At 41.9% G+C, this 141,964-nt stretch overlaps 11 protein-coding genes across 17 annotated transcripts in view; 5 read left to right on the top strand and 6 right to left on the bottom strand.

Annotated features, from left to right (window-relative positions):
• Positions 1-1,147, bottom strand: part of spc25 (SPC25 component of NDC80 kinetochore complex) — a 3,872-nt gene extending 2,725 nt beyond the window's left edge. The window contains exons 1-3 of the mRNA XM_061842420.1: positions 1,054-1,147; positions 620-781; positions 467-532 (exon numbers count right to left, since the gene is read on the bottom strand). Of these exons, the coding sequence (XP_061698404.1) occupies positions 467-532; positions 620-770 (217 nt within the window). The 5' untranslated portion in view covers positions 771-781; positions 1,054-1,147. The remainder of the gene's footprint in view (positions 1-466; positions 533-619; positions 782-1,053) is intronic.
• Positions 1,148-2,424: 1,277 nt separating this feature from the next.
• On the top strand, positions 2,425-4,988 carry LOC133512141 (glucose-6-phosphatase 2-like). Its single transcript, XM_061841487.1, has 5 exons — positions 2,425-2,694; positions 2,763-2,872; positions 3,080-3,191; positions 3,444-3,565; positions 4,242-4,988. The coding sequence occupies exons 1-5, from the start codon at positions 2,477-2,479 to the stop codon at positions 4,751-4,753; spliced, it is 1,074 nt and encodes a 357-aa protein (XP_061697471.1). The 5' UTR covers positions 2,425-2,476; the 3' UTR covers positions 4,754-4,988.
• A 2,175-nt stretch (positions 4,989-7,163) lies between these two features.
• Positions 7,164-17,416, bottom strand: abcb11a (ATP-binding cassette, sub-family B (MDR/TAP), member 11a). Its single transcript, XM_061841246.1, has 27 exons — positions 17,371-17,416; positions 17,255-17,270; positions 17,117-17,174; positions 16,574-16,815; positions 15,742-15,826; positions 15,505-15,638; positions 15,251-15,422; positions 14,254-14,378; positions 14,012-14,186; positions 13,814-13,927; positions 13,546-13,656; positions 13,351-13,476; positions 13,075-13,278; positions 12,213-12,383; positions 11,949-12,138; positions 10,923-11,007; positions 10,730-10,838; positions 10,485-10,652; positions 10,290-10,394; positions 10,016-10,177; positions 9,230-9,433; positions 8,903-9,144; positions 8,655-8,811; positions 8,352-8,549; positions 8,052-8,258; positions 7,454-7,600; positions 7,164-7,364 (listed from the first exon to the last, which is right to left on the bottom strand). The coding sequence occupies exons 1-27, from the start codon at positions 17,414-17,416 to the stop codon at positions 7,164-7,166; spliced, it is 3,954 nt and encodes a 1,317-aa protein (XP_061697230.1).
• A 6,942-nt stretch (positions 17,417-24,358) lies between these two features.
• On the top strand, positions 24,359-26,654 carry LOC133512137 (retinol dehydrogenase 7-like). The gene is made up of 5 exons (XM_061841480.1): positions 24,359-24,449; positions 24,577-24,891; positions 25,176-25,434; positions 25,513-25,676; positions 26,356-26,654. Exons 2-5 carry the CDS (start codon positions 24,579-24,581, stop codon positions 26,577-26,579), a joined length of 960 nt encoding a protein of 319 aa, XP_061697464.1. The 5' UTR covers positions 24,359-24,449; positions 24,577-24,578; the 3' UTR covers positions 26,580-26,654.
• Positions 26,655-26,857: 203 nt separating this feature from the next.
• On the top strand, positions 26,858-31,562 carry LOC133512604 (retinol dehydrogenase 7-like). 2 transcript variants are annotated; one of them, XM_061842394.1, is made up of 6 exons: positions 26,858-26,876; positions 27,278-27,400; positions 27,999-28,315; positions 29,542-29,800; positions 29,882-30,045; positions 30,484-31,562. In XM_061842394.1, the coding sequence occupies exons 3-6, from the start codon at positions 28,003-28,005 to the stop codon at positions 30,705-30,707; spliced, it is 960 nt and encodes a 319-aa protein (XP_061698378.1). In that variant the 5' UTR covers positions 26,858-26,876; positions 27,278-27,400; positions 27,999-28,002; the 3' UTR covers positions 30,708-31,562. The 2 variants fall into 2 exon arrangements, with proteins under 2 accessions (XP_061698378.1, XP_061698377.1); XM_061842393.1 differs by lacking the exon at positions 26,858-26,876 and having other exon boundaries at positions 26,883-27,400.
• Positions 31,563-31,732: 170 nt separating this feature from the next.
• On the top strand, positions 31,733-41,397 carry rdh1 (retinol dehydrogenase 1). Of its 2 annotated transcripts, XM_061840998.1 has the most exons (6): positions 31,733-31,761; positions 36,414-36,446; positions 36,520-36,850; positions 39,094-39,352; positions 40,022-40,185; positions 41,174-41,397. In XM_061840998.1, the coding sequence occupies exons 1-6, from the start codon at positions 31,759-31,761 to the stop codon at positions 41,395-41,397; spliced, it is 1,014 nt and encodes a 337-aa protein (XP_061696982.1). In that variant the 5' UTR covers positions 31,733-31,758. The 2 variants fall into 2 exon arrangements, with proteins under 2 accessions (XP_061696982.1, XP_061696981.1); XM_061840997.1 differs by lacking the exon at positions 31,733-31,761 and having other exon boundaries at positions 36,106-36,446.
• Positions 41,398-44,199: 2,802 nt separating this feature from the next.
• lrp2a (low density lipoprotein receptor-related protein 2a) lies at positions 44,200-106,033 on the bottom strand. Its single transcript, XM_061841001.1, has 81 exons — positions 105,855-106,033; positions 100,448-100,555; positions 100,251-100,373; positions 99,645-99,761; positions 99,167-99,277; positions 98,973-99,086; positions 98,741-98,857; positions 97,864-98,007; positions 97,079-97,198; positions 96,871-96,999; positions 96,265-96,434; positions 93,230-93,453; positions 90,998-91,204; positions 89,978-90,180; positions 89,748-89,888; positions 89,422-89,625; positions 88,822-89,014; positions 88,312-88,437; positions 88,088-88,218; positions 86,853-86,990; positions 86,497-86,778; positions 86,176-86,415; positions 85,899-86,018; positions 85,529-85,645; positions 84,329-84,709; positions 84,151-84,165; positions 83,057-83,305; positions 82,417-82,628; positions 82,156-82,340; positions 81,855-82,083; positions 80,515-80,692; positions 80,170-80,298; positions 78,984-79,150; positions 78,717-78,860; positions 78,500-78,609; positions 78,199-78,376; positions 77,910-78,123; positions 76,849-77,088; positions 76,426-76,614; positions 75,209-76,141; positions 73,936-74,101; positions 73,682-73,840; positions 72,937-73,226; positions 72,644-72,844; positions 72,442-72,468; positions 72,314-72,349; positions 71,994-72,236; positions 71,261-71,386; positions 70,978-71,097; positions 67,662-67,793; positions 66,808-67,009; positions 66,432-66,727; positions 64,546-65,212; positions 63,793-63,963; positions 63,496-63,719; positions 63,163-63,340; positions 62,017-62,213; positions 61,677-61,922; positions 61,243-61,371; positions 58,720-58,839; positions 57,710-57,826; positions 56,265-56,381; positions 55,508-55,645; positions 55,296-55,418; positions 55,090-55,218; positions 54,604-54,735; positions 53,974-54,105; positions 53,727-53,870; positions 53,477-53,642; positions 53,272-53,400; positions 52,973-53,196; positions 52,704-52,883; positions 50,619-50,738; positions 50,390-50,480; positions 50,245-50,312; positions 48,806-48,923; positions 48,591-48,711; positions 47,379-47,489; positions 45,567-45,683; positions 44,603-44,674; positions 44,200-44,477 (listed from the first exon to the last, which is right to left on the bottom strand). Exons 1-81 carry the CDS (start codon positions 105,922-105,924, stop codon positions 44,271-44,273), a joined length of 14,088 nt encoding a protein of 4,695 aa, XP_061696985.1. The 5' UTR covers positions 105,925-106,033; the 3' UTR covers positions 44,200-44,270.
• On the top strand, positions 68,817-111,784 carry zgc:172182 (coiled-coil domain-containing protein 89). Of its 5 annotated transcripts, none has more exons than XM_061840992.1 (9): positions 68,817-69,052; positions 69,658-69,798; positions 99,970-100,080; positions 108,737-109,209; positions 109,648-109,778; positions 109,861-109,997; positions 110,071-110,147; positions 111,475-111,574; positions 111,647-111,784. In XM_061840992.1, exons 1-9 carry the CDS (start codon positions 68,867-68,869, stop codon positions 111,728-111,730), a joined length of 1,440 nt encoding a protein of 479 aa, XP_061696976.1. In that variant the 5' UTR covers positions 68,817-68,866; the 3' UTR covers positions 111,731-111,784. The 5 variants fall into 5 exon arrangements, with proteins under 5 accessions (XP_061696976.1, XP_061696978.1, XP_061696977.1 ...); XM_061840993.1 differs by having other exon boundaries at positions 68,821-68,977; XM_061840994.1 differs by lacking the exon at positions 69,658-69,798 and having other exon boundaries at positions 68,818-69,052.
• Positions 111,785-111,810: 26 nt separating this feature from the next.
• LOC133511904 (ATP synthase subunit beta, mitochondrial) lies at positions 111,811-118,710 on the bottom strand. The gene is made up of 11 exons (XM_061840991.1): positions 118,469-118,710; positions 117,055-117,421; positions 116,142-116,315; positions 115,874-116,048; positions 114,609-114,730; positions 114,349-114,533; positions 113,904-114,062; positions 112,689-112,811; positions 112,396-112,608; positions 112,121-112,322; positions 111,811-112,037 (listed from the first exon to the last, which is right to left on the bottom strand). The coding sequence occupies exons 2-11, from the start codon at positions 117,158-117,160 to the stop codon at positions 111,940-111,942; spliced, it is 1,557 nt and encodes a 518-aa protein (XP_061696975.1). The 5' UTR covers positions 117,161-117,421; positions 118,469-118,710; the 3' UTR covers positions 111,811-111,939.
• A 3,029-nt stretch (positions 118,711-121,739) lies between these two features.
• On the bottom strand, positions 121,740-126,899 carry LOC133512514 (uncharacterized). Its single transcript, XM_061842229.1, is given in 3 exon segments — positions 121,740-123,138; positions 125,537-126,743; positions 126,746-126,899. Coding segments are annotated over 3 exon segments (2,760 nt in total).
• A 9,258-nt stretch (positions 126,900-136,157) lies between these two features.
• LOC133512336 (E3 ubiquitin-protein ligase TRIM35-like) lies at positions 136,158-137,823 on the bottom strand. Its single transcript, XM_061841869.1, has one exon. It carries the CDS (start codon positions 137,792-137,794, stop codon positions 136,427-136,429), a length of 1,368 nt encoding a protein of 455 aa, XP_061697853.1. The 5' UTR covers positions 137,795-137,823; the 3' UTR covers positions 136,158-136,426.
• Between the last annotated feature and the right edge of the window lie 4,141 nt (positions 137,824-141,964).

Genomic DNA, 141,964 nt, shown 5'->3' with positions numbered 1-141,964 from the left:
TTATATGTACGGGCATTACTGACCACGGCCGTACATTTTTCAAATATGAGTGACTGGCTTATGGTACGTGAAAGAACCACAGCTAAACAGAGTTCAGTTGCATTTATTTTTTCAGTTAAAAACATGTCCATCTGTTTGCTTTTAGACATTTAGGTACAACTTTTTAATTAACCCTTTATTTACAAGACACTTAAATAGACCATGTAGGGAAACACTACAGAATGAAGACAATAGACTATTGGGAATAATTTCATAAAATTTCAGGGGATAAGTAGAAGTTGGATTGTAAATGTTAAGACAGTGCTTCTGATATTATTGAGGTTAGTGTAGAACTACAACTAGCATAGTGCATCACACTACAGAGTGGTAAACATGGTGCAAATATATTATAAACACCCAAACTGAGCATTGTTAATATCAAATTGGATCTGATTAACATGTGCAAGCAACCAAGACAATCACTCACCTTTTTTAAATCTCTCAGCAGTCTCAAACAGTATCTCGTCATCCACAGATTTCTTTAAACCTCCTTCTATGTAAAATAAGTGGAAAAACAGTCATCACTGAGCCTTCACATCAGTTTAACAAGCACAGAGCGATTAACATTGAACCATCATACCTCGAGACAGTTTGATAAACTGCTTGTAGCAGTGGCTCAGCTCAGCGATAACATCTTTGTGCTCAGCAAACGCTTTCAGCACTCGGCTGTGCTTCTCCGTCCTTCGCTCTTCGAAAATGACAGCTATGTTGCTATCCGCGATTGATGTCATGTTTTCGACGTCTGCGGGTACAAAAAAAAGTACGTTAGTGGTGGTGGATTCATTAGAAACCCTTACCCGCACATGGGCGCAACATTTAAAAGTGTTTTGTACAGTTAGGCCCATTAAACACAAGTCTGCATCCTTGGCATTAGGCTAATGCTAGTGGAACAAGTCAACTCTTCGCCATGCAGTTCACTAATGGGCAAAAGCATAAGTTCCGATTCAGGTTATGCCCCTTCATCATGTTAACTAACTTGCAAGCGATTAAATGAAACGTTTGTTTGAGACTTACTCCACAAAATTTGTATCACAACATTTAAATCGAACGTCCACCTCTGTGCTCTATTTTCAAAATGTCGCGGTTTTGTTTTGTGGGCGGTTGCGAATGACGCAACCTTCTTCTTTGACTTTAACGGCGGGTTGTAAAACTGTAACGGCGCATTACCGCCACCTATTGATTGGATCCATCAGTGATTTTTTTTTTGTGCCTACAAAAGGATTGTTTAAACAAATAAAGCAATATAAAGTGAAAATCGTATCATCATAAAGGCTTGGTATTTCAAATTATTTTATTTAGTACCGTTTTTTTGCAAAAATACAAATTAATTTTGAGTAATTTTATCTTTTGGTTGTTTTCTCAGGACTCTTAGTTAAAATTTCGATTGTATTCATTATAGTTCTTTTTAATTTTGTCCTTTCTTATATTTTTACGCTTCCAAATTGCATATGTTGATCACATCAATAAAGTATATGATTCCTTCCTTTTCCATCCATCCATTTTCAACGCCACTCATCGTGGTTAGGGTCACGAGGTGGTAGAATGTACCCCAGCTCACTCCAACCAAAAGGCAGACTACACCCTAAACTGGTCACCAGTCCGTCACAGGCACATCTTTTCTCTTATTTTGCTATATTTTTATATGTTTTGATTATGTAATGATAGGCCTCAGCTGTACCCCATGGACCCCAAAGCAGACAAGTAACTCTTGAACAATGTAGTGATCTTAATTCACATCTGAGGTGGCACACAGGCATGAGAATACAAAACAAGGTTTACAAAAAGGTTGGAAGATTTTTATCTCGAAGTGTCCTGCCGTTGGCTGGCGACCAGTCTGGAGTTCACAGCATCTCTCTCTTCCAAAGTCTGCTGGGATAGGCTTTGGCGTCATCTATCATCATGAGTCACATGCTGTAAAGGAAAATAAATGGATGAATAAAAATGAAGGTGCAGGGCGATGTTATGACAGAAAATATATATATTTTTTTAAAACACATAAATGTTGACTATATACCCATTGTGATGTTAAATCATCTCCAAGTTTATTTGCAGGTACCAGATGTGCAAGAAAAATGTGGAAATAAATGAAACTGGTCCAGCAGCTTACGTTGGTAGCTCTCCGTTTTCGTGTTTACAGTGGCTAATATTTAACAATTGTAAAAGCAATGAAGTGTAACATATCTAATGGCTGACAGTTCGGGCATTACCAGTTTTGTAACATGTGAAAGTGCTGCGTGCTAATGACTCTGAAACACAAGATTTCTTGTGTGCAAACTAAAGAGCTTCCAGTTGTTGCCATGGCGCTACAGAATGATTTATTATCATGAATCTAGCTTGAGATATAAAGCTGTCTGAGAAGCTGTGTAGTTGTTATGTTGCATTCACTGGTGTTGGCGAAGTTGTTCTTTCAGTAGTGGCCGCAGAGAGTCAACTATAGATGGATTTTGTCTACAATAATGAGGTGCTGGTTATTCAGCATCTCCAGAACAACTACGGGGAATACCATGACTTTCTCGTCCTCATTTCAACCGTGGGCGACCCTCGAAATATATTCTCGGTTTATTTCCCCCTGTGGTTCCACCTCAATCACAGTGTGGGCACCAAGATGATATGGGCGGCTGTTTTTGGTGACTGGTTCAATCTCATTTTCAAATGGTAAGCCAACGGTCTCAGTGGTACCCATTTGTATTATTAATATTTTAATCAGGAACTTGTTATTTTAGGATTCTCTTTGGGCAGCGACCCTATTGGTGGGTGCATGAAAGTCATCTTATCCAGAACGGTTCTCTCCCCCATTTGGAACAGTTTCGCATAACTTGTGAAACAGGTCCAGGTAAGTACACTGTACTAATAACTAAGGTTAAAAAAGGGTCAATTCCTGGAAAAACATCTCAATATAATGTAAAATACATTCTGACAACTACCATTTAAAATATTTGAAGTTCTGATTTCTTTCATTAGTTTATCGAGAACTATCTAATCAAGCGTCAGGGGAATGAACATACAATGACTTCGAGATACCAACCCGTTTTTGCTACAGGTAGTCCATCCGGTCACACCATGGGCTCATCATGCCTTTGGTATGTCATGATCACGTCTGTGCTCAACTCAACTGGGCTTGCCGCTTTCACCACAGACCACACTTCCAAGAGGTGCGTCTGTCCATCTATTTATTTCCCCCCGAATATTTATCCTGCTCCGAACCTACCTCTGGCTGACATGAGGCTAAGCATACACCTAAATGCAATTTGGCAATGTACCCAAGATGAGGGGCATCGTTTTGAGACTGTGGCAAGAAGGAGGAAGACCTGGCAAGGAACCTGAAGCTAGCAGATCTTGCAGAACCTCAAGCAAACTGTGTAATTCAAATTCACATTTTCAATTCTTTCACTGTGTTCTTCCAGGTTTTGGCTTCTGAAGTCATGCCTGTGGACTGCTTTTTGGATCATTCAAATAAGTGTTTGCATCTCCAGGGTTTTTATTGCCACACATTTCCCTCATCAGGTCATCCTCGGTCTTCTAGCTGGTGAGTTTTGTCACAGATATTTTTATTTTTCAATGTTTTTTGTAATGTACACTGCTAAAAAAAAAAGAAAAAAAAAGTTGGGAACGTGGAACTTTAAACCTTAAATGCGCGGTAACCTTTACAGGTGCGCTTAACGTGACTGTCTCCAAACTTTTATATGTAAATGTACAACTGTTCAATGTTTTAGCACACTTTGCACAACCCGGTGACTTGAACAGCAAAACAACCGGTGTTTGATCAATAAATGAGTTAAACTAATTGGTTGGTCTAGTTGGAATTTGTATTTGAGCCGCTTATCCTCACGAGGGTCGCAGGAGTGCCGGAGCCAATCCCAGCAGGCATCGGGCAGGAGGCGGGGTACACCCTAAATGTGTTGCCAGCCAATCGCAGGGAACATGGAGACAGACAAGAGTCACACGCACAATCACACCAACGGGGCAATTTAAAGTGTCCAATTAATGTTGCATGTTTTTTCGGATGTGGGAGGAAACCAGAGTGCCCGGAGAAAAACCCTAACCCTATTAAGAAAATTTTATTAGCTTAAGTTCAAAGGTTGTAACGTATTTCAGTTGGATCCGTGAAATTTCACCTGAAACTCTTATCATCTGTAACTTTTTGTGAGTAGTTTATACACAGTTTCTAATCCATGTATTTCTATCTTTTTGGCCATTTGTAGGAATGCTCGTCGCAAAGACAGTTGAACACATCCCCTCCGTTTACAATGCAAGTTTGAAAACTTACATTCAGACCAGTGTTTTCCTCTTCTCCGTTGCTCTCGGCTTCTACCTGCTACTCAACCTGGCAGGCACGGACCCACTGTGGTCAGTCACCAAAGCCAAGAGGTGGTGCGCCAGTCCAGACTGGATCCACCTCGACACCACTCCTTTCGCTGGGCTGGTGAGAAACCTGGGAGTCTTGTTCGGCCTGGGTCTGGCCGTCAACTCTGAGATGTTCATTCAAAGTTGTAAGGGCAAGAACGGCCACGAAATCCGATTTAAACTCATGTGCGTGGCCGCCACCCTCACGACCCTTCAAGTGTATGGCGTAGTGAAAATACCCACTCACACCGAGGTGCTTTTTTACATACTGTCTTTTTGCAAGAGTGCCTCAATGCCGCTTGTTGTGGTTGCTCTGATTCCGTACTGTGTTTTCCTGATGATGGGACACGAGGACAGGAAACTTGTTTAGAAGCAACGTCGTCTTGTAATATGAGTAATATTTTTGGTTTTAATTATATTCAATGACATATTAGGTGATGTAATGAATGCACACAAGTGTAGCACATTTTTGTACATATTATGAAGTTATGGTTTTACTTTATTCAACCTTATTTTACAGGATTGCCTTGTGAAAACTGTATTATATAATTTTGAAAGTTGCTGTAAAGGAAACTTAATAAATTGTACATTTTAAGATGTGATTTTGATTTTATTTTCGCTATCACAACCTCAGAATTAGTGTTTGAAGGAGAAATCTCAAATCGGGTATTTGTTTATTATTTTCACTTTTTCATTGAACATTGACAGTTACAAGTCATTAGTGGTTTATTGTAGTCAGGATTTATAAAAAAAAAAGAAAAAGAAAAAAAAAGGTACATCACCATATAGAAAAGTACAATAATGTTGTTTGGTTACTAAAACCATGAGATTAAACATTGAATAAAGAGAGCTAAATTGGACTGATGTCAAAGCAGAACAAATGTATTTAGAACATTGTATGAAATTAAATGTAATGCTTTTTCAATGATGCATTTCATACACTTTTCCAATGCATTATACAATACACATTAGACTTGCAAGCATTCAAGGAGGTAGAAAAAAATGGAGATACTATAATACACCAATACATGAAGTCATGAGAGCCTCGATTGAAAACTAACGAGTGCAGACCCCATCTGCTACATTTAGTATATACCTCTCGGGCTTTTTTACATTACTTTACGTTTCTCTCCCGCAACATGTGTTTGAAATGTCCGTGTTTATATGATCATCATGCGTGTTAATGACGCACTCAGTCCTTGGTTGCCTAGAGTGAGGTGTATATTTTCCAATTAATCAGCCAAAATGCTACAATGCAGAAGGGTGTCCAATTTAATTAGATTTGCTTTAGACAGATTAGTGTAGCTCCCCAGCAGCATCCATTTAAGCTCCCTATTAGCTGTGTGCATCGTTGCTAAGCATCCAGTGGTACGTATTTCAGCTTATTACATAAGTGAACTAAGTGGTCTAGTAACCTGTTAACAAACAAAGCGGCATACACATTATCGCCTCAAGGAACATGAGTCCGTTGTTACTCATATGAGGAGGTAAAAGAGTGCATAAATCAAGAATGTTGTCGTTCTATTGAACAAACTTCTAGAACACATGTATGAGGTGGCACGGTGGAAAAGCTGTAGAGCGTTGGCCTCACAGTTCTGAGGACCCGGGTTCAAATCCTAGCACCGTCTGTGTGGAGTTTACTTGTTCTCCCCGTGCCTGTGTGGGTTTTTCTGGGCACTCCCGTTTCCTCCCACATCCCAAACACATGCATTAATTGGAGAGTCTAAATTGCCCTGAGGTGTGACTGTGAGTGCAACTGTTGTCCGTCTCTATGTGCCCTGCGATTGGCTGGCAACCAGCTCAGGGCGTACACCGCCTCCTACACGAAGACAACAATTTACCTCCAAAATAGCTGCAAGTGATTCAAACATCCCATTTGGAATGTGACTTCTTCTCCTTTTTCTCTTAGCTTGTCCCGTTAGGGGTCGCCACAGCGCGTCATCTTTTTCTATCTAAGCCTATATTCTGCATCTTCCTCTCTAACTCCCACTGTCCTCATGTCCTCCCTCACAGCATCCATTAAACTTTTCTTTGGTCTTCCTCTCGCTCTTTTGCCTGGCAGCTCCATTCTCAGCACCCTTCTACCAATATAGTCACTCTCTCGCCTCTGAACATGTCCAAACCATCTAAGTCTGCACTCTCGAACCTTGCCTCCAAAACATCCAACTTTGGTTATCCCTCTAATGATCTTATTTATAATCCTATCCAACCTGGTCGCTCCGAGTGAGAACCTCAACATCTTCATTTCTGCTACCTCATGTTCAGCTTCCTGTTGTTTCTTCAGTGCCGCCGTCTCTAATCCGTATAATATGGCCGGCCTCACCACTGTTTCATAAACTTTGACCTTCATCCTAGCGGAGACTCTTCTATCACAGAGAAAACCAGACACCTCGCTTGGACCCATTTCTTCACTTCCTTACCACACTCTCCATTGCTCTCTATTGTTGACCGCAAGTATTTTAAGTCGTCCACCCTCACTATCTCGTCTCCCTGTAGCTTCACACTCCTCCCCACCCACTCCCCCCAGTACAGTGGATACAAAACCCACTTTTGTTGAAATTTTCAGTTTCACCAAGGTTGTGGTTAGCCAGTGGTTCCCTTTTTTTTCCGCCCCCCTTTTGTAGATAAAATTACCCCCCCACCCAATATATAATATAATAATGTAAAGTGTTCATGGTTGCTCTCCGCCGAGCCCCCTAAGTCTGAAAACTACTGGGTTAGACCAAGATGAATAATTTCAAAAGCTTTTCCTCCACTGCTACTGTATTTACATTCTGTCACTAGCTGATGGGCGCACCAGTTGTGACCAGTTTGTAGTAAGCACCAGTCTTGGCCATGAGTTCATCATGCGTGCCTTGTTCTATGACGACACCATGTGACATCACTGCAATGATGTCAGCGTTCTGGATGGTGGAGAGTCGGTGAGCAATGACGATGCTGGTTCGACCTTTTCTCGCGTCATCCAGAGCAGACTGGACAGTCTGTACAAAAAAAAGAAAAAAAGGTCAGAATGACATCCTGTCTTTATCATGTAAGGATCAAGCTTGTCATGTGCACAAAAACTTGCAACCTTTTCACTTTCCGTGTCCAGGGCAGAGGTGGCCTCATCTAGAAGAAGGATCTTGGGGTTCCTGACAATAGCCCTGGCAATGGCGATGCGTTGTTTTTGTCCTCTTGATAGCTGGGAACCTTGCGCACCAACCTGGGTTTCATATTTCTAAAAATTTGTCCCATGTATTCAAGGATCGAGAGAATGACAAATGCATCAATGTTAGCAATGCTGAACATAACAAATCAGAGATGACATCCATCCACCCGTTTCCTGAGCCACTAATCCTCACAAGGGTAGCGGGAGTGCTGGAGCATATCCCAGCTAATGTCGGGCAGGAAGTGGTTGGTTGCAGGGGCACATAGAGAAAAACAGCCATTTGCACTCAGAATGACACCAAAAGGGTCATTTAGAGTCTCCAATGTATGTCATGTCAACAATGATTTACTTCTCATCATTTACTATATATTTTATAGTAATCTTTATGCATTGATTCTCATTAAAATGTCACATTTGCACTCCCTTTTGCGGATTTCCCTAAAAATTAGCATTTATATTCTCCAAGTAGATCTTTTTTTTATTTGTACTTGATTCATCAAAGTAAAAGGTTTACTCTCACATCTGGTAGCGTCATCACAAAGTCATGGAGGTAAGCTTTCTTGGCCGCCTCCACAATTTCTTCTCTGCTGACGCTGCGCGTGTTGTCCCCATACTGAATATTCTCAGCTATGCTGCAGTCAAACAAAACAGGCTCCTGGGACACGATGCCAATCTGAGATCTCAGGAAGGGCACATTCACTGACTGAGACGGGCGACCATCGATCAACTGCAATCAAAATCAGACAGAATTTTTTTCTGACATTTTTGTCAAATTGCTTCGTTTGGAGATTAAAATGAGTGTTCCCAACAGTGCACAGACCACTTTCCCTTCGTCCGGGTCGTAGAACCTTTCCAACAGTTGAACACTGGTGCTTTTACCACAGCCGCTGCTCCCCACGAACGCCAACGTCTCACCGGGCTTTACGGACACCAGCAGACCTTTCAACACGCGCACATCCGGGCGTGTTGGGTAGGTGAACTCACAATTGACAAACTCTATTTCACCCTTGAAGTTCTCCTGATGGTGACAGACCAAGATTAATTCACAAAGTAAAGTTTCCATTTTGGATTCCCAAACATTTCTCAGCATTCACATCACATTTCTACTATTTTATATACAAACCCATTTCTCGCCATCCGTGCTGCTTATGCTGATTTTAGGTGTTCGATCCAAAAGTTTGAATAAATGAGCGGCAGCTGTCTTAGCTTTGGCGTAATCAGGAGTGAAAGAAGAAGCTCTACCCAGTGCAGTTCCGCTGGTTACAACTGCCGATATCACCCTGGAGGAACAAGATATCAGCGCACAATTTATTGGTGATCACCATCGCGATGCATATTTGAGAAGAACTCAGCAGATATTATTTTACCCACCTGAAAACTATCACATACTGCAGTCCCTCAGCGTTCACCAAGTATCCCCCATACCGAAACGACGTAGCGTATGCCATGAATATTACACATTGGGACAAGCCAAAAAAGAGCCCGTAGATGTTGGCCCGCTTCTTGGCAGATTTATAAGGACACTCGAGTTTTTGCTCATACGATTCCACAAATGTGCTCTCTTTGGTTAAACCTGCAATGGTTCTGATGTTGGCAAGAGCTTCACTGGAAACCTGCGAAAAAGGTCATTTTGGGTAAAAATGTACAGAAATCCATCCTGGGATCTCTTATACATACTCTAATGGTGAGGGTACAAACCTGGCCTGCGTCTTCCATTGCTTTTTTATCTTCATTTGCAAAACCAGTCAACATTTTGGCTTGCAAGAGTCCAGACAGCCCAATGAGCGGCAAGAAGCACATAATGACCAAAGTTAGCTTCCAGCTAAAATAGAAGGCAATGATGAAGGAGGCTCCAATGTTGGTCAAGGAATTGACGACCATGCCAATCTGCGATCCTGTAGCCTAAGACAAAATACAAAACAACTATGAAACTACAACATCTTTTCTTTAATTCTTTTTTTTTTTTTTTTTTTTTGAGGGGAAATGCTGGACAACTTGGACGTGTACAGGATTCCGGCGACATTATCATTGTGGTTATTTTTGGCATTTTCAGCAATGGTGCATTGCAAAAAAAATTGACTGTTATTGAAATTTGAATTTATTGAGTAATTCAATTAAATGAAACTCATGTTATATACATTACTTAAACATATAGGCAAATATTTTTCTGAAGGCCAATCCCTTCTTGATTTTTGTGTGAAAAATAATTTTGATAGTTTCTTGTATAATCTAATTTCTTGACAGATCGGAGGTGCCAGTATGATTGTGGTTCTGAACGTTTCCGTTGATCCCATGGCTGTACAGTTTTCCGTGGAAACGAGTTTTGCATTTTTTATTTTTTTTTGGGGGGGGGATAATCCTGTACAGTACCTGTTGTCAGACTATGTCAAAAGGAATACTCTAAAGTAAAACAAAACAAAAAACACTAGTAACCAAAACCTTAATAAATCACTCTAGATATAAGCTTGAAAAGGAACTACTCACACCCTGGACCATGGAGGCGTCAGTGGCCAGTCTGGTGGTCAGCGCTCCAGGGCTGTTTTGGAGGTCATCAAACCAGCCAATGTCTTGTCTCAGCATGGCCTGGAAGCCCAATTTCCTTAGGCGACGTGTCAGCAACTCTCCAGACTTTGCAAAGGCGTATCCCTGCAACATCAGATCATATTCATTTACAAATAAGGACTTACTTTACTTGACTCATATACAGTGTTTCTAGTTTAATTCTGAAAATACGTTAACATTAATTGTTTGTGCAAACCTGTAAATACTGTGAGAAGACACTTGTTGCAGCCACAATGCAAAACAGAACACATATCCCATTTATCTGGTTCCTCTGCTCATTTATGTCAGCTAGGGCAAAGGTCTGCACAGACACAAAAAAAGCAACCAGTGAACCTCTTAAGTTTCTGAAACCATTAACAAATCGACCGAACCTGATACAAAATGCCCGTACCCCGAGAATTTGACTAAACAGCACAGCATAGATGGGGTTAACAGAACCATTGATAGCAGCTCCCAAAGAGCCCAGGAGCATGTAGGGCCACTCTGACTGATTGTACTTGAGGATCCGTGCGATTGGAGCTGGTTGAAGATGCTCATCTTCCTCTTCCTCATACTCAGGCTGTTGGCAATTTGCATGAAGTTATTCTATTTCTAAATGACAGATGACGGCAATGGTTTCACATGGTGTAAGCATACAATGTCTTGTGTGATCTTCTGGCTGGAAAAGATCCTGAGGCTGTTTGATACCGTGTCTGGGCTAAAATCACTGGACAAGTTGCTCTGAGATCGCAGTCGACCCGAGCTCCTATTGGAATAATATCAATTAATTCAGTATCATCTCCTGATTTAATCCTTTCTGAAACGGTCCTTTCTGTTGACTTTGCTGCACCTTTTACTTGACCTGCAGCTAGACCGGCTAAGAGTTCTTGGTTTTGTTTCAAAATTTTCCACAGCAGCAGCTCCACTGGCAGAACCTGGAAGAAATTGAAGTCAACAGTCAACTCATCTTTCATGAGGTTTTGGTAATTCTGGAGGAAAGTGAACTAAGCCTTGCCATTTGCTTGACTGAAATGTGGAAATAGTAAACATCTGCAAAGATCTCAGGCACAGGGTGAAGATGTTAGAGGTTCTGATGATTAGCAACAACGAATATGCGAATAGGGCCTGTTTTTTTTAGTCTATCTGCCCATGCATCCACGTTCAATAGCACTTGTCCTCATTAGGGTTACAGATGAACTGAAGCCTATCCCAACTAACTTTGGGAAAAAGGAAACGAAGACTCTAGACTGTTCACCAGTTTACTGCAGGCTACATATAAACAACAAAAATACATTGAAACCACCATTCACACTAATATACAATGTTTGGAATGTGGGAGGAACCTTGAGAAACCAAAGAAAACGAAGAAAAGCAAAAAGCGAAAATTTAAACGCCACACAGGCAGTTGTGAGCTGAGTTTCAAGACCTTGACCACTTGACTGGAAGGTAGCTGTGCTAACCACTGCCGTTTTAAAAAATGTATATCACATTTTTATTCCTGTTGATATATTTTGCCATTGCTTGGTTTCAGATGGCACCTTCAGGGCAAATAACTTCACTACTTTCAATCATTCAGTCACTAGGTGTGATGTCATTGAAGGAATACGACTACAACCAGAGACAGTGGAAGAAATTTAAATTTAAATGGAAACTCAAATAACAACAGTGGAGTGGAGGACTATATAAAAACCGAGGGCAAGATTTTAAAATCCAAGGCTGATACTTTTCATTTGGCTTTTGAAGTGAAGAGAGTATGACAAGTTTTAATAACAACATTTGAAGTGCTCATCTGCCAGCCCCCTCAACCTGCTTAACCCTTCAGCTGACAATTGAGAAAGTTCTATATTTACGGCTCATCAGGATTCTATGGACTTACCATTAGCTGTGTTTGATACACTGTGGTTTTGCAGGGTGACCAGAGTGAAGTAGACACCTTCCTTTTCCAGGAGCTGGCTGTGGGTTCCTTTCTCCACAGCCCGTCCACGTTCAAATCCAACGATCACATCCGCTTTCCTGATGGTGGAAAGACGGTGGGCTATCGAAATGGTGGTCCTTCCCACACGCACCTGTCATTAAGGGTCATGTCACTGCACTTGTTCAATGAAATGTATAAAGTGAAAAAGTATCAATGGTTACATACTTTGTCTAATGCCTTCTGGACAACAGCTTCACTCTCATTGTCCAGGGCTGACGTTGCCATATCCAAGAGCAGGATCCTAGGATTCCGGATCAGAGCTCGAGCAATAGCAATCCTCTGCTTCTGCCCTCCACTCATTTGACCTCCACCTTCACCCACCAAAGTACCAAATTTCTAAAAAATAAATAGCCAGGTCTAACTTTCAAGTTTCTTAAATTGCTTCTTTCGTCTGATGTGGAGTACATTGTTAGATTTAGAGATACAGTCTCAAGTGATAGATGAGTGCAAGAACCTAGTTAGTTGTTTTTAAAGTTTCAGGGACATTAGCAGTCATAAGCACCTAACAAATCTGATTAGTTCCTACTTTTTAACACATTTTACTTGTCTCATCACTATCGTTTTGTTTCAAGTTGTTTTCATTGTGCTGAGAACCAAAAACTGAATTACAAGTCCAGAACAGAAAAGGTCTATGCCAAGATATCCACTTGGTTGTGTGAGTCTGGAATCATTTATCACAGTAAAGAGAGGTTTTATTAAAAGTAAAAGCAAAATATGGGACCAAAAAAACATATCGCTGATGCAATGGGAAGATGTGGATTTGAACAAAGCTGCTCGTGGAGTGACAGCAGACAGGTTAAGTTCAACATAAGCCTTGTCTTATTCCGTTACTTGTTTCCATCTCTCCTTAAATTGGAACGCTATATAGTACAGATGAAAACTCATTAAGTCACATGTCTGCTTAAGTCACATGTCTGCTCAAGCTGTGAGAGACTACAAACGGTTTACATCACCCTTTCTTTACAGCCCACCTTAAACCACGACTGACCATCTATCTGCTACAAATCATAGATTGTTGTAAACATACCTGTGGAAGGCCCATTATAAAATCGTAGGCATTGGCCTCTTTTGCCGCCTGAATTACTTCCTCCATGGTCACTCCAGGTTTTCCAAAGCGGATGTTTTCTGCAATTGTAGTGGCAAACAACACCGGCTCTTGTTCTACGATACCAATCAATGAGCGCAGCCACTTAATGTTTAAACTTCGGATGTCATGGCCATCCAAAGTCACCTACAAATGAAGGTTTTTTTTAGTCTTGAAAGATTCCGGTTCAGTCCAACAGATCGTAGGATATTTTATCACCATTCCTTCCTTTGGGTCATAAAACCTTTGGATGAGCTGCACTGCTGTACTCTTCCCCGAGCCGCTGGGTCCAACAAAAGCAGTGGTTTCATCTGCTTTAACCTGCACGCTTAGATCATTTAAAATCTGAAAAAGGTAGATTAGTTCAATACAAGTGAATGATGCGGGTATCTGCTTGATTAAAACAAATGTTACCACGACTTCAGGTCTGGATGGGTAGTAGAACGTGACATTATGGAACTCAATGTCACCTTTCACCCTGTCTAATTTATAACCATCGTCAGAAAAACAATTTATCTCTGCTTCCTGTGAACAAAAAATAAATAAAACACGATCTGTGAATACTGAGATATCTGAAAATGGATACCTTAATCTATACCGATAAATGATTAGCAAAACATTTTCATGGTCAATGATGATCATTGTCATTTCCCAACTGTGGATGGATAGAGGCTGGTTGTACCCTGTCAATAGTTTCAAAGATGGTCTTTGCAGCTGCACGGCCTGACGCAAAGGCCTCCAAGCAAGGTGAGGCCTGGCCTAGGTTTATTGCTGCTATCAAAACTCCAAAAAACACCTGCAAAGGTGGATGGTGGTGACATGGCATCATAGGGGTGCATTGGGTAAGACGTTAAAGGCAAAAAATAATAATTTTACGTACTTGAACAAGGGTCCCAGGAGATAGCTCCTTAGTTTCGATGACAAGCTTTGAGCCATACCAAAAAGCCAGAGCGTAAGTAAGGAAAATGATGCACCACAGATATCCTTGGAAAATTCCGATGATCGCACCTTTTTTAACTCCCCAGTTCTGTGCTTCCACAAGGTTTCGGTCATACCTGAATATTTTGTATTTTAAAATTTCACATGCAATTCATTAAGAATACAGTTGTGAAAAAGAACTACCGCTCAGCCTCTTTGTCCTGCCCACCAAACGCCGCCACCGTTCTAATGGACGACAGGACCTCATCAGCCACAGCTCCCGCCTTTGCATATGCTTTCAGCTCCCATCCTGTTACCCTGGCCACAGCCTACAGGAAAGATGAACATCTCACCAAACCATTTAACCTACTTGAATGATTGAACTGATTTGCAAAAAAAAAAATGTGTGTGCAAAAACAGACACCAGCAAGCTGATCTACTAACCATGTGCACCCAGAATTGCATCTGCTAAACAGGGACAATAGCACTGCTCAAAATACTGCGTGGTATTGGCAAATTGAGGGGAACAGCGGTGACAATGGAACATTGCTGCTCATATAAACTTTTTTGAAATGCCAGAAACAAAAAAGTTCAAGAAATATTGTCTATTTAACAATCCAATTTATAAAGCCCGGGTTGTCAGAAGAAGGAGACATGCAACATCACCTACAAGAAAATGTATTTCAATTCTTTCAACTCTTTATTTCACTTTCCCTTGTGCCTGGATCATTTCCATAGACTGTAGTAATTGGTGCTGGGACAGGTCAAATCAAACAGAACATGGCTTTTTTGGAGTTACAGATCTCCCCTAAATTATCTGAGCAATTGACTGCACTCGTGCAAGTTGTTCCGTCCTTAGACAGACGTTAATATTCTCCACTAGGATGTATGTGTTATTCAAAAGGAATCATCATGAACTTTGTGACGAAATATCTAGTGTCAGTTTGTTTGGCTCTTTTATAAACACTTTTAATCCTGTCATTTCAAAATTCATTTCTGCCATATTCTCCATTGTGAACACGATCAAAGCTACCTAAACCACAAAAGCCCCATTTGTGGGGGGATCTGCAGCTGCACCTCAATCTTAGTGGATTACACACAACAACCCCAACACAAAGGGGAATTTGGGGCCCGCTTTCAGGGATCTCAGTTGCTTAAATGACCCAAATTGGGCTTTGTAGAGTAGGGGTCACAACTATACCATTGCCATCAGTGCAGCTGCGACACCGATCAGAGGGCTCACAGCAATCACAACCAATGTCAGCTTCCATCCGCCGATGAAGCCCACCATGAACCCAAACACGAAGGTGGAGAGCCTCTCGATGAAGAAAGACGCCTGGTCGGCGATGGCGTTATTCAACTTGTTGATGTCACTGAGAAGGAGTTGAACAATAATATACAGTAATGTGGAAACCACATACTGACATGGACCCGATGTGCGCTTCAAGGCCTCACTCAGATAATCTTGTGTTCAGTTCCCCAACAGAGTTGCAGTCAAACCATCCAATCTCCATTTGCATAATTTTACGGAAATAAGTCTTTCGGATTCTCTGAATCTGTCTCGCAGCGGCTGACACCCAGAGAACAACCTGAAAGAGGGGGGGGGCACATTAGATCACAAAACCACAGTTTTATACCATAATATTATTTTGCTCTAATTGAGTCCTTTAGAAAGAACTGTCGAATACTTACTTGAAAATAACTAAGAAAAAGAACTCCTATTCCAATCCCAATATAGTAGTATGCAAACATAGTCATCTGGGCTTCAATATCAACACTGTCAACAGAATGTAATTATCAGGTCAAGATTAACTGGTTTAAAATTGAATCATTTTAATATATGTTATGGTTGACGTCTCACTGGCCATTATATTAGGTACACTTGTACAATCCAATTGTAGTTACATGAAAAGATTTGTATTTTATTTAGTTGTGTGGTCATGCTGGTTGTAGAGCAGTGTTGTTACTAATATTTCTGATACTTTATTTTGCCAAATTATTATCGCTACAGATTACAGCAGTGCCTTGAGATACGAGTCGAACACGTTCATTGACAATGCCCATAACTCAAAACATTTGTATCTTAGATCATTTTTCCCTTTTAAAATGAATTAAAATTCCACTAATCTTTTCCACCCCCCCCCAAAAAAAAACAGAACATGAAGAATGTATTTACGTTAGTATTGTCATATTGTTCCTCTCTATGATAGCATTAAAATAGCAGAAAGCAGGGTTGTGTAGTTGTTTCAAATACACAATCTGTAATTCTTCTTGTTTTACGTTTACTTCGACAGTAAATATGCATATATTTGGTCACAAGTGAAAAATATCAGGTAAACAACAGCTGAGGAATTAGGTTTCACTCATATGTCAAGGCACAACTGTACGGTATATTATTATCTTTGTCTTCATTGATTTTTTTTTTCCAACCAGGTTCATCGAATATAATTACTGTACCCAACTGACCAGTTTGGGCTCGTTCTGCAAGCCTTCTCAATGCCGTAATGATAATAAACCAACTCACCCACAAACAAGAGTAATGTTTTCAGCAGGCTCATAAACGGAGCCATTTGTCCAGTGGATGGTGTTGTGGCGGCACGTTTTATTTGGGTCTTGCAGTTCGTGAAGCTCCACCTCATAATCCACAAATGTGTTGGTCATCATGCCGTACACCAGCAGCATTAGAGGGCCCGCAGCACCATGGATCAGTGCGCACACACTCCCCACTACCATCATCACAACCTCCTTCCAGGTGGCAAATCGAAACTGGTCAGGAGAAAGTATGTACATTAAGCTATCCTGATGTTGAAATGGTCTCAAGTGAAATGGTCAAAGATGGGGTGGGGGGAAAGAATACTGTTGTAAAAATGACATTTTAAAACACAATGCAACGGAATGCTTTTGTCATTGCAATTCATTTCTATTAACACAACAAAATCAGCCTCCATTTGATGAAGACAATAGTGGACAAAATATAATAAATACAACCTAGTAAAAAATACTGCATAGAATACTTAGCACATTTCTATATTACACATGTATTTGTAAGTTTAAGCTGTAGCCTTACCAGCTGAAAGTACCCAACACTGAGCTCATTCTCTTCTTTCTTCTGTTTCTTTTCATCTCTGAAAGTATTTTGCTTGATTAACATTTTAGCCAAAAACATTTTTTGAGGTATATACAGTAGACTGGTAAGATCACTTACCCGTTCTTTTGTTTTGCTGCAAATAATGGCAATTATTTAATAATGTGAAAAAAGGCTCTTAAAAGTGATGCTATGCATGAGTGATTTTTTTGTACATTTAATGTGAAGTTACTCACCAACATCTACCACAAGCGGTGGTGTAAACTTTATAGTTTTCTTCATCTTTTCTGTCTCCTGAAAACAACATGGGTGTAGTATCACAGGGGTTAATCTTTAAAAATGAAATAAACATCCCCTGAACATTGGATATACCTGCACAGACTTCACAAAGTTCACCACAAATATCGATTGAAAATGGTGAACTTTAATGCACAATTGTTCTTTGTTGTGAAAATATTGATCACAACACTTCCCGCTCATTCATTGCTGTTTGGTTAATCATTCAAGATACTGACTTCATACCTTTAATATAAACTAGATGAGTTCTGCATTTGTGTTCTCAGTGTTCTTTTTCCATCCCTTCATCCATTACCACTGCTGATGGTGTTCAGGGTCAGGGTGAACTTCAGCCTGACCCAGCTGACTTTGAGCAAGAGGCAGGGTACACGCAGCCACATAGCACAGAGTGAAATACTCACATTTACAACTATGGACTATGCCAGGTCTTCAAACAACCTAACATCTTTTAATTTTTCTTTTTTTTTTTTTTTTTTAATCTGGGGCGACACAGTACCTGGTGAAACTCTGATCCTACACAAGCATGCTGCATACATAAAAAGTCTGACTTTCGATGACAGAACCTTTGACTGTCAGGTAGACACGCATCAACACATTATTTAAAAAAAAAAATCCATTAATAAATGTAAGTAAGTGAATCGTCACCTTAAAAAACAAAAAATCATATGAATAAATGTTGTTTTAGGTGGGGGGGGGGGAGTACTGTACCTGAACAGGACAGCTGTCAGCGAATGTCCGCTTTCCTCAGCAATAACACGGCACGAGTTAATAAGGCAACCTATGCCCCTCCCCTACTACGATTATCTATAGCCCCATTACACTGATAAGGTTTGTGTTTCTTAAGACTAAATTAAAATGGAAATAATGAAAATATGGATTTCAAGGCGGGAAGCCAAATAATTTCTTAGAAACAGCTAATGGGACTTTTAAAATGGGCCTATTTGATATCATTTTATACTTCCGATTATTATACATATGTAGATATAAAAGCTATTGTATCTATGAATGTGCTTTAGATGTTATCAGATGTGATTGTAAAACGGGTTTAATGACCGTAAGGCCATTAGTTGTGGTCAACTGTGTGCATGAGAACCGCAAGTCATCTCACTGGAATGCAGACCACGAACTATGTAAAAGGGCATTTGACTTTTATTTATTAAAATGATTTTATACTTTGGCCAATTTAATTGCACGCCACCGAGTTCTGTGGCAATACCAGGTTTATTTCAGCATACCGTACCTATGTAAATGCTATGTAATGTCATACATTTCCCTCTCATATTAATTTATTCTTCAGACATTTAGTTCAAATTCGGTTGAAGCTTGCTCCGGGGACTTCTGTGTCAGCCAAATCACAGACAAATTGATGACGGAAGAACCCATAAGAATGTAAATTTGTATTTTACTCAATAATTCAACGTTAAATGTAAATATATTTGGTATGCCTTAATGAATGACTGAAAGAATGAATAAATGAACACATCAATAAGCAAACCAACTAATTAATTAAAAAATTGTGAAAGTTTTTTTTATAAACTAATTTTACTTGTCATTCAGTATATGTGTTTTTTTTATGCTTGAAATAATGAGTACCCATATAAATAATGGGTTTTTGTTCAGTAAGTTTACTTTTCACAGAAAAATATATGACCAATGACAGCTAGGATTGACTCTAGCACTCCCATGACCCTTATCAGGGTAAGCGGCTAATAAAATGGATGGATGGATGGATGGATGGATAAGGTCAATTTTTTGCATCGTGATTCTCCTTTTCATATATATTTTATCCTTTAAATATGAATGAATAATTACTGTACATTTATTTTGAGCATGATTTTATATAAAGTTCATGATCAATAATTGTACAAGAAATTAAATTAATACAAGCCAAAGTTAGCATGGTTTTGCTTATTTGCAAAAAAAAAAAAGTTCAATACACAAATGACTCTACAGCAAATAGTTTACATATACAAGTGTCCTTTACATAATCATGAAGCAGTACTCATCAGTGTGAATTTAGTCCAGGGGTCTCTAACTCAGTTTACCTTGGGGCCGCTGAAGGCTGAATCTGCCTGAGGCCGGGTCGCTGATGCACATGTACATGCATGTACGCACAATTTAATTTAGAAAAAAAAAGTCCAACCTTCTATAATGTATTTCTTATTTTTTAAAGAAAAAATAAGATCAACAAGGACGCTGGTGTAAACAATTTGTGTGCAAAACTACTAATAAAACTCCATGGCAACTCAATGAAAACTGTTTCTCTGCTTGCATCAAGCCCAGTCGATGCCACGGCCCCGAGAGCCATCTGCTGTGATTGGTAGGTTCGTCAGCTCTGCAAACAACACTGTAAAAGTACCATTCATAAAAACCTCGAGGGCCACATGAACATTAAACTTTCATCTTAAGGCAGGGGCCACAAAATATTGTCTCAATGGCCACAAATGGCCCCCGGGCCACCCGTTTCAGACCCCTGAATTTTGGGCTGCTACTGCAATTCAATTTCCTCTGAGATTATGACAGAGTAAGACCTAAAAATATCACAAGTTGCCGACAAAAGGTTAATGCCCGCTTGGACGTGTTTGGATTTGGAATTTGCTCTCTTTACAGATGGTCTGATACTGGATTCCCAACACAGGTGATTGATAATGTCAGGGGAAGGTGGAACTCCAGTCAAAGACAACACTGCAATAAACACAAACCCTCACGATCTCCTACACTGTGCACGTGTCACTTATATTATCTTATAATAATTACTGTTTTATTCATGTAGACATTGTATTCATTTTTCTTGTGGACAAGTGTCAAAATGGAACCCTTTCCTTTTTTAAAAGACTTTGTATGAAAGGTAAGATATTTCCCTTTTGGCTGCTCCTACAATTTAGAAGTGTATTTTTCGGCACGCTACTGGTTATCCTCACAGAGGTCGCGGGGCGTGCTGGAGATTATCCCAGCTGTCAATGGGCAGGAGGCAGGGTACACCCTGAACTGGTCGCCAGCCAATCGCAGGGCACATTGAGACAAATAAGCGCACTCACAATACCACCTAGGGGCAATTTAGAGTGTCCAATTAATGCTGCATGTTTTTGGGATGTGGGATGAAACCGGAGTGCCCGGAGAAAACCCACGCAGCCATGGGGAGAACATGCAAACTGCACACAGGCGAAGCCGGGATTGAACCCGGGACCTCAGAACTGTGAGGCCAACGTTTTCCAGTTGAGCCACCATGCTGCCCATTAGCTTCAATGTATTTTATTTTAGTTTTTACATATGATTTTGCCATGTTCTCATTTATTTCATGTTTGTTTATTTTCCCGACTAAGTCTATATAATTATGTGAAGTAAATATCACTTTAAAAAGTGTGAAAGAAAAAAAATAAAAGGAAACTTTCTACGCATGCTCATTAAAGTCTGCGTGTTGACAAAGTTTACAAGTGTAAAAAGCCTTACTCCCAACATTTACATGATGCTGAATATTAATTGTGTTAATGTTAATTACCTACACTTTAGGCCAAGTGACTGAGTCTGTAACCTGTCTAGTTAAGAAAGTGCATTTTTACGGTACTATCTTGATTAGTTACTTGTCAAACCTGTTGGTTTGTTTTTTGTACAGTCATCATGATTATAGTTATCTCACAGGACTAAACCTGTCACAAAAAGTAAACACTTTGCACTGAAATTATGTGATTGTGACTAAATTTCCTCTCAAATGTCTTAATTTGAAATTGTGTCACTACAGATTGCTCAATCAATGAAATTTTTATACCAATTAAGCATAATTGGATAACTTTTTGTGTCACACTGGTAGCGAGAGTGCCAGTGGCCCTTAAATTGAACCCTGTGGAACAATGGACCAAAGAACTATTACTATGCATCCATCCATTTTCTTCACCGCTTATCCTCTCGAGGGTCACGGGGAGTGCTGGAGCCTATCCCAGCTATCAACGGGCAGGAGGCGGGGTACACCCTGAACTGGTTGCCAGCCAATCACAGGGCACATCGAGACAAACAGCCGCACTCACAAACACACATAGGGGCAAATTAGAGTGGGGAGAGCATGCAAACTCCACATAGGCGGGTGTGGGATTGAACCCGGGACCTCAGAACGGGTGAGGCCAATGCTTTACCAGCTGATCCACGGTGCCGAGAACTATTATTACTGTATCAAAAATTCTGCCTTTACAAAAATGACAATGCTATTTTTTAATTGGTACTGTAGGTGATGTGTTCATTTAGCAATGTTAATTTTACTCCTTGCAATTTGCAGTGGTGTTAATGTGGATCCCATGTTAATCTTGGTGGGTAGTCCCTGAGCCCGAACAGCAAGAAAAGTGAACAGTAATTGATGACCACCCCAAAAATCCTTAGTATTGCCTATATTAAAGAGTGAACTGCCATTATACCACTAACTATGATTGCATCATTTTTACACTCAGTTTCCAACATTACTGGCTCACTGTTGAGGAATACAAGAGCAGGGTGGTTGTCTAGCCCGGCTGCTTCAACAAAAAAACACATCACCGACAGAAATCTTGGGGGAGAACACAAGCTCTGAGACAGATTGCCTTGGGACATGAAAAATGACTGTAGACCAGACTACATGGAATGCAGCGAGTTCTTCGAGCATTGTCCTAGGGTTAAGGCCTGTACACACAGCACTTGGCTTTCTGGCGCAGCGGACAAGCTGGGACGATAGCGGCATTGCACAAACTTGCCCATGTTTGATGCTGGTTGCAAAGCAACAGAACAGGATGGAGCGAGCTGCTTTTTACTGCTGGTATGGAAGTAGGCTGCAGCTTAGCAGTATGTACTTGTCATTATTTTCAATGGAAAGCCTTTTTTTAATGAGGAGGAGGGGGAGACAGGAGACGAGCAGTAGCTAAACGAAGGGTTCTAAAGCCACAGCGGGGTCTGGAGGACTTTAGGCTCATCTGTGCTTTACTGTTCGATGAAGATCCTTTCAAGGTCATGCAACATCATTAATCTTGTATCTCCACTCTCAGGACACATGCACAGTGCATCAATTGCTGATTCATCCATTTTCTCCTCCATGGTATTTTCACTGTTAAATTTGGCCCAAATCTCTTGCATGAATTTACATCACATAAACATTTAATCATGTCAGCTTCAGCAGAAAGCTCACAAGTTTCAAAAGGAGCTAGCGAGGTACGTAGTTTGTCCATCTACCCGGCAATCTTGCTTAGACATAGTGTGAGTGACACTGTTCTAAAATGACAAATTCACTACGGTGAGTGCTGATCTCTTTGTATGAGCTCTCCAAACCAACGACACAAAATTTAAACTCTTGACGGAGAGCGACCTGATTAATGTGGTCCCTTGCGTGGAGCACGCCATCACCACCGACAGCTTCATTCTTAGATTCAGTCCCAAGATTGTTTTAAGAGCCAACGCAAGTCTTTTCTTGTGCTGTTCCCGTTGTTGGAATCAAATACTTCCTCATTCCCATACATGAGCTTGTCTTAATCTTGTTTTGTTGGTGTTCGGTGCATAATTGTGGCCTTAATTTTCTGGTTACACTGCAATCCAGTTTGATGGTTGTTTTCCATTTTCTGCCACATTTCTCTGGTTTTGCTCTCTATTTTAAGGCACTATGGATCATTTTAGCTGAAGAGCCCATCATTTTTTGCACCTCTTTAGAAGATTTGGAATGTACTCTCTTTATTCAGATGGTCTGATACTGTATTCCCACACAGGTAATTGATATCTATATCTAATATAATATCATAGGAAAGTGCAACTGCAGTCAAAATCAAGACTGCAATAAAAACAAACCCTCGAGGTCTCCTTCACAGAGCTGGGAGTTGCCATGTGTGTGCTACAAACTCTCAATATGATAGTTTTACTCAATTATACATTATATGCAGTTGCACAAATGTAAAAATGGAGAAAAACATGGATGCAATCACTCTTTTACGGCCTTTACTGCTTTGTCGTTTTCTTAAAAGACTTTCCACAAGAGGGATTCTTTCACTCTGTGTGGGACTACTCACTTACGGGCAATAAATAACTCATGTATACACAAAATGCTTACGTATCACCCCACTTCCTGTATCTTGTCCTATTCTTTCTTCATAGTCTCACGCAAGATCCATATTTAATATTTCATTATTGTTGATTGTGCAGCACGGTGGATCAGCTGGTAAAGCGTTGGCCTCACAGTTCTGAGGTCCCGGGTTCAATCCTGGACCCGCCTGTGTGGAGTTTGCATGTTCTCCCCATACCTGCGTGGGTTTCCTCCGGGCACTACGGTTTCCTCCCAAATTCCCAAAACATGCAACATTAATTGGATACTCTAAATTGCCCTTAGGTGTGATTGTGATTGTGGCTGTTTGTCTCAATGTGCTCTGTGATTGGCTGGGAACCAGTTCAGGGTGTACCCTGCCTCCTACCCACTGACAGCTGGAATAGGCTCCAGCACTCCCCGTGACCCTCGTGAGGTTAAGCGGTGAAGAAAATGGATGGATGGATGTTGTTGATCAGGAATGATTTCATTTTCTCATTCTGTTTACAATTAGCGTTTTTTTCCCGCTTCTTTCTTTTATTTTCTCTTTCACGCCTCTAGAAATTCTGTTCTGTTCAACTAATCAAACCTGATCCTCAATAAAACTTTAGGAAATCACATATCACATAAAGGGGATGCAGATTCACCATTCTGCTTGAGCTAAGAGTTGAACAGGACATACACAAACACGGACACACAGAAAGGCAAAATTGTTTGGTTTCCATTATATTTAATTCATTGATGGTGTTTTGTTGCCCCCTTTGAGATTGAAATTTCCACTTTTGCTGGCAATCCTTTCACACCTGGTGCAAGGCAAAACCAAAAGTAAAGTCGAGTGTTTTGTTTCACTCCTCCCAATTATGCACCTGCACACACAGTTCATGCAGTCAGCCGTGGGTGTTCTAACTTGTCTTTCGTGGCCTCACGTTTATTTTTGTCTCAAGTCTCACGGACCCAAGTCCAAGATTGAGCCAATCATTTCTTGGTGTTGTCCAGGTTATTTTTTTATTTTTTTTTTTTTTTAAGGATGTTATTGTTACACTTTTGATATCACGGCATTTACCTCATACACACTGGGACAACTGCAGGATTTTCCTTTCCAATCTTGTTTGTTTCTTCACAGAGATGTTCCTGTACATTCTGGGGCTCCTGGTTCTGTGTTTTGTCTACAGGTGGTTCAGGGAGTCCAAATGGGTAGTAAACAAGGGAGACAAGTATGTCTACATCACCGGCTGCGACACTGGCTTTGGACATCTCCTAGCCAAGCACATGGATAAACTGGGCTTCCGCGTGATCGCCGGCTGCTATACAGAGAAGGGCGAGGATGAGCTGAAGAAGGCCTCCTCTGTAAGATTGACCACTCTTCATTTGGATGTCACCGACTCTGCTAGCGTTAGGCAGAGCACAGCTTTGATTGACACGCTCGTAGGGCAGAAAGGTGAGACCCATGTGATTATTCTCATTCATCCAGGACATTTCATGCTCAGGGCATGGAATCTCTTGTCTAAGAGAAGATGTTTACTTTCGCTATTACTATGTTCACCATTTTCCAAGATGCTGCTTATTGTGAAATGAGTTAAGTTCAATGCCAACATCCGGCATTTGTATCTCAAGTATAGGCTCGCATCTCAAAGCAAAAAAAAAAAAAAAATCTGAATGACAACCTATATATGGAAAAACTCTGAGGTTTGAGACATCTGTCTGCTCGCCACGTGCATTCAGGACTGTGGGCTGTTGTGAACAATGCGGGCACCTCCGTGCCAGCGGCCCCAGTGGACTGGCTGACTGTTGAAGACTACAAGAGCATGCTGGCTGTCAATTTGGTGGGCGTGATCGATGTGACACTGAGCGTTCTGCCTCTCATCAAGAAGGCCCGAGGCAGGGTGGTGAACGTGGCCAGCGTGTTCGGCCGAATCAGCCCTTTCGGCGGTCCGTACTGCGTCTCCAAATACGGCGTGGAGGCCTTCAATGACAGCCTACGGTGAGAAGTAACTTGCCAGCAAACATCTGGTTCCTCTTGCAGAGAGGCGCACGTTATCATATCAGATCTCTCCTTCAGTTTGAACTTGGCGCCATTTGCAGTCAAGGTGCTGTGCGTCGAGCCCGGTTTCTTCAAAACAAACGTTACCGACCCACAGATCCTGGAAAAAAATGGGAAGAAGCTCTGGGACAGATTACCTCAGGATGTGAAAGATGACTATGGACCAGACTATGTGGAGCGTGGTGGGTTCCTAGAGCTTGTCTGAAAGTCAAGTTTGCACTTGGTTTTTGTTTGGCGCAGTCACAATGGTGGCACAGAGTAAATGCACAAATATTTGCCGCTGGTTGCAATGTGACAGAACAGGAAGTAGCCTGCTGCAATTCACAGCTTGTTTGGGGTTAAAGTAGGTCACAACTCAGCAATATGTTGAGTATTTGTCATTGTGTCAGCAAATTATTTATGTAAAAATTAATTAAATTATGACATGCCTCTTGATAAAATGGTGCAAGCCAATGTACAGTAAATGGAGACGACCCACACAAGCATGTGTTGAATATGGTCACTTCACTGAGATTCAAACCTCGAACTCTTTGACTGATGTGCTGCCTGGAATTAATACCACATTACAAAAATGTCTTTGTGGAAAACAAGGAAATAAACATCTGTCACTCTGAAAGTCAGACTGACACTGGGACAAGTCAGTTGTTGTTCGACTAGGAATTCAAGTCTCAAATCCATCTAATCACATATCAGTATCGGAAAAAATTCCACAAGTTTCAGAAGTAGCCAGATGACCGTTAACTCATCACAGTTTCTACTTGACAATCTGACTGAAGAAGTTTGTCCGCCAACTGCATAATTTGTAAGTGACAATGTCATAACTGAGTGGTGACTGGTCTGTGTGTGTCTTCTCCACTTCAGCTCTCCAAACCATCGTAGCAAAATGCAAACTCCTGACGGACAGCGACCTGATGAAGGTGGTCGGCTGCATGGAACACGCCATCGCCGCCGTCCACCCTCGCACTCGTTATTCGCCCGGATGGGACGCCAAGTTCATTTGGTTGCCTCTGTCCTACATGCCCACCTTCATCACTGACAATTTATTTCTAAAATTTCGCCCCAAGATTGACGCGTCTGTCTTCTAAAATGCATTCAAGTCGAATTGCCCTTGTTTAAAAACAGTATTTAATTATTTCTATAAACGAGAATCTCAAAACCAATTTTATCTCCCGTGTGTTGATTGTGTCATTAAATTCCTCGTCAATAGTAAATCTCAGGTAAATAAGTATATTTGATTCGTATCACACTTTTTTTTTTTTTTTTTTTTTACGGATGGAACCTTTTTGTAATCTGCGTCGCTGCCCGGACCGAAAAAAGCGACGCACTAAATCATCAACAGCAGCAATCTAGATAACCGCCGTAACTGCGTGGCGCCCATGTTGGTTAGGGCGACATTCCCTATCAGTGCATCTTCTTCTTTTGCATTAAAATTAAGTTACCTCTTGCTTATTTATCAATTGATTTTCATTAGGGTTAATTTTTTGTCAATTCAAAAGCGTTTGCTATGATTACATAACATTTGGGAAATAAAAGCCTAAAAAATATTTTTACTTGTGAGAGGTTACTCTTCTGTAATTATCCGGCGTTCTGTGCAGATTTGTCAGCTACTCAAAGTACCAGAATCCTTGGTCTTTTTAAAAATCTCATTTCCTTTATTTTAATTATTATTTTTTAAATGTTCGTTTTATTTTTATTTTTTGCTGTTCACACAAGAAATGCACTGACTCATTTGGGCGATAGTGAAAAGGGGGCGCGTCTTCCCTACCTCTTTGTCTGACCAAAGGTAAACAACACTCGGCGAGAACTGCGAGAAGAGTGCGAGAGGATTTGGATTCGGAAAAACACAAGTGCAACGGAACAGATTGTGCACAAGTCCAAAGAGGCAACCAGTATAGCACTATCAAAAGTGAGTATATTGTAACCGAATTAGAATGATAAGAGCCCCAGCAGTAGAGCGATTGTGCCTTATTGGTAACGGGTTTCTGTTTTTGCCTTCTCGTTCACTAGTTGGCCTACTTTGGGATACTAGTAGGACAACTTCATGCTACTAGTGAGGCAAAACGGTGCCGTAGTTGATATCCAAGGGCTGCTAATACTACTAGCACGAGATGTTAACTAGTTGAATTTTAAGTCAGAAGTTTTTGCTTCCTTTTAATGTTGGAATACAGTTTACCCAGAAAGGGGCGCTGTTTCTGAAGTAAAGGGGAAAATGATAGCAGACCTTTGGCACATAAAAATGTCACGGAGTTCTTGAGTTTGACACGTCATCTATCTCTGGTTTCATGAGACACTCATTGAACCTCTTTTTCCAGATATTTTTTAATGCAGGGTATCGCACTGGTGTTTAAATATATAACTGTGGACAAAGTGTCCTTGCACGCTATCAATATTTACTAATCACAAAAGGTGACATAAGGTCACGTGTTTGTAATGACAACATGCAAGTAGATTTTGGAAAAAGTATAAGTGCAGTATTTTATTTCTACTCTCATTTGCTCCTCCAGAAAGATGTTCGTGTATATCCTGGTGCTGCTGGCCCTGTGGTTTGTCTACAGGTGGTTTCAGGAGTCTAAACGTGTGGCAGACAACGGAGACAAGCATGTCTACATCACCGGCTGCGACACTGGCTTTGGTCATCTCCTGGCCAAGCACCTGGATAAGCTGGGCTTCCGCGTCATAGCCGGCTGTTACACCGAAAAGGGCGAAGATGAGCTGAAAAAGGCCTCGTCCGACAGACTGACGACGCTTCATGTGGATGTTTCTGACTCTGCAAGCGTTAGACAGACTGCGGCATTCATTGACTCACTTGTCGGGCAGAAAGGTAAGGTGTTGTCAGGCCATGTGAGCAATACAAAAATTCTGCCATTACAAAGATAATGCAAGTGATGCTCTTTTTTCAGAGCTAGGCAAATATATTATTAGGCTACTTCCTTGTGTGTCTGCATGCGTATACAACTCAGTGGTTTTCAGTCTGAGTATCATGGGTGATTATCCAGTTTCACTTAATTGGTTAGAAAATTATTTCCTCCCCAAAAAACATTTTTTTCACCTGCCACAAGATGGTGGAAAATCACAACTTTTGTCTAAATGAGGTGTCTCAACTCACTTTAACATAGTTCAAGGGCACAAGATGATGGCAAAGCGATACTTTTGTCCACACCAAACTCCTTAACTCACCTCAACATAGTCCATCGACATAAGGTGCCAGAAGATGGCGGCAAATATTGTCTAAATGAGGCTCCTCAGCACCACAATGCCACCAGATGGCAGGATAAAAATTTGCCTATTTAAATGAAGCTCGGCAGCACGGTGGATTACCTGGAAAAGCGTTGGCATCACAGTTCTAGGGTCCGGGTTCAATCCGGAACCCACCTGTGTGGAGTTTGCATGTTCTCCCAGTGCCTGCGTGGGTTTTCTCCGGGCACTCCGGTTTCCTCCCACATTCCAAAAACATGCAACATTAATTGGACACTCTAAATTGCCCATAGGTGTTATTATGAATGTGGCTGTTTGTCTCGATGTGCCCTGCGATTGGCTGGCAACCAGTTCAGGGTGTTCCCCCGCCTCCTGCCCATTGATAGCTGGGATAGACTCCAGCACTCCCCGCGAACCTTGTGAAGATAAGCGGCTCAGAAAATGGATGGATGGATAAATAAAGCTCCTGAACTCATGAGAACCTTTTTCATTGGCACCAAGATACCACATGATGGCGGCAAAGCCTTTGAATGCTTTGGCCTGAGCACAAAGACAGTAGAAGCCGAGTTTTTCAGCAAAATAACAGTAGACCACCCCAAAATTTCTTTATGTCAATTTGTAAATGTGGACTCACAATTTGTGATTTTTTTTGTGTACCTTAATAAATTGAATTGTCATTTGATTACTGCATTTTGTATTTATTTGGGTTGTCGTGAGAGTGATTGTAAAATTGGTGTTATGATTTTAAACGTTTGTGTGTGTGATGGATATGCAAAAGAAAAAAAAGCTGAAATAAGTAATGGGGCAAATAATTTTCACAACACTGTAAGTTTCCTGTACATGTGTGCTCAGGTCTTTGGGCTGTCGTGAACAATGCGGGCATCGGTGTGCCTTCGGGCCCCACGGAGTGGATGACTATTGAAGACTACAAGAGCATGCTGGCTGTCAATCTGGTGGGGGTGATCGACGTGACCCTGAGTGTCCTGCCACTCATCAAGAAGGCCCGAGGCCGGGTGGTGAACGTGGCCAGCGTGTTCGGCAGAATCACCCCCTTTGGCGGTCCGTACTGCGTGTCCAAATACGGCGTGGAGGCCTTCAATGACAGCCTGCGGTGAGTGTTAACTCACCAGAATGCTTTTTTGTTTTTCCCACAATGGTGCCCGCCATCATTCTTGCTAAATGTTTTCTTCAGTTTGAACATGGCGCCATTCGGAGTCAAAGTGCTGTGCATCGAGCCCGGCTTCTTCAAAACAAATGTCACCAACACCGAGATCTTGGAAAATAACCTGACAAAGCTGTGGGATAGATTACCTCAGCATGTGAAAGATGACTACGGAGCAGACTTTTTGGAACGCGGTGAGTTCTTCGAGCTTTGTCAGAATCTGTGCAAATATGGTGGAAACAGACTGTTTCAGGCTCCCTTTTGAAAATTGTTGTGACTATTCCATCAGAAATATACACATTTATGAGATTTACTCTGGGAGTCAAGATGACTAGAATTTTCCTTAATTTCACACAGTGGTAAATCTGTCATCTATTTTAGTAGACACTGTTCAAAACACATGTAGAACATTCTGTATTTTAGGTCACGTTAGGCAAAGTCATAAAATTTCCTGATGTACATAATGACGTTTAGGGCTTGTGTTACTATATTGTCAGTTATTATACGGGTACTTGGAGGGCTAAGTAGTTTTGAGGGGGTACTTTGTGTAAAAAAAAAAAATGGAGAAACAATAATCAATGTTTTTTTTTTTTTTTTTTTAAATGACGTGATTTTTATGCTCTTGGCTTCAGGGTTTAAAATGATGTCCGAAAGATTCCGAGTGCTGACGGACGGCGACCTGATGAAAGTGGTGGGCTGCATGGAGCACGCCGTCGCCGCCGTGCATCCTCGCACTCGTTACTCCCCCGGATGGGACGCCAAGCTCATCTGGCTGCCTCTGTCCTACATGCCCACGTTCATTACGGACAGTTTCTTCCTTAAATCCAGCCCCAGGATCAAAGCATCTGTCTTATAAAATACAGTGACGACGTTTTCCATGTGGCGTTGCCGCTGTTCAATACCTCATTACTCGTATAGATTACATGTCAAACTCAAGACCGCAATGCAAATGAGTATGACGCCATACATACCATATAATCTTTTCAGTCCTAAAGTTAATAAAATGTTAGTATTACCAGTTACTGAATATTTAAGACTTAGCACAGGCAACTAACCCCTTATCTATTGTCTGGATCTCGTGCTGCTTTTCAAGGGCTTAATATTCAACTTTGCTTTTGCTTCTTATTGGACTTCGGCTTGACTTACATTGGTACCCGCAAATGGTCCAGCACTAAAACCTCCTGTGGTATTTCAGCTAAATTGACTGTATATCCGTAGCATTTTAAGTTTTTATACCCAGCCTATATGTGCACTGATAGACAGTTTTTCTTCCTGCTGTTTTCAAATATATATATATATATGTATATATATTGAGAGGGGGATGTAAAAATAAACTGGAATAATGTGTACACTGTGCAGTCAGCTTTTTTATGACTTTTTGTTTTCCTAGCATCAGCTTTGCTGCTTGCTATTTTGATCTGTTCATAATTCCCTCCTTCCACCTTGACCTTGGCTTCACTGCCAGCCGATTTACCACAAATGCATTTCATTTTTTCTAGGAGGCTTTTACTGACATGCTTTCAAGCAGAAGCCTCTGCTAACACTTTTGTTCAAACAAAGTGTTCATAATTTCTTCCATTTCACAAAAGCTGACGTTTATGCAAAAGTGTGTAGGGTTTTATATTTGTATCCACTATATGTAGCATGCCCAAGTAGGTCAGCATTTGCATTTCAAAAATACAAATAAAGGTTATTGTTATAACCACGGGAATATATTGAACTGTTTATTTTATCGCCCCGTGAAATGTCACAGTCTTGTAGTTCATTTTAGGTTAAGATCTTATCAATATACTGGTCAAAGAATGGAAGTTGCACAATCCTCCACTAGTGAAACATTAAAAGGGATTGTCTCTGCAGTCATTCAGTGTTGCTAATGAGGAGACAAGCACATTCCAACTTCTGTAAACATGGTAGGTTTGTATATTTTTTCTGTCTTTGAGCGCTATTCATTGGTGTAATGTAAAATATGAGGCTGAATGACAATAACAAGTGTAAAGGACGCAACGCAAGTGGTTATTGAAGCATCTTGTGAGGTGAGTGGCATTTTTAAAACGTGTGCATTATTTGAAGTACATATGTACTTTTTGTCTGCATAAGCAAAACCTTCAAAGTTGCAATACAGTTGTTTAGCCACATAGAGGTGCCATTGTACCTAAATACAACCATACTTTCCCCATTCTGTAATGTCTTTGGAATGGCTTGTGAAAGGGAGGTAATACAATTTTATGTATCAGCAAAAATAGATGAAGAGTTTGGTTTCAAAATGAGACATATCCGTTTTTTTCATTTTGAGAAAAGGGCTTGGTATTGAAGTGAAAACAATAAACTCAATTTATGTTTCTAACTATTGGGGGATGGAAAAAGATGCTAAAAAGTAACTAAACACCATACTACAAAAAATATTGGCTTTAATATTCACCGAGTTTTTTTTATGACAAATTTTATTTTTTCTCCAAAATGAGACATATCCAAACATTCTATTCTTGGCAAAGTGAGACATATCCAAATTTCGACTTCAACCTTTCAATAGCAGCTGTATTTTTTTTTAAATCAGTTGCTTTTGATAGGCAATCATGAAAACTATTTGCCTTTCAACATTTCAAGCATTTTAAAATAATATTTAAGACCATGACCACCACATTTAGAGAGTTAGGTATCAGAAATAAGGGTCAGTCACCAGTCACAATTTTCACAATTAGCTCACTAATGTCAGATGTTGAAAAAGGAGATGAAAAAATGGGAATTTCGTTTAAAAAGGTGTTTTTCAGTTATTTAGAAACTGTTTGTTTGTTCAGTATGAGGTCTTGGAAAGGCTGAGATTACATCATTGTAATTTTGTGTATCTGTATGCGATTCTGCAATCCGACATCTGCAGGCATTGTGTCACTCAGTTGATTAATTTTGTTTATAAGTTGATGTGAGATCATTAAGAAAGTAAACTGCTTCAAACCAGTCTACCAAGGTTAATATGGGTTGCGAGGGATACCAGCAGAAAAAAAATAGGTAGTCGATCTCATACACACATCTCCAAAATGAAATCAGTTTCAAACTCACAAATTCACTGTTTGAAATCTGACTCATTGAGTCTGCTTTCTTTTGATTTTATTTATAGCTGTCGCTGTCGGGGGAAACAACACTGCAGAATAGGCTTTAAGTCTGTAGTAATAATAACAGTATTCATAATGCTCATAGACAGAAATTGAGTCTACTCCAAGGGTGTTGATTTCCTTTTAATGTCAACTTTTCTTAAGTCATAGCCGATAACTTTCCTTATAAAAAATGGCAAAAAAAAAAGATTGCATAGAATTATAAAAATTTATTCATTCATTAATGATCGTTGGTGAAATATTTTGAACAACAAAATTACTATTCAAGCGTTATACAATAATAGAGAAAACAGTATGTTTATTACATTCAGATACAATGGTACTTGGATGAGAACTGAAGTATTAAATTGCAATAATTTCAGAAAGAATTCAAATTAAATAGGAAAAGCACCCTCACAATGGGACAGCCTGCAAGTAAACCAGCACAATCACTGATTCATTTGTTCGATATTATTAAACATTGATAAACAAAATACAAGACTTAGTTCAGCTTGAAAGCAAGAAACACTGTAAAGATAAAATCGACAAAAATGCATGCCAAGGATCCAAATTAAATAAACATGGTAAAATGTATCACATGGCAAAACAATGAAAAGGTTTGCTACTGACTGTACTTTATATTTTTCAGTGTAAACAAAAACAATCTACAAAGATCAAAAGTCTTTATTTTCTTTCAATTCATAAGTAGAAAAGAAACATTACTGATTCACACATCAGTAGATTGATAGAGTAGAAAATAGAATTCATGTAAAAGAAAATCCAAATGTGATAAAAAAGGAAACAATAGGTCAACTTCACAAAGAGAAAAAATAGGGTCTACTATCATAGCAAGCGCTTCTTCTTTTCTGACCCCGTTTCCGCTGGGTTTCTTTTCCTTCCCAGCTTCATTCTCTCCGGTGTCTCGTACATAAAATCAAACTCGGCATTAGCATCTCTCTCAAACGCGGGCGCAGCTATTTTGCATGATGATGTGGAAGATACCGGAACTTCCCTCTAGACGAATTCTGATTGGATGCTGCTTGCTTCAGCAGCGCACGCTGATTGAACGAAATTATGTCGCATTTTGCTCTAAATAAGATCTCAATATGTCGCATTTTGAAATAAAACGCGATCTTCCTTGGCTGATATAGAAGGATATGTCGCACTTTCAACAAAAATCAGACTATCCCGATAACTACCATTCGGAGCTGGATAATTTTGGCGCGAGTTTCGTAAATCTGAAAAAAATGCCTATGTCGCGTTTTGAAAACAAACTCTTCAGATATTATTCAAATAGAAATGATAATAAAATGTCCAATACAAGAACAATGCAATTCCGTGTTGAAAATATTCTGATTGAATTGAACTGGAGTACTTCTGAGCAGAGAATTATGCATTGGCTGAATTGAAATTTCAAACTAAATGAAAAAGGCAGTGGTGCATTTTTTTAAAATTTATTTCGTCATACATTTTATTTGAATGAAAATAAATATTTTGCATTTTTAAATATTTTATTGATTGATTGGTGTGAGCTGTGTTCCCAAAATAAAAAACCTACAATGGGCTGCAAAACTTTGTACTTAAAAATACTTTATCCCTAGAGCATTTAAAAAAAAATCTGTTGTAATGGAAATTCTGTATATATAAATGACTGATAATGAACCAAATTGTCTTAGACAAAATGGATGGATCCATGAGAATGATTGAGAGCTCACTTTTGACCAATCAGTGAGGGCCATTTTCTGAACTCCGCCCATGCTGCCCATAGCCGCGATCCTTTACCCACAAACAAAGAGAGCGCGTGGTTACTTTAAGCTTCTGAATTGCGAGTGTATAGTCCTGCTTGTATCCTATTCGGAAATATGGTGCTTCGATGTGGCTGCGGAACGTGTAATGGAGACGAGCACTATTGAGAGCGATTACTGGGAGGATACCTGATATGCTTTCCTACCCCAAAGCGTAATTTAGATAAATTCAAACGATGGATTAAGGCTTGTGGCCGACCTCACGACCAGCTGAACATATCGAAGATAAATCAGCACAATCAGCACATCTGTTCCAAGGAGCGAGCGCCATTTTCTGAACTTCGCCCATGCTGCCCACAGTCGCGATCCTTTACCCACAAACAAAGTGAGCGCGTGGTTACTTTAAGCTTCTGAATTGCGAGTGTATAGTCCTGCTTGTATCCTATTCGGAAATATGGTGCTTCGATGTGGCCGCGGAACGTGTAATGGAGACGAGCACTATCCAGAGAGATTACTAGATTACTGCTTTCCCACCCCAAAGTGTAATTTAGATAAATGCAAACGATGGATTAAAAGGCTTGTGGCCGACCTCACGACCATCTGAACATATCAAAGATAAATCAGCACAATCAGCACATCTGTTCCAAGGTACGCTATTCAATTAGTCGGTGTAACACCTATAAAGGAAGGAAGAAGCTCTCCCTGAGCCGCGCGAAACTCAAAGCTTCCACCCGCACCTCGGCTCTCCTCTCAAGTGTTCTTATCCATGATTAAACACATCACATGAATACAATTGTTTTGGGCCTACATTTACGTGTACAGTACGTACGTTCAGACCGATAGTGCCGTAATTTATGTAAATTAATAATCCACTATGAACGTAGATATAATTTCAAATTGACATGATTATGTCGTGTAAAAATGCAAACTTACCCTGCTTTGCGTGAACAATAGGCATCAGAAATCTTATCGCATTCATTCTCCAACATTAGTTTATGAGATGGTTGATTCTTTCACATGGATGGCCAACAGATTGCAGAAACTTTAACTGGCGTTCCCATTTGGGAAACCTTGACATGAATATATCCCTGTTGAAAGTAATTCAGGCCTCTCTGTACACTCTTTATCGATATTTCTGATACCATGGGCAGAAAGAAAACAGAAATACCAACGGGAATTCGCTCTAATGAATCGCTCATAACGTGCTTCGGCTGCACTGCGTCCGCCATTTTCATCGGTAGCTTGGGGTGCATAACAAGAGTATCTAAGTAGGTGTGGGTTAGGCGCCCTGCGCGAATCCATCCATTGTCACAGTCCTGAATTTGACTGCCTGCAGTTCATCCAGTGGCCTGTTGGTGGTCAGGTGTATACATTTGTGGTCAGACTCCCTAGAGGAGTAAGCGAAGAAGAGCTCCTTCCAAAGTGCAATAGTATTGGTCTGTGGTTGCACTGTGTGCATGTTGAGTTGTTAGTCGAAGGAACACGATTGATGCCTCAGCACGATGACGTCACTCGCGTTGGGTGCAACAACTATAGGTTGAATGTAAACAAACAACTGAGGTTTTCTAACAGGAGTTTGCTCGGCTGTTGTCGAGGAGTTTCACATTTCCCATTAGAAGAAAAATTTCAAATACTTGATCCTATTTAGTCAACTTTGGGTACCAGTGACCCTGACCCCTGCACTAATGTTTTCTCATGAGCTCATATTTTGTACGGTATTTGTCCACTCAGGTGACTGAAGGACTGAGTTCAGGAGTATTTGGGGTATGTGATGTTTCTCTGTCAATTTTAAAGGGCTAAATGAAAAAAATAAAATAAAAGAGACGATGCATTTCAGGCACTGGTGTCCCATCCGGCCTCGACTTGTCTGCTGGTTTTGGCTGCTCTCGCCGCCACATGTTGGTACATCAGAGACTTCTACAAGGTGGACGCCTTCGACCTCAAGCACGTACTCATCACAGGCTGCGACAGCGGTTTCGGCGAACTGCTGGCCAGGCAGCTGGATCACAAAGGTTTCCACATCATAGCGGCATGTCTCACCAAGAGCGGCGCTGCAGAACTGGCCCGCTCGGCCTCCCCCAGACTCACGACTCTCCTGTTGGACGTCACAGACGGCGAGAGCATCAGGAGGGCGCAGGAGGTTGTGAGCAGAGAGGTGGGAGAGCGAGGTGAGCCAAGTACAGAGCAGAGGGGTGCGGGCTGATAGAGTGCCAGTCCGAGTGAGGCACCGGGAGATAACCTGGACCAACAACCCGGCTACTCCTCATCATCAACTCTTCGTCCTCCTCCTGACGGGTCTGATAGAGCCTCTTTGTGCAATGTGGAGGGAGAGAATCACTATCCCAAATATTTCATAGCTGCTGACACGCAAAAGCCTCTTTTGAGATCCTATTTTTAAACCCTGCTGTCACTTGCGCAGTTGAGTCAGACTTGCTGAATTTAAATATCCAGTTATTTAGCTACAACAGCAAAATTAAATAAATACAAGTACAGTGCTGTTAAAATACGATGTGGAATACATCTAAACACAATTGTTGAAATAACAGTCAAATATACTTTACACATTCAAGGGGAGTAAAGCGTTGGCCAGGGTTAGAACCCCAGTCCTTAGAACTGTGACGCGGACGCTTTAACCAGACATGGCGCCGTGCCGCCCTAAAACTAATTCATTTTCAAGTGTCATGAAATGGATCATTTTTGGTATGTTATTAATGAAAAAACAGCAGCCGGTATGGACCCATCCGTTTTTTCACCCCATGATTTTGATGTATATGGCTTTTTGTAACTCCCGCCATGAATATTTCTTTCTGAGAAGAAACAGGAAGTGACGTACGAGGCAGGACCGCCCTCCAGCAGACTCATTAGTTTTACCTGTGGGAAGGTAGCTCACTGTTCCTTTGTGTTAGCCAAAATGCCGGCTTGTTCCATTGCTGTATATTGCTCGAACACTCGGGAGGATGGATTTACCCTTCATAAGTGTCCTAGAGACCGTGTTTGTCGGGAAAAATGGATTGCACGGGTGCAAAGGACGAGAGCTTCGTGGGTCCCAAACGACGCGTACGTGTGTATACAGCTACTAAAAAAAAAACAACAGTTTGGCGAGGACCACGTTATCCGTGTCTCATAACGTAACAAAAGATCCGCGTACGTATGACAGGGGTGTTGAATGTGTCGATGTGCACGTCGGACGGCTGCTGCGTCGACTCGCCAGCGAAGGCTGCCGCGTTGGGCTCGCGGACGGTGGTGGATATGAACAAAACTTCCGGCAATGGCGTACTCAGCCTCGCGTGACGACAACGCCGTAAAGCGGCCCCGCTTGGCGGTGTTGTTCATCGCGGACGGTAGCGGCTATAAACAACGCCGTGGACGACGGCGGCTATGCACAATGCTGCCGGCAATGGCGCACTCAGCCGCGTGTGACGCCAACGCCGTATAGCGGCCCGGCTCAGTGCCGTGATAAGCCACCTCGGCGCCGAAAATGACCCACCTCCCTTATCGAGAAGGCTGAGACGGCCGCCAGCCTTGTCAGCCGGGGTGCCTCATCTCCGCCGCGGAAGTGGATCGGACGGGGAGGCGGTTTGGGCGTGATCCTCATATAATCTAAATATGGCTCGTAATAATAGGGTAATATTGCCCTGGTAACTTCACTCGGTTGTGAGAGGTTCTCTTCTTCGAAAAGAGCTTCTGTGTCAGAAGGGGCGTGTTGGTCTCCCACAGTAGGGGCCACAGCGTGTTTTCAATGGCGAATGTCCGGGTGACGTCACAGATAGGGGATGCAGCAATATGGCGATCACTTGGATGTCGTAAAATGACACTTCTGCAACTTTGCACATAAATGACCCGCTCTCCGCTCATATTTATCTTTTCATATAGACATTGAAGTGAATAATGTAATATGTATTTTTCATTACAATTTCAATTTCAGAATGTTTATAGGGATGACACTTGACCTTTATGGATATTTCAGACAAACATTTGACCTGTAAATGAGATGGTTGACCAATTTGTTATTATTATTATGAATAGTAGTGTACACTTTCCTATCTATTATTCTCAAGTACAGTACATGTAGCACTTGAAAACGTTGTTTTACCAATGAGGACACAAGAAGCCGCTGTTTTTACCTTGCAGTGTGTTGGTATATGTGCAAGGGTTAGTCGCTTGGTGTGCAGGTGTGAGACGGCGAATGAACTTTTTTTAGTTGGCAGGCCTCAGCACCGAAATCACTTTCCGCTTCAAGTGGGCATGGTTGAATGGCGCCTGAATTAAATTTTTCGCACCTTTCTCAGCTTTGTGTGTGAGTTATTTTAAAATCTGAAGAGGCTAAAATAAGGAAAAATGAAAAGAACACAGTGACCGTTCCATGACGTCACTCATCTGGCGCTAATAAGCCAACTTTGTCACTCCGCAGGCCTGTGGGGGTTGGTGAACAACGCGGGCCGGTCCACACCCATCGGCCCAGCAGAGTGGATGCGCTTGGAGGATTTCACAAAGGTTTTGGACGTGAACCTGCTAGGCACCGTGGACATGACACTCCATTTCCTGCCACTCCTGAAGAAGGCTCGGGGCCGAGTTGTCAACGTGGCCAGCGTCATGGGCCGACTGGCGCTCATCGGAGGAGGCTACTGTCTTTCCAAGTGGGGAGTGGAGGCCTTCTCCGACAGCCTCAGGTCTGTGTCCATTACTTAGCACAGCATTAAAGACCAATATTATAGTCACACAATAGAAGGCCTCGTAGCTCAGTGGTTAAAGCACTGGTGTGGTAAATCAGGGGCTGTGGGTTCCTATCACACTGGGGCAAATAGTGCCAAACATATTGTGGCGACCCCGAAAGGGACAAGCTGAAAGAAGTTTTTATTATAGTTAAGCAATACACGCAACAAAGACATGATCATACTGCAATCCATCCTTTATTACAGGGTTTAGGCTACTGTGTACATATTTTAAAGATGTATGAAATTCCCCAGCTCTCGGTCAACCTTCTGACACCATACTATTATGAACACTTTCTATACTCTTAAACACCTTTTAAACTCTTGAAAATACAATAATGAAGAGGAGTACTATGCACTAAGTACGGTATATATTTTTCTTATAATAAGAGTGTTTATATATATGTTTTTTTTTTAATGTTTTGAGCTTGGCCGCTAGGGAGTATTTATTTGGTCCAAGAAATTACATGACTCACTCAAAATCCTGCTATATTGCGGATTGTGCACAATATCAAAATCAGATATTTTTTTTGCAATGCACTGAATCTGCAATAGGTGAACCGTGATATTGCACGGGAATGGTGTATATGTCATAGAATAACTACATATCTTGTCTATTTTGATTAGGAGGGACATGAAGCACTTTGGCATCCAAGTGAGCATCATTGAACCTGGTTTCTTTAAGACTAACGTGACCCGGCTGGATTTAATAGAAGCAGACCTAAAAAGGCTCTGGACCCGCCTCCCTCAGGAGGTGAAACGTACCTATGGAGAGACGTACTTTGATGACTGTGAGTAAAAAAAGAAGGAAAAAAACAACTCTCCCACACAAAAAATATCTCACCCCAAATTCTTGTAGTGTTTAAAAAATATATACAGTTTAAAATACTAAAAAAAAAAAAAAGATGTGAATGGAAGTTTGAAAAGCATGAAAGGACTGAGTTGTGAATTAAAAAAAAAGTTTGTAATGTGTGTTTATTCTTCTATATTTTTTGGGGTGTAAGTGAGAGGTTTTCTTATGAGTGTGGTAGTTTTTGTGTGTTTGTTGTGTTTTTGCTGGGTGTGAGATAGCTTTTGTTGTGCGAGGGAGGTTTTAGTAAGTGTGACAATTTCATGTGAACTAGTTGATTCTGTGGATTTTTTTCACGTTTTTATTGTTGTATGTGTTTTGGGAGGCCCTGTAGCTCAGCAGTAAGAGCACTGGTTTGGTAAACCAGGGGTTGTGGGTTCGTATCCCACTGGGGCCTCCACTCCCTGAGAAGGGTTGCGTCAGGAAGGGCATCTGGCGTAAAAATTGTGCCAAACATATATGTGCATTCATCTGAGATGACATGCTGTGGCGACCCCGAAAGGGACAAGCTCAAAGATACTTACTTACTTACTTACTATTGTTGTATGTGTTTTGTTGCATGAGTTGCATGTTTCTGTGTGAGATTTTTTTTAATGCCTGTTTTTTATGTCAGTTTTGTTATAGTGTGTGAGAGAGGCCTATTGGTGAGGATGAGATTTTTGTTGCGTGTTTTTTTGGCTGAGTATTTGGGTGTTTGTGAGGAGTTTTTGACCTGCATGTTTTTGGTAAATGTAGGTTTTTAAGTGTTGTTTAAGAAGATTTTCATAAGTTTTTTTTGTTGTTGTTGTTGTGCCGGAGCTCGTATGTATGATAAAGACACTTTCAATATTTATTTTGTCCGATAAAGCACCACATGCTGATCCACTGGAATTCATCTCGCCTAAAAGCAGTCCAACATTTTGTTGACTTTTGTCCCGTTTGCCTTTCAGACGTGAAGGCCCAGGCCTTCTCCATGGGCATCCTGTGCAGCCCACATATCTCCATGGTGACAAGTTGCATGGAACACGCCTTAACCGCCTGTTTCCCCCGCACACGCTACACTGTAGGTTGGGACGCCCACCTACTCTGGATCCCGTTGTCCTACCTGCCTTCTTTTGTGTCCGACTTTGTTATCAGCACGCTTCTACCTCTACCTGCAGCAGCGAGGAGGTGATGAAGAGGAACTTGTGAAATGACTTATCGTGTCCAGATGGCTTCCTGTATGTCTAACTAAGTTCTCTTTACATCACTTTTTTTTTGTTTGTTTGAGAAAATGACTGGCAGTCACACCCAATAATAGCAATCTATTTTGGAGCAATGAGTTAATAGCAAATTGCTGTGGAAATGCACATTTTACATCATCAATCGATACGCCGCCATATGTGTCACATCAGCGATGGGGCTGGAGACCAAATTTGCTGCATAGCCACAGTAGAAAAAGGAATGCACCATATTATAAAGCAGTAGTATTTACTTACATTTTCTCCCCACTTCCAAAATGACAGCCTTTGAGGATTTTTAAAAAACCCATCATGGTTGAGTTTCCATGACCACTTGGTTCAAGTTGGCTCTTTAGCCTGCTTTGGTATCACATACCATTGCACACTCACAACAATACAATAGCACCACAAAATATGTTAAATCGCAACCCCCCACCAATTTAGTACGATATCATGAATTAAAATGGCACATATACTGCACCTTGGCACCAGTTGTGCTCAAGGACACACAATGCCACCACCATACAAAAAGCTTTTTAACTACAAAAAAAAAAAAAAAGCAGACGTTGGCGTCTCGTCATCTTCCCAAACTCTTTTCAAAGGCGAACAACGCTGTCAATACATTGACCTGACAAAACCCGTGTATATAGACGGTGATGAATTGGCACCCACTTGTCTCATGTGGCTCCCCTCCTTCCTCAACAAAGCATTAAAGTGATCAATTTTAACATCCATCCATCCATCCATCCATCCATTTTCTTTGCCGCTTATCCTAACGAGGGTCGCGGGGAGTGCTGGAGCCCAACCCAGCTGTCAACGGGCAGGAGGCGGGTACACCCTGAACTGGTTGCGAGCCAATTGCAGGGCACATAGAGACAAACAACAAATCGCACTTGCAATCACACCTAGGGGTAATTTTGGAGTGTCCAATTAATTTTGCATATTTTTGGGATGTGGGAGGAAACCGCAGTGCCTGGAGAAAACCCACACAGGGACGGGGAGAACATGCAAACTCCACACAGGCGGGATTGAACCCGGGACCTCAGACCTGTGAGGCCAACGCTTTACCAGCTGATCCACCGTGTCGCCCAATTTTAACAGTCCAGACTTTAAATATAGGCAAACAATGACACTGCAGAACTCACACTAGTTTAATAACGAAAGGTACTGGCAACAGGCTCATGGGGGAGCTGGGGGGGCGGACCCTTTTTAACTCCAGAACTATAGAACAATTGTGTTAATATATTATAAATGTCCTTTAAGACTGAGTCACAAAATAAAACATTTATTCAGTCACGTCTCAGCAGTAGTAATTTAAACTGCATGTTGTCAACAATCAGCGAAAGCAGGTTTAACTTGTAATCACGTCACATCTTGAAATGCTTTCACATTGTGGACATAATGACTCATCTGCATTCTTAGGTCGCGCGGGTCTTCAAGACAATCATCCACATAATTTCACGTCTATGCGGAAGCATGTTCAAGTATTGCTTCAAACAATTGTGTCCATTATCCCCATATCATTAATGATACACAGAAAACATGATCACAGTGATTAAAAGTCACAATGTCAGGGATCACATAAGAGTAAAAAAAAAATAATAATAAACTTTGATTAAAACTATTACATTATTTACCTCAGACATATATATAAACTGCATGTTTGATAAATTTATGGCAAAGGCAGAAGATCAGAGATTTTTCCTCATGATGATAAGAGATTCTGTACAGAAGGAGATGCAGCTCACCTTTTAGAATGTGTGTATAAATCCAGAACTACCCACACGTCCTATTTCAAAATCTTATCATTCAAATTTACAAATATACATCATATTTATCAGTCTTTATCAGCCCCATCAGTGCAAAGATATACTTATTATACACCAAAATAAAGAAAACACGAGAATTGGCATATGTAATGTCACAAAGGCATAGATTTTCTTTTTCCTTATTCTAAAGAAATGTACAGTGGTGCCTTGAGATACGAGTCTAATTCATTCCATTACCTTGGTCAAAACACATGGATCTCAAATCTTCTTTTTCCATTGAAATGAGGGGAAATGCCATTATTCAATTCCAGCCTGCTGTCAAAAGCTAGTTTTATGAAAAGGTAAAATGGCACTTTATAGTTCCTCCTTAAAACATATTGTAAATCCATAATAAAATATAATGTAAAGTAAGTCAAACGTTAGCGCATCGTCACCAATTCCTTACGTCTCCTGCAACTTGGCCACATGGAGGCACCATACAGCGATGAAGACAAATGAATAAGAAATTTCACAAATACTGCAAATGACTAAATGAATGTATTCATTTATTTTGCAGAAGATCATGAAAATATGGCAGTAGTAGTTATATTGTTTGTCTACATGTGTTTGTGCATGGTTTGCGTTCTAACTGCTTATAGTGTTGTTCCCCCTGCAACTATCGATGCTATTTGTTTGCCCATCTACGGGCATTTGGATTGGATGTTAGCATGAAGCTAGTGGAAGGCAAAGTTGTGCGGTTGTTATAAATACACATATATAAATATGTTGTTTAGTTTGACAGTACATTTCAACTGTGAGCGGCATTAAACAGCTTGAATTATCTTTGTTGAAGAATCTGGAAAACCATCTCAAATTTCTGCACACAGGTTAAAGAAAACAAATAATAATAATAATGAACTCGCATTTTAAAAAACAGAGAAGTCGGCTTACTTGTTATATCTGAAGGCACCACTGTACTGTATATCTCTTGTAATATCCCCCCCCCCCCCCCCCCGCAGGCTGCATTAAAAAAATAAATTCTGTGCAAAGTGTGATTCTCCCCTTCAGCGAGGGTGTGGTTATACATCGCTGTCCTCTTTTACAAGATTGGCCGTGTCCTTAAAACTGTCCTCGGTGGGTGAAAAGGTGCTTGGATGATGATGATGATGATGGTGGTGGTGGTGATGATGATGATGGTCCCTCCTTGGAGGTTTGGGGGGTGGTTCAAATGGCTCAAGGGAAGAATTGTCACTGCCTCTGCTTCCTTCATACTTGTCATCCTTCATCTGTCCCCCCCCAGAAAAATAACATAAAAAGTTGAATAAAGCTGTTTGGGTTTTTGGAAGGGTGGGGGTATTATTTTTGTGAATTACTTTTTTTTTTTTTTAATCCACAATCAATCATAACTCACCTTGGAGTAGGACTGGTTTTCAAATGTGCTGCTGGGTTTCAGTTTGCGCTTGAAAAAGCTCCATGTTGACTCCTAAAAGTAAACGCACATCATCAGAGTCAGAATCCTTTTTATCTGCCAACTATGTTAAAAACATGCAAGCCATGCATCAACTGATGTACCGTGTACATACTACACTAGCAAACTATCACTACAAAAATGTAGGCTAAGGGAATGAGAACAAAATTACTCAACCAAAATTATCTGCTAACAGGAAAATATGATTTGGTAAGATTTCTTAAAAGCATTAAAAATAGCTATACTGTCAAAAACCCTCATCTATTTTGTGAAACTAGTGTACTGATACTACATACACCTAAAGCAGGGGTGTCCAAAGTACACCCCAGCATTCATATGCAACCTGTGGCATGAACTTATAAAAAAAAACATTTGACATGGCCCACAATCCTGAATAAAACCTTTTGACTAGTTGCCTCATCTCTTTTTAACACAAACTGTGATGTTCAGCGGCATAAAGTCAACACACCCTTGTTCAAAGGACAAATGTTTGTGATATTCTCTACAAAATGTGATCAAGATAAATAATTTCAAAACTTGTTTTCGCCATTCACGTGATCGATAAGCTTGATAACTCAAGTGGCTGAGGAGGGATGCGTTATGTGACTCATTTGCGCTACCACATTATCTCAGTTGTTTAACGTCCCAAAAGGTTCATTGATTTTTTTAGATGTTTTTTTATATTTACTCGTTAAAGTCAATATCTAAACCACATTTTATTGTACATTCAGGTTCACAGTCTTCTGTTAAGAGAATGAATGGTTAGATCCTAGGCTGGTGTAAAAGACCAAGTGAGCATGACCAAGTTGCAAGTACAGTGTACTTGACGCGCCCCCAACTGCTTGCAAGATAGAGAATATGATACACACAACATAGTCTTTATAATAAATTAAAAGAAAAGACTGACCTCAACAGGTTTGGTCTTGACAGATGAAGTATTTACAAGGCCCCCGCTTTGTTCGGCATGATAAACTGGGTTCACAAAGTTGTTCTGTAATTTCTCGCCACTCACGTTAACAGTCACCTAATTGTCAGCAAAAAAAAAAAAAAAGTGTATTAGTAGTTTGGGATATACTCCTGAAATGCAAAAAAACGATATCTTTTCTGGATTGGAAGAAGGTTTTCCAAAATACGCAGAAAGAAAAATTGTGTTTTGTTTAGTATTCTTTGTTTTCAAGACCATTCTCAAAAAAATTTTGTTTGATTGCACTTCCTGGCTAAATATTTGGAAAAGAACTCGGATGTGATCAAAGTTCTGGAATATTATAGCCTTTTTGTCCAGTTGGAGGGTTTTGTGGTCGGACATTTTTTAGTCTTGTGTCTCTCGTGAGAGTTGTGAATGACACATTGAGTTTGAAAACTAATCCAGTTCAATCATAATATATTTGTGAACTTAACTTTGTTTAAAATCCTTCTGTTAGTAAATTAGTCAATCGCAGTGGTGAGGAGTCAGGACTTGATCTGCTGGCTTCTTTCAGAAACACTGCCATCCATCCATTGCTCCATTTTCCTGCTTATACTCACTCAGGTTGCTGGAGCCTATTCCAGCTGAATTTGGGTGAGAGGCAGGGTAAACTCTGGACTGGTCACCAGCCAATCACAAGGCACATATAAAAATAACCATTCACCCTCATAATCACGCTTAAAGGAGGACTTTGTCAAAAATGACAGGAATGGGAGCACACATTAAAAGTTAGTAGCTGAGGGTTCAGTGTTTCTTTTAATGCCAAAATTATCCACAGATTTCACCTAGAAACATCTTAAACAAATCTGTAACAAATTTGAGTGCGTTTTGTTGCAATTTGGTGCACGTGTCAGCACCTTGGCCTAGCTAGAACGAATGGTCTGTAATCCTAAGCACTAGAAACGTCCCGGGGGGGAATCAAGGACGTTTCTTCCGGGTCTGGCCGTGAAAGTTGGCACATATCCAGATAAGGCGTGGATTTCAAAAATGTTTTGTTTTTTTTTCGATTTTTTTTTTTCAATTAATGTCTGAGATATGTGTAATAATAATATTACTTCAGATTGGAGGGTTTATTCCATCCATCCATTCATCCATTTTCTTTGCCACTTATCCTCACTAGGGTCGCAGGGAGTGCTGGAGCCTATCCCAGCTGTCAACGGGCAGGAGGCAGGTTACACCTTGAACTGGTTGCCAGCAAATCGCAGGGCACATAGAGACAAACAGCCACACTCACAATCACACCTCAGGGCAATTTAGAGTGTCCAATGAATGCATGTTTTTAAGATGTGGAAAGCACAGTGCCTGGAGAAAATCCACACAGGCACAGGGAAAACATGCAAACTCCACGCAGGTGAGGCTGGATTTGAACCCGGGTCCTCGAAACTGTGAGACAAAATGTGCTAACCGTTCTGTGCTACCCACTGACCTTCATTTACAACCTAAATATGATAAAATGTATGTATTTGCTTCCAAAAATCTAATCGCTTCATTTCATTGTATTTGTCTTTGTCCTCAGTGGCGGTTTATGATATGTGCAATATCTACAGCCGTATAACGTGGCATTGAGCCCCCTGAGCCACCAAAAAATGCAACATGAAATGATTTTTTTATTGGTATCATTAAAGTAAATGAATGCCATTAATTTCCACGTGGAATTTGCCCCTCTTTGTGAAGACATTATAAAGGGGCTGTGACCCCCGCTTGCTGATTGCCAAGACTTAAAATGCGAGATGTGTGCAATGCGTGCATCTGTACCTGTGAGGCGTGAATGACAGCTGGGTCGGTAGCCATGGCAGCCGTGTTGGCATATAACGGGTTCTCAAAGGTGACAGGATGCCTGGCTGCTTCCATGGCAAAATGATCATCCTACAGTGATGTTGGATTGATGTTACGAAATTAACATTCCCAGACACATAATCATCATGACGTATTCAATAGGATTTCGTCAAAGGGGACATACAATGGAAATTTGACTGCACTTTCCTGTTAGGGTATAGCTAATCTACATAACGTCGTAGCATCTATACCGAACGGTTGGGCTGTGTGAAAATTCAAAGGGTGAACTTTCAAAGCCATTTTCAAGGGGGACTACACAGTCTGAAAAAGTATCATGTAAAAGCAAAAAAGGCGAGTAGAACTGCAATGAGTTTTTCTGGAGGAACAGATTAGTGTTAGAGTTAGCTTCTAATGAGCAGAACACGATTTTTTGGTCTAAATGTCGTGAATGTATATTCACGGTTGTATTAAAAATATATACCTTTCTGCTGTATATGCATGATTGCAATTTTATATGTATGTAATTTGCTCAGATATTTAATATCTATTTGGGTTACTGTGCCCCTGTTCTACTTGAGAGTTGTACTGAGCAGCACATAGCGAAGTTAAGAACTCCAGAGATTGTCCGTTACAAAGAGATCAAAGCTTCAGCAATTACATGAAGCAGAAATACTACCTCTCAACATTGATATAACGTACCTCAAAAACATAAAATATACATTAATCATGGTCACATACCATTTTGCCTCCTAACAAGAATTTAGGAGTTATTAGGAGTAAATGAAGATCTTGCTGTATGCAGCTCACATTCTGGTCTCTTTCTTTAAAACTAGCAGCTCAAGCTCTTTCATCTCTTTCATCAACTAACTGACACTGAGGATTACATAAACGCCCTGTGTACGCCACTCAATGCAACCCTGAAATAGAACAACAGGGGGAAAAGTAACCCAAATAAATATGACACGCCTTAGAAAATTACATACATGGTAAAATTACAAATATTTATTCTGTATACAGTACAGCACAAAGGTATATTATTTTTTAATCCGATCATGAACGTCAATTTGTGACAATTATACTAAGTGAAGTTGTCAGCAAGGTGGCACTGCCTGCACGAGTGAAAATACTTTTACTGCCTTCCTTGATGGGTTCTTGTATTTCACTTCAACCTCGGTGCTCTGTAGAACTCACCAACTGCATTGTGGTATCAATGAATGACACTCCAATGTGGGTCGGTCCGAGATCCACGTTATCACCTGAGTGAAATATCACTCCATTCCCTGTCTCGTTTGACTTCACAAGACTGCTGAGGCTACGGAAGATATAGAATGATGTCATCTCAGTACTGTTCTTTTGCAAGCATCTGTGCACAATCTAATTAAATAGGAGTTGAAAACCGAAAGTACCTGGGCAGCTTTGGCATAGAGGGGATGAAGGATCCGGTTCGTTTGTAGTTGAGGAAAATGCCAACTGCCAAAGCTCCAGTCATAAGGATGATGATGACTGCGAGTAGAACTGTCACGGCTTGAGACAGAAAAGGCAGATCCTTATTATATTGTAACATTTTCATCTAACCTCTCTTTTTCACTGGAAAACAAACATTATGCACGTATGAAACTATGGTTCTCTGCAACCTGAATGACTGCCAGAAAGTGGTGCTGAAAGAACTGATATTCCCTACGAGCGAGGACCGTTTGAGTATGCACACCAAAAAAGTCACGTGACCCACCCCTGGTGATCCAGGACTGGTAGACGTTCTGGTGTCACTTGGAGTTCAGTTCCTACAGAATTGTCTTGTGTGAATGCGGGGATTCTGAGTGACAGAGTGCGCTGGCGATAATTCTGGACTCATAGAACAGTAGTTGCATATGGAACTTTCTTTTTTTTCATCCCACACAGGAGCTCCAGAAAAGTAGGAACCAAGAAAAGCACTAGGTCCTCCCCGTGGTCTCCACACCCCCTGCTAACAATGTCAATCCACTGTCCTATCAAAGATGAGTGGATGATGCCCTGGTGGGCAGAATTGTCCACTGGACATGCTCCGCACAATAGCTCAGCAGAGAGTCAGCCCATATGAGAGGAAAACCCTTAAGAAGAGGTGGTGAGGATGGGGATACCAAGGCTGGCCTGCACGTCAGATTAGCCCCATCAGGGAGGCACCGTGTTTAGCTCAAGCAGAGTTTGTGCAGAGAAAACTGAAAAGGAGGCACCCCAGGCAAGGGTGGACCAGAACATCTTCACCCAGAGGGCTGGTGATTTTCCTCAGGGAATACAGGGCAGTGGATGACAATGACAGGACCAGTCCCACAGCTGTGATTGGATAGCTGGCTGCCTAAAAGAACTCCTGGAAAAGTGTGAGGACACAAAAAACGTCTTCCACCCTGTGAGACGATGGTTGTGTGGGCCAGGGTTGTGATGTTCAAGACCATCCACATAAGGCCAGATAGCGCTCTACACGCCACACCTGGTGGTAAGTCTGAACCAGGAAGTACATCTTCTGCCTGACCTCCGTTGTCAGAAAGCAAAAACCTCCAAAGCTGCATTACTAATGCATATGAAATAGGCGTCTACACTCAGCTCCTGCAGAGATGCAGAGAGAGTGAAAATGAGCCAAGGAGTCACCAGTGTCGACATGTAAACACAAATGGTGGAGCAACATATATAGACATATACCAGTACTAACAGACATATTTTTATCCTCTGCAAAGAACAAATAAGGGGCGTTACTGAGGAGTTACTTGTAACCGTCTCCATGGATATCCATAAAATTATGATGACAAAATATGTCAACATTTTTGAACACCTGATATGTGACACAAAGTGGTGGTAAATGATGTCTCAGTACCTGTTCCTGTTGGAGCGCTTCGTGACTTGCCCATTTCGCAATAGCTGCCCAAATAACTGTAAGGGCATCTTTGTACAACGGAGAAAAATTAATTACCGGGTGAACTTTTATGAGCTGCTATGAAACACCAAGCAATGACACCCACTTGCACTTTGGTAGACCCCCTTCATCAGTGTAGCAGGTCCCACCATTCATGCATCTGCATGCAAGAGGCATTGCAACAGGCGTCTCAATGGCTGCGGGGGAAGAAGCCAGGCAAAAATGAACTGAACGTAAAATAAAAAAATAGAAATTCCCAACAAAATCAAGACACGGAGGAGCAGTCAGACTCATGAGGACAGACGGGCAGCATGTGCGGTCAAGGTGTGGTGTACCTGCATCGCATTCAGCCGAGTCGAAATCCAGTGCAGAGGAGCCTTGTGGGCAGGCACAGGTGTATCCACCCGGCCGGAGAAGACACAGGTGACTACACACATTTTTGCAAGGGTTGGGAACTGCAGAGGACAGAGCACAATCACTCAAATCAGACGACTGATGTTGAAAGAAATTTTGAAAAATAAATAAGGGTCACAAGTAATTCAATAAACACAATGAAATTACAAAGATGAAGAATTTGCTACTTAATAGTACTGACAGTCTAAGAATGTCCTTCTTCCCACATCACAAGAGACTTTTCAATTCCACCCTGGGAGGGAAACGCTAATATTATTCCCTCAAACCCCTTTCAACATTTTGCACATTCATCCCCAGGTAACTTATTCTGAACTTTCAGAATTACATCCTCATTCTAATTTTTGTTTTGTTCTAGTGAAAAATACAACCACAATTCCAATGAAGATGGGACATTATGCTAAACAAAGCAGAGAAGAATGATTTGCAAATCATGTTCAACCTATATTTAATTGAATACATTACAAAGACAACATATTTAGTGGTCAAACTGATGAACTTTGTTTTTTTTAATCCAATAATCATTAATTTAGAATTTTATGGCTAAAGGTAGGACAGGGTTATGTTTACCACTGTGTTACATCACCTTTTCTTTTAAACAGCTTCAGCTGTCCAACAGTAAAGTAACAGAATTTAATTTTGAACTTTGCGTCCATAATAGTCTGGATGCTTCTTTTCCTCTTTGGCCCGGACAACCTTATGTTCACAATATTTAAAAACAATTTGACTTGTTGGATCACAGTACACTTTTCCAATTTGCATCAGTCCATCTTAGACGAGCTCGGGCCAATAGAAGCCGGTGACGTTTGCGGGTGTTGTTGATAAATGGCTTTTGCTTTACACAGTAGAATTTCAAGTTGGACTTGAGAATGTTGCGCTGACTTTTATTCCCTGACATTGGTTTTCTGAAGCGTTTCTGAGTCTGCATGGTGATATCCTTTACACGTTGATATTGTTTTTTGATGCAGTGCCCCCTGAGGGATCGAAGGTCACGCACATTCAATGTTGGTTTCTGGCCTTGCTGCTTACATGTAGTGATTTGTCCAGATTCCCTGAACCTTTTGATTGTATTACGGACCGCAGATGACGAAATCCCTAAACTCCTTGCAATTGTACATTGAGGAACACTGTCCTTAAACTGTTTTGACTATTTTCTCACGCACTTGTTCTCAAAGAGGTAAACCTCGGCCCAATCTCTACTTGTGAGCAATTCAGGGAAGCTCCTTTTATACCCGATCATGGCACGCACCTGCTCCCATTGAGCCTGTTCACCAGTTGGATGGTCCAAACAGATGTTTGATGAGCATTACTCAACTTTCTTTTTTGGACCGTATTGCAGCCATAAAATAACAAGTTAATGATTATTTGGTAAAAACAACAACATTTTAACATTAAATATCTTGTCTTTGGCGTGGATTAAATTAAATAGAGGTTGAAAACGATTTGCAAATAATTGCATTCTAGTTTTATTTATTTAACACAATGTCCCAACTTCATAGGAATTGGGGTCGTACTATACTATACTAGTACTACTGCAAAATATATATTTTATGTTTAACACTTTGCCTTGTGCTGTTTGTAATGTGGAAAAAACTGGAAGAGTAAATTTCCATTGTGGATGGAAAAAGTATGTCTTGTCTGTTTGTCTGTTTATACAATAAAAATTGGACATGCTAATAAATTACAAATGTGGTCCCAGTCCAGTTTTGGTGCTTCCATTCTTTCATCACTACTGTCACTCCTTTGGCAACAGGGCCACTAACCTATCAAAAATGTGATTGTATCTGCAATATTAGAATTTGACACATTATTCTTGGCATGGATTTTATTGTCGTCACAAATCTATATTTACATACACATATATTTCTAGTTTAACTAGCACTCTTTTGTTATTATTAACAATACATCCAATTCAAGTTCAACACATTAACAAACAATGTATAGGGTGAGAATCTAAGTTCAATTTTGGTAAATATAGTACATTCGTAATCGTGTAATTAAAGACTGACCTGAGTGGTTGTGTCGGTGTTCCTGGTAAATGCGGACTTGTGTCAACCAAGGGTTGATGGTTAAAACTTTGACTTTATTTCCTTTCCCAAACTTATTAGTCCTCCACACTTCCCCTTTCTCCTTAGTTGTCCAGTACACATGGCCCTCAAAAAGGTCCAGACTGTATGGATTCCCAATGTCTGGAACATAGACACAATAGTTGTTGATTGTTTTAATGTAACATTGTGACAAAACGTATTGAAACTTGACAAAAACATATGGCTCTGACCTCCTGATATGATGATCTTTCTGTCTGTACCATCAGGCTTCATGGACCCAATGATGTTTTCTTTGGAGTCACACCAGTAGATCCTGTGTGCATTCAGATAGTCCAGAGCCAGACCAGTAGGCCAGCCCAAGTCTTCTTCGTTGACCAGAACCTGCCTTTTTTGGCCATCCATCCATGCTGACTCTATTTTAGGTCTCCTGCCCCAGTCTGTCCAGTACATTGTTCTGCAGAGATGACGTCATGTTACACTGACCAATCTTTGTACAACACATTGTCCGATAACATCCAAGCATTTGTACCCGAGTGCTGGATTGACAACGATAGCAGCGGGCTGGTCAAGGTCAGTGTGGACCAACCACTTCCTGTAGCGTCCGTCCAGTTTGGCTACTTCAATGCGATTGGTGCCAGTGTCAGTCCAATAAATGTGCCTGCAAACAGAATTGAGAGTGAACCAATAACCGACTGGACTGAATGTAAAACACCAAACAAGTCCAGGTACGTTACCCGCCAACCCAGTCCACAGCGATGCCGTCGGGATTGGCCACATATTTCAAGTTGAGGTCCATGTCTCTGACTGGGTTGTTGCCGTGATCATTGAAGGTGGTCATATAGGCCCGTTTGATGGAGCCAAACTCGGATCCTCGACCCACTACTGTCCAGTACACGATACCTACAAATAAGACAGGGATTTGTGTAAGTAGTTGTTTTTTGTTCCTGCAGACACACAAAACTAAAAATATCGTCAGATCCTTACTAAGGCCTTGTTTGTCGGGATCCCACAAGTAGTCCAGAGCTTGAATATGCTCTGCATTGTCCACATAGTCTGAATACTGCTCTGATGACAGGTTGAAACGGCGAATACGGACGTTATCTGGCAGAAGCAGCACTGGTGGGTTTCCTTTTATTAGAGAGATATGCAACAGATACTTTTAGAAATAGGTTGTAAACACTCAAATTAAAGTGAATCATTTATGAGGCTTCATTGCAGTGTTCTTCCTTACCTTGTGCGGCACACTGGATTCCGTGCGGCTCACTAAAGGAGACAAAGCCCTCAGCGCAGAAACACTCGTAGCTTCCTTTTGTGTTCTTGCACTCTTGTGGACAAATCCCGTACACCTCACATTCATTGATATCTTTTTTCCCAAAACAGACAACATTGAGGGTAAGCAAAAAAAAAAGTGGCAGAATTGTGGAGCATCCAGTTAGATCATTGGCCTCACAGTTCTGAGGACCAGGGTTCAAATCCCAAAACATGCTTTAATTGGATACTCTAAATTCCCCCGAGCTGTGATTGTGAGTGTGACTGTTGTTTGCCTCCATGTGCCTTGCGATTGGCTGGTACCCAGTTCAGGGTGTACCCTGCCTCCTGCCCTCAAATAGCTGGGATAGGCACCAGCATTCCTGGCAACTCTGTGAGGATAAGCGCCTCAGAAAATGGACAGATGAGGAAAAAATTCACAGTATTGTGACACTGATGAGTTTAGTGTGAGGGAAATATCTCTTACTTCCTAAACAAGCAGCACAACTGAGAAATAGCCCTATCATTACAGTGTTTAAAATGAATTGAACATTTTTTCCTAGTTGTTGAATAGCATGAATATGACTTGGTTGAAGTGCATCACTCTTAATACCTTCACAGGTGTGGCGTTCGCCGCTTCTGGCCTGGTAGCCTGGCATGCAGGAGCACAAGAACCCTCCATCGGTCAGGTCAGTGCAGTTGTGTTCACATACGTGGTCACTACAAGAGTGTGTGCTGTGCTGGTCTGGTCGAAGCACATGCAATAATATGTTGAGCATTCAGAGAGAAGAGAAGGATAGACGAGATGTAGCGAGAAAACGAATGTCAGTGGGTACATAACATCAACCTCAATGTTAGGGTAGTGTTTCCCAATTTGAAGGGTATATTACAGGTGTACAGGTACACTGAATTTTTACAGTAAGCGTTCGCAAAAAGTCAGGGAAACTCTATCCAGAGGGCTGCACTGGACTGAACTACAGCAATATGATGGGCAAAACTCTGAGGGAAACCATAACTTCGATCTGGCCCTTGATGAGAAAGAAATTGACACCCGTGCATTCTAGTTGGTGTGTTCCAAGAACTTGTTAACGTTACTTACGGCAGCCGAGTTCATCCGATTGGTCCCCGCAGTCATCATACTCATCGCACGCATACTGAAGAGGAACACATCTTCGATTACTGCATTTGTACTCCTCGTCTGTGCAGGGTCCGTGTGTGGGGCTTTGACCTGTAGAGGGAGAAACATCACACTCATGGATTATTAAAGAACACAATAGAGGAATAGAAGCTTCAAAGTCAGCTCACAGTTTTCTTGTCTCTCATCCGAGCCGTCACCACAATCATCCACAGAGTTGCACAGCTCGTGACTGTAGATGCAGCGGTTGTTGTCGCAGCGGAAACGGAACTGCGTCTCACACTGGACTGACACTGTGAAGGCAAAGTTTAGCTGTCTCGGTTACAGCCAACATATTTGAAATGGAAATTGATGGACTTTTTTTTGTGTGCATTCGTCTTACAGCAAAGGTGAAGCTCCTCATCTGAACTGTCCCCACAGTCGTCGTCACCGTCGCACTTCCAGTGGGGCTGGACACAGACGTGATTCTTGCATTCAAACAGGAAGTGGGGGCAGTACGTGCCGTTTGGAAAGCGTGGCGCTAAAAGTCAAGAACAGAATGTTGATCTCAATAGGAGACTTGTACTGAAAATGAATAAAGCATATATATATTATATGCAACTATTTTGCATTCATCCACCAAGTCCAAAAAGTTACTAAACGTGACAAAATAATTGTACCGTCTTACTACCTGCCTACTACCAATCCAAAAAATGGGTCCTGAAAAAAACCCTGAACAAGTTAGGTTGTGCCTGGTTTGAGCTCAGCTACCTCAGTTGAACCTGGATTGTTCTAACATTCAAAATCATAAAGGGTTTTACTTGGATAGAGGACATTAATTCCAGTTTGATGATCAGCTGAGAGGTCTGCAAAGTACTAAGAATGAACTTCAAGCATACCAAATTGTAGAATTCAAGAAAGTCAACCACAAGTGTGGTTTCTGGCGTTTGCATTATATGTGGCATCACAGGGCAGCAACACACCCCAAAATAAAATGGCTATGTAAAATGTTTTTTTTATCATGTAATGCTGTCAATCACCACACAGGATACCATTCAAGATAGGACCCCCATTATGCACACACACACACACACACACACACACACACACACACACAGATGTTTGCGATTCAGACTGCGTATCAAAATGTCCAAACTCACGACATGACGACTCATCCGTGTAGTCCACGCAATCGGCGTTGCCGTCACATTTGAAGCGATCGGCGATGCAATGTCCACTTTCGCACTGGAAGTAGCCCGGGTGACACATCCGAAGCTCTGCAGCACAGATACTTTTTTGGATCACTACACAATATGTAAAGATCCATTCATTTCACTAATACTGTAGTCTTTCCCATTCTATGAAAGATATATTGCTTGACTATATATTGGAAAGATATTTAAAGTAGTTACTAATTAAAGGAAATTAAGGAATTAAGTTGTCCATTTTACAGAACTTTAACTAAAAAGATAAGACAAAGGAGGAATTGTCATATATTTTATATGAATTATCATTAGAGGATATTTATTTATATGTGGGTTTAATGGTGTCATACTTAAGGCCCGGGGCCCATATTTTGCCTGCTGCAATATTTTATGCAGCCCACTAAACCAAACAAAATGTCTTCTCAATTTTTCTTTGTTAATGAAATTTTTCTTTCATCCATCCATCCATTTCCTGAGCTGCTTATCCTCAAAAGGGTCACAGGAGTGCTGGAGCCAATCCCAGATAACTTCGGGCAGGAGGCAGGGTACACCCTGAACTGGTTGCCAGCCAACCACAGGGCACATAGAAACAAACAACCGCACTCACAATCACACCTAGGGGCAATTTAGAGTGTAGCTGCAATAACACATAATATTAAATTAATACAATGTTGACCATTTGAAAGGAAAAATGCTTCATATGCCGCGGCCAGTGAGTGTCAATGTATTTAATTGTTGGTAACATGGCTTGTTTTATAGACCTGCTATAACACATTTTAAGGATGTTTTTCCACTAAGCACAAGAAACCATGTACATGTAATAATGTGAATTATAAGAGATCATTTCACCAATGTACACAACATTTGCAATTATCCATCCATCCATTTTCTTTGCTGCTTATCCTCACAAGGGTTGAAGGGATTGCTGGAGCCTATCCCAGCTGTTAACGGGCAGGAGGCGAGGTACACCTTGAAATGGTTGCCAGCAAATCACAGGGCACATCGAGACACACAGCCACTCTCACAAACACACCTAGGGGCAATTTAGAGTGTAGCTGCAATAATACATAATATTAAATTCATACAATGTTGACTATTTGAAAGGAAACATGCTTCATATGCCGCGGCCAGTGAGTGTCAATGTATATAACTGTTGGTAACATGGCTTGTTTTATAGACCTGCTATAGTCAAGTCTTAGAGTGACATGACCAGCAAATTTCCCCTATTCTCGCAGCACTGTATGCATGGAATCTTTAATTCTGTCTGAATAAAAGACGACGGGTGGTCCCGTCTGTCTGCAAGACTCAAAAATGCCTGCTTTTATTGGGTCTTGGCATGGTGGTCCACAGTGACTCGCAAACAGCTAGACCCCCAGCCAAAACAAAGAACCTCCACCCACCACAGTCCCTTTCATCTGAGTTGTCTTCACAGTCGTTGTCATGGTCACAGACCCAACGGTCGGGAATGCAGTGCAGATTATTGCAGCGAAACTCACTCTCAGTACACACGCGTGGTGCTAAGGGGGAGGGGAAAAAAACAGATATTTCACAAGTGAAGACTTTTCACAATTTCTGTCATTTAAGACACATTTATCAAACGCGAAGGAACACATCAACATGTTTTCAAGGCCTCTATAGTATTTTACTCCTGATAATGACCTCAAGGAAAACAGCTCTCTTTAAGCTCAACAGCACCGACGAGGCTGAAAATCCCAGACCGTTTTCCTCCTTATTAAGCAGCACCTTCTCAGGCATGACTTAATTCTGCGGGGGCCAAAGGTGACAGACTCCCTCACTCCTGAGGACAGACTGTTTCGCAAGCTGTTGATAAGCCCGCTTCTTTGCTCTTACGGCAGCCAGCTGTCAGCGCAAGTGTGAAGCCTCTTGCAAAAATATCACCTCTGATAAAAGGGTTTGCCTTCAGTGCTCCGTTTTCATGCAGTTCTCAGGAAGAGCTGTCACTATTTGGCAGGGGTTCGCAATTGTTACACAAGTACCGCATCAAAAACTACTTGGCTCTCCAAGTACCACCAAAATGACCAAAACTAACGTGTTCTAAATTTGGCTTACATCAGCTATGGTCTGCGGTTATCTAACATTACTTGTTATGATGGGAATATTTCCTGAAATCAAATTTGATTTAAAGTGTGAATGGTCATCAGATAATGAGATTAAATGACACTAATAACACATTAACTGTAAAAACTGGAATAGAGACTCAGCCAACACGTTGAGGCGGCTGGTGAATGCAATCAGGGTTTTAAAGTATTGATAAAACTGTAATTTACAAATCTCACCTCTAGGTAGATTTCCCAATATCTTACAATATATTATCATTATAAATGTATTAGATATTAGATATTAGAAGGTGTTCTTGTTTGATTCCATTCAAAATGTGGCAAGGACTCACTGCAGCTGCGTTCGTCAGAACTGTCCCCGCAGTCATCATCCCCGTCGCAGTGCCACCTTAATGGGATGCAACGACGGTTGTCACACTGAAAGTCTCCACTAGTGTCGCAGGTCACCTCATCTATAAAACGAAAGATAAATATTTAGATAGCTTGCATGACTGCTAAACTTGTTTTCTTAAATTCCAGTGGTTTCCAGCCAAAATGAGCAAGCACGATATTTTCCCAAAAGTGAAATTGTTAATTTATTTCTAAATAGATTCAACACTTTGAACATAGCAGCTGAAAATATGCTAAATGAGATACAGTAGCTAAGGTAGTACTCAACTGTGGCGATATAGTAAAACTCTTTTTCCTCTTTTGGATTTACACAATTTTTTGCCGTGGCTAAAACTTTGTCCAGTGGCACATTTTGACAACCATCATGAGTCCCCACCTCACAACTTGAGTCCCTGCATCATCATCTATACATTATAATATAGTTATTAACTCACAAGCCAGCAGGTGGGTCACGACTCTGTGGTGTGTCAAATTTAGAAGACATTTATATTAATTATACAGGGTCTCTAAAGTGATTTAGATGATTTCATTCTAATCGAGAACATGGTACATTAAGTAGAGCAATGAGGTGCTGCTAAGATTACATTTTCCCATTTGTTTTTATAAAATCCATATTACTGTACTTAGTTTCTCAGTAAAACTCATTCTTATGAGGTGCAGTACCTGTGACACTCAATTTAAATGATGGATTTGCATTCCACTCTCACTGGTTGGACACACACTGAGTTCTTAGCTAAGGTTTTACTGGGTTCATAACTTCAAAGTCAGGGGCTTAAATAATTGTGAAAGTTTGAAATGAAAGGCATCCAGTATCTTAATTAAACCACAAAGGAGGGAGTCGAGCAGTGTGTCTGAGACAGATGGGCCATCTGTATTCATGCCACGCGTGTGTGTGTGTGTGTGTGTGTGTGCGTGCGTGTCTGTGTGTGTGCGTGCACACAAGTGTATGTTGGATAAGGCTGCGGGAGACAAGAAGTTAGCAGAGTGGAGGAGAGCTGGTGTGAGCCGTCTCCACCGCAGAGTGCCGGGTGTCAAAGATAGAGCGAGTGCTGCCCTCCTCATCCTCCACCTGGCCCATCTGCTGCATTCTTACAGAAAGATTAGCACGGATCTCCCCTCCTGCTCGGGGATGGCACTAATGGAGTGAGGGCCTCTGATAAGAGCCATGAGGGCTGCCGCGAGTGTGTGCGGACTACAGAACTCTGCAACTGAACCCGTGCACCCACGCATAGACAACGCAACAGCAGACACATACGCATACATATGTAGACCTACCATATATTTGTCCAACACCTCATAAATTTGTTTACTTTTAAGCCACAGGTACAAATGAAATGATGAATGCAGTTAAGTTTCATTGTAAAACAAGCCACAACAATGGATGGGAAACATCCAAAAATGATCTATAAATCCTTCAACTGTCTAAGAATTATTATAAAACTGCCACTTCCCTCACGCTGGAGGAGCCATGTAGCATTATGTTGCCTCAAGATTGAAAGACTGGATATCTTTTATTGGGGACAACCTGTGACATTGTGACATTTTGCCATTAACCTGAAATTCAAATTTCCAAATCATAGCAAAACTAGCAGCCAACTGTTGCCCACTGATAAAAAGTAGTTAAAGCAGGTCTTAAATGCTCAAATTACCACGGTTGTTACGTACGCCAGTGTACTTAAAATTGAATGTAACTGTGCTGTCTAGTCGAAATCGGGCTTACACTGAAGAAAATAAGTATTTGAACACCCTGCTATTTTGCAAGTTCTCCCACTTGGAAATCGTGGGGTCAAGGGGTCTGAAACTTTCATCGTAAGTGCATGTCCACTGTCAGAGAGATAATCTAAAATGAAAAATCCAGAAATCATAATGTATGATTTTTTTAACACTTTATTTGTGTGATACAGCTGCAATTAAGTATTTGAACTCCTGTCTATCAGCTAGAATTCTGACCCTCAAAGACCTGTTAGTCCGCCTTTAAAAGTTCACTCCAGGTAATATTCCGGAATCAGATGCACCAGTGTGAGGTCGTTTGCTGCATAAAGACACCTGTCCACCCCATACAATCAATAATACTCAAACTTGTAACATGGCCAAGACCAAAGAGCTGTCCAAAGACACCAGAGACAAAATTGTACAACTGCACACGGCTGGAAAGGGCTATGGAGAAATTGCCAAGCAGCTTGGTGAAAAAAGGCCCACTGTTGGAGCAATCAATAGAAAATGGAAGAAGCTAAACATGACGGTCAATCTCTCACAGTGGACATGCACCTCCAATGAAAATTTCAAACCCCTCCATGATTTCTAAGTGGGAGAACTTGCAATATAGCAGGGTGTTCAAATACTGATTTTCTTCACTCTAAATAGTCAACAAATGGGACCTTATTGATCTTGAAAGTTATGCTTTTTGGTATCGAAAAACTCTATATGGTGGCTAGAAGAGAGCCTGTTGCTTTTGTTTGACTTACCGCAAGCTTGCTCATCGCTGTTGTCTCTGCAGTCATCGTGGCCATTGCATACAGACCAGAGAGGCACACATCGGTAGTTGGTCTTGCAATCAAACTCGGTGTGGTTGTCGCATCGATATGCCGGCCCCACTTTAAAACAAAACACAGTCAGGCCCTGTGGTGCTTTTTGAGACATTTGGACCCTCAATTGATTTGTAAGTGGAACTATTAAGAGGTCAGGCAACCTTCTGAATTGCTTGGGTTAAGTAGAATCTAGACTTACAAATGAAATTAATTAGATTTTGGCTTTCAACAGGGAGCAAAAAAAAATCAATCAAGTGATAGCTCATAACAAAAAAAAAATGTCAAGATGGAGCAGTCGTAAATAAAGGTAGCACTGTATATGAAAATCATTGGATGTACTATATGAAGTAGATAGGTCAAACATCGCATACTGCATTCCTCCAGAGGCTCATCAGAGTTGTCCCCACAGTCATCATCAGTGTCGCATTTCCAATTTTGGGGGATGCAGCGTCCATTGCGACATTTGAACTGTCCGGGACGGCACGTCCTGGTGGAACAATGGGATGCGTCTTCATCGGAGTGATCACCGCAGTCATCCTCACCATCGCACTGCCACGACTCAGGGATGCACTGCTTATTTGTACACTGCCACTGGTGAGATTCACACTGATGTGTGGCTGGAGGGTACCATCAATTGAATGATGAGGTATAATAACAATTTGAAGATTGGAACAGTTCTTCTAATGTTTGTGTTAAGATCATACAACTAACCACACAGCACAGAGTCTTCATCTGATCCATCGCGGCAGTCCTGCTTGCCGTTGCACAGAAAGTGCGGGCTGGTGCAGTTGGCGTCATTGCACTGAAACTGCCCGAGTCTGCAGTGCCGTGTGGGGCAGGTGAAAGTTTCATCCGAACCATCTCTGCAGTCTCTCTGACCATCACACTTCCACCAGATCGGAATACATCTATTGAAGGGACAACAAGGGCAACCATTTAAGGCTCCGTCACACCATGATGTTCTGGTCAACGTCCTCTGAACATGCGACACCCCCTGGTGACCCTAAACACCTTGCAAACCCCAGTGAGGACAGTCCGACAAAGAGACAAAAGAAGCAGAGAAAGGATTGCACCATCCTGGACCGGGTTGTTGAGGATACTCTGGTGGAGTTTTTCTGCGAAAACGAACTGCTGCTTTCTGGATCTTCCATAGTAGGTGCTCTCTACAGTAGCTTAATATTAAATGGACCTTGCTTTTACAAAGCATCGGTTTACATACTCATATGCATGGAAGTTCGGGAAACGCTCGAATGACGCTCAATGGACACCAAACGATGTTCGTTTCACTTTGGTTACACGGTGTGTGCGCTAGGGGATTGTTCAATGGGTGTTGACAGGTTGCCAGTGAGTCGTTCACTGCAAAGCAAACGATTAAGTAACAACCAAGTAAAGCTGAAGTTACAACTGACTAACGATAAGCAAACGCGTGCAACGCTCGGCGAACCTTAGTAAAACGTTCCACGGATGTTCTTGAACATTCTGCAGCGTTTAAAATTAAACGTTGATGAACGCTGGTCTCAGTGAGAACTTTTGTGCATGTTCAAAACTTTTTTTCCGGACCGGCGTTCTCCGCCGATTCCCAGCGATCATTGACGTTCACTGGCGTGGAAACAACGCTACTCTAGGGCTATCCCGGCGACCATGGGCGACTACCAACGTTTCCTCAAACGTTATAGGGCGCTGACCAGAACGTCATGGTGTGACGGGGCCATTAGGGCCTTTTTCTTAACCTTTACACACATTATGTCAGAAATTGTCTGTAGGGACGATGTTTCACACCAACAAACAAGCCCACAACTTCCTTGTGGAGGGCAATTGGATCTAAAACCAGAGAACAGGAAAGACTGCGTGACAAACCGTTCATTGTTGGCGCATCTATACTGGGTGCTGGTGCACATGGGAAGGCATCTGGTCACTCCTCCTACTGGCATTGCCAGGAAGTGGTCAGGACACTCGCAGGTGTGTTCCCGCCCCCCGTGACGGATGAGGCAGAGGTGAGTGCAGCCTCCATTGTTCACAGCACAGGGATTGTTTACTACGGGAGGAAGAAGTAAGGAAAGGCCCAAACAATATCAGTTTACATTTGCTAGACAAATACAGGACTCGTATTGTAAGGCTGATAATCTAAACCTGCCCCCTAAATCAAAATAAATATCTGCATAGGGTGAGAGAAGTCACACCAGAACTCACCAATGGGCTGTCTGTAAGGATGGCACACATGAATGTCAAACGGTCTGTGTGTGGTGTTTACCAGGACCTGGCGACCAGAGCCATCATATTTGTTCCCTTTTTCGACTGTTCGTGTGTTCCAGTCAGTCCAGTAAACAGTGTCCTCGAACACGGTGATGGCAAACGGATGAGGCAAAACTCCGTTGTACACCGTGTGCCTGTGGTGGCCATCTAGGTTGGAGTATCTGAAACATCAAACAGATGAAAGTTACAAGGCTCAAACTTTCTGTTGTAAGTGACACGGGAATATGGACTCACTCGATGTAGTTCAAATGCGCGTCAGACCAATAGAGCTTGTCATTTGTGTAGTCAATGGTGAGGCCATTGGGCCACTCAATTTTAGAGGTGATGACCGCCACTTTGTTGGTCCCATCCATTCCAACTCGTCCTATGAAGGCTTTGTCGCCCCAGTCAGTCCAGTATACATATCTAACAAGAGGAAAAAATAACATCAGAACAAATACAGGATAAGAACAATAAACCCATGTTTCAAATGTGTCAGAGGTAGACCTGGTTTGACGAATTTAAATATTGTAAATTGGACTAATTTCAGCCTTAGCAGCACTTTGGATGAGTGGTAAGCACATCTGGCTGACAGTTGGGTTCCAATACCCCCCTTGGCTTTGTGGAGTTTGCATATTCTCCACTTGCCTATGTGGGTTTTCTCCGGGTATTCCAGTTTCCTCCCACATCCCGAAAACATGCATGGTAGGTTAATCAAAGACTCAAAATTGCCCGTCGGTGTGAATGTGAGTCCGGAAGGTTGTTTGTTTATGAGTGCCTCGTGATTGTCTGGCAACCAGTTCATGGTGTACCCCTTTTCTCGCCCAGTGTCACCTGGGATAGGCTTCTGCACGTCTATGACCTTAGTGAGGATAAGCGGTATGGAAAATGAATTAATGAATAAATGAATTGACGATATAGAGAATACTACTAGTATTGATATATTGTGGCGAAGTAACACAGGCCAATCCCTTAGTTGGGCTAAATCATTGACTTTTGCCGACTCACCCGTGTTTGGGATGCAACACAATAGCTCTGGGGTTCTCAAAGCAGTAAGTGTTATTAGCATCAACGCAATGTTCAGCCAGTTTTTTCACAAAACGGCCATCCAGTTCCGACACCTTGAGGCAATCCATTAAGCTATCCACCCAGTAAAGTTTCCTGGCGATCCAATCGATCGCAAGGCCCTCGCCATGCAGAACTCCGCTGACCACCACTTCTCTGTTGCTGCCATTGAAGGACATCCTCTCAATCACTCTGCTGTTCACATCAATCCAATAGAAGCGCTTGTCCACACGGTCAAAGTCCATGGCCACCACACTGGTAAGGCCCTGTAGTATCAGCGAGTAGGCCTGCCCGTCTGTGGACAGGTTCCTGAGGTAGTAGCGGTTGCTGAAGATGAGGTAAGGCGAGATATTGCTGTTCTGGCGGCAACTGCGGCTGTCCGGCTCTCGCAGGAATCCTGGGGCGCACTTGCAGACATACGAGCCCACCGTGTTCTCGCACACCTGGCTGCACACGCTTGGCATCTCGCTGCATTCGTTCACATCGTCGCACGTTGTACCGTCGGACATGAGGCGATAGCCTGAACGACAAGTGCAGATGAAGCTAGTGGAGGTGTCTGAACAATTGTGGTCGCAGTGATGGATGGACGGGTCTATGCACTCATTGATACCTGGAATTACATGAGCACCAGAATATGATTATACACCAAATACCTGCAAACTGAGAAGATCAAAATAAACGATAAAGAGCTAAACTGGTTATGAAACATTTTGATACTCATTTGCAGACACAATCTTTTGGTTCTGGTTAAAAATAACTTGTGTGCAATTGCTCTGTTAATGTGATTTGTTTGGTGATGTGCATTGTCATCATCTCAACCCTTGTGTGCAACATACAAGTGGATCGGGACAAATTGAAGATGAGGTTTTCTGTCCACCTGCATTTAAAGTTGATGCAATGCAGGTCACTTTAGCTCAAAGACATTTTGTTGTTGTTGCAACTTTTGGAGTCACCAAAGCAAGTCATTTGCATGATTTGTTTGGTAGAGTTTTTACACGAGATGCACTTTCTGATGCAAGCCACCCGTTTTTTTACTTGGGCTGGGAATTGAGCTTGCATCATCTGCACACAAGGCAGCAGCATGCCCGTGAATATGTCGTTCATCCTGGTCATTTTATTCTCAGAGCAGTGAATCAATCACTAATTGGTGGTTCAAACTGTCTAAGAAAACATTTCAGCAATAATATAAGCCGGCTTTATCATTTCATGCACATGGGTTAAATAGTACAACTCCAGCCAGAATGTTAGTGTGGAAGCCCAACTAAGTATCTCCTAAATTAGAGGAAGGCCCCATCACTCTTGGGATGTAAAACAACAGTCATTAAGATGCATTGAAGAGAGGCCTCTACCCACCTACATTCAGTCATTTGGGTGGAATCCTCTTTGTTAATATTCCATTCTGTTAAAATAAGGTGGGAGAGCTACCCAAGTAAGGCAATGATATGTGGTTGTTTTTAATAAACAATGTGTAATTGTCTTTGTTTCATCTTAGTTTGGCATGCTTAAAACTGTTTGTTTATGAATCGCTCTCTATTTGCCAAACTGCTGTTTATTGTGAAGGGAGTTGTACTGGATCACTACCACCATACAGTGCTCTTATTTAAATTTTCTTTACCAAGTCAAAGCAAAAAAAAAGAAAAAGAAACCAAGTGACATCTTATTACTTGAAAAACTCTTAAACCGGGTGACTCGTATCTCAAGCCACCACTATATACTGTAAAATAAAACCATAAATAAATATAGCAATATAGTAGGTGCACTACCGGTTACCGAGATATAGAGGGGAAAGATTGTATATTGGATGCAAAACAAATCCTTGTCACACTTACCACATCCTTTCTCGTCACTGTTGTCGGAGCAGTTGTCGTCCCGGTTACACACCTGGCTCAGGGGGATACAGTGTCCGTTGTCACATCTGAACTCTCCTGGGGGGCATGTGGGTGGGGGAGTGTGGCACATTTGCTGGAGCTCATCTGACTCATCGCCGCAGTCGTTGTCTCCGTCACAGACAAAGTCGTGCGACACGCATCGGCCGTTCTGGCAGGTAAATTGGTGCTGCTGGCACGGCTGGTAGGTGCAACCCTGTTCATCGCTGCTGTCCCCGCAGTCGTTTCGCCTGTCGCACCTAGTTTCGAATGACATCTCCCAGTAAGGTCACAGTGTCGAGCAGGATGAATATAACTGCAAGAGTTTCTTTGATGGGACCTGTAGGAGCTACGTATGCAGAGGCCGTTACTGCAGGTGAACTCGTTGATGCCACAGGATCGCCGAGTGCAGTTCTGATGCTCATCCAGTGCATCTGTGCAGTCCGCATCTCCGTCACACACCCAGTCTTGAGGAATGCACTTGCGCTGAGGCGGTTGGCTGTTCGCACAGGTGAACTCTGCACTCGAACAGGTGCGGTTGGCTGGATGTAATCAGAGGAGAGTTGATTTAGAAGATTTAGGTGACCATGATGACCCAGGTGTCACAGTCCAAACATTCCTAACTTTATTTCATAAAAACATTCAGCCGTGACTTAAAATTCTTTATCCGCTCTAACGCAGTTGATCCACTGTGTTTGAAGGAAGTCTCCTGCAGGGCTGCAGGCATCTTTTTGTTGGAAAACACATGCAGATTCTTGATCTACCCTGAGCCAGGAAGTCAGAGAAAGGAGGCACACACAAAGTAACAAGTGAGGCAGGAGAAATCAGGAATGTCAGATTGTCAGCTTCTTGGACTGGAGAGAAAGACTGAGATCTGTCACAGTCCAGCATCGTACACTCCACTAGTGTGTAATTATTTTTCCTAGTTACATCCACACTGCCACAGCGTTTTACTGCTTGGCAGAATTAGCGTCCTCTAAAGTACAATAAAAAAATAAATGCCAGTTTCCATTCACACTCACTATCTTGTCCTATGGGAATCTGGGGCAGGCAGCAAAGAAAGAAAAGGCAGGAAACAGTCAAACCTTAGAACCAATTTTCCCCCAAATTCAAAACCTGCCACTTGTTCAGGATGAGTGAGGGGCAAAATGGGTTTAAGAAACTGATTCAGATGACGATTCGTATCGTGCATACCACAATTGTGCCTCTGGTCTTCGTCGCTCATGTCACCGCAGTCGTTGTCACCATCACAGATCCAGGAGGAAGCAATGCACCTTCCATCATCACAACGGAACTGATCTGCATTGCAGGTCTTTGCTAATGTGGCTACAAAGACAAAATGTATTTCCAATTGATGTTATGTTAAAGAATTATTTCTCTCAGTAAAAATATGCTACTGTCCAAATATGGTCACTTTTATATTTCTATATTACATATACTATTGGTCTGTGGCCCATGTTGTCTCTTATTTTTAATGCTCAAGAGTGAACGTCTGGATGTTTTTTTTTAGACAATAATGAAAGAAAACAGTATAGTTACATTCATCTAATTAAGCCCCTTTTAACAAAAATGCATTGCAGTACTGTTTTGGTGCAGAAGGCGGTGGACAGCCTTAAGGTTAAATTTATGCAGGTTTATTTCCGTCACTTAAACTGTTCAGTCATTTTATCCATCCATCCATTTTCTTTTGCTGCTTATCCTCACGAGGGTTGTGGGGAGTGCTGGAGCCTATCCCAGCTGTCAACGGGCAGGAGGCGGGGTAAACTGGTTGCCAGCCAATCGCAGGGCACATAGAGACAAACATCCACACTCACAATCATGATATAGGGGAAACTTAGAGTGTCCAATTAATGTTGCATGTTTTTGGGATGTGGGAGTAAACCAGAGTGCCCAGAGAAAACCCATGCAGGTACGGGGAGAACATGCAAACTCCATACAGGGGAGTCCGTGATCGAACCCGGGTCCTCAGAACTGTGAGGTCAACGCTTTACTAGCTAAACCACTGTTCCACCAAATCATTTTATTTATCGACTAAAAGCCCTGTGAGAAAGAATTACAGAAGGTAATGTAACTAGCCACAGTTGCTTGCTTTTGTGAAGTAATAAATTGTAAATGGACTTATAGCGCTTTATCTACAACAGTGATTTTCACCCACTGTGCCGCGGCACACTAGTGTGCCGTGAGAGATCGTCAGGTGTGCCGTGAGAAATTATCCAATATCACTTTTTTTTAAATTAACATTTATTAATAATTTTCTGCAAATATTATGTCATTGTCCAGTGTCCGTGCTGTAAAGGCTGGCAGAGTAATGTAATATTTGTCCGTGTGGCAACACGTAGCTGATTGCCTCGTTCCTCCAAGAGAATTAGTGATGCACCTAAGAGGCTGTGGTGACAGTCATGGAGAAGTTTTTAAAAAGGACAACTGCAAACTCCGAACTGCGCCCTGGACAAGATTCTGACCCGGATGAAGACCCGAGTATGAGTGGTGGGAAAAAGAAAGCAAAGACGGTGAGCTCAAGGCAATATGATTCTGACCCGGATGAAGGCCCGAGTATGAGTGGTGGGAAAAAGAAAGCAAAGACGGTGAGCTCAAGGCAATATAGTGAAAGCTATCTTTCGTTTGGATTTACTTTCACCGGGGATGAGACGACACCTATTCCGTTATGCCTGGTGTGTGGCAAGAAGCTATCCAACAGCGCCATGGTGCCAAGCAAGCTTAAACGCCATCTCCAAACGACACACCCGTCGCTTCAAAACAAGCCGATAGACTATTTTGTTCGCCTGCGTGTAAACACAGAGAAACAGGCAACGTTTATGAGAAAAACCACAAAGATAAATGAGAAAGCGCTCAAAGCTAGTTACCTAGTCGCCGAACTTGTTGCTAAATCAAAAAAGCCGCACACTGTGGCAGAGACATTAATACTTCCTGCCTGTAAAGCCTTTGTCAACGAGATGCTCGGCCCTGATGCAGTTAAAGACATCGCTAAAGTCCCGCTCTCTGATAACACAAGCGTATTGATGACATGTCTACAGACATCGAAAGCCATGTTTTGGAAAAGATACGCATCAGTAGGAAATTTGGGTTGCAAGTTGACGAGTCTGCGTATATTAGTGGACATTCTCAGCTCTTGGCCAATGTGCGTTTTGTGGATGGAGATGCCATTAGAGAAAACTTCCTATTTTGCAAGGCACTGGCAGAAAAAACAACTGGAGAGGAAATTTTTCGGGTCACATCGGAATATCTTGACCAGGGAGGACTTACGTGGGAAAACTGGACAAGTGTGTGCACTGATGGAGCTGCAGCCATGGTCGGGCGCACCAAAGGCTTCGTGAGTAGAGTGAAGGAAAGAAACCCAGATCTGATTGTTACGCACTGTTTTTTGCACCGTGAGGCCCTCGTTGCTCAGAATTTACCTTTGGTTCAGGGTTGGCTTTGTGTTCATCTAAACAGGCCCAGGTTTCACACTGACTGAGTATAAATAAATTGAGAAATTAGATTGTAATTAAATATACTATACAGAGTTTTGTAACATTTTTGGTTAGTGGTGTCCCACAAAATTTTTGCAATGTAAAAAATGTGCCTTGGCTCAAAAAAGGTTGAAAACACTAATCTACAACATCATAGTGGCAAAAGCGTCATGCACACACACACACACACACACACACACACACACACACACACACACACACACAGACACAGGTCTTTGGGTCACTACATGACCTGCTCTACCTAGTGAGGCACAGCCCTGTACCTCATCCGTCACACAAGCTTTTTGTCTGGTTGAGGAGTCGGCGTCAACGTGTGATGTGGATGGTTGGCTCTGGCGCCGTGTTCGTTGCATTGTAAACACTGATAGCGTTATAAACGAGTAATCATTTATTGTATTAAAGTAGGGATTGAAAATTATTTGGGCTTGGTGTCATGTTGATGTTGGTGCACAACACTATATGATAACAATATAAAGTATTATACCAACTTGAGTGTTTGGCGAGTCAAGATGGATGAAGTTTTGTGATTATCTGAAAAGTAGTTGATTTTGGAGCTGTGAGGATTCTGCCTGACAGCTACCAAATGTATTTTTATCATTGAAGCTTTTGTAATTAGCCACTACCCACGTGAACGATAAAGTGGGCAACTTTAAAACCAACTTTAAAAAAACAAAACACCGTTAAGTCCACATTCCCATGCTTTGTGAGCTAGCTAAACAAAAGCCAAAGTGAGGCTCTGTAACCCCCAGAGGACAAAAGGAAGTTGAAGGGGGTGCGCCACAGAAGAATTCAACACACAATAGGAGGCCTTGCTGACCACCTCATCAACACAGAGAAACACCACACAGACGCACACTCTCCGCTGCATCACTCACCACTTCTTAGATGGGTGGACAGGCACTAACACACAAAGACTGGGGGAGGGGGCGTGACAGCGGTGGTAGTGATGAGTTCAGACACCCAAAGCTAGCAAATGGCCATTGGAGCCATTTGGACTAAAAGAGATGTGTGACACTCACTGCAGGAGAGGGGTTCATCGGAGCTGTTGGCACAATCAGCCCCTCCATCACAGTACCAATGGGCAGGGATGCAACGACCGCTGGAACAACGGAACTCGTTCTGGGTACATGTGGATGTAGCTAGGTGGAAAATCCAGAAGAGTTCGACATCACTTGGGAGTTGCTTAACATGTTGCAATGTGGTATTGTTTATAATTGCACTAAATGAGACGACTTGCAAATCACAAGCAACAATACAGTGGATTTCAGAACAGATGAAAATGTTAGTTGGTATCAAACTCACCACAGTGCGTCGGACTCTCATCGCTCATATCCCCGCAATCGTTGTCTCCATCACACAGGTATGAACGTGGGATGCAAATATTGGTCGACTGACACTTGGTGTGTTCCGGCTGGCAGGTCCTCTCGGCTAACCAATCAATTATTACATTAAAAAAAACCACATACACATATTTTTTGCTTTTGGGTGAAAATTCAGCATTGATCTAAATAGCACTATAAACTATACATGTTGACTGAAAGATTCACCAAAAAGGGCATAAATGTCTCTTTTTAAACACCACAGAGAAGTGTTTTTTTAAAAAAAAAAGCCTCCCTAATTTTGATGAAGTTTAAAAAGCAGCACTGTGGTGGCGTATCATCGTATCACACCCAAAAGAAGCCCGGACAAATTTGACAGTGAAATTGTGTTTAAAGCTATTTCTCAACAATTTAATACTACCAGTACATTGTTCTCATTCTTTCCATATTTTCATCATTTTCCTTCAAACATTTAATGTACAGGTAATTAGAAACCAAACACGAAAATAACTTTAATTTGAACTTCTCCAAACTTTTTTATGCACATCCAACTGTTCGGTGTTTCAATACTACTTTTGACATTGAATAGTCTGTTAGACATGTACATTCAAAAGTTAGGAGAACTTCAAATTAAGTTCTTCTGTAAAAGCTATAATGCATTCCTTAACAATTCACCCAAAATCCAAATATCTCTAAAAACTAACTGTTTTACTCACGGCAGTTTTGCTCATCTGAGGTGCCGTTGTCATAGCAGTTATTGATGCCATTGCAAACATAATCCTTGGAAATACAGCGGCCATTATTGCAGGCAAACTCTGCGTTGGTGTCGCACTGCCTGAACAGGCAGTCAACCTCATCGCTGTTATCGCCGCAGTCATCATAGTGGTCACAGCGGTAGTGGTAGGGCACACATCGCCCGTTGCCACAGGTAAACACCGTGGGGTCACATGTGTGGAAAGCTAACGAACGGAATGAGTGACTTGTCAGACAGTTTCAAGAAGCAGCTTCTGGCACACATTCATTGAATGCTCATTACCTGACAAAGCCACAAACGATGACAGGAACTGAGGGACTGCATGCAAAGATTTCAGCAATTGTGATTAGTATGGATTTGTTGCTGGAAGAATGTTAATTGATTTCTAATCAAAAACCAAGCATACACACCAATGTAGTTGAAATCAGTCTTCACTCCTAAGAAATAATTTATTCAGGAGTGAAAAGACAGAGCTTGTTAGTAGTTAGTAGCTTTTATCAGTTTAGGACCAAAGCATTTACAGTGAAAATAATTTGTACTAATACCAAGCAAAAGGAAAAAAAATCCCAGCAAGAAAGAATAGAAGGTGGCAAATTTAAAAAAACTCCTTACCACATACTCTTTCCAGCTCATCGCTGCCGTCCCCACAGTCATTGTCATTGTCACACTTCCACTGGGAACGAATGCAGCGGCCATTCAAGCAAGTAAACTGACTGGCCTGGCAACGTGTTCCGTTATCAAGTATGCAGTGCTTATTGTCAGCGAGGTACCAGTGGCCCTCCGACGGACAGTGACACTCAGCTCCATTGGGCCCTAACAGGATCACGTTGCATGAGGATTGTTTAGCTTTTTATTTCAGCAATTTCTTATTGTGGTAGAAAAATACAATCATAAAATGTTTATACCTGGTGTACAGATATGGCTGCAGCCTCCATTAAATTGCTCACAAGGACTGATACACTGCTGTTGCTTCCCACTGGCCAAAACGTGGATATCCATTGGCCGTGACGGGAGGTTCTGAATCATAATCGTTTGGTCAGAGCCATCGTGTTTGTTGGCACGGTAGATGCTACGTGTGTTCCAATCAGTCCAATAGATAAACTGTCCAAACATTGCCATGGCAAATGGGTAGATGGCCGTACTGACGATGACCTCTCGATTTGATCCACTCAGAGAAGATCGCTCAATCTTCTGTCTGATGGCAGAGAGAACATGACAGCAACACCGATACCAATGAGGAAGACGTTAAAGATGTAGAATACAGTGGACCCTTAAAACCCAACTAGTTTGGTGCAGGGATGGGAACTCGAGTTCCCTGTTTTATGACTTATGCTTAATACATAAGACAGACTTGACTTTAGACTTAGCAACCAAAAGACTTCACTTTGACTTGAACTACTTGTACTTGACTTGTCATCTAATTTAAAGTTGGAAATCTGCATTTTAATTAAGACAGTTTGCCTTGTTATTTTTAAGAAAGAAACATTTATCTTATCTACCTAGAACAAAACTCGAGACTAAAAATGAAACGAGAGGAGCTTACCATCAACGGAATGCCAACAATAATGAAAAGTCAAAGAGAAGGTAAAAAATTGTATTTGGGTTCCAAGGTTCCACTGTATTACAAAAACTAATTCTGTCTTCTCTTACAAGCTGGCATCAGCCCAATACAGCCGCTCCTCTTCATAGTCTAAGCTTAGTCCGTTGGGCCACACCAGACTGCTGTTCACAATCTCTGTTCGGAAGTTCCCACCTAATGTAGCACGCTCGATCTTTGCATGGGTCCCCCAGTCAGTCCAATACATGTAGCTGTCCAACAAAATATGATTCACAAAAGAAGATTCAAAGCAACATGTAAAGAATAAGGAAAATAATGAAAAATGTCTCTCATAAGGAAGCCTTACCCTCGGCAGGGATCCAACATGATGGCCCTCGGCCTGGACACGTGGGCAATAATAGTTCTCTGAGATCCATTGACGGACATGGAGCTGATGCTCTGGTTTGCATAGTCGCTGTAGTAAATCCTTTTGTTTATCCAGTCATATGCAATGCCATCCGGTGCCCCTAGATCTGTCACATCAGTACAACTTACTTTAGAAAAATCACTGGGAAGATTTTTCTCACAACAGGCAACCTGTCATCCTTCAGCACACTTGTTTAATGAAGTGATGAAACATCTAAATGGGTACAATGTTTGAAAGAACAGTAGTGGGATAGAAGACCAAAGGAAAAATCAAAGCCAACCCTGGCATCGTTCAAATGGCCTATTCTGTAAATATGCCCTAAGGGACTCAGGTGATTCAATACACACATAAGAACTGCTGTACCCATCACTACACCACAATTGAGTATTACATACTGTAGTTCTTAGTCTTTGCACATTTTCAGCAATTATTTTAAAAAATGTAAAATATATTTAAACACAAATCTCTGATTTCTATTTACATGGTCTTAAAGGGGAAATCCATTGGTTTGCATTAACAATGTATCCAACAGGTCATGTAATATGTACTCGATTTTGACAATGCAATGTTAAATCCTCCCTCATTTCATAGTGTTTTGAGAAGATTTTTATCGCCAATTATGAATTTTCAGGGGCGCTGCCACATGATTGACGCGTGACGTGTACCGTGCTGCAACAAAGGCTCAATTACATGGGACACCATTTATGCCCAGAGCTGATTTCTTGGATTTATCCTCATCTGATGAAGAAATAGCAGTATTGATTGATTGGTAAGACGGAGGAATACTTCCATGCACAGCTGTGAGCGGCTCCGCCGCTCGGTTGATCAGGAAGATGCAGGAATACTTCCATAAACACTCACTCACGGCTGTGTATGGAAATATTCCTCCGCCTTCCCGATCAACCGAGTGGCGGAGCCGTTCACGGCTGTGTATGGAAGTATTCCTCCGTCTTCTCGATCAACCAAGTGGCCGACCAGCGGAGCCACTCACGGCTGTGTCACATCACCGCACGTAGGTCATGTGACTCGCAAAAATGGCAGTGTGCCTGAAAATTCATAATTGGCGATAAAAATCTTCTCAAAACACTATTAAATGAGAGCGGATTTAACATCACATTGTCAAAATAGAGACATATTACATAACCTATTGGGTACATTGTTAAAGCAAACCAATGGATTTCCCCTTTAAAGAACAAGCAACACTGTGGCCTACCTAAAGCCACCACAACTGGACCTGAAGTGGGAGACGACAAGCTGATGTAGCTTATCTTGCTGGCTCCAGCGCCTGAGCTCTGAGTGAAGTAGATTCTTTGGTCAGTGAGGTCAAAATCCAGTGCCACGGAGGTACGTGGCACATTGACCACGGGGAAGGGCACAGCGTGGTCTTCTGGATCTAGGCGTAAGCTACGCACGGTACTTTCTGTGGTGTAGATAAGATAGTCATCCCTTGACACCACACAGCTTTCGTTATCTGCTGCGAGATTCCCAAACGCACAGGCACATTTTCTGAAAGTGTTGCCAACATCCGTGGTTGGCAGGGCAAAGCAAAGGTGGGTACAGCCTCCGTTGGCCTCAACACATGGGTTATTGTTAAGCTCAAAGGCCGTAATTGGCTGCATGCGCTGATCAAAAATAGTAACATCTCTCAGCATGTTGATGTTGTCTCTGATGACAGCAGGTTGCTCTGTGCTGCCGGGCTCCTTGCTTGCTTGGAACACCTTCTTGAGGTTTCTGTCCACCCAAATTATATTTCCATCGAACACGGTGATCCCGTATGGAGTTGGGTAGCGACTGCCGTACCGCACTACCTCTGTCTCGCCTCCTCGGGGGCTCACTCGGGCAATCATATCCAGAGAGTCATCAACCCAGTAGACATATCCAGTTTCCTGGTCCAGGGCTAGTCCTCGCGGGGTGATGATTCCTGATGATACTAAAATTGTGCGTTCTGTTCCATCCAAGAGTGCTCGCTCAATTTTGGGGTTCTGGCCGTAGTCAGCCCAGAATAGGTATCTATTTTTAGGGTCTACTACAATGTGCCGTGGCATATCCACCTGGGTTTTTAAGAGTACCCTTCGGAAAGTAGTGTTCAGGCGAAGAACCTCAACGTATGTCTCTGTCAGGAAGGCATTGGTGAAATAAAGATTCCCTACGTACAAAGTAAAAAAAAATAAAAAAATCATGAATCCATCAACATTATGTCTCATCACAACCATCATCTTACAAGATGATACATTTTTGCTTAGTTCTCGCTGAATAAATGTAAAATAAATGAAATACAAATAATGTTCAATGCTTTTGCAGAGGGTTAAGCTTAACACAGAAATTGAAAACGCTACCCAATTTACACCTAAGATCATTTCACTTTGATGATAAAGACTTTAATACAGAGCGACGTACAGTACGTCCATGGTAACAAATAAAACAACATACCTGCAGCCCAGTCCACGGCTATCCCACGTATTCCATTGCGTCCTATCCCACTTGTCACTACACTACCTAATCCTGAGCCATCAGTCTTGATCCTTCTGACGCCGTTCTGTGCTGTAACAGTACTGCTGAAGTCACACCAGTAGATGTAACCAGATGCCATGTGCACATCGATGTGTAAAGCATTGCGGCCTGAAAGTGCAAAATTAACCTGTTAGGAGCCATGACTTGTGAGTTATTAGGTGGATAATTACTCTGACTGAACGATCCTTTTTAGAAATGAAGCACAAGTTAAAACTTTTTAAATACCTTGTGAATGCTAACAAATCCTGTCTCCATTCTAAAATTCAGATAATAATAGCTGTGCATTTATTTGCATGCGTTAGTATCTCTTGAGACATTGGCACCACTGAAACAATGACTGACCTCGCCCAGCTACCGGCACCATGGCTTCAGAGTGGTCTACCCCTTGGAGACTGAAGCCTTTGATAGCGGACAGCGTAGAGATGACAACATAGGACTCATAAGTTGCACAGGTCGTGTTATCAGGGTTGAGTTTAAAGCCTGTGGCGCAGGCACAAGTGAAAAGACCCCGCGGCCGAGGCAGGCACAGATGCTCGCATGCAGCCATGTTGTTGGTACAGCCATTGGTTACGCCTGCAGAGGCTGAATATGTGAAGAACAACAATCAGCAACCGTGCGCACTCATATTCACACATACGGCCAATTTAGAGTCTTCAATTAACCTATATCTATAATGTTGCACTTAAAAAAAATAATAACATAGATACATTTTGAAAAATTAAACAGTTTATGTGTGACACGAAACCGATTTGTTTGCACATTTGCCTCACAGTTCTGAGAACCCGCGTTCAAATTCGACCTCGCCTGTGTGGAATTTGCATGTTCTGATTTTGTTCCGTGGCTGTGTGGGGTTTTTCCGGGCCCTCCGGTTTCCTCCCACATCCTAAAAACATGCATGGTGGTTTGACTGAAGACTAAATAACTTGTATGTGTGAGTGGAAATGGTTGTCTATTTCTGCCCTACAATGTGCTGGCGACCAGTTCCGAGTGTGCCTTGCCTCTCGCCCAAATTCATCTAAGAAAGGTGCCAACATGCCTGTGACTCCACTGAGGATAAACTGTATTGAAAACTGATGGATGGATAAACAGTTTGTGCATCATGAATTAATGATGCAATTCATTCATTCTGTTTTTCCTTCTGGTGTGCACATATTGGCCACCACGAAGGAGTATAATACAGTCATACACAAAGGAAGAAGAATAAACTTCTTCCAGTCCTCAGAACTGTGGTGCAGATGTGTTAATCAGTTGTCCACTGTATCGCCATGAGGGTATTTACAGTGTTAAATATATCTGTGATATTGTAATCATGATTTGAAGAGTTCTAGCCTTGGAAAAGCAGAATTTTTTATTAAGGCAAGTGTACGTAATGTTCTGTCTGGTAAGCATTGCATTTTACTCACTGTCTCGATAATGGACTTTCAGAACTCTAAGTCCAGACACATTGTCCCGTAGCACGACCCGGTTGGCGCCTGTGAACTTGTCCGTCCGCTCTATGACCTCGAAGTCTCGGTCGGTGAAGTACAGGAAGTTTTGATAGATGGCTACACCACAGGGGTGAGCCAAACCTGACACGATGGTTACACGGTTAGTCCCATCTGGATCTCCCCGCTCAATCTGTGGACATTCACAATCAGTGTCTGTGGTTGTCTTACAGAATGAGGAAAACATGTTGTTTGAGTGAAGACCAACCATGCCACTGCTTGTAACCGCCCAGTACAGCTTGTTATCTTGAATGTCCACAGTAAGGAACTCAATGTGATCCAGGTTATGGGTGAACAGTGTAACAGGGTTTAAGCCATCCATGTCTGCGGATGCCACCTTGGCAGGGATCCCACTCTCTGTTCCTTGGTCAGTCCAGTACAATTTTCTTAAAAGACATGTAAAAAATGAAGGTCAGCAATTGAGTTTGTGTTCTATACAAGTAGGCTAACATTTGGAGAGCAATTGAAAAGGCTCAGCGGGGAAGTGGTGGGTGTTAAATAGAGCTTACCCACGTGCCGGGTCCACAGCAATGCCAACAGGACTGCCTGCACCAATTGGAGAGCCATTATTTGTGACGAGTGTTTTCCTGTACTGTGACTCCCCTCTCAGCTTCAAAACCTGCCCCAGCACAAACAGGTCCCATTACTGTTCACATGGGTCACTTTTCTTTGTCGCCAATTTCACAACATACTGAAACGGACAAATATTTCTGTAAATTGTCTCACTTCAATTGACTGTGTTGACGGATTGGTATAGTAGAGGTTTTCTGTTATCCAGTCCAGGGCCAGACCCACAGGTGATCCCAGGATGGCTGCTGGGGCAAACTCTGTCCTATTGGTACCATCTGACCTCACTCTATGGATTTCACCCTGGAATGTGAATGAGGATACATGATGATGATATCACTGTCAAAAGTGGATGCCTCCAGGGAATCTTGCATTGTGTCAATACCAGTGGGTGACTGGGCATAGTATTTTTGGACAGTAACTCACTGGGTGCTCAACCCAGTAAAGGGTCTGTTGACTGTCATCAAAGTCAACATCGTAGCCATTCTGAAGTCCAGCCACAGGCACCATTGCATCATTGTTTCTGTCATTCGGGTTCAAGGAAATGCCATAAATGATGCTGTCTCTCACCACCACCAAGAAAGGATCTTCAACTACAAGTAGAAAAGACATTGAAATTTTAGATTTTTTCTTCATTCATTCTAAAACGTGGATGTAGGTACAAATTTCCTGAGAGTTATCTTCTACTGATCAGTGAAAATATGTTCCAGTTTCTAATTTGCTTAGTCAGCACAGATTAGAATCAATCAGTGGTTGAGGGGGAACTTCATTCCTCTATAATCATTGGCCTCTAGGGAGACCGTGTTGTCTTTCATGTGCCGAAACCTGAGATCAGCTAAGCTGCCGACATGAGGGAGACTCTTCGGATTCTTAACTAAAGGCTCCTTGTCTCCTTAAGGCCTAGAAAAATACATCTAAATAGCTATATGATTCCCATTGTGCTTTGTATGGGGACCGAGCTAACAAGAGGATCATAAGGACACATATGAGACATGTAAAAATATGGGAAAATAAGAGTTTTACCAGCACTTTTGGCAAAATAAAAAAGCAAATTAACTTTTAAAATTCTAAATGAGACATTGCAACATGTAAGATTCAACACAAGTTGTGTACAACATTAGATACCATTGAATAATGCAATGAGATCAATACAAGAGCTGTATCAAAATGTTGATTTGACAAAGATAATCCTTAGGTTTTCATAGACATCTTTACAATGTGATTGGAATTGTTCTTGTGCACCTCACTGTGGATTGTTTTTCACAATTTGACCAGCTCATGTAGAAAAAAAAACATCCATCCATCCATTCTCAATACCAATGATCCACTTCAGGGTCGGTGAAGACTTCAACCTATCCCAGCCGACTTCTGGGAAAAGGCGGACTAGATTCTGGTCGCTAGTTAGTCACCGGGCACATATAGCCAACCACTCACACTCACATTCACACCATCAGTGAGTGGGAATTGAACCCACGTTGCCTGCAGCAAAGTCAGACAAATGCACCACGACAGAATCAGTGACTGCAACAGTAATGAGAAAAGCCAATAACCAAAGGTATTAAACCACACTGACTAAATACAATCATTAGTTGAACACAAACAGGATACATACTTCTTGTACATGTGACTTGGTCCGCTGCCAGAGTCCACCCTGAGGGGCACGCACATGAGTAGAACCTTGGTCCAACGGCTGAGAGCAGGCAGATGTGAGTGCAAGGATTCTGGGAGCAGTGATTGGTACCTACAAAAGGAATCACACATTAAATGTGAAGAAAAATGCATGTATGGAGCCAACTATTTTACTTGCTTCCTAAAATGATTCATAGTAGAGTTTACGAGTGGACATGAATTATATAGAAAGCATAGCGTTACTTACTGGTCCAAGTGCCAAATCAATTTAGAGTGCTAGTACAAGAGGTTATAATGCAGTGAGTGAGTGGGCATGTCTTGCCCATACCTGCTGGCTGCCGTGCTGGGTGCACTGCCACAAGACCCATTGGCTGAGGGAGGTTGTACAGCATCACTGTCTGGTTCTCCCCATGCCACTTATGGGCTCGCATCACCCGATTGATGTATCTGTCGGTCCAATAGACAAAATCCTCAAAAATGGTAATTGCGTGGGGATGTTGAAGAACCTTTTTACGGAGAGCAGCAAAAGAAAAAAAACAATTATCACCTTAAGACATGCGATTCAAAACTAGTTGTTGTACGCCGTGAATATACATAAAAGCAGTGGGCCACTTAAGGTGCCATTCTAAAATCTATTGAGTTGTTTGCAGCGTGAAAGTCAAATAAAAAAAAAAAATCCATTGCAGCATCCCTCCACCACATTAAGTGGAACATAGCTGTCACACAGGTGTCATTCCTTTGGCATTTGTGTAAACCCAGACTGGTCTATCAGAATGGAATACAGAGGCGTTCCATGGAGCTGGAGGGCCATTGAATGATGTCCAAAAGTCACTATACACTTCTTTTTTCAAACTTTTTTTTTTTATCAGGGATGCTTTGGACAGATGTCAGATAGATATCAGCATGTGACTTTTCATTTTTTTGTAAGTACATGATAACTTTGCCATTGCTTGCCAATGACATTGGAGCAGGGTTGCTAACTCGTCTGCCTGAAGAGAAGTTTTTCTTTCCCCAACAGCAATTCAATCTTAGTGTGAGAATCTTTATGGCTGTCGCATTGCCCCAACGTTAGGTACAATTTATTCTGTCAAAGGTAAGTTTCTCTAAACAGGATCTGTTCTTTACAAACTATACAGCCTATACAGCAAAAGGCCTGAGGAGGCACTCGGAAAAAAAAACACGCAAAGTCTATCCAGTCAACTGCACTGGTAATCGACGATTTATCTATCAAATGGAGTAAGCTCTCTCCTAAACTTTACACTTTATGACTTGTCCCACCATGAAGAAAAATCTGTCTAAATGGTCAGCAGTAAGGTCGCAGATGAGATGCTGCAAAACGTTGAAGGGCTGTGTCCGCAGGTGACTGACGGTTGTTGAAAACGGATGTGGTCATGTGGAGGTATACAGCTGCTTTTCAAGGCATTGGAATGCAATGGCAAGTCTAGCAAGCAAAACTACAATGACTCTTTTGTTGATAACTTTTTTCTTTGTGCAATTTTTTGGAATTTCTTAAAAATCTAGAGTGACTTTCGAAACACTTTGCACATACCATATTCTGAAGGTCGCTTGTGTTTATTGCAATAGGACTGGGTAATATACCCTGAATTCAGTGTGGAATACTTTTATCAATACGATATGCCTGATATGTGCCTTATGTCATGGACTCACCAGGTCACTGGCCAGAACTTGTTTTCTATTCTTGCCATTATAATCGCAGTAGTCAATGAAATCCAAGTAGGCATCAGCAAAGTACAACAAATTGTTGGGATAATCTATGGTAAGACCATTGGGCCAGTACAATTTGTTGCTTATGATAATGGTTCTCAGATTCCCATCCATGCTGGCCCTCTCGATGTGGGGGTTCCTACCCCAGTCAGTCCAAAACATCAGGTGAGCACTGCAAAATGAAACTTTTAAAACCAACTATTTGGACGAGAGATTGTTTTGGTTGCATAGCTTTTGCTCTGACCTGTCTCTTGGGTCCAGCACCAGGCCTCTAGGGTTGGTGACATTTTCGCTGACCAACACGGTCCGATGAGTACCATCGAGTCTGGAAATCTCAATTGTCTCCAGAACGTAGTCAGTCCAGTAGAGGTTCCTGCCCACCCAATCCACAGCAAGGCTCTCTGTCACCGTCACCCCACTGTCAAATATCTGTTGACAAAGATGTTTAAGTCAGCATGTTTGCACGCACAGGAATCAGTTATCAACACAAAGAGTGAAGACTGACCACAGTTCGATCACTGCCATTTTTATGAGTGCTCCAGATCCTGTCCTGGCTTGTATCGGACCAGTACACGCGGTCAGTGACCGAGTCAAAGTCAAGGGCCACGATGTTGTGTCCATCCCGGACCAGCGAGTGAACCACGTTGGGTTGAGTACTTATATCATCTTGCACTATGTGATTTCGACTGGCCACCAACAAGAAGGCTTGACGAAAATCTGTAAAAAGACAAAATATTTTCTTGTGTCTATTATCATGCCAAAAGGATGGCTTGTTAGCTTGTGCATGTCCACTCAACTCTATGAAATGGCTGGTAAATGCACCCTGATCAAATATCTGTCCTTGGGGAATGCACTTTGGACAAATAATGAGCGCTATTGTGTTACAATTCCTTTCAGATTATCTATGCGCAGCAGGCACGTTCCCCATAAACAGCCTTTTGTTGATGATAATGTCCTAATTACACGAGTGATGAACACTGACTAAGTGCGGCAGGTTGTTGGTTTATAAAGTATGTGCCCTGCGATTGGCTGGCAACCAGGTCAGGGTGCACCCTGCCTCTTGCCCAGAGTCAGATGGGACTGGCTCCAGCTTGCCCATGACACTTGTGAGATTAAGTGGTATGGAAAATGGACGAATGATTCACCTGAGGCCTTACACGTCCGCTGGTCCTCTTCAAGAGTGTAACCATCATGGCAGTGGCACCGGAAAGAACCTCGCTCATTAAAGCAATACTGGCTACATAGTCCAGGAGGATGACATTCATCTATATCCTCACAGGTTTTGGAGTCATTGCTCAGTTGATAGCCCAAAGGGCAAGTGCACTGGGCCCCAAAGGGCCCTTGGATACAGCCATGGGTGCATCCAGCATTGTTGTCAGAGCAACTCTCCTGATCTACATTGGAAGAAATGAAAAAATTAGTCAGAACCAGCTTTCATAGTAGTGTACATGCATTTGCAGAGAATACCATACATGACTAACTATTTTGTTGAAAAAAACGCTGTTCTATTTTTAACACAAAGCTAAAGACCAACAACCATGTCAGGAAAAAGTCACTAACTAGATCTAAACATGCAATTATGTAAAAGGGAAAAATAAACTCTACGGGATAATTGTTGCAATTGCTGTTTTAGTCGATGACAAGTTATTTAACCACTACTGATGCAGTGCTTTAAACTGTAACCTCATAAACTTGAAAACGGTCATTTGTCTGAATGAAGCAAAGAAAAAAAATCGTTGAAACTACTATTGATGCAATATAAATAATAGTGTTGAACAATCATCTTCCAGTCGGAAATTTGGTTAGAAAAAATTCTTGAATGACAGTGAAAGGTGATCCATGGTAAAAAAAAAAAAAAAACCAACTGGATTTAAATGTAGCCATCATGTGTAAAACTGATGGGATTTGCATCATAACAAAATTTAAGTAAGGTTTCTCAATCAGTAATACCGAGTGAGCATTATTTGGTATTAGCATTTCTGTCCTGGTGGCACTAACATTAATAGGACAATGCCTTGATTTATTTGACTCAAATTAATTAAGGAGTTGTTTAGGGAACATAAAACACAATTGAGAGTCTTGATTTTTATCCGTTATCAGTAAAAATAAAAAATAAGAACAATTACTGAGGAAGGATTGTAGTCAAATCAGAATAAAATTGTTAGTGCGATCCACTAAAAGTTTTACTAATGAATCAGTTCTGTATTCGTATTAGTATCAGTGTAGTATTTGTTCCTACCTGGCAAAGGCTCGTCTGAAAGTTGTGAGAAAAGCAAGAAAGGAAAATCACAAATCATTTTCAGGTTAACACAAGTCAAATCACACACATGCATGATTTGAATGCAATGCAAAGAAAGACAAATATCAGCACACTGTTAAGAAATGATAATTTTTTAGAGGGCTGAGGAGTGACTTACTGCAGAGAGGAGACTCGTCTGCACCATTAGGGCAGTGAGGATTGTTGTCGCACACTGCAGTGAGGTTGATACACATACTGTAGCCTGGACACTGCCACTGCCAGCTTGGGCATCGGAAAGGCGGCGTGGGACAGTCCCGCTCGTCGGTCATGTCTCTACAGTCATTGTCTCCGTCGCACAACCAGCTGCGCAACACACAGTTGCCATTGTCACATCGGAAGAGTGAGGAAGGACAGGTGCGAGGTGGGCAGGCGTGGTGCTCGTCGCTGCCATCCTCGCAGTCCGAGTGACTGTCACATTCCCAGGTGGATGGGATGCAGTTGCCGTCTGACTGGCACTGGAACTCGGTCTCATGATGACACATGCCGGGAGGCCTGGTTGCTGCAAAACATGCAGAAGCATTAATGGTAGAAAAAGATTAGGAACACCTGCAAAATCTCCTGTGATCCAACTGAAGGGTGGCTTTTTCTTTCTATACAAAAGCAGTGGTTCTAGTTATTATGGTTTTCCTGGTATGACTTCATGCTCTCACTGCAATGGATTTGCTCTCCAGTCATTCCCTTTAAGACAGCAGTAAATAAGTCTATTACAGCATTTGGCCTGGGAAGCAAAAGCTGACCGATTGGAATCCCGCAGAAGCCTGATGTGGAAGTTGTTCAGCAAGACCTCAAACTAGCAAATTACATAGATGTCAAAAATATTTATAACATTCAACATATTCATTAAGTAATCTAATAAGATTGTTTCCGATCAATTGGAAGGGACTTGCAGCTGCTTGGTTGCCCCACAACTGTAAAAGTCTCTAACCACCTCCCTTGCTCCTGAACAGTGTTTTTTTGTGTTTTCTTACTGCACCCTTTGTGATTTGATCATTACATTCCATTACATTATGCTTTTGGGTGGGATTTGGCTAATTGTTATACAGACTACATACAGAGGCAGTGGAACCGTGGGGACACTGGGGGCACAGACACACACACACACACCCAACCACACAAACACACAAACATAGCACCAATGACTGTTTTTTGGGGACATGAGCATTAAAAAGTGCCCCCAAAGTACTGTGCCACCCCCTGTTCTAAAAAGGGGTTCCGCCGCCGTTTGTCCCTCAACAATGAAGCCTACCCCACATTTCCAGTGAAGGCCGATATAGTATAATAATATAATATCATAAAATATTTAGTTTCATTTACTTACGACAGCCTTGCTCATCTGAGCGATCCCTGCAATCAAAGACACCGTCACATCGGTAGAAGGAGTTGATGCACTGGTGACCATGGGAGCACTTGAACTCGTTCAGACTGCAGTTGTAGACTGCAAAATCCAATAGAACATGGTAAATCTTATATTCTCATATTTGTGATTTACAAATGCTGACCTATATTGTTGTGGAACAATAGAAATTAGTTAAACAAACAAAGCAAATACTTGTTTCGTTTTACCGGCAGAAAATGTGAGTGAAAATGAAAACATGCATATGAATAGAGTGATTGTTTGAATGAAATTGGCCAATAAATGTCCAGTCCACTGCAACAAAGGTTTCTTCAAGCTTTGAGCAACTACTCACTGCATCCTTCCTCATCTGCCCCATCCATACAGTCCCGATCACCATCACAGACATAGGTGGGGGCTATGCAGCGATGGTCTGGACACTGAAACTGGTCTGGATGGCATGTGCTACTCTGATCTGTGGACAAATATTGACCATGATGTCGGACAAAGACTAAAATTACACACCTGTATTGGAAAATTAAAACCATAAAACTGCTGCATTTAAGTTTGAAGGAAATGGCTGGGTGATGGGACTTTCTTTAGTTGCCAGGGTGATAAAAGAAGTAACTCACGGCAGTCAGCTTCATCTGAACTGTCACCACAGTCGTTATCGGTGTCACACCGCCAGGTGAGCGGGATGCAGCGCCGATTGGCACACATAAACTGATTGACCGCGCAGGTTCCCGGAACATGTGTCGGGCAGTCAGATTCGTCACTGTCATCCAGGCAGTCGTTGTGGCCATCACAACGCCACGAGGCCGGCACACAACGCTGATTGGCGCAATTGAATGCGGAAGAGGCGCAAGTGGTGTCTGGAAAGAAAAAAAGATTGTTACAAAGAACTGAAACCATCAACATGAAAGCACGTTTTACCACGGAAAAGAAAACATTACTATTGATGCCACAGTTGGCCTCATCGCTGTTGTCATGGCAGTCATCAACGCCGTCGCATTGGTAGTTGTTTGGGACACATTTCCCGTTGCCACAGGAGAAGGAGTTGGTGCCACACTGTAGTGTCGGGGGCTCACTGGAAGGGTCCTCCACACACGTCTGTTGGTTGAGAGACAGCTTCATGCCGTACGGACACCCACACACCCGCTGAGAGTCGGGGGCTGGGAAGCAAAAGTGGCTACAGTCCCCATTTGGATTTGTCGGCCGGTTGCACGGGTTGGTACCTGCGATGGGGATAGCCAAGTCAGTCACATGAAATTTAATTGGCGTAACCAATATGACTGAATTGTCAACTGACCAATTTGAGAGTTGAAGTTGAAAGATTTGACATGCATGATGTGGCTGATGCCTCTTCGGATTACCACCATCTCCCCACCGTCAGTTTTGCGGACGCGGACAATTCCACCCAGACGCCAATCGGTGAAATATGCATAGCCTACAGGAGCAAAACAGCATTTCTTCCTTGATTCACCTTAGAACTATATATACAACGGTGCTTTGACTTACATGTTCAATTTATTGAGAGTTCTGAGCATGATACCTAAAAATATTTTTGTCTCAAATCATCTTTCCCTATTCAAATTATTGGAAATAAAATTCATGCATTCCAGCCCTGTTGTGTGTAATCTGGCACCAGGTTATGTGTAATGCGCTCATGCTGATACAAATGAAGAAGAGGTTCATAACTACTGTGAGTTTTGTAACTACTGTAAGTGACTCGGCAAGGAGCAGTAATGGTCCTTTTTTGCAGAGGAAAAACAATATATGCTTGTGAGTATAGTTACATAGTTATAGTGTATAGACTATAGTTATATTTCTGTCTACATGTGTTGGTACATCATTTGTGTTCAAATACCCATCGCTTAAAGTATTATAACACCACACAGATGCTATTTGTTAGGTGGTCTGTCGTTTTCCATCGTGTGTTAGCATTAAGCCACAGTGCATTGATAATGATGTGATTTAATTTAAATACACCGTGTGGAGTTAATTATCTTTGTTTTAAATTCAGTCTGAGAGTAAACTTCAACTGAGAGTAGTAGGAAACATTAAACCCTTTGTGAAGAACTCTTAAACTACTGCCAACTACCACTTGCTGTGAAGTAAGTTGAGTACACTGTCAACATCTAGTGCTCATATCTGAAATCTTTACTTCTGAGTCAAAGAAAAAAATTTAAAATTAGCTGAGCGACAGCTTGTATCTTGAAAAACCTGTAGTTTAAGGTATCACAGTACTGCATCTAAAGTATAGACTAAAAAGTACTACACCGTACATTTTTTAAACCAGCAAATAACTACTGTAGTTTATCAATAATAATAATATTTTTTAAGACAGTACTTTTGGAAATCAATGGCAACCAATAATTGTATATCAGGATTAAAAATGTAATTTAATCTAAAGATCCTCTTCCTCGTGGTGTATTAACTGATACAAAAACTGAAATTAGCTACCAATGCTGTTCATTTTGGGAAGCGGTGGCATGAATCTTCTAAATTCTAACCTTCAAATGTATACAAGGGCTAATTAATTACCTTCGAAGATGGTGAGGCCAAAAGGATGGGACATTTGAGTAATGCGGTCCAAAGAAAGCCTGTTATGTCCATCAAAATTGCTGTGCTCAATTTTGTCAAAGAAGGCATCTACCCAATACAAACGCATTGAGCTGTGCAGAAACAAAATGGTAAATATGAGAGCAAAATAAATTCAGTTTTCAGAAGATTGCAATTTGCGGGCCAGGGCTGCTTATAGGACTCACCTCCAGTCAATAGCGAGGCCATTCGGCCAGCCAAGAGTGGTGTTTACAATAGACAGGGCATGTGACCCATCTCCCCAAGCTCTCATAATCTTTGCGGGTCGGTACCAGTCTGTCCAAAAAATATACCTGACAAAGCCACGTAAATAGAAAGGATGTAACAAGGTATTTGATTTGGTTAGCGGCAACATTAATATTAACATTAACATAATACATTGCAATTCCTTTTTGAGATTTTTTCCTGCTATTATCACTTCGAAACCACCCTTCATCTTAGCGATCAATACTGCTTGTACTTGTGAGACTCATTAGTAACCATCCCTCTGGCTTTGTCCAAAAGCTGAGTACACCCTGCACGAGTAGCCAGTCCATCACAGGGCCCGTATAGACCACCGTTCACATTCATACCTCTGGAAATGTGATTGAAGTAGTGCAGCCAATTGGTATTGTCACATCTCACGGTGAAGTATTTGATAGTACTTTTCAAACTGATAGTCTCTGATATTGATTTACCCAACAAGAGGATGGACCACAATGGCCCTCGGGTTGTTCAGGTTCTGTATGATAGCCCGCCTGGACTTATTGGCAACCTTCATGACAGATATGCTCCTGTATCGTGGGTCAGTCCAGTAGAGATTTTTAGAAATCCAGTCATAAGCCAGGTCTTCCACGCTGTCCACTCTGTTGGCCGCCAGCACCTCCCTGCCTGTGCACATCAAAGCTGTTAGATGACCATTTTAACACAGAGACGAAAGCCGAGCCACATTTGAATAAATAGGCTGTCAGATTGTATTTTTTTCAAGTGGACCGGAAGGGAAAAACTACAGCTGCTCCAAAAACATGTCTAATCGGGTCAGTGAAGCATCTTTTTCTTTGTAACTGATGGATGTGCAGATTTGTTGCTACTTCCAGATCTTAGATGAACTAACAATATTACAGCTGCTTGAGTAAAAGTTATTTGATGACTGTATTTGATAATAAGTGCATGTCATGATCACCATCCTTATCCCCATATATCAGCAAACTCCCCCCCCCCCCCCCCCCTCTCCCCAACTGCCTCTGTAAACCACACTTGGGTTCAAGGTCCAGATACTGACGGGTGCAAATGCTCACCAGTCCCATCCACTTTCTGTTTGTAGATCATATCTTTGACTGTGTCTGAGAAGAAGATAGCATCATCCTCAGCACTAAAGTCCACCCCAACAAAGTAGGATGGTAATCCAGTGATCGGAAGGATGATGTCTTCCTGAGAGGAGAGGTTAAACGGAATCCCTCTCACTGCTAGCTGACTGGAGAAAAGCAGAAACTGCCTCACGGCTAGGGACAGATAATCAGCAAAGATGCCAACATGAATGTTAATGTTACACATATTAAGATGGACAAAATAATGTTAGTAAAATACATTTGAATTTTAAAAAAAGACTGCTTTTTTTTCCTACCCAGACATTTCTTCCCATCGGTGTGTAGATCGTAGCCGATGCGACACTTGCAACGGTAGCCTAACCCTCCATTGTCGCTCCTGTGACTCAAAACGCAGATCTGATCACACCCACCTCTGTTTACACTGCAAGGATTTGTCACTAAAGAAAAAAAGAAACTAAAGTTAGAAAACCTATTTGAGAGAAAATCATGGCAGTACTGACACTAACGGCGTGTACAACAGGTTTACCATGTGGTTGTTTGAGATGATGTATCACGGCCACTCCGTGTGGGGTCTGGGAAGTAGTGTAGACCACCTGAGGGGTTGTGTCTGTGAATTTGCTGGCTTTCATGACCGCCATCTTGGTCCAATCAGTGAAATACACACTGTGCTCAAATAGGCTGATCCCAAATGGGTGTGGTACTGCAGCACCTCCATGGACAACAGTTTTCCTATTCAAAATAGAGCACATGTTGATTTATCAGAAGGTGACAGAGAAACATGTTCTGAAATGATTTGTTTTCTTAAAGCCTTCGTCAACACTTGATAACTCAAAGCAGCATCATATTTCTATGAAATAATCTTGTGAAGTTTGAAATTAGTCTTCATTCTTCATACCGAACATCATGTAGTAATTTGTTAATTACTTTGGTCGGGTATTGTTCAAAAGGAAAATACATCTTGCTTGGTGTACATGGAAAACATTACTGGAAGTTTGAAGAAATTCAAATATGGCAAGGTTGCGATTTTTAATAGGTTTCTTGCACAGACATGCTAATAGTATTTGGGTATCTGACTATTTGTGAACCAATAACATATATATTCATTCATTCCATCCATTTTCTTAGCCACTTATCCTCACAAGGGTCGTGGGAGTGCTGGAGCCTATCCCAGCTGTCAACGGGCAGAAGCCAGGGTACACCCCGAACTGGTTACCAGTCAATCGCAGGGCACATCAAGACAAACAGACGCACTGACAATCACACCTACAGGCAATTTAGAGTGTCCAATTAATGTTGCATGTTTTTGGGATGTGGGAGGAAACCGGAGTGCCCGGAGAAAACCCACGCAGGCACGGGGAGAACATGCAAACTCCAAACAGGCAGGGCCAAGATTGAACCCGGGACCTCAGAACTGTGAGGCCAACGCTTTCCAGCTGATCCAGCGTGCCTCACACGATATGACTATATATAAAAAATACGATAATTAAGAAAAAATAATCCATAAAACTAAGTCCTTAAAGTATCTAATGGGAAAAGACATATTTACCTATGAAGACCATCATAGGTTGCTGTTTCAATGTAATCATAGCGACTGTCAACCCAGTAAATGCGCTTGGCTTCGATGTCGAGTGTGATGCCAGCTGGCCAACCCAGTTTACTCCTGATGATCCCATAACGGTTACTTCCATCCATGTAGGCCCGTTCAAGACCAGGTTCTCCATTAAGGGCTTCCCAATCTGAGAAGAACATATAGCTGTGGAGAGGACATTTTCATAAGACTTCTCAGGCATAAAAAAAACAATGAAGATCAAAGTATTTACTCTCATTGACAGAATGTCATCCTATTCCCGGTTTGTGGTTCCAAATTTCACCATCATTATTTTGGTGTGCCTTTTGTGTCAGAATTATTCTGTTATCATGAAAATATAACGAAATAATTCAAACTCTGAGGTCTTACTATAGGTGGCTAAATATTTGCACACATTCTAATACAGAGAGTCCTTGGGTTAAGATGGTCTCGACCTAAGACGTTTCGACTTTACAACACCCATCCCGCGTCCGCCATTTTGTCTGGCTATTGCTTGTCCGTGTTTGTGCGCCAGGAGTATCTATGCAATTTTCACTCTCATTTTTAGTCATGATGGCCCCAAAGAAGAAAGCTTTCTCTTTTAGCAATGCTTCTGCGGCCAAAAGAAAATCCATTAGAATGGAAACGAACCTCAAGATTATAAAAAGATTGGAGAAAGGAGAGACGCCAACACCACCAAGGCTTCAGTCGGTCGACCGTGGTGACAATTATTAAAGACAAAGCCCGTATTTTAGCCCATGTGAAGGGTTCCGTTCCTATGTCGGATACAATGGTGATTAAACACGGTTCTTTGAAACTAGTAGAGATGGAGAGGATTGAGGACCAGGTTCCTTCCCAATAGCGAAACAAAGCCTCCCCTTTTCTTCTCCATCCACCTCTCAGCAGTAATGCTAAGTATATCATCTTGTTTATTTCAATATATATATTTTTTTTTATACAAAGTATTTTGATGTAAATTCTGATTTTAATAGCGGAATCCGACTTAAGTTGAAATTTGAGTTAAGTCGCTACTGTAGGAACAGATCTTAGTTGTAGACCAAGGACTCCCTGTACAATGATTTTATAACTTTTTTTATTGGATTGGATTGGACAGGACTTTGATATGTCCCACACACTGCTCTGGAAACTACAGTGTGTGTAATAAGCAGTTAAATGACACTATCCATTCATTTTTTGTGACACTCATCCCATTAAGGGTCACGGGAGAGCTGGAGCCTATCCCAGCTGTCATCTGGCAGGAGGCAGGGTAGACCTTGAACTGGTTGCCAGCCAATCGTACGGCACGTAGAAATAAACAACCATTTGCACCCACATTCACACAGGTGATCTCGTTTTAACCTATAATGCACATTTGTAGAAAAATGAAAAAACGTTTTTGTCATCCAAATTAACTTATTTGATATATTGATTCATTGTTATAGCTGATATTTTCATTATCAGATTGAGGGTTTTGTGTCCCTAAAATTCCTGTCCACACTATCATTATGGGGTGACTGCCGCTTTAAGAAATCCTCAGATGTTTTCATAGACATTATGACCAGAATTTCATCTTCCCTTCATTTTCATTTTCTAATGTGTGTATCCTGTTAGGCTTAATTTTTTCTCTGTCATGGTGGAATAACAATTATATAAAAATGTTTCAGAAACTTGGAATATATGTATTTGTGAGACAGTACACAGTCTGCTTGCTAAATTGAATGTCCCAAATGTCCTGATTACATGCTAGTGTTTGCCAAAAATGTTCACCCTGTCATTGTCTACCCTGTTTTCAAGATCACATGCTGCATGTATTTTGCTGTTTGTATGTACTTTGTCTCCTTCCAGTGTATTTATTTAAAAAAAAATGGTGAACAGGCTCATCACTATGGTTTTTAACATTATAACATCTATTCAATATGGATATGAAGTTCAATGCAGAATCGCAACGTTTTTGAGGCATCATGGGGAAGTCTCAAAGGCACTTTGCGGTGATACTGATTCCATTTCAAATTAGCAATTTATCTGTGGCCACCTGGGTCTTCCTTCCTTGTATTGGATTACATTTTAGGTCATCACTTACATTACGTCTCGCTAATCCACCACTGGCAATCTGCTAATCTCGCGCGCACGCACGAGCATTATATTGTGCCAATGGAGCACAAAACAGCGTAAGTGATCATGGCTTGAAAGGCGTATGGGAGATGTGCTTACCCGACAGTGGGGTCCACCGCCAATCCTCTAGGGTTACCCAGGTTTTCGGTGATGAGTGTGACCCTATTACTTCCATCCAAATCCACCATGTCAATCCTGTTCACGCTGGCCTCAACCACATACAGTTTATTGTTCACCCAATCCACTGCCAGGTTCTCGGGGTAGTCAACGGATACATTTAAAACCACCTGCATATTGGACCCGTCCATGTCCACAGAAAACACCTGTGCACAAAAGACGGCGTTGTTTGAGGAAAATTAGCTTCTAGGTGGTCACTAGTTTCATAAATGAAGGTACTGTATTATTACCAGTCTATTATAAAAGAAAGGTAATGGCAGTCAACACTCTGTGTACCACGCTAATATACGGTGCTGTCTTGAGAACTACTAAACAATATACTGTATGACTGTGAGTACTTAATACTAAATGTCGAAAGCTGTTGATGAATGGACCTTTTGTATTCAAATATAAATTGCTTCATGGGTTATATATACCCTGTATGTTTCCCCTTATGTCTTGGCATTAGCATGAATACAATGTACAATGTAATTCTCCTAGACTCATGTTTAGTAACAGTTTGACAGTAAACCTCAACGGGTAGTTGCATTTAACAGTTTGAAGATTTTTTTTCAATAATTTTTCATTCTTTTACAAAGTGCTCCTATCTGGTGAATCCGCTTCTGTTGTGAAGTTTACTACCATATTGTACAGTGTTTGAATCTCAAGTTTGAGCGAGCAAGTCAAAGCAAAAAAAATCTCCAAACTGACTGTATGCATCTTGAAAATTTTGATTTGATGATTCAGTTAGAGTATTAATATTCTTGGGGTTCCCTCTGACTCTTCATCTAAATAGGTGAGCTTGATTTTTTTTCTCAGCGCAGTTTCTTACAAACAAACTCCAAGTGAGTGAAAAGCATGTTTGGTTTTGTTTTTTCAGCTGTCCTGTTTAAAGGGAAACCGTAGATGTGATTGCCCAACATCTCTGGTTGCATTCACATGCCCTGCTTGCACCCTGACTACTTTAATCATAGAACTACGGAGACATTTAATTTACAAAGATCCCCTTTAAAAGATGTACCCTGGCCCTTCAACCTTGTGGCTACCCTTCTTCTTTTTTCTTTTTTTTTGGAGGAGAAGAATGCATTTAGAGGGACGGTTCCACTGGGGAAAAAAATACAGCGTAATTACCCAAGTGAGCTTGTATTACAAAATTGCACTCTGGTATGTGGCCATCATAGCTGCTTATCAGATAGGTCCAAAGATAATGCACATGGATTTGTTTTCACATCTTACAGACCTTTCCCTTCATTATGACCATGCTGCACACTCAATTACTGTATCAAATTTTCATGTATTTAAAGGAATAACTCATATACAACACAAGTGTTTCATCAAAAACACTGATGGATGACTCAAAGATTTAGGCACAAAGATTTCACTAGGTGGGTGCTACTATATTGTGATTGTCTTTCCTCACTCGACAAAGGGACAATGGTTTTTGCATCCACTCGGTAAGAACTTGGAATACAATTATGGTGTCAAAATTATGTAAGTGTGAAATCCTGAAAGCAAGGTAAATAGTGTTGATTGCATGTTTTGAAACATCGTAAAGCACACTTTGTTGTTATTTTTTGAGGACATTGCATCTAGTGTACAGGTCTGACTGGTCCATAAATGCAACAGGATCACTTAAAACACTTATGTCAAATGATCTCACTCATTAAAATGAAAGGGAATGCCATTAATCTGTTTCAGCTTCCCCAAAAAGCCCCACCCCCCCCAAAAAAAAAGAAAAATTGCACTGTAAAATATTGTGCTTTATAAAAAGACATTTGTAAGGTAAACAGAATGTAGAGAATTAACCAATTTGTGAATCATAATTAATTATCTGCAGCCTCTTTTGGTATGAGTGACTTAGCCACTGGGGGCACTGTAATGCAGTCAAAGATACAGAAATGAAAAAAAAAAAAAAAGGGGGGGGGGGGTTCACAACAGTGGTGATTCAGTCAGCTGCAGTAAAAATTAGGGATGTTTCTGTTTCTCATACTGATACCAGTACAACTTCATGTCCATTTCCCAAGCCTACCCTAACAAGGATCATGGGAGTGCCCGAGCCTGTCCCAGCTAACATTGGGCAAATTGAAGACTACACTCTGCAGTTTCACCAGTCAGTCGGAGGGGCCATATCAAAAACATCCCTGAGCGGCAATTGATCCCACACCGCCCACACCAAAGTTAGGCATTTGTACCACGACATCATCTCACATACATACATACATACAGTCCCACGATTAATCACTGGTAATGAATACCGATACCACTACTTTGGTAATTAAAATTTCAATGAACACAACTACATATACAGTAATTGTGAACAATTGCATTTCTTTCTTTCTTATACACATGATGATTCGCAAATGTGTCAAACCGCCACAATGCAACATCAACTACTGGCAAGGAGAACTCACTCAATGTCATATTTTTCTGCCTTGAGTATCAGTAGCTGGAATCGGCAGCCTTCACAGGTATGTGATTCCTTAAAAAAAAGGGCAGTATTGAGCTTATGCCAATACCTGGTCTTGATACTTGCCATCCCTAGTAATGTTATTTTTTACAGAAGATAAAGAATATATGCCTGTAAGTATCTATTGTCTGTCTACATGTGTTGATGCACCATAGCTACATGCATTATAACACTGTCACAAACTGTATTTTTGTTATTCTATTGGCATTATTTTATATTGTGTGTTAGCATTTAGCTAAGCAGAAGCAAATCTATGCTGTAGTTCGAAATACCTAAAGTGCAATTCTTTGTCATATGTTGAATTTGACAGTAAACTTTAAGTGGGAGTGGCATTGAACATATTGAATTGCTCTCAAGCTACCAAAGTGCTCTTTGTTGTGAAGTGAGTTCATTGCCAGAGCACTCATATTTCAAATTTTTGCTCACAAAATTGTGACAGCTCATAGCTCAGAAAACTCAAAAGTTGGTTCAATTGTATGATATCTCAAGGGGCCCCTGTATTGTAACTTACCTTATTCTGAATGGTGTCAGTCCAGAAGATCATATGGAGATCATAATGAAAGTCCACTCCAGCTGCAACCCCTCTGTTCTGTGACTGTACCAATGTCCGCAGACTGTTGCCGTGGATGTTGCCTATGAGTAGGTCTCGGCCATTGGAAAAGACCAAGGAAGGAACTCCAACTGCAAGAGAAGTGAACAGAATTATTCACAGACAGCAGGAAAAATAAATATTTATTCTTAGAATTGTTTCCAGTTGCAACTGAGAACAGTTAAGTCAATTCTTTGGTGTGCACCTGCAATTCAAGGAGTGGAAATTTTACAGAATGCAGCATGTTATTTCAGAAAGGTAACGTGCTTTTCATCCACTTTTAATACACACTCCTTTCAGTGAGCCAAAAGCCAAAGAGGTCAGCCTCTCAGTTCCACAAAGCCAAGAGACTTTACTGAAACAACAATGTGCATGCAACAATGCACCAGGAAGGGCGACATGTGCTAAAGCGGGGGTCGTCTACAGGGAAGGGTGGTTGTGCTAATGCACAATGTTTTGGTGGTTCATTCAGAGATTTCAAGAGGTGAGCTCACTGTGTGTAAGACAGAGAGGAAAGATCACACTTACACGAGGTGCCGGCTCGACAGTATCTGTGCTGCTCCAGGATGTAACCCTCCCTGCAGCTGCAATGATGAGAACCAATGCGGTCCTCACACAGCTGGTCGCACACTCCCCACATTGAGCAGTCATCAAAGTCTTGAACAGAAAGAAAAACCCACTATACTGAACTCAAATGCACCTTCAGCTACAATTAATGAATGAAGAAATGATCTACCTATACATGAGCGACTGTCATTGCTGTTGACAATGTAGCCTGAAGGACAGGAACAGGTTCCCCCACTGGGAGAAGGATGACAGCGATGCTCACAACTCAGAGAAGAACATCTCCAGACACCTAACAAAAAGCAGGAATAATAACTATTTTTAAATAGCAAAAGTAAACTACAAATTACAAGAACGACACGAGGTAAATACTATAACCTAGTTTAATACATCCATTATCTCACAAAAATGACAACACCCCTTAGTGAAAACGTCCAAATAGATATACTGACTTTATTGTGCAACTCAGATGACTCAGTTGCATTGGTTTAGACATTTATATTCAGTACACACAATGAAAAAGTCACTTTGCTAAAAACCAGAAGTTGTCGATATCTAGCATGACCAACCAATTTCCATGGTTAGACTGCTAATAATTGGTTTTGCCATATTATTTGGCTCACTAAAAACACACATTTTGATCCATTAGTGAGAACGGAACCTCTCGTTTATAGATGTGTCACCTCACATCATGAAAAATGGGACCAAGGAGTAGCAGGACCAAGTCATTCTGGTTTTTGTACATTCACACACACCAACGACTGGTCCAGGGAAATGTGTCCCCAAATGAAAATGCAGAATTGTGTTGTTTTGGATTAAGAAGAGCCTGACATGGGTGTGCTTCAAAAAGGACAGGCAAGACTGGATGGATGATGGATGGATGATAGATGGAGGGGGTGGGGATAGACAGAGAAGGACAGGCAGGCAGGCAGGCAGGCAAATTGCTTTGGTACTAACTGCAGTTGCGCCCAGCAGTGGCGTTGGTTTCGTCCTCCCCTTCAGAGCAGTGAGGCGTCCCGTCACATAGCTGATCCATGGGGATACACACACCAGTGGATGGACATGGCCACTCTCCAGGGTAACACTCATGCACTGTATTTTCTACTGACAAATAAATAAAATCATCCCCAATTTGAAACCATCAACAGCACGTTACATTCAGAAAACTGTGGACTAGGAAAAAAACTGTGGCATTCTTTTTGACAAAGTTGTGGCAATGACGTCATTGTTAGGGTAAGAACTGTCACGTTAAATCACTGCTGGGAACTCTGAGGGGGTCACAGGGGGCTTCTGCAGCCCATCCTCTAAAAACACACACTCTTCACAACCATGTGGACAAATTCTAAAGCCCTCTGGTGGGAGGGGGGGGGGTTTGGTCTCTGCAATTGTGTGCCACAAAGACCCATTTGAATTATACACTTGTTGGAGCACAGGAAAAGCAGATTGATAGTCCCGTCTGACTTTAGATAGTGTATATCTTATTACATCTACAAACTAAGATATTTACCATTTTTGGCATCAAAATATTTCTAGTAGTAAGACTGAACTACGGCCATTTTATGGCCAAAAAAGTGGAACATGGGATTGAAAAGATTCATTAATCAAACAGAGGTTGGGTTCATCCTTTAGTTTTCATAGTTTAGTTACTCTTAGTTCTGACGTGCAGACACACTGTATATTTCCTGATGGATGGCAGCACAAGCTAACATAGGTTCTGCATCAACTTAATATTTTTATTCCATCTTCCATTGCTCTAGGTGTAATGGCCATGTATTCCTCCCAATACCTTTGTCTGTATGGTGTATGTATGCAATAGGTTCAAGTATATTCATACCGCAGCCTTTTTCATCTGCATAGTCTTCACAATCGTCTTCCCCATCACAAAGCCACACTTGATGAATACAGCGACCACTGGGGCAGGTAAAGTAATTGCCTCTACACGGAGGATATGCTGAACATGAAAGAAAATATTAGTACACAAATAAGCAAAAATATTTTGAGTGTAGATCTCCAATGGCAAGAAAGCTAGACAGGTTTAAAACTTAATTCAAGAAATTCCATCCTACTGCAATTGAGTTCATCACTTCGATCCCCACAGTCATCGTCGTGGTCACAGATATAACGCTGAGGAACGCACATGCCATTATGACATTGAAACAGGCTTGTACTGCAGTGTTGTGCTAAAGAAAAAGGTAGTGACATTTAATTAACCACTCAGACTTTACCACAAAGCTCATATCAAGGTCTAAAACAGACTTACTGCAATTTCTCTCATCAGAGCCATCTCGACAGTCAAGTATGCGGTCACATCTCTGGGTCCGGTTGTAGCAGGCACCATTAGCACATCTAAACTCGGTGCACTCTGGGTAATCTGGAAGATTAGATCATCATCTGAGCGACGTAATGCACACATGTCAACCTGACAGCATGACATCTAGTGAAAAGCTTGGTGCATGGGGGGGATAAGCCGGGACAATTTAACACTGCCGCCGTAGCAACAGCATTTGCGGCCACATTCTTGCGATTGTGGGATTCCCATAGTGTGTAGTGCACCGTGCCAGCCGGGACAATAGCGGCATAGCAGTTGAACTTCAGCTTGACTAATCCACCAAGGAATCTGCAATCAAACTCTGACAACAAGAAGCATATTGTGGCCCGTTCTGTCTGTCAGTGAACCTCTTAATAAGAACAAATTGATTAAAATGCCACAACGGATTGCCACCTTGGAGAAGACTTACTGCAGTTTCTCTCGTCCGAGCCATCGGTGCAGTCAGACAAATGGTCGCATTGATACTCAGCCGGGACGCACGCCCCGTTACTACAGCTGAACTCGCCAGTGGTGCATGTTCTCCCAGCTGGGGACAGATTGGAGAGTTTTAGTCGTTTTAAAAATTCACTGCAAGGAAACAATGTAAATTCTGTATAAACAGCTAAATATCTGAGATGGCTGACAGGGTAGCCAGTGACATGGTGCTGGACTTTTTTGGCTAATGTTATCATTGATTAAGCATAAAGTGGAACTTCACCAAAAGGTGATACGGCAATCAAGTTATGATTTTTCAGGATTTCGGGGAGGTCCGGTATCGCACTAGAATGGATCCACTCCTGGATCAAGCAGCTGCAGAAGTCCACATTCAGAAACAAAACAAAGATGCTTTGGACATTCCTGGTAAGGTAGGTTTTACTTTAATATTACGGCCAGAGTGTATTAAACTCATCTGCTTCATTTTCACAATTTGGTTATTAAGTGTCAATAAAGCATTGTATCAATTAATTGTAGTACAAATGTAGCATAAAAAAAACTAAAGCTAATGAAAGGGTCAGCTGGAAGATAGATAACTTACGACAGTTTTGCCTCTCATCTGAGCCATCTTCACAGTCCTCCTCATCATCACACACCCACACATCTGGGATACACTCGGCGTCACTCAAACACTGGAAGTGACTGTCATCACATGTTATCTGAGCTGTAAGGAAGAGAGGGAGGCATACGTAATCTTTTTTCGAGGACAAACACACTGTCAGGTTGCAAATGACTCACGGCATTCTTGTTCATCAGAGTCATCCGAACAGTCTGATGTCCCGTCGCAGTGCCAGTCCCATGGGATGCATCGGCCTGTCCCGCAGTGGAACTGCCCCAGTTCACATCCTATATGCATGCACGCACATAGTACATTTCAATAGATTACAGGCCTCCCATAAAGCCATCAAAACCCCAATTTGGATTAACACCAAATTGTACATTTTCATCATGGATAACAAGCTACTGCATCATGTTTTTGTTTGGTTGTTTGTTTTTTTTCCCCTGAATGTCACAATAGCACCAACAAATATTCAAATACTCGGAATTTCATCTATGATCATGTATTTTAAGCCATTACTGGGGCAATAAGAATTATGGTACCTTACACTTCAACTGTCAAAGTAGACACTACGCCCCTCGCTAGAAGTCAGTAGAACCAATAATAAAAGTACATTTAGATTACAATAAACACTTTCTGTCATGCTTTGTTATTTGGGCGGCTGGTTGGAGCGTTGGCCTCAGTTTATTTCTTATATACAAAGTGTCTCAAAAGTGATGACACACTTCCTTTTTTCTACAAACCCAATTCCCATGAAGTTAGGTTGTTGTGTTCAACAAATAAAAACAAAATTCAATGATTTGCAAATCATGTTCAACCTATATTTAATTGAATACACTACTTTTTTGGAATGTGTTAAAACCATAAAGTTAATGATTTTTTTTTTTGCTAAAAACAACGTTTATGAGTTTATTATTGAAATTAAGGAATTTGTTGCAGCTTCGGTAATAATGTCACACTTGTACTATTTTGCATTAAGAACAAATAATGTAGTAATAATATGGGCAAATGAAGAGAAAGTAGCAAAGTGATTACAGAGTTGAGTTGCTTAAGAGGATCATGTCAGGAGGGGAAAAAGCTGTGCAGATCGACTGGTGGTTCAGTATTCTTTGCAATCATTTAAAAATAATAATTATCTGTCAAAAGGGAGGAGTGGAGTAATAATGGTAAGTATTCCATAAGTAATGAAAATATGTAATGAAAAGTGTAATGAGACATGCTCCTAGTGTCATTGCTGAGTGGTGGAGACACGCGTGCCATCCACCCCCACTCCCTCCACCTTCTCAGGATGTTATGCAATCCTCTTTTACACTCGTACGAGCACAAGCCTTCTTTTGATGTCCCCGATGAATGGCATCTGCGGAGATAAGGTACCACTACACTACCTTCTCTGACATCTTCCAGGGGGAGGGGGTTGATTGTGGCAGCATAGTTGAGTGGCAGAACACTCCATCACAACTATCTGAACAGGAATGCGCATTTCAATCATTTGCCACTGACAGCCTGATCTATGGCACACACCGACCTTGTCCAGTCTGAGATGTAATGCAATTCTTACTGGTGATTGGTGGGGAATCATTGGAAATGGTCTTTAAAATTATTTACAAGGCCGAACTTGCAAGAGACACTTCTTGATCAGTTAAAGAATGTGACAATGTTAAATTGATTAGAAGTGACAGGCTTGACCTCAACCCAATTAGGTATGAACTTGACCCCTCGCCTCATACACTTTTCCTGACAACATGATTTTAGGTAGCGATGTCAGCTGTCATCAAAAAGTTGATAACATGACCTCGAAACAAAGCTTTGATTAACCTACTGTATAAACAGTGGGGCTATGCAGTACGTGTGTATCGCTTTACACTAATTACAAGGATAAACTCAAGGCACCCAATTGGAGAGCATCTGCAGTCTTCTCTGTGTTCGCTAAATCCGGTTTCTAGCAATGTATAAATGTATGATGCAAATGCTAATGACCAAAATAAAAATCTTAATAATGTGTTGAAATGGATACAGGTTTGTTGTAGCCAGGTATAATGTGATTAAATGTGATTCAAATTCAAATAAATGATGACATCATTGATATTTTTCAGGACATTACAGTGGTCCCTTTTTGGTTTTTTTTTTGCGTCACAGACCAGTATCAAGTAAAGACTTATATCAGCCTACCGACATAAAACTCCCCAAAAAATACAACTCGCAAATATGCTGTAAGGCGTTTTTGTGTTTTTAAAGCCTTACACGTTTTTCTCTTCATTGATCTGTTAGTGTGTTCGTGTGTTTCAAAAGGAGACAACAAAGCCGCGCTCCAAAAAATTCTATATTTCTCTACTGTACTTGAGGATAGGCTAGCATACTTTGCAAATGAAGGTGCTACCAAAATAAAATATTTATATGGTAAGTATAAATATAAATATATGGTAAAATATTTCCTCCTCCTTTCGCATCGTACGGCCATATATGTTTCCTCTAAGGCAGACACAGACTCACTCATTTTATATCTTCCAGCTCAACTTTGTGTGTTTTAGAACTTAATTTAGATACGTGGGGGGTATAATTCAGTGTTTTCCTTTCCCTTTTGTTTGGCCTTGTCTTTTCTTATTGGAACTTAAACCCACGGCAGGAAAGGACAGTGCTGTAAGGATGGCTCACTACTCTTAGAGAAGAACATTAGAGGAATTTTCATTCGAATGAACCCCCCTCCCCTGCCCCAAGCCCACTGTGGAATCACAACAGCACAAAAGAAGCGCCAGTTAGGATGGAAACTCCCAAGTAGAAGTGTCACCCGGATGGAGAGAATTAGGTACAGTGGAGAAACCACACCTGACCCCCAAAACCATCTCTTGTGGCGCCTTGAAAGGTGTCATTAAGCTTTCGCCAAAGATGCTTGTTTTGGCACAGGCCTCCGCACCCACTGTGCTGCAAAGAAAACGTCCGCTGGCTGTATGCAACTGGAGGTGTCAGAGAAAAGTGCTGCGGCCCGTTTCATATGGAAATGCACGCGGCAGAATGCAGTCAATTGCCAAACAAGTGACTTTGGCACCCAGTGCGACAAACAAAACAGTGAAAGGCCTGACTAATTTTGGCACTGGAATAGGATCACTGAATGGAGTGTGGAGCCTTCATTTGGTGAGTACAAAAAAAAATCTTCAACATTTTGGGGGGTGGGTGGGGCCGGGGCATATGTTACGATGCAAAACGTGATGAGAAATGAAGTGATCACAAGGCAGGAAGACAGCTCCATTGTGAGTCACAAGGCTATAAGAGTAGCTTTGAAAAAAAAAAAAAGATCCATTTGTGATAAATCATGTTTCTAATGCAATGTTACCTTTGTGCAAGGATTTAGGCTTCAGCGCCGGAAAGAGTGAGGTTTAACATGCACGTGCTGTGCAAGTTTGAACATAACAAAAGGCGTTTTTCATCAGCAAAATGACCGCAGTCGAAACTCCCACCATGACCACATTACACAGTTTTCAGCCATGGGTAACTGCAAGGTATTGGCCCCACAAAGAGTTCGCTGCCTCCTTAATTGACTAAAGCAAAACACAAATGAATAATATAGCTAACAATTCTGTTCACTGCGAAATTTGCTCAAGCAGTGAAAAATGATTGAAGTTAATGAACCGGAACGATGGATGCTCCATGAGCATTATCAACATTTTTTCAGCGTTACGAAGCCTGGATAAAATGCTACTAAAGGTTACGGTCCTTTATTTTGTAGCGGTGGGGAGGCATCAAGACTGGAGATAGTACCCCTGTCACAGCACAAGTAATGAGTAAAATTTTACTAGTCAAGAGAAGACAGTCAGTTTCTCTTCTACACTGATCTTTATTTTGTTACTGCACTAAGTGGAATGTCAGATGTTTAATTTTTTTTCAATATATTTTGTTTATTTAAGAAATATAAATGCACATTGCATCTTTCTGATGTTATGCACTAGTAATAGGCTGTGAAAAGATTTTTGGTTACTTGATTTGAACCACTGCTGCGCAAGAATTCTACCCATGTAAAAGTGTATTATGTACAAACTCCTTTATTTTATTTTTTTTAACTAGGTCGATTATGGCAGTTTGGATGGATACTTTTTTTCATCTTAAAGTATTGCCAAGTTATTGGATCGGGACTCTCTATCAACAGATACTCAAAATCAAGTGACTCAGACTCGAGTGGTAAAAATGTCATCAGGTCATCTCTACTAATCACTCACAGTGTGTCAGCAAGTTGGACTTATTAAACACTTATTGGTCTGCAATACTTTTGCGTTAATTGAACTTTCACCAAACTTACTACAGTACACTGCTTTGACTTAGCATTAGGTACACCTGCATACTCTATCAGAAAGTCTGGATTTACAAAAACAATACACAGCACTAGGCAGCAAGGTATTACTTTAAAAACATGTTTATAGTTGCTCTTATTGCAGTTTGCATTGGTGGAGGTGTACTGCATCACAGTGAGCGCTATTAGAAATATCAGTAAAACTAAAATATTAGAAACACCACTCTTCATGAATATTTACAGTGGTAGACTACTGCAAACTACAGACACACACACACACACACAAAACATTTTGTCAATACATTTCATATAATTAGGACTGGGCCTAATTTTCTTTATAGAGGCAACAAAAGCAAATACAGTACAGGTCTCATTAGATTGTGTAGGTGTACTTCAAGTTATGGAAATGCTGACAAAGTCACTTGAGTTGTCACATCTCAAATGTCAGCAAATTCCTGGACATTCGACAGACTTTTACTGTCAGTGTTCATGCTTTTTTTGTTGTTGTATACAACTAAGTATTTGTTTTTGTCTCTCAGATAATTTATGAGGTGAAATGATGATTCCAGGGCATGTCCAAGCAGGGAAGCATTACCTCTACAAGCTTCACTTAGGTAGAAACACGTCCATTCTACAGCAGCTGCAGTGTAATTAGTAGCCGCATTCACACTAAGAAGCTTACATCCAAAGGGTTGAGCAAAAAAGAAAGCAGATTACAATTTGAGAAGTAGGATCTCGCTGCGCAACAAACACAAGGGACAAACACCAATCTAAAATGTATCCAGAGTCAATTCGGAGCATTGGTGAAGTCTCAGCCTTATCAGAAAAGTCCATTTTTATTCCTTGAGTTGAAAGTTTGGCCGTGCAGCTTAAAGACCTCCTTGCTGAAATGAACTTTTTTAACCAGTACCCCTCAGTACTTACAGATTGTAAGTCACATGCTCCATTCTGTTACCTAGCAACAGTAAAGCTCAGGCAAAAGTTCCTCCAGGAGAACTTCCATTCTGACTGAGGGGGGCTTTGTGCTCAACCTTTTAGTAATAACACAGAGTGTAAAATCCATCTTATTCTACCTGGTTACACGGTGCCAACGTTACACATCTTTAAGAATATCCCCCATCATTTACAAGTTGTTTCATTATTCTTTTCTGTGTAACTGACAGAAAGAGACTATGTAGAATTGGTAGCATCTTTGCAATCAGATCAAGCTCAGCATTTTAAAACTACCCACCAAAAAACAGAAACAAATAAAATGAACATCAGTACATCACTGCATCAAGAGAAAAGAAAGAAAACATACTACTAACCTTCTGACTGGGACATAGTAACCCTGCATAATAAGAAGAGAAAGAGTTGGAGTGGCACTGCTCTCCACATTTTGGCTGGTCCGTCCAGCTCCACTGTGCAGATGGAGGAGCTGCAGGGACTGGAACGGTTGGGGGGGGCTAGGGGGGTCTGGGATGCTGTTGGCTCTCCTCTAACTTGGTTCCTTGGCCCACAACTTGATCAAAAGGGGCGTGTGCAAAGTGCAGGACAGCCGCTCCCCCAACCCTCTGGATAAATCCCCAAGGCGGGCCGTGGAATCTACATAATGATATGCAGCTCCCATGACTCCAAACCTTGCATCACTGCCTATGTATGCATTCAGTCATGTGGAGGGATTATACCCAATTAACTGCAAAAGATATTAAGCAGTGATTACTTTTACTGTATATCTTGAAAAAAAATGTATACAGTATATTTATTTTGGCGAAATATACATCTGGCTCAGCGTTCCCATTCACAAAAATAACCAGGCACTAAAAAAGTTATTTTAATCTAAAATGGAATTTCTGTGAAAAACACTGGTTAGTTTTCCCTTCCATTTTTGGTGGATGAATACGAGTTAGGGGCTGCCACCTAGCCGCCATTAAGTAAAACTACATCACCACCTGTTGTCATGACGTGGGTTCCAAGGGCAACCGAGAGATTCAAACTTCAACAGAAGTTTATCATCGTGTTTTTGTGTTTCTCTTTATGTGTGTGTGTTCTTTGAGGCCACATTAGGACGCTGTTTATGTATACAAGGTATCCCATAAAAATATAGCTCGAGTATACACTACGTATTTTTTTTTCATGTAGAAACTAACGTTTACTGGTTTGTTTTAATGTATGACACTAACATTAGATTGAACCCCCTACAGTACTGAGACATTCAACACGTGAAATCTGGATTGTCATTAAAACTTTTTTTTAAGAAATGGCATGTGGCATTGGAACTTACCTATCGTAACAACCCCTCCCACCCCCCTAAAAAAATATAAAAAAATAAAAAATAAATAATACTTCTCAAAAGTGGAAAAAAACGAGACATAATACAAGTTAACTAACATTAGGAAGATAATATAAATGTTTTTTTTAAATAAAAAACAGTGTGCACCCTAACTCGCTTTTATTTTAAATTGAAGTTGATGTTTCTTTTTTTAAGAACAGGGTGCCACGGTAACGATCTGATGACGTCACTACGTCGTTGTGCTCTCGAGTCAGAAGTAGTACACAATACAACACAACTAGGAACCTAGCATGCTCATTATTATAACGTTCACTGGTTAAATGTATAAAAACTACGTAGTTGTTAGCATTTACTTTCAAAATGTAGCAAGAACTTTGAGAGCGTTTGTTGAATTAATCAAAATGTCGTCTCAACGAAAAAAGTCCGAGAATTTGAGAAAGAAAGTGAGTAAGTGTGAGGATAACATGTTACTCTCTGGACTTTCGCTCAACGTTGCTGTAAGTATTATTAATGTCTGTGTACAGTATGGATTTTGTTACCTTCGTCTGCTCGCTAGTCAAATGAATGTTTGTGTCCAGTTGGATTAGATTTTTGGGTCTGTTAGCTATACGTCACTTGTTATTGACGTCATGTTGTTAATTGTGAAACTTGTTTGGTAATTAAAGTTGCCAGCAAATTCAATAAGGCAAGTGCAGTGAGAATGTTTAAAATTTGATGATTATTCAGTTTATGTAAATGTATTTCGGGTACTTGTCAAATTGGTTACTTGGGCCAAATTTAAGTTTAAAAAAATTATATAGGCTATATTTTACATTTAAAACGAGAAATGTAGAACTATTTTTAATTAAGTAATTTGAGGGCTTAGATCATTAAGTCAAGACTACTATTTTAAAGTTTGAAGTAATTTGTACAATTTAGGAGGTACATATTGATTTTATTTCAGTCAAGAGCCAATATCATCAGTGTAATTCTCCATGATAAATTGCTTTAATTTTGGTACTTTTGACAGTACATGATTGTACAGCACCAGACACATGATACATGGTGCAAGTCCTGAGTCCAATGCAGTTTTTCCCATCTTTTATTTTCCATCCATCCATTTTCTTTTCCGCTTTTTGTCCCGAGGATCGCGGAGAGTGCTGGAGCCTATCCCAGCTGTCAACAGGCCGGAGGCGGGGCACACCCTGAACTGGTTGCCAGCCAATCGCAGGGCACATAGAGACAAACATCCATACTCACAATCATGATATAGGGGAAACTTCGAGTGTCCAATTAATGTTCCATGTTTTTGGGATGTGAGAGGAAACCGGAGTGCCCGGAGAAAACCCACACAGGCACGGGGAGAACATGCAAACTCCACACAGGTGGGGCTAGAATCGAACCCGAGTCCTCAGAAGTGGGAGGCCAACACTTTACCAGCTGATCCACCACGTCATCCATCTTTTATTTTATGTTACAAAAATGTCACAGCACACCACCAAACAAAAATGCAACAAAAAAAACACCACAAAGTAATGATCCCGCCTCAATTTAGTTACTCTGAGTTGCTTCTGTTTAATGAACGCAAAGATAATCTGCTCACATGAAGCCTTTATTCTGTTGTGGGAATGGCAAGAGGTTTATTGTACCTTCTGCCATCTATTGGAAGAACATTCAGATGTTTTGCCTCTGAATATTTGTTACCGTCTTATATAAAAACAAATGTATTTGTAATAAATAATTTTGGGCGAATTAAGTGAAATTCGCCCCAAGTTCCTGCAGCACACCTGATGGATATTTGTTAACTGGGATGAACACCAAGTAATATGTTCTTTGTAAAGGTAATAAATGTGCAAGTGTAACTAATATTGTAGTAAGAGTTTACAGTACTTTACGCTTACCACCACCAAATACTTGGATATCTTGCCTTTTCTGCAGCACATGGATATCAATCAGAAGACTTTGGAGAAATGCAAGGACCTCCCCACCGCCAATTTAACAGAGACGTTGCTGCTGGAGTCGAGAATAAAAGAACAAGCCAACTTGATCTGTGTACTAAAAGAAAGATCAGATGAGCTGTTTCACCAATGCCAAAGTCTGCAGCAAGTCAAGACTGAGCTGGAGAAGCAACTTGAAAATTGTCAGAAAGAAGTTGTGCAAAAGCAGCAGAGAGCAGAGCTGGTGGAAAAAAGATTTCTGGATTTAGACGCCAACAGCCGAGCGATTATTGTGTTCATGGAGGAGTACAAACACCATAATGCACAGCTCAAGTTAGAAAACAAAAAACTGCAGACGGAAAATGATAAGCTTTTCTCGCAGAAGTTACACGATAAAGAGATGACCATTCAAAAGCTGACAAAGCAAATAAAAGCGCTAACAGGGGAGTTCACCGCTAAGGAGACTGCATATCAGTAAGATGTATTTATTTTCATTAACAACAAAAAATTAATACAGTGGTGTGGCTGGTGCCTTAAAATACACGTTACATTTTTTCTAGCACCTGACACACGCACACAAAAAATAGGGGAATGTTTTTTTTCAATAAAGAAAATGGTCAATAATTAAATAGAATGTAAAGATTTAAACAGTTTGTTTAAATCATTTGTCATTATTTAATCCAGTTCTCATGGTGCACCTTCTTGAGTGCCTGCCTTGGTCACTGGAGGACAGAAACACGTCCTGCAGACTCAAAGAAGAAACAAAAAGCTCGTTCCTCAGAAAACTAAGGCCATGCATATGTCAAGGCACCTCTGTAGTTGTACATTTTATCTTGTGGTTGTCTTCTTGAGCCGTTGAAGAAGATCAGGTTAATGATAACTAAAGACGCAACATGTTACTTTGTCTAAAAGGGAGAAAATAACCCAGAGTGAGACAATATCCTTGAAACAATCAAAAGAGCATCAAGAAACAGCAGCATCGTTACTTGAACAATTAACTGAATCTCAGCAACACTATGAGGCCGCCGAACAAATGTGTAAAGGTAGGTGGTCAACAACTCAATCTTGTACATCCGCACGCAGCATTTAGAGGCACTGCTGAACTTTTGGCTTCATCGCCACCAGCCGTAAAGCTGAAACTTCTAAAAACCGAGGAGCAGCATGCCTTGAAGGAAGCCACGATGACCAAAAGCATTACAAGCCTCACCAGAGAGAGAGACAAACTCCTGCGGACCTCTGTGGAACAAGAAAACGCCATACAGGTAAATTTGGGGGGAAAAAATGGCATTTCTCACCAGAATGTAAAATTTTCCTTTTATACACATCTAATTACAGGAAAAGCTAGAAGAACTGCGGCTTCTGGAGATACAATACAAAGAGCAGAAAAGAGCCCGGACAAAAGCAGAGGAAAGGTAAATATGGGTACTAAATTTGTCTGCTCCTAAATGAAATTCATTGCTGACATCATGGGCAAATGATACCGAGGTTTTGCCGCTTGTGTTACTCTTCCTGAAGCCGAGTGATCTGAAGTGCTGTGTCGGAGCGTCTATTAGAACACAAGTGTCACGTGACCAATGACGTTTGACACTTTGAACATCACCACTGTTTCGCTTTATTCCTTCAAAATGGAAAAAAAAAAAGCTTTTCATTGGCTCATGGTGGATTTTGCATGCATTTTGAGCCAAAGACAGCTTGACAGGTTTCAATCAATTTGAAAGATTTGAGTGGTTTGACGCCATACGAGCTATATAAGGTGCATGCATCATTATCCTTCAAGATGGTGTTGTGAGGAGATCAAGATTTGGAGGGTGAGAGTATTTTGGAATGTCAACCAGTGGAGTCCCCAAATAACAAACCATTATTTTTCAAGGTTTTTCTTAAAAGGAGCACATACACATGTTTCTGAATTCACGCACAATGATCATTTTGCAAAGTAGGAAGGATCTCTAATCTCGTTAGCAGCTTTTAGTGCACTTCAATGAAGCTCAAATCTTGAAATAACACCTTAACCAACATTTAACAATTATTTTTGCATTTGTTCTTTGTGATAATCTGTAATGGGTTTTATGTGTATTGTGGGGAGCATCTGCATGTTTCATTGTAATGATGGCACAATCATCTGGTGTGAGTGAACAAAACAAATGAATGACCATACATATTTTTCCGAATTATTATTGCCGTCATGGGAAACTGTGGCAGTCGTTCAGTCGTGTTCTTTAGAGGTTGCTATGGCTTCAGTTGTCCACCGGATGTCACCATCACTGAGCACCTGAAGCTTTACGTTTTTTACAACTCTAATGCTACGAGGCAGCACAGTGGGTCAGCTGGTGAAGCGCTGACCTCACAGTTCTGAGGTCCCAGGTTCAATCCCGGACCAGCCTGTGTGGAGTTTGCGTGTTCTCCCCGTGCCTGCGTGGGTTTTCTCCAGGCACCCCGGTTTCCTCTCACATCCCAAAAACATGCAACATTAATTGGACACTCTAAATTGTCCCGAGGTATGATTGTGAGTGCGGCTGTTGTCTGTCTCCATGTGCCCTATGATTGGCTGGCAACCAGTTCAGGGTGTAATCCCGCATCCTGCCTGTTGACAGCTGGGATAGGCTCCAGCACTCCCAGTGACCCTCGTGAGGATAATCGGCAAAGAAAATGAATGGATGGACAAATGTTAGGAAAGCACGAGTACTTCATGAGACTTAACTTGCCCATCACCGCGTTCCTGGTGTGTGTTTCTGAATTCAGGTTTAAACAGGAAGCACAAGCAGTTAATGCAGATAAAAGAGTTAAGTCCCTTAAGATGGCGCTGGAAGAAGCCAGGACAAAGTACCAGAAGCTGAACAAGGTTTGTTTTTGAAGACAAAAATGACTGGCATCCTATCTAAGCTCATACTCACAATTTATGTCAATTTTGCAGGAGTTTGAAGCATTCAAAGAACACAGCAACAGTCTTCTTACGAAGGAAAGAGAGCTAAATAAGATACTGCGACACTTGAGATGAACCTTCAAGTTTTGTGAATCTCAAGAATAGATTTCAATTTGAAATGATCAATAGACAAAAAAGGCAAGTTTGAGCACTGCTGTATCACAATGTCATCTTTAATCTCATTTTAAGATTTCCAGACCAATACAAGCAAAGCATGACACATGAGAAGTTCCTCAAATAGAAATTAGACTGTACACATCAGAGGACCTTCCATAGATTGTTATTTACGAGTGTTCCTCTGCCAGTTTCTCTGCCTTCTGGACCACTTCTTCGATGGGACCGACCATGTAGAAAGCCTGTTCAGGCAAAGCATCGTATTCACCTGGAGAAGAGTCAGGGAAGAACGGTTTAAAGCAGGAAAATAGCTGTATCCCATTTCGGAAATCTATTCTTTTGCAGCACTACCTGCGAGAATGCTCTGGAATCCTTTAATTGTTTCCTTGAGAGGCACCAGCTTCCCCATGTGGCCAGTGAAGACTTCAGCCACCTGAAAGGGCTGCGACAGGAAACGCTGGATCTTTCGGGCGCGAGCTACAGTCAGCTTGTCTTCTTCAGACAATTCATCCATACCCAGAATAGCGATGATATCTTGTAATGACTTATAGTCCTGAAAAGGATATGTAGGGGTCATCAGATCTTATTTTGATTCTTTATTAAAATGCTGTTAACATGAGTCTTGCCTGGAGAATCTTCTGTACGCCTCGAGCCACGTCGTAGTGCTCCGAACCCACAATGTTGGGGTCCATGATGCGGGAGGTGGAATCCAGGGGGTCGACGGCGGGGTAGATGCCCAGCTCAGCAATGGCACGGGACAGCACGGTGGTGGCGTCCAAGTGAGCAAAGGTTGTGGCAGGAGCGGGATCGGTCAAGTCGTCAGCCGGCACATAAATTGCCTGCAATGCGAGCATGTTTTTTTTTTTTTAAATTCTGTCAACGAAAGCTGCCACATCAATCCCGTCCAGCCATTCCTTACTTGTACTGAGGTGATGGAACCTTTCTTAGTGGTAGTAATTCGTTCCTGCATGGTACCCATATCAGTGGCCAAGGTTGGCTGGTATCCCACAGCAGAGGGGATTCGACCCAACAAAGCAGACACCTGAAGGACAATTCCACAATCCACATATCTGAACTGAATTGATTATATTGGAAATCAATGCACACTGACAAGTTAGGGATATTCAGCTTTTTATGAAATTTCAGAATGACCCTCAAGTGGACAACCTTGACAAGTGAACTTAATTTGACCTCTAAACTTTTGACACGGAACTCGGCCCAAAGTGAACGAAGTGGACCATCGCAATTACAATTACAGTTGGCGCCTTTCAAGTAATCAAGCGGTGCCAAGTAACTGTCTACCTAACTTCTTGATGACAGCTGACATCGCTACCTAAAATCATGTCGTCAAGAAACGCCCGTGAGCAGAGTGGTCAAGTTCATTCCTAATTGGGTTGAGGTCAAGTCACTCACTTCTAATCTATTTAACATTGTACCATTGTTTAACTGATCAAGAATTGTCTCTTGCAATTTTGGCCGTGTTAATCATTTTAAAGACAATCTCCAAGGATTCTCCACCAATCACCACTAAGAATTGCATTGCAGACTGGACATGGTCAGTCTGTGCCAACTGATTGAAATGAAATTTATATGACAATTAAACATTTTGGTAGAGATTTTCACAAGAATCATGGAAGTTGACACATGACGTGCTTTTGCTGGCCTCATAAAATCACGTGGCGGGCTAGATCAGGCTCCCGGACCTTGAGTTTGACAGCAGTGGTTTCAACAGTCCTCGTCATGTCCAGAGTTTGATATCATGAGACGACAACACTTAACATACCTCACCATTGCAAGTCTTTGATCAGCGTTCTCAGGGATATTTGGCCAATAACCCTTAGAGACTGTGCAACAGCTTAAAAGTGACTGGAAGAGTCACAGAAACGGATAGACGTGGACATCCTTTGAAACACATTGGTGAATTAATGCAGTTACATACCAAATTTAGCCATTCAGATCCTTCATAGTGAAAAGTACTGAACCTTAGAACAGTTGGAGATGTACATTCAAAAATGTTGAACAAAGTCCAATTCACCTGCAGAGTCTTAACGTGCATTTTTGATTCATCATGAAATTTCGTTGGGAACCCAAATAAATTTTTTCAAAGTTCTTAAGCGTTTGTTGCATTGTATACCTCTGATCCAGCCTGGGTGAACCTGAAGATGTTGTCAATAAAAAGAAGCACGTCCTGTCCCTCTTGATCACGGAAATATTCCGCAACAGTCAGGCCAGTCAGGGCGACTCTGGCACGAGCACCTGGAGGCTCGTTCATCTGGCCGTACACCAGTGCAACCTGGAAACATTTATCATGGGTTTCAACACTACACTCAATAATGTACCGTACACAATGACACCGTGCATGTTTAATTTTGGTTGTAATTTGCAGTGATGCAGAAATGAGATGAAATGTTTCTAATATTTTGTCCCTCAGTCAAAAACTGACAAAATTTGACCAAATTAGGCAAACTGAGGAATGCACGGTTCTCAGCGACCACAGATGTATCCTACTGAACTTCTCAATTTACTAATGCAATCCAATATGCAAGTACAACACAGGAGAGAGCATGCCAGGGTGTCACCTTTGAGGTGGTGTCCTTCAGGTTAATGACGCCGGACTCGATCATTTCGTTGTACAAGTCGTTCCCCTCACGAGTGCGCTCTCCGACTCCAGCAAACACCGAATACCCACCGTGAGCCTTGGCCACGTTGTTGATCAACTCCATGATCAAGACCGTCTTACCCACGCCAGCACCGCCAAACAGACCTGTCACACAACCGGCACAAAAGTGAGGCGATCCTTTCACGTATGTAGGAATTCAAAGATAATCTTGCTACTGACCAATTTTTCCACCCTTGGCGTAGGGTGCAAGGAGATCTACCACTTTAATGCCAGTGACCAAGATCTCCTGCTCCACACTCATGTCAGTGAACTCGGGGGCTTCTGCATGGATCGGAGCAGTCCTGTGAGACAGCAGAGGTTATTTTTACTTTGCGATTTAAAAACAGCTATAAATGGAAGGTGTGTGGAAGGATGAAAAAGATTTAAACACCTTTTGCTTTTCATAGAGTTTATAGATTACTTGATAAAGGGTGCATAATACTTGACTATGAAATTGATAGCTTCTACCTGTATTTTTATTAATTCTTGAAAAATAGTTTCATGAAAAACTCAAAACAGAGCCACCCATAACTTACATAATTTTAGAATCAGGTATTCTACAAACGTTGGTCTCACAGTTCTGAGACCCGGGGTTCAAAACCCAGCTCCGCCTGTGTGGAGTTTGCATGTTATCCTCGTCCTTGCCTGTTTGGGTTTCTCCGGGCACCTCTCCCAAAAACATGCAACATTAGTTGGACACTCTTAACTGCCCCTAAGTGTGATTGTAGTCTGTCTCCATGTGCCCTGTGATTGGCTGGCAACCAGTTCAGAGTGTACCCTGCCTCCTGCCCGTTGACAGCTGGGTTAGGCTCCAGCATTCCCACAACACTCATGAGGATAAGTGGCTAAGAAAATGGATGGATGGATGTTGGATTATTCAATAATGTGCAGGTGGTACAGCGGCACAGCGTGTTGGCTTCACAATGAGCTGCAGCTGCTTAATGCTCTTTTTGGGGAGCCCAGTCAGAAGACCATTACAACAGTCAAGTCTACTTGAGATAAAAGCATGGGTGAGGTTCTACTCGTCTGCTTGACAGCCTTCATTACGGATATGTTACTTATATGACGAAAAGAATTTTGAGTAATTGATTTGTTATGACTGTTGAAAGTCGGGTCGGAATCTATCACAAAACCAAGGTTTCGGATTTCGTCTTTAGTTTTTAAAGATAGTGATTAGAAGTATTTACTAACATCAATCCTCTTTTCTTTTTTTTGTTGCCAAAAACCATTATCTCAGTTTTGTTATGGTTTGACTTAAGAAAAACTTGGCTCGGCAAATTATTTATCCGTTTTAGTCAGTGGCACAAGACCTATATTAAACTGTAGTCATTTGGAGACAGTGCTATATATAACTGACTCTCAAAGGTAGGTAGACTCTCGAACATATTTTGAACAACAAAAGAATTGCCACAGGGGAATCGAAAATATAGTATGAGAAAATTTACTGTTTGGTGCTAATTGGACCACGTTCATCAATGGGTTCTCCAATGACATTCATAATCCTGCCCAAAGTCTCTGGCCCCACAGGGATTCTGATCGGGGCCCCGGTGTCAAGAACCTTCTGCCCACGGATCAAACCTTCTGTGCCATCCATGGCAATCGTCCTGACTGTGTTTTCACCTAAAGAAAGACAAGAGTATAGAATGTAGAAAGAACCATGGGCTTTCCTATGACATGCTTCTGTATTCTGGGGTCACAATTTAACTCACTAACCAAGATGCTGAGCCACCTCAAGCACCAGCCTGCTGTCACGGCCCGCGACTTCCAGCGCATTGAGAATGGGGGGGAGGCCTTCATCAAACTGAACGTCCACGACAGCACCGATCACAGCCGTGATGCGTCCATTGCCAAGAGCTGCCTTAGCAGCAGGGCTTGCGCAGCCCCTGCCTGTAATGACACATTAAACTCAACTGAACCAGATTTGCAAGTACACCTAACGGTGTTATTAATCCACTCAAGAAGCCCCAAGATTTAAATGAAAGTTACTCTGTCAGTACATAAAGTTGTCAAGACCTGGCATAGAGGCTGAACTGAATGTAAGTATGCAGGAGAATGGGGATGATGCCGTTTTGAGTGGATTGTAAATTGAGATGGATGCGACGCAAATATTCAATTTGAACTGTGGGGATTTTTTTTTAAACTCAGCTGTAGTAGGAGAGTAACATAACGAGCCTACAACGTGCCATAACCCGTTACTCACTTCTAATTATCAAAATATGGATGGATGGATGTTAATTGTGGTTGCAGTTTGCAGAAATTTAGTACTACATTCATTCATTCATACTAAAAGCTCACATTGTAGTAAGCTTATCGAGTTAAAAGAACTATTATGACAATCAATCTGAATAATTTCCACGTTATATACACTCCATTCATTGTGTCTGACAACCCAGAATAAGCCTGTAGCTTTGGGCGTGAAATGAAAGGTCATTGAGGACATGACAACAACGTCAGATTAAGAAGAAATACAACATCCAACATATGATTGTCGCATATTTAGCACAAATACTAATAGTAGCAAATGTTCATTTTGAAATCAGACATTTAAGGCTCGGAAAGTAGAGGCCACTTCCATCGGACACGGTTCAGAGGACATTTAGCCCAGGGAAGTGGAAACATAACTTACCAAAATTTAGGTTCACATTTGTACCACCGAATGTCTTGAATGAGTTGGCACCGGGCTTCAAAGCCTGAAAAAAACCTTGACTGCAACGTCCTACGATAGCCAGCATGGTTAAGATGGCTGAAGGTGAAGCCGCTCAGAGGACAGCCTCAGTTGCAACTCCTGAGCCGAATGGCAGTGCTGCGCATGCGCAGTAAATCGTGCTTTCGTGCCCTCTTTTCACCGGAGGATGGCGGTACTCCACTGCCTGAGCTCTCAATAATTGCGTCACGTCCGGTGGGAGCCCGTCATCTGTCGTTCATACCCGGAATTGACTCCTCCGTACAGGGCACTTAACCACGCCTCCTGAAGTGACGTCACCCCACGTGCGCTGACGTAAGACAAACAGTAAAAATGGCAAATACAATACAATACATTCTGAAGTGAGACAGACTCTATGCTTCTGATTTCATTCAAATCAACGATATATTATAGATTCTAAATACAATACATTCTTAACTGAGAGAGACGCCATGCTTCTGATTTCATTCAATCATTCACACGTAGCAATGTTATGCTAGCGGAGAACGTCTCATTCATTTATACGAGACGTGTATTAAAAATCAAATTTAGGGCATATCTAAGTGCAAACACAGTCTGGTTAAGGTTCGGCCGCGAGCCAGCAAGAAATCAATACGTTTGTGCAGTCCGATCATCGCTAAATATCGCTCAACAAAGAATAAGTGTGTCAATCGTTCACACGTAGCAGTGTTATGCCAGCAGAGAACGTCTCATTCATTTATACGAGACGTGTATTAAAAATCAGATTTAGGGCATATCTTCGTGCAAACACAGTCTGGTTAAGCTTCAGCCGCGAGCCAGCAAGAAATCAATACGTTTGTGCAGCCCGATCATCGCTAAATATCGCTCAACAAAGAATAAGTGTGTCAATCGTTCACACGTAGCAGTGTTATGCCAGCGGAGAACGTCTCATTCATTTATACAAGACGTTTATTAAAAATCAAATTTAGGGCATATCTTCGTGCAAACACCGTCTGGTTAAGCTTCTGGCCGCGAGCCAGCAAGAAATCAATACTTTTGTGCAGTTCGATCATCGCTAAATATCGCTCAACAAAGAATTATTGTGTCAATCGTTCACACGTAGCAATGTTATGCCAGCGGAGAACGTCTCATTCATTTATATGAGACGTGTATTAAAAATCAAATTTAGGGCATATCTTCGTGCAAACACAGTCTGGTTAAGCTTCTGGCTGCGAGCCAGCAAGAAATCAATACGTTTGTGCAGTCCGATCATCGCTAAATATCGCTCAACAAAGAATAAGTGTGTCAATCGTTCACACGCAGCAGTGTTATGCTAGCGAAGAACTTCGAATTCATTCATACGAGACATATATTGAAAATCAAATATTGGGCATACCTTCTTGCAAACATATGTGTTCCGGTTGATATTAGATGGATTTAGTTGATGATGCGGTCTTCCACAAAGTTTGATCCATCGAAGGCATTTTTCGTACTGGGTCTTCGGTTTTGGAAAGGGTACGAATCGAACTCCACCAACTAGCCTTTCAGGATACCTGTCGTCACTATTACAAAGTCCGTGACTACGCCTCTTAACCATATTTTTTGTTAAATAACCCAAATACACGATAAAACGCTAACTAAACCTATACTTGCAATGTTGTCAGAGAAAATGGCGGGAGCAAAAACGGGCTTTGGTCTATGCAAATCTCTGGCCTCTGATTGGTCAGTGACACGGATTGCGCAATATCCACGGAGGGGTCAATTAGCTTCATGAGCTAACGCCGGAGAAAAAGATTAGCATTGAATAAAATAGTTGGATAAATTGTTTAAAAAAAAAGAAAAGAAAAACAATTGCCAACCAGATTCGACGTTAACTTAACTTGTAACCTATAGCAGTCGCCCTTGTTTTTTTTTCCATTTGTATTTTCCAACTTTAAGCATAGTTACAGCGTCAAGCTTAGTTTGTAAAGATTTCTTGATGATGGTATTATTTTATCTGGTACGTTCTTTACACAAGTTAAACAAGATGTGTAATCATTTCGTAATTCATTGTAATAATCACCTGACTTTCACCCATTTTTTTCTCTTATTTGAAACATTTCCTTGAAAGGGGCCCAACCGCCTGATAAACAAATATAATATTCAGTAAGGGATAGGTTTCAGATGACGTCACCACAGTCCCAGGAGTCCCTTGTCCGCCATTTTGAGTCTCTGAAGCAAGTTAGCATCAATGTCAATAAAGCAAACAAGCCCCTTTCGTCCCATAATAATGGGCCACACATGCCTAGTTTGATGGTGGTGAAACAAAGAGGTCGTATTTTGACATTCCAAAGGTCGTTGTCAACCAGGGAAGTAAAAAAACTAAGCCTCTACCACCGAGCAGGATTTCTTCCTGATTCAACAAAGAGACACTATAAACTTTGCTCGGATAATTTCGTAGCACGTAACATTTTCAATTTAATACCTGTGGGAACAAAGAATGAATAAATTATGTTCTTCTATGTTATGTTCTACGCAAAGGTATGACAGAGAATTCTTTATGATAAAGACTTAAAGATAAATAAAAAAATCAACTTACATTTGTAACTCCAGAGTGCCGTAATCAGTAAGACTTCTGTAACTGTCTTGCTATCCCGTAATTTTACTGAATTCTCGACTGCAAAAAAGGCAGTCACGTATGAACACAGTTCTCCGAAACCAGCCAAACAAGTACAATGACTGGAGAGCAGCCATCTTTTTGGGATATGATCCAGGGACGTAGTAGTGGATCGGTAGACCTCTGAGAATGTCTCGCTCGTCTGAGAATGTCTCGCTCGAGCCGCCATTACACACTGATTACCGATCACCCATTGCCGTACATCTTGAAGCCACCCACTTACAAAGTCTTTATAGGCTTCTAAGACTATTTGACTTTTATTGCACTTTCATTATTTGCTTAAATATGACCTTATACATTTAATCAACAAATAAAGTGTTGCCCATTTGCTGTTGGTAAACCAGGGGTTGTGGGTTCGTATCCCACTGGGGCCTCCACTCCCTGAGAAGGGTTGCGTCAGGAAGGGCATCCGGTGTAAAAATTGTGCCAAACATATATATGCGTTCATCTGAGATGATACGCTGTGGCGACCCCGAAAGGGACAAGCCGAAAGAACAACAACAACATTTGCTAATCAGAAAAGGACGTGTTGTGGAGCCGGTGGTTGTCCTTGTTCTTTGTACGCAGAAAACCGGCTGGTGCCATACTCCTCTCCCAGGCGTTGCCGTGGAGACGAACGACACCAGGTAAGGAGCGGAAAGTTATCATCCCGGCCCAGGATCGGACTGCGGGGGGGCAGCCACTTCTACCATGGACCCATACATACAAAAACCGTGTGTTACTGGACAGCTTTTGTCTTCTTCTTTGGCTATCCTGCCAGAAGACACACGTCTCGTGTGCGGCAGACACCTAGATAAGACCCGGACGTCTGTACTGCACATTCCTTTGTAATAAATCCATTTGCTGTTAACTTTTTCTAATCATTTGTCATATCTTCCTCGACCCATGAACACACATAGGGTCCAAACTCACAAATCCCTACAGCTTGTAGAGACTTGTAAGCCTTTAGTTCATCAAGGGTATAGGCCCTCACAGAATTCACAAGATAATTAACGATATCAGATATGAAACGTCAGGGTAGCCTTCCACATCGTCTCTCCAGTCGCTTGCTTGAAATTCATATGGCTTTTTCCCGCCAATGTCCTTCAATTTTTCCAAGTATCTGGCTCTGCTTAAAGCACCAAACATGTTTTTCTCCACTACGTTTGCATTTGCTTTAAACGATGTCATAACGTTTACACCAAACGGAAAAAACTTTACGCTTCACCATTCATCCATGGCCTCTGAACACTAAGACACACAGTATGGCATCCGTCGCAAGGCATGATGGGTAATCGGAAACCTATCCATAAGACAAGGTATCATTCCAGATCTATTGGAGTCAGTGATGGCCTGCCGTCACAAATACAATGTAGGAGTCTCCTCTCTGGTATGACACATTTGTTTTATTGATTTTTTTTTTTTTCATTGCCTGTGATGAGGAGTAATTGTTGAATCTTGTGATTGTCTTGTTTCATTTGTACTGCAACAAATTTAATCAACTAAACATACTTTCTCTCAAACATGTATAGAAAATTCGCTCTAAGTTTGATAACTCATACTCGTCAGTAAATGTATAAGCACAAATAAACAGTACAATTATTTTGGACGGAGCTGGGATAGGCTCCAGCACTCCAACCCTTATGAGGTAAAGCAGTTTGGAAAACGGATAGATGAATAGTTTCTGACATCTAGCGGTGGTCATTGAATATGACAGAATATGAACTTTGAAGTTTATCACAAAATGTGGCGCAACCACTGAGAAGGAAACAATGTAAGTTTTCATCCTAAAAAACAGGATATTGGTTTTTTTTTTGTAATTTTTTTTCTTACGTGGTATATAGAAAAAATATGAATTTAAAAATATATTTTTTGTTTTGTTTATTGAACTGGTCAATCCATTAAAATCTCTGCTGGCTAAATGATATCCAAAACAACATGACATCAGATTTCAACAGGTTAATATTCTTGAAACTAATTTTCAGGGTGTCACTGCTTGTAAAACAATTATGAGAGCAGAATATGTACGTCATCACTGGTTTTGAGTCATCACGCAAACTGAAAGTGGTGTTATTTTCAGAGGACTTTTATCCTTTGTGTAGAAGTAAGGATACATTTTCTTGTTACCAGATAATTGTGGCCAAGTGGAAGGGGTCTTTAAGTCTAATTTTGTGTTTGTAGTAGATTCAAAGAAGGAAACTGATCTTTCGTTCATGTCCACACGAATTCGGATCCTCTCCAGTTTCACCGGTGGATTCCAGGATCCATATGGTCCTTTCATTTTGTATTTACCATCACGACATCCGATGATCCATGAAGTGATGTTAACTGGAGAGTCCCCCCACGCTATCCCCAGTCGCCAGTCTTTGTTGTCTCCTACCTCAACATCCCAGGTGTGCGTTTCTGAGTCCAAAGCAGAACCGAGCACAGCGTTCCAGTTTAACCTCTCTGGATTGTTTGGGCGCTGGCCTCCGACTTTAGAACTCACACTCGTCAGATCTTCAGACAGCCTGAGTGTTTGAATGGCAGTGTTTGGGTCCAGAATCACAGGACTGTAGGAAACCATCTCCCTCATTTGTTCCAATACAGTGAACTTGAGGTTGCCCACATGTTTGACTTCATCCAGCAGAGCTCCTGGGAGTAGTTCGGGTTCATCAGGCAAGAGTTGGATCCTGGTAATTACGTCCCGGAAGTTTTTCATTAAGGAATCATGGTCAGATGTCATCTCCTCTGTGGTTCTGATCATGTCTGAGAGGGCGGCCATATCTCTGTTTAGAGCCTCAATCTTTTCCTTCATATTCTGTCTTTTCTTCTGCTCTTCCTCTCTCAGAGCAGACAATCTTTTCTCCTCCTCAACATGCAAAAAGTGATGAAGCTCCGCAAAATCTTGCCTAATTTTGCTTTCAACCTGGTTCCTCTGGACCTTGATATACTCTTCTTGTTCAGTGCAATTGTCTCTAGTCGTAGTATAATCATCCCATCTTTTCTTTGCATCCTGCAGAGCTTTCTGTAGTTCCTCTTTGTGATATTGTGGAACTTCATCCAGAGGACAGAACTTATGGCCAGCGTGGATTTTGGCATCTCTGCAGACCAGGCAGATAGATTCCCGGTGGTCCAAACAGAAGAGTTTCAGTTTCTCATCGTGAAGCCTGCAGATCTCCTTTGGCTTCACTAAAGCTTGTGAAAAGTCCTCACACAGATTCCTCAAGGTCAAGTTCGAATGTATATCAATCGAACTACACCTTTTTCTACAGACTGGACATGATCGATCTTCTTTGTCCTTCCACCACTGCTGCAAACATGCACGACAGACGTTGTGACTACATGGCAGCATGACAGGATCTTTAAAGATGTCCAAACAGGTCGGACAGCAAAGGTGCTCTTTGGCTTCACTAGCCATGGTCCGAGTGAAGACACTGCAAGCTTTGAGCCTTCACGCTCAGGAACGCTCCAGTCTGTCTGTCTTAGTCACGAGTAAATGAATGCTTTATTGTCCAAAAAGTTCCAAAGTCCAATCGCTCTGTTTGTATTTTTTTATGACATTGATCGATGGCAGAGCTTTATGTATTTATGATAGTAGAAACGAGATTTTCCGGGTATCAAAGTCCAAATTAAAAAGCAAAATGGTCAGTGAGCAGACTGTCTTGTCAAGAAGACATTCAAATACAGTGAAGAAAATAAGTATTTGAACACCCTCCTCTATTGCAAGTTCTCCCACTTAGAAATAATGGAGGGGTCTGAAATTTTCATTGTGGGTGCATGTCTACTGTGAGAGAGATAATCAAAAAAGAAAAATCCAGAAATAACAATGTATGATTTTTTTAACGATTTATTTCTGTGATACTGCTGCAAATAAGTATTTGAACACCTGCCTATCAGATAGAATTCTGACCCTCAAAGACCTGTTAGTCTGCCTTTAAAAGTCCACCTCCACTCCATGTATTATCCTAAATCAGATGCACCTGTGTGAGGTAGTTAGCTGCATAAAGACACCTGTCCACCGTATACAATCAGTAAGAATCAAACTTGTAACATGGCCAAGATCAAAGAGCTGTCCAAAGACACCAGAGACAAAATTGTCCAACTCCACACAGCTGGAAAGGGCTACGAAGAAATTGCCAAGCAGCTTGGTGAAAAAAGTTCCACTGTTGGAGCAATCATTAGGAAAATAGAAAAAGCTAAACATGACAGTCAATCTCAATCGGAGTGGAGCTCCATGCAAGATATCACCTCGTGGGGCCAAACATATATATGCGTTCATCTGAGATGATACGCTGTGGCGACCCCGAAAGGGACAAGCCGAAAGAACAACAACAACATTTGCTAATCAGAAAAGGACGTGTTGTGGAGCCGGTGGTTGTCCTTGTTCTTTGTACGCAGAAAACGGCTGGTGCCATACTCCTCTCCCAGGCGTTGCCGTGGAGACGAACGACACCAGGTAAGGAGCGGAAAGTTATCATCCCGGCCCAGGATCGGACTGCGGGGGGGCAGCCACTTCTACCATGGACCCATACATACAAAAACCGTGTGTTACTGGACAGCTTTTGTCTTCTTCTTTGGCTATCCTGCCAGAAGACACACGTCTCGTGTGCGGCAGACACCTAGATAAGACCCGGACGTCTGTACTGCACATTCCTTTGTAATAAATCCATTTGCTGTTAACTTTTTCTAATCATTTGTCATATCTTCCTCGACCCATGAACACACATAGGGTCCAAACTCACAAATCCCTACAGCTTGTAGAGACTTGTAAGCCTTTAGTTCATCAAGGGTATAGGCCCTCACAGAATTCACAAGATAATTAACGATATCAGATATGAAACGTCAGGGTAGCCTTCCACATCGTCTCTCCAGTCGCTTGCTTGAAATTCATATGGCTTTTTCCCGCCAATGTCCTTCAATTTTTCCAAGTATCTGGCTCTGCTTAAAGCACCAAACATGTTTTTCTCCACTACGTTTGCATTTGCTTTAAACGATGTCATAACGTTTACACCAAACGGAAAAAACTTTACGCTTCACCATTCATCCATGGCCTCTGAACACTAAGACACACAGTATGGCATCCGTCGCAAGGCATGATGGGTAATCGGAAACCTATCCATAAGACAAGGTATCATTCCAGATCTATTGGAGTCAGTGATGGCCTGCCGTCACAAATACAATGTAGGAGTCTCCTCTCTGGTATGACACATTTGTTTTATTGATTTTTTTTTTTTTTCATTGTCTGTGATGAGGAGTAATTGTTGAATCTTGTGATTGTCTTGTTTCATTTGTACTGCAACAAATTTAATCAACTAAACATACTTTCTCTCAAACATGTATAGAAAATTCGCTCTAAGTTTGATAACTCATACTCGTCAGTAAATGTATAAGCACAAATAAACAGTACAATTATTTTGGACGGAGCTGGGATAGGCTCCAGCACTCCAACCCTTATGAGGTAAAGCAGTTTGGAAAACGGATAGATGAATAGTTTCTGACATCTAGCGGTGGTCATTGAATATGACAGAATATGAACTTTGAAGTTTATCACAAAATGTGGCGCAACCACTGAGAAGGAAACAATGTAAGTTTTCATCCTAAAAAAACAGGATATTGGTTTTTTTTTTGTAATTTTTTTTCTTACGTGGTATATAGAAAAAATATGAATTTAAAAATATATTTTTTGTTTTGTTTATTGAACTGGTCAATCCATTAAAATCTCTGCTGGCTAAATGATATCCAAAACAACATGACATCAGATTTCAACAGGTTAATATTCTTGAAACTAATTTTCAGGGTGTCACTGCTTGTAAAACAATTATGAGAGCAGAATATGTACGTCATCACTGGTTTTGAGTCATCACGCAAACTGAAAGTGGTGTTATTTTCAGAGGACTTTTATCCTTTGTGTAGAAGTAAGGATACATTTTCTTGTTACCAGATAATTGTGGCCAAGTGGAAGGGGTCTTTAAGTCTAATTTTGTGTTTGTAGTAGATTCAAAGAAGGAAACTGATCTTTCGTTCATGTCCACACGAATTCGGATCCTCTCCAGTTTCACCGGTGGATTCCAGGATCCATATGGTCCTTTCATTTTGTATTTACCATCACGACATCCGATGATCCATGAAGTGATGTTAACTGGAGAGTCCCCCCACGCTATCCCCAGTCGCCAGTCTTTGTTGTCTCCTACCTCAACATCCCAGGTGTGCGTTTCTGAGTCCAAAGCAGAACCGAGCACAGCGTTCCAGTTTAACCTCTCTGGATTGTTTGGGCGCTGGCCTCCGACTTTAGAACTCACACTCGTCAGATCTTCAGACAGCCTGAGTGTTTGAATGGCAGTGTTTGGGTCCAGAATCACAGGACTGTAGGAAACCATCTCCCTCATTTGTTCCAATACAGTGAACTTGAGGTTGCCCACATGTTTGACTTCATCCAGCAGAGCTCCTGGGAGTAGTTCGGGTTCATCAGGCAAGAGTTGGATCCTGGTAATTACGTCCCGGAAGTTTTTCATTAAGGAATCATGGTCAGATGTCATCTCCTCTGTGGTTCTGATCATGTCTGAGAGGGCGGCCATATCTCTGTTTAGAGCCTCAATCTTTTCCTTCATATTCTGTCTTTTCTTCTGCTCTTCCTCTCTCAGAGCAGACAATCTTTTCTCCTCCTCAACATGCAAAAAGTGATGAAGCTCCGCAAAATCTTGCCTAATTTTGCTTTCAACCTGGTTCCTCTGGACCTTGATATACTCTTCTTGTTCAGTGCAATTGTCTCTAGTCGTAGTATAATCATCCCATCTTTTCTTTGCATCCTGCAGAGCTTTCTGTAGTTCCTCTTTGTGATATTGTGGAACTTCATCCAGAGGACAGAACTTATGGCCAGCGTGGATTTTGGCATCTCTGCAGACCAGGCAGATAGATTCCCGGTGGTCCAAACAGAAGAGTTTCAGTTTCTCATCGTGAAGCCTGCAGATCTCCTTTGGCTTCACTAAAGCTTGTGAAAAGTCCTCACACAGATTCCTCAAGGTCAAGTTCGAATGTATATCAATCGAACTACACCTTTTCTACAGACTGGACATGATCGATCTTCTTTGTCCTTCCACCACTGCTGCAAACATGCACGACAGACGTTGTGACTACATGGCAGCATGACAGGATCTTTAAAGATGTCCAAACAGGTCGGACAGCAAAGGTGCTCTTTGGCTTCACTAGCCATGGTCCGAGTGAAGACACTGCAAGCTTTGAGCCTTCACGCTCAGGAACGCTCCAGTCTGTCTGTCTTAGTCACGAGTAAATGAATGCTTTATTGTCCAAAAAGTTCCAAAGTCCAATCGCTCTGTTTGTATTTTTTTATGACTTTGATCGATGGCAGAGCTTTATGTATTTATGATAGTAGAAACGAGATTTTCCGGGTATCAAAGTCCAAATTAAAAAGCAAAATGGTCAGTGAGCAGACTGTCTTGTCAAGAAGACATTCAAATACAGTGAAGAAAATAAGTATTTGAACACCCTCCTCTATTGCAAGTTCTCCCACTTAGAAATAATGGAGGGGTCTGAAATTTTCATTGTGGGTGCATGTCTACTGTGAGAGAGATAATCAAAAAAGAAAAATCCAGAAATAACAATGTATGATTTTTTTAACGATTTATTTCTGTGATACTGCTGCAAATAAGTATTTGAACACCTGCCTATCAGATAGAATTCTGACCCTCAAAGACCTGTTAGTCTGCCTTTAAAAGTCCACCTCCACTCCATGTATTATCCTAAATCAGATGCACCTGTGTGAGGTCGTTAGCTGCATAAAGACACCTGTCCACCGTATACAATCAGTAAGAATCAAACTTGTAACATGGCCAAGATCAAAGAGCTGTCCAAAGACACCAGAGACAAAATTGTCCAACTCCACACAGCTGGAAAGGGCTACGAAGAAATTGCCAAGCAGCTTGGTGAAAAAAGTTCCACTGTTGGAGCAATCATTAGGAAAATAGAAAAAGCTAAACATGACAGTCAATCTCAATCGGAGTGGAGCTCCATGCAAGATATCACCTCGTGGGGTCTCAATGATTCCTAGAAAGGTCAGGAATCAGCCCAGGACCACATGACAGGACTTGGTCAATGACCTGAAAAGAGGTGGGACGAAAGTTTCCAAGGTGACTGTTGGTAATACACTAAGACGTCATGGTTTGAAATCATGCATGGCACGGAAGGTTCCCCTGCTTAAACCAGCACATGCCAAGGCCCGTCTTAAGTTTGCCATTGACCATCTGGATGATACAGAGGAGTCATGGGAGAAGGTTTTGTGGTCAGGTGAGACCAAAATGGAACTTTATGGTCATAATACCACTAACCGTGTTTGGAGGAAGACGAATGATGAGTTCCATCCCAAGAACACCATCCCTACTGTGAAGCATGGGGGTGGTAGATATCCTGCTTTCGGGGTGTTTTTCTGCACATGGAACAGGACGACTGCACTGTATTAAGGAGAAGATGACCGCGGCCATGTTTTGTGAGATTTTGGGGAACAACCTCTTTCCCTCAGTCAGAGCTTTGAAGATGGGTCATGGCTGTGTCTTTCAACATGACAATGACCCGAAGCACACAGCCAGGAAAACCAAGGAGTGGCTCCCTTAAGAAGCATATCAAGGTTCTGGTGTGGCCTCACGAGTCTCCAGACCTAAACCCAATAGAAAATCTTTGGAGGGAGCTGAAACTGCGTGTTTCTCAGCGACAGCCCAGAAATCAGTCTGATCAGGAGAAGATCTGTGTGGAGGAGTGGGCCAAAATTCCTCCTGCAGTGTGTGCAAACCTGGTGAACAACTACAGGAAACGTTTGATCTCTGTAATTGCAAACAGAGGCTCTTGTACCAAATATTAACATTAGTTTTCTCAGGTGTTCAAATACTTATTTGCAGCTGTATCACACAAATAAATTGTTGAAAAAATAATACATTGTGATTTCTGGATTTTTCTTTTTAGATGATCTCTCTCACAGTGGACATGCACCTACGATGAAAATTTCACACCTCTCCATGATTTCTAAGTGGGAAAACTTCCAATATAGCAGGGTCTTCAAATACTTCAATGTACTACTTTCTAACTGCATGCTGTGTGTGTCCCGGGGCTACCAGATCCACATTGAGACATTGGACCACAAGGCCCTCAGGAAAAGCAGGTTTGTATTTTTTTAATGACATGGAAATCCTGCTGTGACCTTTGAATTTCCTTTCCTATAATGTTTAATAACAGGTTGAAGTTTTATTACCGCCACTGTTAACATGCAGAGCATAAAGCTGTCTGTCTCAGAAAAGACCACTTTAGAAACATTAGGTAATATTTCCCTTCATAATTAAAATAGTGAAGGAATCACCGGAAAGGAAAAGCTCGTTATTCCCAATGTATTGTATCCATTTTTTAAAATCAGGAAGTGCCTACAGGAAAAATTTAACAACTTCAACATACTGTACATTTAAAAAATAGCATATATGTGTTGCTGTTGGAGCACTTTTAAAGGGCTATGAAAATCCCCCTAAAAGCAGCTCGGCACAGCTCCATTATATCCCACCACGGCGCCAAAAATCATCCACACCAGCTGAGGCGCCGCGTTCTGCGGTCACGGCTTCTGCGAAGACTGGGCATCAGGCTTTGCGGACGGGGGCGGCTCTGAAGAACCCAGCCAAGAATGCCTCACTTACCTGCGTGCGCGCAGTAACACGCCCCAGCTCGACTGTGTTGTTCATCGCATACTGTGGCGTCTATGAACAACCCCCTAAAGCAGCACCGCTCGGGTCCGTCATAAGCCACACCGGCCAGCTGCGATGAGCCGCGATGGCTCATCTCCGCCTCGGAAGTGGATCGGTTGGGGATGCGGTTTGGCTGTGGTCGTATATCATCTGAATATGGCTCGAAACAATAGTGTAACATTGCCCCGGTAACTTCACTCGGTTGTGTGGTGTTCTCCTTTTCGAAAAGAGGTTCCGTGTCATAAGGGGTGCGTTTGTCTCCCATAGTTAGGGTGCACCGCGTGTTTTCATTGGCGAATGTCCGGGTGACATTACAGACGGAGGATGCAGCCAAAAGGCGACCACTTGGATATCGTAGAATGACACTTCTACAACTTTGCACATGGATGACGCGCTCTCCGCTCACATTTATTTTTTCGGATAGACATTGAAGTGAATAATGTTATATGTATTTTTCATTACAATATCTATTTTAGAATGTTTACAGGGATGACACTTGGGCTTTAAAGGTCCCACATTCTTGGTGATAGTGACGCTCTAAAATTGACTTAGTATAAAAGTTTCAATTTCATTTGAAAAAAAAAAAAAAACAAATTGGTTTTGTCATCTTAGTGTCAAAAAAAAGTCCCCTTGGAGAGCTACTTCTTTTTGACCCAGTTTTGTTCCCTCCTTGTCCATATTTGGCTAAGACTGCCCCTCTGATTGGTTGTCTCTGAGTAGAAGATCCATTTGTGGGACCACACCTTTGACTGTGAATGTTTCACACTGGATTTCAAGCACTTTGGGTTATGTTTTGCACCAGGCTTCCTTCAAACAATTGGACCTTGATACCTGAATGAAAGCCACACTTTGCTTTGATTGGAAAAGAGGACCTCGGACCACTGGCCAACAGTGCAGTACTTCTTTTCATTGTCCCAGTTGAGATGTTGGCTCAGGTTCAGAAGCGGCTTGAGCCGAGGAACCTGACTGTTCTAGCCCATCTCCCAAATGCGATCTGAAATTCGTGGTTTTGGAAGGGATGACTTGTGCGTCATTCCATTCTATCTAAATCTGTGCGAGATTCATGAATCACCTCAGTTTGATAATCTGCTGAATCCCACAGTCATCTCTTTGCTGGCGCTTCTTCTCCTGCCACATTTTGTCCTTCTATTGATATGGAAGCACTTTGTGAACAGCCAGCCTCTTGAGCTTTGAACATTGGTGGCTTACCCATCGTATGGAGGGTATCACCATTTACCAAGTCTGCAGTCTTCCCTCTGTTGAACCTGTTTGAGAAAATTGAAGCAAACAGAAGCAGTTTAATGAGACCTGGGGAATCCTGTAAATGTGCTATGAGTTTGGTAGATGATTAGTGTGTGACACTCAGTTTTAAACATTTATGGCCTGTAAAATTTGGGCTGATTTCTTCACAGTATTCGAAATTTTGAATCCCGATTTTGTGGATTTTATGAGATAGAAGCCCAAATGATATATAAATAAACAAATAAATACTTGTAATGGTTAAAATTCTGGGGCGTGAATCTATACTGTATAAAAGTTAAACTTGACATTAAATCAATTTAAATTGAGAATACATTTTGCCATAGGGAATAATGCAAAAATAGTTCCTCTATTAAACAACATTAAACATGTAATATCTAGTATTTATCAGTGTCCAAACACAGTTTGGTTCTATGGTTATTACCTTTTTGCTCTTTTTCAAGTCCTGTCACAAACAAAACAAAAAGAAAAAAACTCCACACTACAGCCAAAAAAAAGGCAAGACACTTGTGAAGTCAGGTTATTACTGATCATAAAACTCTTAAAGGTCTGAGATATGCTGAGATCCTGCATAACATCTTGCACAACAAACAGATGGGGGTTTTCTGTGACTGTAGAATCTTTTGCCCCCACGAAATCATTTTACATTAAGTCAGAATTGGATAACCGCATAAGTATTTAACTTACAGGTCCTACACATGTTCTCCCCGTGCCTGTGTGGGTTTTTTCCAGGTAATGAAATTTCGTGCCACATCACAAAACCATGTATTGTAGGTTAGTTGAAAACTCTAAATTGCCCATATCTGTGATGGTGAGAGTGAATGGTTGTTTATTTATATGATTGGTATATGATTGTCTGGCAAAGTGTTGGGTGTACCCTGTCTCATGCCCTCGAGTAAGCTGGATAGGCACCAGCACGCCTGTAACCCTGGTGAGGATGCATAGTATAAAGACTGGATGGATAGATGGATGGATCTACTATTCATTTAACCTATGGCTCAAAAGCCATACCTGGCTCTTTTGGTGGTTGTGTATGGCTCGCAGAGCCATCATAACGACATACTGTATTCAAGCAAGGGTGCTCAACGTATCCATCGCGATCGTGAGGCAGTTTTGGCCGATCACGTGACGGCTTGTCCAAAAACAAAAAAGTCAGCCTGATGTCATTTTTTTTTTTTTTTTGTAACATTATGGCAGCACACGTGACTTTCTCTAACAATGACCTGCTCCACACCCAGAGCCAAACATTCTTCTTCCTAGTTTACCTTGCACCACCCCCCTCCGCTCTTGAACGTCTACTGTCAGGAAAAGCAGGATTTTTAGTATGTTTTTAATAAGGCAGCCGGAATGGACCCATCCGTTTTTTTCACCACACAACAGGATTTTGACATGTATGGCTTTTTGTAACTCCCGCCATGAAAATCCTCTCGAGGTAAGAAGTAAGAAGTGACGTTATTAGCAGACGCCCACTCAGGTATGTTTATACCAGTTTTACCTGCGGGAAGGTAGCTCTTTGTTCCTTCGTGTTAGCCAAAATGCCGGTTAATTGTATCGCTGGATATTGCTTGAACACTTGGGAGGATGGATTTACTCTTCATACTTTTCATAAAGACCCGGTTTGTCGTAAAATGGATTGCACAGGTGCAAAGGATGAGTGCGTCGTGGGTTCCAAATGACAGATAGGTGTGTATGGAGCTACTATTACTATTAGGGGGGGGACACAAACCTTCTTTCAGCTCGCAGCGTCCACTGTGGCCTTTGGTGGGGACGGGGCGTGGGGTTTGTCGTCGTTGCTCGCGGCCGCGGCGTTCATTGTCGTCGCTCGTGGCCGGGGCATTCGCCCTCCTCCCCACCGGCCACCGGTGTTTCGCCCGGCATGGGTCCTCCTGAGTGGACATACTACATACTGTCATACAAACTGTCTGGGGAGTCTGTTGTTAGTTAGGAGTGATCCACATATCATCTAAATATGGCTTGAAACGATAGGGTAATATTGCCCCAGTCACTTCACTCTATTGTGAGATGTTCTGTTCTTCAAAAAGAGCTTCTGTGTTAGAAGGGGCGTCAGAAAAATCTGAAAATCTCTTTTGTTTCTCTCCCATATCAGGTGCCACTACACGTTTTCAATACCCCAATATTATCTGGATTACGCGATAGAGAATCGACTTCAAACATGTTCTGTTCAATCGCCATTTTGGAAGCTTGTGGGACATGGCTAAGGGGGAGGAGCTTAAGATCGCCATCGGAAAGGACCATTTAACTCCCTGATTGAGATGCTGAGCCACCTCAAGCACCAACCTGCTGTCACGGCCCGTCACGTCCAGCGCATTGAGAATTGGGGGGTCATCAAACTGAATGTCCACATCAGCACCGATCATAACTATAATGCATCCATTGCAGAGAGCTGCCTTAACAGCAGGGCTTGTGTAGCGCCTGCCTGTAATGACGCATTAAACTCGACTGAACCAGATCTGCACGTACACGTAACGGTGTTATTCGTCCACTGAAGAAGTCACAAGATTTAAATGCAAGTTAGTTTGTCAGTCAGTTATGAAAATCAATCTGAATATTTTCTACGTTATATTAATTTCATTCATTGTGTCTGACAACGCAGAATCACGGATGAGAATGACCAATATGGAAAAACACTGAAAATGTCTGCCAAGAAGGTGTGCGGGGGGAGATTCAAGGATGGGTGCGCCCCCCCTTTGGGCATGAAATTTTTTTTATAAAACACACTTGAATGGTGAACTCTGGTTACTTCTAACAGTGTAAATACAGGGCAATCATAATATTTTGAAAACTTAAAATATGAGTCCAAACAACCAAAATAATTTTGCCAAACGTCAGACATAAAAATGAAGACTGACTGGAATTTATAACAAATAAACTGCTGCACGTACAAGTTACACTTCAGAAATAAGTACACAAGTGCGAGAAAATACGTGATCTACAGGGCCAGTGCGACAGATAGGCCTAATTGTATTAACCCTCTCTGGACAGGATAAAATTTTGCAGAGAGAAAAATACTTTCAGACAATGATACTCTGGACTTAAAATTTTCGATTATATTAAACCTGTTGCAAATTTGCAACCCCTGCCCAGAAAGGGCAGTTGTCAATTATATAATATTTGAGAAATTTACGTCCAACTTACCTTTGTGATTCCTGCTTTGGATATGCTCCTGGATAAGTGCCGAGTGCACTTTGCCGAGAACGTACACTTTTTGTATGTGTTCGGTTAGACATGTTGATACTGTTTTTGTTCCTATCTGCATGGTTACACTTTTTTCAAGCCATGCCCATCTGAAATAGTTTTTTACCCCGTGCTTTTTATCAATTTCCCTGGCACGATCTTTATCTTTTCGCTCTAAGACTTTCGCCATACTGGAAAACGTGCAGACCGCTCGATAACATATGCGAACGTATGTCTATAAGTTATATCTATGCCGTAGTAGACAGAATGCTTCTCTATGAAATGTTAACATAAGAGTGAAAATACCGACGAATTAGGAATGTTGTTATTATAAACACCAAATTTAATCCAAACAGATAGCAATGCCATTTTCCGCTATCACAGCTGTGACTAATTTCAGGACGAGCGTTGCCGATAGATGCTGGGGGCCGGTCTTGATCACAGCCTCGCCCCGCGTCAAGCTGTGTTCCACAACGAGACATTTCACAAAAATGACATTTTGAGATGAAAAAAAATCAGAATTCTGCAAGTCCGTGGAAAATTAAATAAGATTGTAGTTTTGGACATAAAATGAAAGGTCATTGACGACATGACAACAACGTCAGATTAAAAAGAAATACAACAGACGACATTTGATTGTCGCATATTCAGCACAAATACTAATAATAGCAACTGTTCATTTTCAAATTGGACATTTAAAGGGGAATTCCGGTAGTTTGCATTAACAATGTATCCAATGGGTCATGTAATATGTACTCTTATCTTGACAATGTGATGTTAAAGCCCCTCTCATTTAAGAGTGTTTTGAGAAGATTTTTATCGACAATTACGAACTTTCAGGAACTCCACCATTTTTGTGAGTCACATGACCTATGTGCGCGGATGTGATGTGTTATGTGCCGTTCCAAACGCTCGATTAAATGATACACCATTATGCCCAGCGGACCCATGAGCGAGCTCTCCACAGAGCCCCGGAGATCGCTCAGCCGGGGAGGGACCTCCGGGGCTCACCGGGGAGCAAGCTCCGCCGCTCGGCTGTAAATGATGTTCAATATTCGTATGGTTCTTCAGGCGGAATGACGAGTCCGACGAGCTCACGGCTCCGGCACTCGGACACAGTTCAGAGGACATATAGCAATGACAGCCCAGGGAAGTGGAAACATAATTTACCAAAATTTAGATTCACATTTCTACCACCGAATGTCTTGAATGAGTTGGCACTGGGCTTCAAAGCCTGAAAAAAAAAACTCGATTGCAGCGTCCTACGATAGCCAGCATGGTTAGGATGGCTGAAGGTGAAGCCGCTCAAAGGACAACTTCAGTATCAACTCCCGAGTCAACTACCAGTGCCGTGCATGCGCAGTAAATCGTGCTTTCGTGCTCTCTTTTCACCGCAGGATGGCGGTAATGGCACTGTCTGAGCCCATAATAATTGCGTCACATCCGGTGGGAGCCCGCCATCTGTCGTTCATATCAGGAATTAGCCTCATGAGCTAACGCGGGAGAAAAAGATGAGCGTTGAATAAAATAGTTGGATAAAATGTTTAAAAAAAAAAACAAAATAAAAAACGAGCAATTGGCACACAGATTCAATGTTAACTTAACTTGTAACCTATACCAGTCGCCTTAGTTTTTTTTAAATTAATATTTTCCAGTTTTTAGTACAGTTGCGGCTTCATGCTTAATTTGTAAAGATTTCTTGATGATGGTGTTGTTTTATTTGGTACAATCATTACACAAGCTAAACAAGATATGTAACCACTCCGAAATTCATTGTCATAATTATCCTGACTTTCCTCGAAAGGGTCTAAATCGCCTGATGAACACAAATGTAATCATCAATAATAAGACAAGGTATCATTCCAGAGCGAATGGAGTCAATGATGGCCTGCCGTCACAAGTACAATGTAGGAGTCTTCTCTATGGTATGACACATTTGTTTTATTGATTTGTTTTTTTTTTATTATTACATGTGATGAGTGGTGATTGTTGAATTTTGTGATTGTCTTGTTTCATTTGCACTGCAACAAATTTAATCAACTAAACATAGTTTCTCTCAAACATGAATAGCATATTCCCTCCAAGATTGATAACACATACTCTTCAGTAAATTTCTAAGCACAAAAAAAACGGTAAAATTATTTTGGACGGAGCTGGGATAGGCTCCAGCACTCCAACCCTTATGAGGTTAAGCAGTTTGGAAAACGGATAGATGGATAGTTTCTGACATCTAGCGGACAGAATATGAACTTTGAAATTTATCACAAAATGTGGCGCAATCACTGAGAAAAAAACAATCTAAGTTTTCATCCTAAAAAAATAGGATAATATTGTTATTTTTTTTTACACATGCTACAGAGCAAAAATATGAATTTAAAAATATATTTTTTGTTTTGTTCATTGAACTGATCAATCCATTAAAATCTCTGCTGGATAAATGATATCCAAAACAACATGACATCAGATTTCAATAGGTTTACATTCTTGAAACTAATTTTCAGGATGTCACTGCTTGTAAAACAATTATGAGAGCAGAATATGTACGTCATCACTGGTTTTGAGTCATCACGCAAACTGAAAGTGGTGTTATTTTCAGAGGACTTTGATCCTTTGTGTAGAAGTAAGGATACATTTTCTTGTTACCAGACAATTGTGGCCAAGTGGAAGGGCTCTTTATGTCTAATTTTGTGTTTGTAGTAGATTCAAAGAAGGAAACTGATCTTTCGTTCATGTCCACACGAATTTGGATCCTCTCCAGTTTCACCGGTGGATTCCAGGATCCATATGGTCCTTTCATTTTGTATTTACCATCACGACATCCGATGATCCATGAAGTGATGTTAACTGGAGAGTCCCCCCACGCTATCCCCAGTCGCCAGTCTTTGTTGTCTCCTACCTCAACATCCCAGGTGTGCGTTTCTGAGTCCAAAGCAGAACCGAGCACAGCGTTCCAGTTTAACCTCTCTGGATTGTTTGGGCGCTGGCCTCCGACTTTAGAACTCACACTCGTCAGATCTTCAGACAGCCTGAGTGTTTGAATGGCAGTGTTTGGGTCCAGAATCACAGGACTGTAGGAAACCATCTCCCTCATTTGTTCCAATACAGTGAACTTGAGGTTGCCCACATGTTTGACTTCATCCAGCAGAGCTCCTGGGAGTAGTTCGGGTTCATCAGGCAAGAGTTGGATCCTGGTAATTACGTCCCGGAAGTTTTTCATTAAGGAATCATGGTCAGATGTCATCTCCTCTGTAGTTCTGATCATGTCTGAGAGGGCGGTCATATCTCTGTTTAGAGCCTCAATCTTTTCCTTCATAATCTGTCTTTTCTTCTGCTCCTCCTCTCTCAGAGCAGACAATCTTTTCTCCTCCTCAACATGCAAAAAGTGATGAAGCTCCGCAAAATCTTGCCTAATTTTGCTTTCAACCTGGTTCCTCTGGACCTTGATATACTCTTCTTGTTCAGTGCAATTGTCTCTAGTCGTAGTATAATCATCGCATCTTTTCTTTGCATCCTGCAGAGCTTTCTGGAGTTCCTCTTTGTGATATTGTGGAACTTCATCCAGAGGACAGAACTTATGGCCAGCGTGGATTTTGGCATCTCTGCAGACCAGGCAGATAGACTCCTGGTGGTCCAAACAGAAGAGTTTCAGTTTCTCATCGTGAAGCCTGCAGATCTCCTTTGGCTTCACTAAAGCTTGTGAAAAGTCCTCACACAGATTCCTCAAAGTTAAGTTCGGATGTATATCAATCGAATTACACCTTTTTTTACAGACTGGACATGATCGATCTCCTTCCTCCTTCCGCCGCTGTTGCAAACATGCACGACAGACGTTGTGACTACACGGCAGCATGACAGGATCTTTAAAAATGTCCAAACAGGTCGGACAGCAAAGGTGCTCTTTGGCTTGACTAGCCATGGTCCGAGTGAAGACACTGCAAGCTTTGAGCCTTCACGCTCAGGAACGCTCCAGTCTGTCTGTCTTAGTCACGAGTAAATGAATGCTTTATTGTCCAAAAAGTTCCAAAGTCTAATCGCTGTGCTTGTATTTTTTTATGACTTTGATAGATGGCACTTGGGATTGTATATGATTGAACCTAGTTTATGTATTTATAATAGTAGAAAGATGAGATTTTCCAGGTATCAAAGTCCAAATTAAAAGGCAAAAAGGTCGGTGAGCAGAATGTCTTGTCAAGAAAACATTCAAATAGATATTGACACTTACTGCATCATTTGCAGAATACATTAAAGTACAGTATGAGCATGTTTTCCTTTCAGCGTGTTAAACCTGAAAATTATCTGGATGACTGTTATTTTGTTTGATATAAATCAATGCATGTCCATGGTAAATTCTGACATACTGAATGTGTGTTTTGGGCCCTAATGTTTTTTTTTTTGTGTGTGTCATTCGAAATATATAAATATTTTTATATATTTTACACATAAATATTTCAAACTGTGAATCACCAGAGAAACACCAAATGAATAAAAACTACCGTAATTATGATAAAAAGAGAAGTCATTGGTGTTCATTTCCAATCAATTGTAGTCAATATTGTCCACTAATGGTGTCACACACATGGCCCTCGTGCTAGAACTGGCCTCTCAAGGGGTCCAGGTCATGGGGATAGACAACGCATTCACAGGTATTTTTTTTCACTAAAAGCTCCTGTTGTTGATTTTATCCACTGAAGGGCACACTGACAACACTTAAATAAGTAATACACACGTGAAGGCCAATGATTTCATAAGTATTGATCCAACCATTTTTTTTCTTGGTTAGGGTCACTAATGTAAAATATACTATAAAATATAAAGTTTATTTCATGCATTACCACAACTTTTCATGCATACATTTACGAAGTATGCATAACTGAATGGTGCATGCTCACTCATTCATAATACTATCGAAATATCTAGCCATCCATTCAGCCATCCATTTTCTTAGCCGCTTATCCTCACAAGGGTCACGGATGTGCTTGAGCCTATCCCAGCTGTCAATTGGCTGGAGGCAGGGTACACTCTGAACTGGTTGCCAGCCAATCACAGGGCACCTGGAGACAGACAAGTCACACTCACAATCACACCTTGGGGCAATTTAGAATGTCCAATTAATGTTGCATGTTTTTGAGATGAGGGAGGAAACCGGAGTGTCATGGGGATGATCTGGCCACTGTCGTGGGCGGTGCCACCTCAGACAACTGTCAGCTGTGTCACATTTGAGACATTAATGAACTAAGTATAACTAAGTATTTAAGTGGTAAATGTGTCATCGCCATTTGCCAGTTCGTTGTGCATGCTTCAGTGCATTCTGGGACACTCTGCTACTGTGCGTAAGTTAGAGCAATCCTGAGTCACGATTCTGTGCCCTTTGGTTTCACGGCGTCTTGTCACGTTTCTTAGTTTGGCTCATAGTCATCGGATCCCGTTTCATGCTTTTGGATCTCGCCTCTAGTCTAACGTTTGTGTGCCTGGTACACCTGGTACTGACCTGCTTTTGGAATAAACCCACTCTGATCATTATGCCGTTGCCTGGAAGTCGTGCATTTGGGTCCGCCCCCGTGCCGCTGGTTCATGACACCGGCGTGCACGGAGAAAAGACCAGATACTACTGGACAAGGTCGTTCGCTACCACGGCCTACCAGCGGACATGGTATCGGACAGAAGACCGCAATTTATATCCCGATTCTGGAAGGAGTTCTGCTCCCTCATCGGGGCAAAAGTAAGCCTTACCTCAAAAAGAGAGAATAAACCAGGAGCTGGAAACCGGTCTACGCTGTCTGCCTTCGCACAATCACAGCACGTGGAGCCAGCACCTCGGATGGGTGGAGTATGCCCACAACTCCCTGCCTTCCACCTCCACAGGTATGGCTCCATTCCACATAGTGCACGGTTACCCTCCCTCTCTGTTTCCATCTGTGGGCACCGACTCCATGGTACCATCCGCATTGGCAGTAGTGAGACGCTGCAAGCGGACCTGGCAAATAGCCGTAAGAGACTAGTGCGCATGGGCAGCTCCTACAAGTCCACGGCGCCCCCCCCTGAACCCCAGACTGGTGGCCATCCAGGCCACCAAACACGATGCGTCCGGGCGGACAGGTCAGGAGGACGACCCGGACGCCAAGCACCAGGGTCCCCACGGGGCGATTCGGGCGGACGACCTCTGTGAGGAACCAAACTGCGAGGCAGGAACCAGAACGAGGGAGGCCACTGCTCTGGACGAAAACCTCCCACGCCGTCGTTGCAAGACGACCAGGGATTGGTCGCCAACGAGGCCAGGTCCTGGAGCGGCTGGGCGAACTCAGGAGTGAAGAAGATGATGGAGAGCAGGACCAGAGCCATGACCGCCACCCCGAAGTCTCTCCAGCTCCTGGGTGGCTCCACAGAACTCTCCAGCTCTTGCTGGACAGGGACGTGAGAAGACGGCGACCCCGTCGCCACCCCCTCCTGGACAGCAGCTTGAGAAGGCGGCGCCATCGCCGCCCCCTCCTGGTCAGCAACGTGAGAAGGCGGCGCCATCGCCGCCCCCTCCTGGACAGCAACGTGAGAAGGCGGCGCCATCGCCGCCCCCTCCTGGACAGCAACGTGAGAAGGCGGCGCCATCGCCGCCCCCTCCTGGACAGCAACGTGAGAAGGCGGCGCCATCGCCGCCCCCTCCTGGACAGCAACGTGAGAAGGCGGCGCCATCGCCGCCCCCTCCTGGACAGCAACGTGAGAAGGCGGCGCCATCGCCGCCCCCTCCTGGACAGGAACGTGAGAAGGCGGCGCCATCGCCGCCCCCTCCTGGACAGGAACGTGAGAAGGCGGCGCCATCGCCGCCCCCTCCTGGACAGGAACGTGAGAAGGCGGCGCCATCGCCGCCCCCTCCTGGACAGGAACGTGAGGGCGTGCCCGTCGCCGACAGAGCAGGAGTGTGGAGCGTCCGCGGGCCGGTCGCCACTGCCACTCCAGAGCACGGACGAGAAGCGGCTGTGGAGACGTCGCCACCTTCTGGACAGCAACGTGAGGCGGCATCGGGTCGGTCCCCACTGTCACGTGAGCTTGCAGTGCATCCGTAGAAACAGCAACGTGGGCGTGGCGCGGTGGCGAATCCGTTTCCAGGGCAACGTGAACCTGAGTAGGCGGAGAGTCAGTCGAAACTGACACGGGGGCGTGTCTCGGGAGCGGCTCAGGTCCAACTGCCGCGTGAGCTCTGCTCGGAACCGCCAACACTGCGACGTGCACTTGAGGTGGCAAGTCTGTTCCCACTGTGGCGTGCACTTGGCAAGGGGACGAGTCGGTTTCCACGGCAACGTGAACCTGAGCAGGCGGAGAGTCAGTCGAAACTGACACGTGGGCGTGTCTCGGGAGCGGGTCAGTTCCAACTGCCACGTGAACCTGAGTCAGCAGCGAGTCCGTCGCCGTTGCGACGTCAGCGTAGGTCGGCTGGTTCGCCAATCCTTGCCGGACCTGGGCCGTGAGAGCCGCCAATTCGGCGCTCTGCCGCTCTATCTCTGCCCGCATTTCGCAGCGGAACGCCTCGTGATTAGGCGGCTCCTCCTCCGTCCTGGCTGGAAGCTTCGCCACCTGCTGCGGGTCTGCCGGTCTCACCGTTGCCGGCGAGGAGTGGGAGGACGGTGTCTTCGTTGCCGCGCAGCGAGAGACACCAGGGAGCGCCTGGCCGGAGCGTCTCCTCTGTCCGCCACGCGGAGGTCCCGGGTAGATGGCCAATCGGGTTCCCTCGTACCGATTAGTGTACTTGGATCTACCGGGCGAAGTCGCTCGGGTGCTGGAAACGCGGGGAGGCGGTGCAAACTGACTGGGGTGAAAGATCGGACGAGCAGATTCATATTCAAATTCGTCGGAGTCGTACTCAGGCAGCCGGTCATACAAATCGTGGTCCTCCTCATATTCCGAAAAGTCAGAGTCCAGAAGAATATGAGGAGCCGGACGGGTCGTGTTCGGGACGTATTCATACCTCGCTGGCGGAGCGTAAGACACGGAAGTGGAGGACATCAGGGAGCCTACCCGGATTGGGCAGGCTTGGTCCTCCGGCAGACGGTCTACCTTGCGTCGGTCCCGGCGACGCCGGGTCTTTCCTGCTGGGTCC

The sequence above is a fragment of the Syngnathoides biaculeatus genome, chromosome 14, assembly GCF_019802595.1.
Source record: "Syngnathoides biaculeatus isolate LvHL_M chromosome 14, ASM1980259v1, whole genome shotgun sequence".
Classification (NCBI taxonomy): Eukaryota; Metazoa; Chordata; class Actinopteri; order Syngnathiformes; family Syngnathidae; genus Syngnathoides; species Syngnathoides biaculeatus.
This window is presented reverse-complemented; position numbering and strand designations above follow the sequence as displayed.

Coding starts and splice junctions, on each gene's coding strand:
- LOC133512141 (XM_061841487.1), top strand. CDS start 2,477: ATGGATTTTGTCTACAATAATGAGGTGCTGGTTATTCAGCATCTCCAG. Junction 2,695..2,762: donor TTCAATCTCATTTTCAAATG/GTAAGCCAACGG, acceptor TTGTTATTTTAG/GATTCTCTTTGGGCAGCGAC. Junction 2,873..3,079: donor AACTTGTGAAACAGGTCCAG/GTAAGTACACTG, acceptor TTTTTGCTACAG/GTAGTCCATCCGGTCACACC.
- abcb11a (XM_061841246.1), bottom strand. CDS start 17,416: ATGAAGAAAACTATAAAGTTTACACCACCGCTTGTGGTAGATGTTG. Junction 13,657..13,813: donor TCTTTGAAACTATTGACAGG/GTACAACCAGCC, acceptor TTTTGTTCACAG/GAAGCAGAGATAAATTGTTT. Junction 12,384..13,074: donor TTATAATGGGCCTTCCACAG/GTATGTTTACAA, acceptor TTTATTTTTTAG/AAATTTGGTACTTTGGTGGG.
- LOC133512137 (XM_061841480.1), top strand. CDS start 24,579: ATGTTCCTGTACATTCTGGGGCTCCTGGTTCTGTGTTTTGTCTACAGG. Junction 25,435..25,512: donor GCCTTCAATGACAGCCTACG/GTGAGAAGTAAC, acceptor TCTCTCCTTCAG/TTTGAACTTGGCGCCATTTG. Junction 25,677..26,355: donor ACCAGACTATGTGGAGCGTG/GTGGGTTCCTAG, acceptor TCTCCACTTCAG/CTCTCCAAACCATCGTAGCA.
- LOC133512604 (XM_061842394.1), top strand. CDS start 28,003: ATGTTCGTGTATATCCTGGTGCTGCTGGCCCTGTGGTTTGTCTACAGG. Junction 28,316..29,541: donor CTCACTTGTCGGGCAGAAAG/GTAAGGTGTTGT, acceptor ATGTGTGCTCAG/GTCTTTGGGCTGTCGTGAAC. Junction 30,046..30,483: donor AGCAGACTTTTTGGAACGCG/GTGAGTTCTTCG, acceptor TCTTGGCTTCAG/GGTTTAAAATGATGTCCGAA.
- rdh1 (XM_061840997.1), top strand. CDS start 36,378: ATGAGCTCATATTTTGTACGGTATTTGTCCACTCAGGTGACTGAAGGA. Junction 39,353..40,021: donor GCCTTCTCCGACAGCCTCAG/GTCTGTGTCCAT, acceptor TATTTTGATTAG/GAGGGACATGAAGCACTTTG. Junction 40,186..41,173: donor AGAGACGTACTTTGATGACT/GTGAGTAAAAAA, acceptor TTTGCCTTTCAG/ACGTGAAGGCCCAGGCCTTC.
- zgc:172182 (XM_061840992.1), top strand. CDS start 68,867: ATGGAGAAGTTTTTAAAAAGGACAACTGCAAACTCCGAACTGCGCCCT. Junction 69,053..69,657: donor GGAAAAAGAAAGCAAAGACG/GTGAGCTCAAGG, acceptor CTATTTTGCAAG/GCACTGGCAGAAAAAACAAC. Junction 109,998..110,070: donor AACAAGAAAACGCCATACAG/GTAAATTTGGGG, acceptor ATCTAATTACAG/GAAAAGCTAGAAGAACTGCG.
- lrp2a (XM_061841001.1), bottom strand. CDS start 105,924: ATGTGGAGAGCAGTGCCACTCCAACTCTTTCTCTTCTTATTATGCAGG. Junction 76,142..76,425: donor AGCCGTGGACTGGGCTGCAG/GTATGTTGTTTT, acceptor CTTTGTACGTAG/GGAATCTTTATTTCACCAAT. Junction 44,675..45,566: donor TCAAGACCAAACCTGTTGAG/GTCAGTCTTTTC, acceptor GTTTACTTTTAG/GAGTCAACATGGAGCTTTTT.
- LOC133511904 (XM_061840991.1), bottom strand. CDS start 117,160: ATGCTGGCTATCGTAGGACGTTGCAGTCAAGGTTTTTTTCAGGCTTTG. Junction 112,812..113,903: donor TCACCCAGGCTGGATCAGAG/GTATACAATGCA, acceptor ATTGTCCTTCAG/GTGTCTGCTTTGTTGGGTCG. Junction 112,609..112,688: donor GTTCCATCACCTCAGTACAA/GTAAGGAATGGC, acceptor CTCGCATTGCAG/GCAATTTATGTGCCGGCTGA.
- LOC133512336 (XM_061841869.1), bottom strand. CDS start 137,794: ATGGCTAGTCAAGCCAAAGAGCACCTTTGCTGTCCGACCTGTTTGGAC.